We start from the raw sequence: 143193 nt of genomic DNA, 5'->3' as shown, positions 1-143193 counted from the left end.
ATAAACCTGATTCCTGACATGGTTGTGAAAACTGAGAAAGAGAGCACAGAGCGACTGAGTTATGAGATGGTGGTGCCTGCAGTGCTTTTGATAAAGACCGCCTCTGTACAGTAGCTGCGCCACTGCGTGGAGAGACCCGCTGAAGGGAGATGCCACTGAATGTGAATAGAACAGCCAGAATCTGTCTATGTAGAGTCAGAGACTACTTTTACTGAGTAAGGCTTGCCAGTAGTTTGTAGCTCCTCCACAGAGGTTCAGATCACGCTGTAAACCACTTTCTCATCATAAGACCATGAAGTCACTAGTGACCATTACTATGACAGTGGTTTATCAGGAATCTATTTTTTCCCCTTTATGCAACACCACAGATTCTCAAATATACAACATAGTTACAGTCATGAAGTGGAAAGGAAGAGAAGTTATGTGATGTAGTTGCTTTTGAATGCTAGCATCACATGTTTGGGATAATTCCATTAAGTTTTTACGTCAAGCCCAGTTACTCATTGTCATTACACAGATGTCAGGTCTGTATCCTGCAGGGATTAAAACAGATTCAATTCAGATGGCAGGAGCAGTCCACTGTGGAAACAGCACTTCTGGCAAAGTGACAGCAGGTCACTGCATCCTGCTGTAAGAACAACAAAATCATCTATACGCAGCTGCTGCTTATGTACAACCACTCATCTGCCTTATCTCTAGACCAGAATGAAGTAAAACTTTACTTGTGATCCCAGTGTAGTCAGTACTCAAAAACTTGCAGCCTCTAATTTTTCCAGTGTCAGTGCAGTCTCTTTCCTCCTAGCTGATTTGAGACGTGTCATTCTGCTGCAGGATCCTTTCTTTCCTTCTTTCCTTCTTTCCAAGTCAGATAAATGAGGTACAGTTCTGTCCACACAGAAGCTATGTCTGAAATAATGTCAATCAAAAAAGATAACATCTGTTAAATTATTTTTTTTTGTAAATATTTTTAATTGTACTCCTGACGTAAGGCCCAGTGAGTTTGTTAGAAGACTCGTTATAGTTTCTCTGAATGGTTAAAAATTGTTTTTTCTGTAGGATTAGAAACATAAACTCACTTGACACTTTCTCTGAATTGCTGGATGTCTGTGTCTGAATTTTTAATATAACCAGGGTATTCCTTCATGGAAATCACAGGAGACCAGAAAAGATGAAAAACAAGCCCAAATACGTAATAGTAGGAAAGCAAAAGAGGGGAAAATAGTAATAGTTCTGTGGGTTTCTCAGAGATGAGCTTTGTGTGGGGAGATTTAACAAAATGAAATGCTCATAGAGCTGAGTCTTTGCCTTGTACTTTCCACTGAATATCATCAACTTAATTCCAAGCAGTGTGAAGTCTGTTATTCGGCAGTACCTTGAAGGCAAATTTTTATGCCAAATTTGAAATAAAAGGCTGTTATTCATATTTCCTACTTTTCATCAAAACAAAAAATGTGCAAATTAAACGGAGCTTCCTGTTTCCAACCTTTTAGCAAGTGCATGTTTCAGTTTCTGTTCCTCTCCCTTTGCAAAAGAAAAAAAAAAAAGAGATGCGCTAGAAAAAGGATGGATCCGTGCCTTCATATTATGTCTGCAAGAATAAATATCAAGCGTGTCTGGACATGACCCGATCTTAGTAAGGGCTTTGATTCACAAGTGGGAACACTTTGTATTGGGACAGCTGTTGTTATTCCTGCCCGAGCTCTCTGCTCCAGCCCTCAGAGGATACCGCCTCCGCTGCAGGGGTGTCTCGGTTGGTCATGAAGCAGCTGAACTGCCACAGTTTATAACCAAACAAGTTAAAGGAAACCCACACTGGTTTCACGTACCTTACAATGTGACCAGATGCACGAGAACTTCATTAGCGTCAGATCTTCTGCTCCTGAATATCCCCCTAAGACATGCGGTAGACACAGCTATTCCAGTTATACCAGGTGAATAGCTGGCTTGCGCTGGGTGGCCCACCTAGGAGAAGCAGCATCAAGAACCATGCAGAAACTAACTGGTGTAGCTCATAATAGAAGATGAGATTGCAAAAGAGTCGGCATTCTTGGACCCCTGCTCTGTTTCCACTGTTGAAGAGACACGGGTGTGCTAGGCCTTTATTTACAAGGTGAGTTAGCAGTCAAAGTTCTCTTGGGAAAAGGCAAAGCACTTGGACATTCAGGCTTTGAGCCTTGCTGCCTGCTTTTTGCACTGTGCAGAGACAGAAATGTGAAACGTCACGGCGGGGACATGTTTTGCAACAGGAATGTGGCACCAAATGTCACCAGGCCTTGCAGTCATCATGGTACCTACAAGTGTTGGGAACCAATCTGCTGGGAGTAATTTGCACCGCTGCTCCATGCTCATCCCAAACTCCAGTGCGATGCCCGAGCTGCACAGCCAGCTCCAGGAGAGAACCTCTCCATCTGGCTGCGCATTTCGGTGCGGCGATCAGCGATAGCACAGCTAATAGGCTGGCGTTTAAATGGCTGTAATTAGGCTTCAAAGTAACCATTATGATGAAAGAGGGAAATCTCACATTCCTCTCCATGCTATCATTTCAGGGTGTCTGGCAGCACCCCAAAAAGACAAAACTGCATCACTTTATACCACCAGAGCTACCTGTTTGCAAGCAACGTCTCACTTTCGGTTTATAGACAAAGGCATTTTTTTTTTTCAGTGAAAAAAAATCCACACACTTTTGATTTAAGTATTCTGTTTTCTCCATGCCTGTGGGTTGTTATCTACCCAGCATGTAAGCATTTTGCAAATATTTGACTGGAAACAACAAGAGATAAGGGCAGGTGATAATGCTGCAGCAGGCATGCCCTACCAAGCTGCTTGGTAACTGCAGGGATATTTTTCGGCTCCTTGTGTCCTAGATTGAGGCTGTACAATACAGTCTTTACTAAGAGATTGGCTGCAGCCTGCCTCTTCTATTTACTCATTTCTCCACTGCAAATTTGTTTGAATATCTGAAATGCTGACAAGTTTTTATTGCATGGGTCCTTTTTTCCCTGCTCCGTGTTTCAGACAAAGTGGTCTGCCGAGCAGGAGGAACGATAAGGGTAATGTTCCTGCTGGTAAATGCTGGTGCTGGCTTAGTGCAGGCTTATTCTGAATAAAAGGCCTCTTTGTTTCAGAGCTGTCCACTTTGCAGGGAGAGCAACATGGGGGATCTCTCAGGTTCAGTCCTCAGTGCTGTGCTGCTTGTTCCAACTCCGTTTTTGAGGATATTAACAGTTTCCATCCACCTCCTAATTCCACTGCCATAAAACATCCTTCTTACTCATGAAGCAGAATACCTAGATCCACCTTCTTGCCTCCTGGCTAATTACTGTCATTATCTGGCTAGACAAACTTGTCATGAGATTAGAATCTCCTCACAAAACAGGGTCATCTCAGGAAGTTCTTGCTATCCGGTTTTGTGTAAATCAGTCACCTCTGCAGCTAAAAGGCAGCTCCGATTCTTGAGAATTCACACGCTCCCAGGAGAGGAGCAGAAAAGCATTTCCACATCGGGGCTGCTTCAAAAGGCACTGGGCGTTCCCACTGACATCAGTGGGGCAAAGACTACGCCCACTCTCCTGCACCTGCTCAAGGAGTTGTCCTTTAAAGATACTGAAAAGTCCTAACCACTTGCATCAATTTCTTTGCCTGGCTGTATCATTAATGTAATAAAGTCGTTGTATTCTACTTACTGCATCCTTCACCCCTGCACTTTTGCAGTTTACCTCAGCATAACTGCGCAGCAAGTTTTGACACGCTCAGGTGTGAGGTAAGGGCAGAAGCCACAAACCCAGTTGGTTGTTTTGTTTGTTTGTTTTTTAAAAGCTTCGGGTAATTCCAACATAAGACCCCAGACCTAAAAAAAAAAAATCCAAACCTTATTTAAAACAGCAGCTTAGCTTTGCCCTTTCAAATTGTTCCATCAGAACAGCTCCACTGGAGCTACTCTTGTGACTGCAGTCAATTTATTTATATTTAAGGGTTTGATTCTTGACCACCTATAGGCACTGAGTGGCTTTTCCTTAAACCTGTGGGGCTTCTACATAGCCTGTCTCTGGACTGGTTGTTTCAGTGTACTGAGAATGTAGGTCTCATGCTTAGGCAACTGAGGAATCAAGCAACTCTTACCTAATTCCCTTCCCAAGTAGGTGAGAAGAAGCAATCCTTCCTCCCATAAACCTTTGGTGACACTTCACTTTGCACACCAGCCCACATCCAGCCTGACATGCCAAGGAGCGGTATGTCACTAAGGCACTAAATAACTGTATTGCATGTTAACAGGCCTCTGGCATCGCGGAAATTTATATTGCCCCACGAATACTCCAAAACGGAAATGTGTGCAGTTAGGGTGACTGTAACCATAGCTACAGCTAAACAGAACACTCCCTTCCTCGGCTATTGTAGTGACTGAAATTGGGGATGGTTCTGGCTGTCCTGTACATCTGGAATGCTTCGGCCAATCTGCTTGGGCTCACAGACCTGCCTTACCAAAATAATTGTTTCCCAGCTGTCGCATCGCAGGTCATCCAGAGTACAAATTCTGGAGGCAGAAAGTTTTCAACTTAGTTTACCTGGGAACGGGTGGCCACGGAGAAATTGGTTCACCTGGAGAAGCCTGGTAAAGCTCAACAGAGACAAAAGTGGCTGGGAACAACAGAGCTGAAAGAAGGCACGGTTGTAGGGCACGGTTGTAGAGGGCTGCGGGGTGAAACAGCAAAGGAAAGATGGGTTGCAAGAGCTGGAAACCCTGCAGCGACCCTTGAGAGAAGGGGACAGCAGCGCCCAGTGGTTGGAGAATAATTGACAGACTCAGATGTATTGGGAGCCAATTTTGCATCTTGTTAGTTGACTTCTACCTCCCTGTGCCCTGGTTTCCAGTTGAGTAAAGGGAGGATAACAGGCATCTCCAGCTTTGAGATCTCCTGGTGGAAAAATGATAGGTTAAAAGATGGGTGGATTTTTACACCCCTCTGCCAGAATCTGCAAACAGCTTCTCATTCTCTAGTGAGAGAGACAATGGCAGTGCAACAAGACTGCTGTGAGCCAGCAGCCAACACAAGTTCTCTCATTTTGCCTGTGCACAGATCTTTAGGCTGTGCTGCAATCCATGATTCAAATTGTACCTCACAGACAAAAACAACTGCCTTCTCCTCCAGCTTTTCTGCACCCTTCATCCCTGTGATGCCTGTGTATTTTGCAAGCCTCTCGTTGAAAAGGCCTGACACTGGTCCCCACTGTGCAGACTAACCTGAGCCTGATAAGGGCTAAGCCAAAAAAAGAACATTCTTTCCTTTTGGTGGCTGAGCTTCCTGCATTTCTGCAGGACTACTCCAAGGCTGTGTGGATGAGCATTCAGCAAAGGGGGGTGCCTGCATCCGCTCGGTGAACAACCCTGAAAAACTTCAGTTCATTCCTTTGCTCAGCAGGGGCAGGAGAGTTGCCAGGTCCTCAGGGCAGCAATTGACTGCCCTAATCCTTTCTCTTCCTACAGTTGCCTGCTTCACTTACACATCATCGTCCAGATTGAGCAGATGTTGAAGCTGGGATGCTACAGACAATAGTCTTCTCCTCTGATTCATCCTTAGAGCAGGCCCTGTCCTGTGTAGGAAAGGAGGCAAAAATAAAATATTGCCCGTGTGTGTAATGAGGCTGTTTCATAATGCATACACATAAGACAGCCAAATTAGGGTTGTACAGACATGCTGTTTCCAAAGGTACCCAAATAAATGAAGCATCCTACTTCCTCCATAATGGCCCTATTTGGACAGATCTGTGACCTAACCAGCTCTGGGGTGAATTCTCCCACGTGGCAGTCTGTACAGCTTGGGAGTGAGCACAGTGGGTGAGGGTGGCTGTGTTGGGCTGCTGAGCCATTCCTTGAGTAGTCATCTTTGTATAGCGGTGCTGTGACTTGTCGCAGAGAGGAAGGATGGGGTCAGAGCTGAAGAAGGCCTGGACAATATCCAAAGGTCCGCCAGTGTAGCTGGCTTGGTCCTAGGAAAGGCATCTTCCAAAACACTGGTCCTTAAATCTAGTTTGGGTACATGGGTTGGAGCACCTTTAGGAGTGGCATGGTGGCCAGCCATTCCTTCATAACAGTAGGAGTCTGCTCCTCATTCCCTGAGCAGGGGTCATGCCTTACTTTCTAGTATAAAAGCAATCAACCTTGTCACCCAGCTAGCTGTGAGCGGGCCCCTGCACTTCCTTATGCACCCCTGAAAGGAGAACTTTTGTGCTTCTGTTCTTTACCCACAGGTTGTTCACAGGGTCAAGCACTGTGGTTTTGTAGCAGGCAAGCTGTCTTTCTCTCTCCTGGGCTCCAGAGGTTCCAGAATTCCATCCTTTCCCTCAGCACTTCCATCAAGCCAGCAGGCTTTTTGGAGCGAGCCCACCCCAGTCTGGCCAGTTGCATTTAGTAGATCTTGGCAGCAAGAGGCTGAGCTGAATTCAGGACTTGAACCTGCTTCCCTTCTCTGTTCAGCAAGGCCTCCAGCCACAGGCATTGCCTCTCTTAGGTTTGTGTTCTCTTTTTATGACCAGCTACTTGTCAGGCTTTGGACTGGGACGAGTTAGGTCAAAACAGGAGAGCTACTACAAGAGAACATGAAAAAATACAGTTACCCTTAGTGTTGTGTGATAACTAAGGTAGTTACAAATATACGAAATGCAGGCTCGGCGTTTCCACTGACATGCTTCTGCTTTGGTTTCGTCAGCTCTGTAAGATCTGAGAGATGCTTGGGGTCATTCCCTAGGGCATCGGCTGTACCGTTTTCCCTCAGACCTGGGCCACACACATCTGAATTCTTACCCTCAGCTCAAATTCTTTATATTAGTGAAGAGAAAATTTTAGATCAAAAGATACTGAGACAGGAGGCCTACTCTGGGGGTGCTGCCATTGTGCAAGGAGCAGGTTGTTCCTGTCGCTTTGTGAGCAAGATCTGTACTGGCTCTGACAGCACTGCTGGACTGTGGGGTCAGAAAGGTAAAACAGACCACTAAATCCTTATTGGCAAAGAGCAGCTCTGGCAGAAAAGTCCGAGAGAGACAGAAAATGCTCCAATTTACAGCCTGTTGGTCTAGGCACCTGCCTGAGATAAAGCACTGCTTCCAGTCCCGTTCTGCTGGTTTCAGACCTCAAGTGATTCATTTCTCCCAGAGACATCTCCCAGAGTGATGGAGCTGCTGACCTCCCGGGTCGCAGTCCCCCTTCCTCCATGTCACCTGCTGCTCTTCTCTGTGGTGCAACCATGCGATTGGGGGAGCCCGGCTGTCCAGCGCTGCCTTCTGAGGCGTGTTGCAACTCTCAGCACCTGCACGGTGTCAAAGGAGCCAGAGCAGGTATTTCTCTTCAGCTGGACATGGAGGGAGAGGCACTCAGTGAGCTGAGAGGGATAATTGCTACAGTGTGTTTTCATCCAGGGAATGATTAAACAAAGATCTGTAATCTTTGTTTAGGCATGAGAGGAGACAAGACCTGGAGCTTGAGTGCCCCATGCTTCTTTAGTTGCATCAAGATCCACTAGACTTCTGCTAGCGACATCTTTTTGCCTCCATTGTAGCTAATGAGGGTAAAAGAGGTAGGATGCACTGGTCAGGCTGTTGGGCCAACAGGAATGCAGAAAAGGAAGCCAGCTGCTACAGAGCAGCATCAGCCTTGCTACCTCCTGTATGCTGTGCAAGCCCTCCATTATTCAATCATGTTCCTCTGTACAGGATAAGAAGAAGGTTTGCTTGGTCGCTGCTTCTCCTGACTCAGGCACAGCTCTGTATGAGTGGTCTTACAAGCTGGAAAGTGGGACAAGGTTGGCTGAAATTTGCTCTTGCAGCCTTTCCAAACATTCCTTAAGGGTCAGTTTCTCTCTGTTGCTTCTGGAAGTGCTCTACAGTCCACAAGTTGAAGGGATTTCACTATTGAAAACCAATTGAATACGAACTGCCTCGCATTGAAAACTTCCCCAAACCAGGATTTCACAAGTTGCACCGAATGACCTTGTGCAATTATTTGCTAAACATCTCTTTGTGCCCAAGTACTGCCCAGCTGGCTCCTGAAGAGCAGGAAGGTGAGGCCTGGCCATCAATGTCAGGAAATAGGCTCAACCACAAATCCTTTAGAAACCAAAACCGAAGTAACTTGTCACCTCAATGTGTAGGTCTTCCACCGAAAATGCACAATTATTTATGGCCTGTGCAATCAGATACCAAGCCACTGGTGCTGGATGCACAGTAGTCAGATTACCTGTGAAACTTCTTTGATATCCACTGTTACATCGGTTATGATTTAGAAATGAAGAGAACAAGAGATCAGTTTGTACTCTGGCATTGCTCAGTGTATGCTTGCTTGGGGAAAAGTCTGTTGGCCTCCCATTGAGGAAAAAAAAAAAAAAAAAAAGATATCTGGTAATTGCAGACCTGAGCACTCACATTTTGTGAAGAAATGAATCATTTTGGTGTGTTTGATTGTTCATGAAATGCAAAGTAAAAGCATTCTCTGCTCCCCTCCCAGCACTCTGGCTCACCAGGCTCACCCTCAGTTCAGAGGCACCACATGAACCTTGCGCCCCTCGGGCAGCTTTCCTTTGCACAGGAAAGGAGGCACAGCTGCCTTTTCCTCGGACCATCAGAGTTTCTGCTGGGAAGCAGCGCCCCAGCACAGCCAGCCTGGTACTGCATCCCCTGCCTTTCATCCAGCGGCACACATTTAGTCACCTGCCTCCCAAGGCAAAAAAAATCTGAACATTTTCTCTTCAGATGGTAGGAACTTCTGGCCACAGCAGCCAAGTGACCGAGCTGCACCTAATGCTGCAGGGGTGCAGCTCTTACCCTTACAGCCACAGCAGAAACCTCTTGCAAATGCTCTCAGTGCAAACTTGCCTTTCAGCATCGGAGTGAAATTGCAAGTTATTCAGCTCCCTGATGAGGCTTGTCTGCTGCATCAAGCTCTTCAGACGTAACAGGCAAGTGCGTTATGAATGCACTGCAACTGGTCCCTCACAAATTGCTTGCATGGGGTTTGTGGCTGAAAGCTTTCCCCTACCCCCGTCCTTCTTCCCACTGTCCATTGCCTTGGACACTCAAGGGTATTAAAAGATCTTCTTGTTCTCTGGCATGCTGCTTCCTACTCTTTCTATCTGTAGGATTTAGAGTTTTTCCCTGGGGCAACCAATCTCCCTATGCCCTTCTCTCACTGCCTTATCGCTTACTAAAACGAGTTCATCCCCACAAACCCAGAGGAGAGCGATGGGGAATGAGAGCAAGGAAGAGTCAGTGCCACCAATGTGAAACTGCAGTATTTTTGAGTGTTTGTGTAGTAGTTCCCAAACTATGTACCACTCTCTGGGTGTGCTGGAAGTAGACCTAAATGAATCTGAGACAGACCAGCACTGATGGTTTTGGTGAGCACATCTTTCTGGGAGAGTATATTCCCTTTACTGGCTGACAAGGCATTGTTCTGCCAAACCAGCTGGTACCTCAAAATCTACTTTCAGGGAAAAAAAAATTATCACATCCTATCACCTCATTTCTGCCTCTTAATTATTGTGAAACATAATTGCAACTTATGGCTGAAAAGCAAATAAAAGAAACCATCTCTTCAAGCCCAGCAGTAACACTGAAAACTCAACATGTCATAGGAAATGGGATGTACGCAGATTCAAGAGAAAGGGGAAGGCAGAAGAAGAATGAGAAAAAAAAAAAAAAAAAAAGAAATTAAGAACAGTAACATAACATTCACACCATAATGTTCACTATTCTATGACGAGCCCTCTTTGGATTTTTTTTAGGCCACTTTTCAACCAGTTTATGCTTTTGACTTTGACTGCTAGTTGTGGCAATGAGTTCCACAGGTAAATAATGCACAAAAAAGATTCAAAAGAATGATGGGTGCAGTGAGCAAGTTCAGGTGGCAGCCTTGAAGCAAATCATTGTGGGAAAAGTTCTGGTTCAGAACTGCAGTCTAATAATTATGATTATTTTTTCCTACTTCTTGTTTTATGGGGAAAAAAAAAATCATTCCCTGACTGCATCCTCTATATCACTCTGGAGCTCTAGCGTGTTCTTTAGCCCTCTGCTTTTTGAGTTTGAGAGATCCAATCTATTTGTTCTCTCGTGCTGCTAAAGCCATTTTATGCCCTTCTTCAGCTGTGCCACCTTAGACTCTTGTAGTTTGAGAAGAAAAATGGGGAACAGGCTGACTAAGTCTATGAGTGGATCCAAGGTGTTACTGCATTATAAAAGCACATGGCAGCACAACTGTCTTTCCTTAACATATTCTAGCATCCTCAGGACTCTTTCAACCCCTGCAGAGCACTGTGTAGGAGGAAGAAGACTCCTGCATCTGGGCTGTAGGATTTTGGGGAGGTCTTTGAGTTTTACTCCTACAAGTTGACCAGACTGCAAAGAAAGAATAGACAGAGCTCTGGGCAGCTGGGAAAACAGCGATGGCTAGGGAGGGAGAGGATTCTGCTGCAGGAAAGACACCTGAGTGAGGTTCATGAAGGAGAGGAAAAAAAAAAAAGGCCTCTTTGGTTTGGGTTAAGGCAGTGCTGAACACAAGAGAACACAGCCTGAATATGAATCAAAAGCTTGAGTCTACCTCAGGCTCCTCCGGAGGCCCTAAGTAAAGCTGCCATCCCAAATTGTCCTGTCTAGACTGCTGCTGCCGGAGCACAACTTGAGCCAAAGAGCACTGTGGGACCTGGGAAAGCTTATCCCTGCTTGTTGGATCCACACCGTGGCCCGTACCTCACACGTGCATGTTGTCTCCTTCCCTGCAGCCTTAGGAACAAAGGGAAAACTATCCCTCGTGCCACCTGATGCAGCTCTCCCACAAGGAGAAACAGGTGCGTACATTTTTTCCAGCAGTTAAAAAGCATAAAGGCTGATATTTCTCTTGCTAGAGGATTAGATAAGCTTAAGGAACTTGTCACAGCCACCTTTATCCCCAGGCCTGCATTGTCTCTGAGATGCTCTTCACAGCTGCTGCTGGGCTGCCTTCAGTACACAAAGTGCCATTACTTTGCGTCTGCCGAATCCCTCTTGGCCTTCCAAATCCCAGAGAGCTGAGCAGAAGAGGAGGGTCTCCCTTCCTGCTGAGATCTCTTTCCTCCTGCCTCCCCCCAAGTTACTATTAAACCTTCATTGTGTAAATGCCTCCTGAAAGTCAGTAATTAAAGCCAGCGGTGTTGCATGAAGGCAGTTTCTGATTAGTCCTCATTACAGTGTGCAAAGGGGACAGAAACAGTCAGGAGTCTGAAATCCCAACTTACATTTGCATTTCTTTGCTTGTCAGTGAAGTGTATTTGACATGGAATTGCTGAGGCAAGCATGGCACTCTTGCCTGCTGCATAACTAAACCCTCACACTCAGAAGTCACAAGCAGAGTCCTCAAAAACCTGAAGGTTCATATCGACTTGATGGCACGTGACATTTTAATCTATGTATTTTGAGTTACACTTATTTGCTAGCCATCTTTCAGAATGCAGGGGGCAAACATTTTAATATCTCTTTGTAAGCCTGTGGACTAGAAAGGCAGTTCTTTATCCTTTCTTTCTTTAAAATGAGAGGTGGGAATCTCTTATCATTGCAGGAGTTGGAGCTGTCAAAGGGAAAGATTATACTGAGATGAAGAGCCTGTCACCATAGCTGGAGATACTGTGGGTGGTTTTGTGGACAGTGCTGGACCAAGCCCATCATAAATTTCTGGGAAATTCACACTGTTAATTCCTCCTTCCAGTTTTGTTTCTTGAGACCTCTCTTTTCTGGTGGAAGCCTGTGCTTGCCACCCCTGAAACAGATGGCATGGCGAACCTGAGGTCAAGGAGAGCAGCAACAGTCTCAAAGCTGGTGAGCAGCCATCCCACTCCTAACCCCTCCGAGCCCCAAAATATGAAGAGCCTGGCTTTAGATGCCCCACTGGCACCAGTACCACATGCACAGCACTGGCACCTGGCCTGAGGGGTGCTCTGTCAGTCTGTGGTCAGATCCTCTTACACTGCACAGACTGCCTTAGCCAAACTGTGACAAATTCAGGTCCTCTCTGCTGCAGACAGATTTATTAAAACCTCGTGATTGAATTAATTCTGCTGTTATCAGCCCTGCACAGCACTCTACAAATAGCCTGATGGAGAAACTCGGAGTAAAAAAAGGGCCTGTGAGATAGTTTCTGTTCAGACAGGCCGACCTGCCATCCTGCAGAGCAAAACCTTTTTTCCCTGTCCTCTCAGTCAAACCCAAGCTTCCTCACTCAGCTCAAACCTTTTATTTGCACAGTGACCTCTCACCTGGGGCTTGCCAGCCAATTTGTAAGCCCTTTAATAACAAAAATCCATTACCCTGCTTTACACATCAAAACTCACACAGGCTCCTCCCAAACCAGAGAACTCAGCAGATGAACTCTGGGTAAAAAGCACAATGATTTATACAAATGGTGCTATTCAAGGGCATCGCTTCTCTTTCTCCTCAGCAGAAGGAGGAGGTTTCTTCCCCTCCAAACCTTACAGAAGCAGGGTTTATAATTAATCACAGCATTATTAGGGTTATCCAGGCACAAGATCAATCTGCTGTAGCTGCACCACGTGCTAGTGATGCAGCTGGCAAAGCCTTGCTGTGTCCCGGTGTCTCCAAGGCTGCTTCAGAGGTGGCTAGGAGATGAGGCTGGTCAGGCTTTCCCTTGCTCCAGCATTGCACGTGGTTCTCTGCGCTGCTTTGGGGCCCTTTACAGCTGCCCTAGTGTTTGTCCAGCTCTAAAGGTAACACGTTCTTTATGCACGCAGCATCAGACATGGGAAGTCTCTAATTTGAGCTGAGGATTAGCGAAGTGTTTGTGGCAAATTCTTCATGGAGGAAACAACAATAACCCAGCCTGTCTTAGAGACCGGTGCTTCCACTGTCATCTTGGAGCGGGTGGTAGGAAATGGCAGTGAATCTGCATCCGTGGCAGTTCCTTGTGAGCCACAGATAATGTCTGTGAGAGCCCCTTCCCATCCGGGGGCTGGGAGAGGGGGCTCTGCAGTCAGCACGCCGAGGAGCAGGAAGGAAGGGTTGTCATGCAGACACTGGGGCTGCTCTGCACGGTCCTTCTTCGTTTTGTCATACCACTTCAGCTGACATCGCGTGTTGTGCTTACCATAGCAAACCTGTCAGCATCTTCCAGATCTATGTAAATTCTGGAGGAGATGAATTCAGCTGCTTCCTCTTGAAAACCTTTATTGGGTGACTTTCACACTGCCCCCACAGAGTCCTGCTCCTTGAAGTCAATGGGAAGTCTGGGTGTGGTGAAAATTCAAGATCAGACCTGTAAATCAGATGATAAAGAGAAGTGGATCGGTAGGAAATGCTCTTGGGGATCAACATATTCCTCTCCCATAAATAAGAAGCACAGGGAATGGCTCAGGAACAGCTTCGCTCTGACACAGAGGAGACTGTATTTCAACAACATAATGGTCTAATAGAGCTTTCTAATAGGTTCAGGACATCAAAGCACCCTGATGCTAAATGAATTGTCTTAGCCATCTAATAAAATCCTTTTCTGGAGGAGGATATGCAAATTTGTGTGGTTGCTCCAAGGATTTTTTCAGACCTCTTGTATGGTATTAGCATGTCCTGTGGCAGAGCCCAGTCCCCAGCAAATTGACATGCTGTATACTGTGTCCAAAAATGTTTGATGTGGCTCTTCAGGCTTCAGATACTCAGCCCTAGGGAACATATTCTGCTGTGTCCAAATCTCCTTGGTGCTCTGACAGCCTCCCCTATTCACTGGCTCCTTCAGAAATACCCGTGGCAGGTCACTGTGGGAATTACCTGTCACTTCTGTCCCTCTGTTCGCTGTGCTTATTTAATTAATGTTATTCCTGCTTTCTTACTGACTTTCTTCATTGTTCCAGAAGCCAATGGTACTTTGCCTGTTGTGGGTCATAAGTCAGCAAAAGGTTGTCCATGACATCATTGCAAAAGCCATGAAAATGCATAGAAACGTGCCCATGCATGCAGAGAACCAAAGCAGGAGACAGAAATAGGAAAGGAATGTTCCATTTTCACCAACAGCGCTCACGTTTGTCATGCGGTTTGCTCGTGTGAGCCGTGCTGGCACAAGCTGACTCTTGGGCTTTGTCCCCAGGAGGTGAGGTGGGCTTCCATGAAAAGGCAAGCTGAGAAATGCATTTCCCGTGCTCCTCCCTGTTAGCACGGCCCTGCTTCTGCCACCACCTCACCTGGGGACTTTCTGTATTGCTTATGGGGCAGTGGAGCCGGGTGCCCTTTTATGAGCTGTTTCATCATGTTGCTGGAATCATGAACAACAGCGGGGCTAATAAAAGAACCTTTGAATGTTCTGCAGATGGAAGATGTCATACTGGGAAAATCAATCCACAGATCTACTCTTTGATGGAATCTAGCTGCAGGCAGATGCTTTCATGTACAGCAGCATCTTCCCAGACAGATTATTTCCTTGCTCACATTGTATACAGTAGTGCAAGTCCTGGGATAAGCAGCTTTGCACTGCAGCACTTTTATAAACACAGCTACAGAGTTCCTTTCTCATCCAGGCTGTTTCCCTGCGGTGCAGTTTTGGGAGGGACGAGGGAGAAAACAGACTGGCAGTGACCATCTGACTCAGGAAATTTGGTCCCAGGGTTAACAAGCAGTGATTCAACAGCAGATTTCAGGAGCAACCCGTTCACTGGTGTGAGCCGAATTCACCTCTCCACCCAGCCCCCAGTGCGATACACACCGATGTAAATGAGATTGAGCAAATATCTAGCATGTCCAGTTGCTCAGAAGAAAGTTGCCCAGGAAGTTGTTCTGTCAGCATTTCCATTTAGTTTCCTCAACAGTTTTTTAAGTTAAAAAAAAAAAAAAAAAACCTACAGCCACTTCCATTGCTAGGAGTGAAACGATAAAGATCAGATGGGAGCTCTGTTCAGACAGCTGTGCAGAAGTGGTCTGGAGTTCTCATCAGAAGATGAGACACATTGAGACATGTTGTGATACTTTCTTCTGTTACGCATTATCACATTTGCACCTAGAAACAGCACGAAACACCCGACAGGCCAAGTGTTACATATGCCAAGCTCCAAGTAACCTCCATAAACAGCAAGAAGGACATCTCTTTATATGTGCAGATGTCATATCACATGCTGAGACAATAATAAATCCAACCTGCCAACTCATTTTATTTTTATGAGCCTACATTTTTGGACAAGAGTTTCTTCTCAGTGAGATTTTGTCTGGTATCTATTTCCAATGACTAAAACTGAAAGGAGTTCCCACCTCATCTAACCTAGGCTGACCCAGCTACATTCTTCTAGGCTTATTTGTTTTTTTTTTTTTCTCTCAGCACCAATAGTTGAACATTAACATTTCCATGAGAGAACTTCTACGCAGTGCCTGCCCAGGGGAAGCACAAGAAATTACGGCATAGTGTGAGGGTTCATCAGCTTTTTTTTTGGTGAGGACTGCATCTTGCAGCAGAGATTGTCTCCTAGAACACTTACTTTCCCACCCCATTTGTATTTGTAGCCCCTTACCTTCTGTACCTAGTTGTCCTAAACACAGCCAGCGGTGACAAGAAAAGGTATATATTTACATGCAAAAGCAACATCAGAAGAATGCCTGTGTGCTCTGTCTTTGGTGTGAAAAGACAGTGTGTTTGTCCATAAAAAAAATAAAATAATAAAAGTTTATTTTCTTAGCTTTTCTTTCTCTTTTTACGTCTCCTGAAGTTTCTCTCCCTGTTTTTCTGCCCTCAGCCCTGCCTGTTCTTTTCTGGAGGCTGGTTTCCACCAGGAGGTGCAAGTCGGCATTACCCACAGACCAAGTGTTTGGCTCTGCTCCACATCCTGCGTGAGAGGGACCATTAAAGAAGAACAGAGAGGGTGAAATTCCACCCAAGTCATTTTCGTTCTTCCAGCCCCAAATTCCCACGTAAGTATTGCTAAAATTTAAACCAGGTATTACTATTTGGCAACTTCAGCTAAAGGGTTCAGCACTATATATAGAATAGTCTCTCCGTCTTTCCTTTCCTGCGCAGAACTTCAGTGACTTTCTCGTAGCAATTTGGTCTCTTTATTGTTCTGCTGTTTGTTCTTCCAAAGTGCAGAAAGGTTGTTTCACTTCAGAACTCAGAGTTAATGGCAGACAAGAGGAAGTGGGTGTGAAATGGTTTATATACGCAGAGTGAAAACCTGGTGCCCTTTCTATTTATAGCTCTACTTGAACTTTCATTCATTCAGTTGCTATTTTGGTACAACAAACATCTCCTGGGGAAAGTACGTTAGCAGTGTGCCAGTGAGCAAAAGCAAAAACACTTTGTTCATGCAGACAAATACTTAATGGCCCTAGAAACCACTGCCGTTCCCAGAAAGCATATATAACCAAAGTGATACCAAGGTGAAGCTTACCTCGTACATTCATTCAGCTAATAAGCAGAGTAAAGTTTTGAGGTAAATCCAAACCTTCTTACCAATTTCATATCTTTTTATTAAATTTTAAATCAAGGGAAATTATAGTATTTTTATTCTCAGTGGAGCAGGTTTTTCTGGTAAAACAAATACCCCTTGTCACTTCTGCCTTTTGTGTAGAGAGTTGGCTAACCAGCATTAAAAGCTTCAGATGGGATTTTTAATCTTGGTCTAGGGGGTTTCCTTAGACGTTCAGCACCTCACACCTACCTGTTACAGTGCAGCCAGGGTCAGCGTGGAGTTCAGATCGCAGGCCAAGTCCACAGTGATAAGGCAGGTCTGACATCAGGCTGAGAAGGCAGCCTGCAGGTTGGCGTCACTGCCTAGACCAGCAAAGATTATTGCTTAACTTCTAACATAGCTAAATTGAGATACCCTAAGTTTAATTCCCATGGGTAACACAAAGCAGAAAAGTGTGGGTTTCCAGCGGCCCTTAGCTTCTTCCCAACAGAAAGACCCAACCAACTTCATGCCTACAAGGTCTGTCACACTGCTTCTTGGGCCAGGAGTACACACCAGCATGAGCTGACTATCTCCAGCTGTGCCTGACTGCTCAGCCCAAATGATCAAGCACCCATCTGCAGCTGTGTGAAATAGGAGTAGTGCCTTGAAACAAACCTCTCAATCACTCTTACCCAGACATATGCTCTAATATCTTCCTTGACGCTTCTAAAAGTAAGGGATTGTCCCAGTACCAGCGCTGGTGATGGTGGGACAGTGAAAGAGAGAAATGGTAGGAAGTGGGTGACTCTATAGATATGCTGTCAGCTGTAGGTAGCATCAACTGCATTTCCATCTCATGTGTTGCAGGAGGCCTGAGAGAAATTCTGGTAACTCTCTTTGCCAAGAGGTATGACATGATCTTGGGTAGAACTGCTGATAAAAGGGGTTCGGTCTATGTGAGATATGCCAGACAGGAGTCACTCTGAATAAGCTCTAGCTATAGCCATGCTGCATGTGCAGGTGTGGTTGTAAAAAGGAAGGTCAGAGTTTTGCAGCAGATGGGCTGGTATGAATATTTGCATCACAATATCCTGTGTACTACATCATTAATAAGTGGAAATTAGTCTCTGTGCACATATGATTTTCTCTGGTTAGAACTTTAATATTTTTTAGAGGCTAACGTCTGTTTAAGTGCTAGACATTTCTTCAGAGAGAGAAGATGAATGATTTTGGGTGAAAGCCAAATCCCACCTTAGCACTACTGCTGGGTGCAGTGCCTAATGATGGTGCTGTCCCTGGAGTAAATGGAGAGTTTGCTTGTTGGATCCACTACACGTAAGGGTCTCCCTAATTGGTTATGTTGGGAATCCCTGGCTGTACGACAGCCAAACTTGCAATTAACACCTTCCTTCACATTTTTGGCATTTAGCCATTATAGTCATAATGTCTTAGATAATTCCTTTGCTCTCTCATTATCTATTGATAGGTGATATTTTTAAGGAACCCAGAGCTATTTGCACCCACCACTACACTCCTTCTTACATACAAAATGCCCTTCCATTGAACACCATTGTCACTGAGATGCGGCTGCTCAACGGGCAAAGCTTTCTCTAGAGGAACAGTCTGGGCCATGGCCTTCATCTGAAGAAAATCTGTGGCAGAAAAACCTGGACGTGGTCTGGTGTGGCTCATAATTCAAGGCCTTAGCAAAGCATGTGTAAGCAGCCAGGATGAAGGTTACACTGCCTGTACTTTTATGAACTTTGAATGCCTGGCTTTGCAACCTCAGTAACATTGCAAAGCAAGCTGGGGGAGGGAACTGTGCATGTGCCAGTGTCACTTTGAGGCAAGCGGTTCCAGAGAACCGTTCGCTAGACTGTACCGGGGCAGTCTGGTATACTGCTGACTTTATTGAGACACTGAGAGTCTTGGCATTAGTCACTTAGTGCGTGACAAGTTGCAGATACATTTGGAATGAGGACATTAGACAGCCAGGTCCAGGTACTCAAAGATCCTTTTCTTCCAGCAAGAATTAAGGGTCGTACTATCTCTGAGGGTCTGGACCGTCTCCCATAATTTGGAGAGACCCAGCAATGTTCTAATATAACCTCATGTTACAAGCCACAGGAGCTTCCCATATATATATTTTTGTGTGTCTCTAAGTTACAGCAGAGCTATTAGAAAGGCTAAAAAATAAACAAAAAGGGAAAGATCAATAAAAGATGGCTTTCTTAATTCATCGCCTTTCCTGTCTCTTCCTTGGAGCACAGAGAAGTCACTAGAAAATCATGTTCCAGGATCAGGAATGAAGGGTTTGATTCATTGCTAATAAGGGGTAGATACCAGGAGTTGCAGGCCAGCTTACAGGTTGAGGGAGTCCTTAATGCTTCAGGGATGTGTTCTAGCATCTGTTGCAAGCATCTTTCTTTCCTGTGGGAGAGGCATTCCTTGCCATGTTTTCTCTCTCATTTAATCCTCCCTGCTCATACCTCTACTCACAGGCCTTGGTTGCATTAATCAGCATTGTAGCCCGGTTAGGAACCTAATTGTAACACAAGACACACTGACTGCTACCGAAGGCCTCCCTGTAGCTCAGGAAAAAACATTTACTTGAAATGTGGACAGCCCTTCTGTTTAAACATGGTGTTTTTTCAAATCGAGGTTTTCTAGGATGTGTCCTGGGCCCGTTGTATTAGCACTGGACTGCTTGTTTTGGTCTTAGTCACAAAACTTAACAGGGTTCCTCTGGAGTGAGGGTTTGGGTGCCCCTTCACCTAGCACCTATCCCCAACTTCTACCCACCAGGTATTTCATTGCATCTTGCGTTTTCAAAATGATATCTTCACCTCAGCTTTCATGAGGAGGAATGAACATCAAGCAATCCCCCTTGTCTCCTTCCCCCTCCTAACCCGTAACTTCTGGCTACAACTGCCAGCATCTGCTAGGCAATGAATTCATTGTCTAGAGTCTTTTCTTCTGGTTATGGACACAGCAGAAGAATTCTTGGCCCATTCCTGGCAGATACTCAGGACACACACGAAATTACGTTTGTTTCAAGCTTTGTGGTGCCTTATAGAAGAAGGCTGAATGTGCTCTGGGATTTTACAGCCGAGAGGAGCCACTTTCTATGTAATGTCGGGGTGATCACCCGGTTGTTATACAGGAGAATAACAGCGTGGAGCCACTTGTCTCAGTTCTCAGAAAACTGAGAACCCGTTACTTTGACCTCCTCTAATTGCACGTGAGTTTATCTGAAGACACAGCAGGTCTTCAGTTGGAATGAATAATAAAAGGCAGAACTGCAGTGATCGTTTTTTCTGCAGGCAGAGGTGAACAACTTTACAAGCACTTTGTTCAACAAGCGTTGCACTTTCTCTCCGTTCTAGGGTTAAGGTCTGAGGGCAGAAGCAAACATTTAGAAGAGTATTATCCTGTGACTATAAACGAAGATGTGTGTATCGATACTGACATCTCCTATGGCTTGAGCAATCCTGGACGTGGGGCGAGGTCATTCACACTTTCATGTGCTAGCCAGCGAGTTGAATTCTCACACCCTTATCTATTATACTGGCTAAGGCGTCGCTCTGTTTTCTCTTCTATCTGCATAACCACGTGTTGAGCAACTGGAATGTCATTCCAGAAATTCTGACTGGCTTGGGTGTGTGCTCCTCGCAGGAATTACTTCTGGGAATCGCTCAGAAGGGCCAAACAATATAGTCTCCAAAAATTATGCTACTGTACAGTGTGCATTTAAATGAATTGCATAATTTGGCCAAACATAATCCCTCTATTGTAGAGTACCAGACACCTCTGCCTGCTATTTCAAAAGGTGATCCAGCTGCTAGGAGCTGTGTGCTATTTACATACTTACAATGTTTATTTATAGTGTGTATATGTGCCAGAAGGGAATTAGGGTTTATTTAATATTTTCCATTGTTTCAAAGTCATAGCAGCACAAGGCAGACTCCCACAGCCCCATGTCTTCATAATTCAGCCCTACCATTCATTTCACTCAGCTACATTCAGGACACATTCCCTGATGGAAGTGGCACCACAGCAATACATGTATAGTTAAGTGCTGCTTTCTGGGGCTGGCGACAAAGCCCTGGCACCTAGAGCAAAAGACTGCCTCACTGTGAACAAGTGGACATGGCATGCAGGAAATATTGGTGAGCCAAGGAGCTGTCTTCCTGCTGAACCCAGATCTCTCTGGGTATACATGTAGGGGAATCCCCCACCAAGGGCTGGTGCAGGGCAGTTGCCAGCCAGAGGCAGAGGGATTGTACTCCAGCAGGCAGAGTGAGCCTCGCATCCTTCCTGGGCACCACAGTGGTGGCAGGAGTCCCCAGAACTGGCAGAAGCAGCCAAAAGCTTAGGAATAGTTTTAAACAACTGTTGCCTGTGTTGCTGCTACAAAACACGGACCATTTGCATCAGTGTCTGAAGGCTGCATCTCACTTGCTCATCATGTATGCTGTTTACAAGCTGGCCGGCACTTTAGCTTTCACCTGAAGCAAGTCAGCTTGCTCTCCAGGGAGGAAAACTCAACTTGTCCAAATGAGAACCAGCCACATACAAGCTCCATCCTTACTGACAGAGTGGCAGTTGGAAAAGCAAAGCCCACCACAAGAAGTCACCAAAAGACACGCAGATGTAGCTCAGAAAAAAAAGTAATGAAGGATTGTAAAAGTAATGAAATCTGACAAAGCAGCCAAGCTGAGTGGCACTCAAAGGAAAACAAAGCTGAAAGCACTTTGGGTGCCTGTCACTAAATTGCAAGGGTCCCTTTGCACACTGGCAGCTCAAGTGCCAGGGCAGAGAAGCATCTCCTGAGGGAAACACTGCCCACTTCCACTGGCAGGGAGCAGACAGCAGAGAGCTGTTTTCTGTTCATGGCAACATGGAAACTAAGGGCTCAGTCTAGCTTGTATATACAGAGCTTCATTGCATGCTACCCGATGGCCCTAGCAGTCAGCTGGCATTATGGTTTTAATATGATCTGAAGCTCGGTAACCTAAAGACAATCAAGAGCTTTTAAAGGAGCTATTACTAAACAGATGAGAAATGGGCCATTGAATGATTCTGTGATTCTCTTGGACTGAATTCCCTCCCTCCAGTGGGCACTTGGCCTTCCAGAGGTCTTCTGAGCTCTTGCATGGGGAGAACAGTGCCAGGGCAAGCTCATACTCCTTCCACGCTGTGGCCATTCGTGCAGCGGTTCAGTGGGGGATTATGCTAGAGGCACGGCTCTGCGACCCCTTGTAACATGGCTCCCTTCAGAGCATTTGCAATCAGAGAGAAATTCGGCTGTAACAATAAGGAATGCTGCTCATTTTCAAACTTTGGCTGGCAGTCGCACCTTATGCAGTTGGGATGTATTCTTAGCTTACTGTTTAACCACATTCAGCTGTGCGTTATGCAACTGCTATTAGCATTAATGAGCTGCAAGGCTACTCTGCTGATACTGTTCCTAGAAACAGTCTGCCTGGGAAAGCACGCTTTGGGGCTAGTTAGGGGAGTTGCAGGGAGCGGAGGGGACCAGCATACTTTGGTGCTTGATGAGGTGCCTTGATATGGACCTAGCCGTGGGTCTGCTCTTCTGCTGTGAATTTCAAAAATCAGAAAAAAAATATCTCTGCATGCTGATGCTGCCTCTGTCCAGGGTCAAATTTGGATTCTGGTTAGGAATAATGTCTCCCAAACACTGATGAGTTTGATATCCAACCTGAGGTGAATCTAGGGGGGCAATTTAAAAGCAACTGTTTAAAACCTACAAGCTAAGGAGCAAAATAAAACTTTACCCCCAGACCATGAGGATAACCTGCTGTGAAAATCTCATTTAATCTTTATTTTGAGTAAGATGAAAGTAGCTTTTAAATGTTAACATTTTTTGTATTGGTGTGCAGAAATTGCACTTTGTGCCTCAAAAGAAAGATCTGCAAGGGCCCTGAGTGTATCTTACACATCTCGAATAGATCACTGATGTCAAGAAACTAGCACTGATTTCCAACGACTGAACTTCTTATTTGTTTTTTGGGGGTAGCAAAGTAAAACCCATTTATCTGAAAACTGTTCTGGCAGAACTGAAACAGGTCCCAGATCTGTATGTTCTCTCCCAAGGCTGCGCTTGCTCTCAGCGAGGACTATTTGCATGTCCAGACTAGGCAGTGGTGCAGCCGTGTACTTAGCTGCACAAACCGGTACTGATTTTGCTTGTGCAAAATGCAAACACCCTCAATTACCTGTAGAAAATCCTCGCCAAGGCTTGAGATTTCTGATCTGCTTGGATGTGGCACTTCCTATCATGTGCCCTGGCAGCTGTGCAGGTCTTCATTTGGAGCAAAGCCTGGAGGAAGGCAAGGCGAAGATGGTAGTTCTAGTTGAAAGGCAAACGGATCAAAGGCAGGCGATTAACATCAGCGCCTCTCATCAGGACAGAGTGTCTGAGTTCAGCCTTCCCTTGCATCGCACCCGAAAGCCTGGTCACTCCTTTGTTTGCCTGAAAGCGTCTTGGGTACGGGGCAGCCTGTGCATGGGTCACACATCAAATAAGCACAGGCAGGAGCCCAGACCAAACACGTGGCTGGGACCAGCGAGATGCGACGGGAGATACCTGCAGCGCTCTCGGCCAAACACGAGACCTGAAAGACTGGTGGGAGGCAGACAGGTAACCAGAGAATAAAAGCTGGGGTTCTTGAGCACATAAACAATAGAAACCACAGAACAACCACACTTGCTCTCTAAAATGGCACCGCACTCACGGGGCCAAACAGCTGGCCAGATGCTCGGGCTTGAAAGACAGCGACTGAAACCTGTACCAGCCTCTCATTTGCTGCCTCATGCCTAAAAACCATGACATCCTCAAAGCTGTCACAGTGATGCTGAGGGGAAAAGTGTCCCTTTGTATCTCTGTTGTCTGCTTTCATGTGTGGAGATACTGCATGAAAGGCTGCAGTGCTGAGCCTAGTGCTGATCTATGGATATAGATCAGGAAGAGCTTGGCTAAAGTAAACAATTATTCCCGAGTGAACTGGGAATGAGGAAGAAGTCTGCAGACTTCATGCACACATTCTCACGCTGTTTTGCAAGCCTGAGCAATCCTGTTTTCCATAGCCAGGCTGCAGGAGCACGTTCAGCTCTCTTCACGTAGCTTTGTCTGCAGCACCCAAGTCCCCCGTGCTACTTTGGGATGTTCATAGACGTGTAAGGGCTGAGAGACACCTGGGGGATTTCCTGAAGCACCGGAGCAGGTTAGGCACCTCGGGCTTGATGTCTGTCTGCCACATCAGTGCTGTAGTAGATGGTGCTTACAGGAGACTCCACAGCTTCTTGCCTGTTCCCTTTGGGTCAGGAGAAACATCTTCAAAAAGCCGTGCCTTAAGCGTGTCACCCCAGGCCTGCCTTTCTCCAGTTACCTCCTTTGGGCCCCGCAGGGATTATAACATTTTTCAGGTAGAGATTTAGCTGCTTATTATAAACACATCAGTGGGGTGCTCTGGCATTAACCAGGTTCTGCTGCCATCGGTATCACCAACAGCTTCGCTTCAAGGGGAGCACAGAGGGGATCCTGCCCTTCACCACTTTCTCCACCTAGCCCTTGTGCATCCCTAGGGTGCAGTGCCAAGGATCTGGCCGCCCTTTCAGCTGTTAGCTCTGGCACTCAGCACACCATACTGCTGTCCCCATAGCTTTGTAGCATCCACTTGGTGCCCTAAATGAGCTGTCAGAAGAGGAGACATCAGGTCTCAGCAGGACTGATGCTGTTAGGAGAAAGGCAGGTGGCTCACCCAGAAGGGAGTTCACTGCACTGCATCAGGTAACTGCTCAAGGATATTGGGCTGGACTCGGGGGAGATGGACATCCCCAAAAGAGAGATTGCTGTGTACACAGAGGAGGCTGTGGGCTTTCCACAAGACTCTTTTCTTGAGGTGTGCAGCACAGCACTCGGAGCTTACAAGCATTGACAGTTTAGAAACACTCTTGTGCATGAATATTTCAAGAGAAAAAAAAAAAAAAAAAAAGGAGGACACTAAAAATGGACAAAAGTCTTTCATAGGGCTGGGCACGTTTCAACTCCCATTTTTGATCTCTCCTCACCAGCCCTCCGTACTGGGTATGGCTATGGGAAATACTCCCAGATCTGTATACTTATGCACAGTCAGCACACACTGAGTTACACGGGTATGCCCAGCTCCCACTGTCAGCAAAAAGAACGTGCACTCAATGGCATCTTGGGGTAGACGTGCTCCAAGGCACATGTCCTTGGTCTCAAGCAAGCTACCTCTCCAAAAGCAGCCTGGCAAAGGAGAGTTTGCCTTTTAGGTCTCACAGAAAAGGGTCTGTGTTCATATGGTTTCATATGCTGTGTAGTTACTGTTCAAAGGACTGGGACAACTTCTGCTGTTTCCTGATAACATTTTCAGAAGGCTCTGGTCTATCCCATGTGGCAGTGCTAGGAAATAATGGCTTACTGGTGGCAACCTGCAAACTACTAGCAATACAGCTCAAAATCACAGGATGTTTTTATAAAATGTTAGATGTGAAACCAGACACTTAAAACACAGGCATGGTCCTTCGTGGCAAGGATGCAGAAATGGTACCCAGTGCCTTTCCATTTAGGTGCCTGCATGGTTTAGGTGCCTCTGGCCCACCTGAGTCAAGCACAAACTAAAATGCCCAGCTTTTCATGACAAAACGACCTGATCTCACACCTTCATGGGAGCAAAGCAAGGTGCAGGTGATGTGAAGAGAAGCAGCAGACAATCTGCAGGTCTGTCAGGGAGCAGAAGCAGCGTGATGACTTCCTGTCCTGCCGCTTGGTACTTCCCAGGTGTCCCTCACATTCAGAGCTGTTCTCGATTCCAGAAGAGTTTACCACAGTGAGCTCTTTCTTTCTTTTCTATGCCAGTTTTACAGTCTTGGATGCAGCCTAAAAATAACCCGGAAAGGAAAAAGATTTTGTTTTCTCAGAGGCACAGGTGAAAAAATGCTTCCTCTGGCTGGTTGCCAAACAATCCCCAAACAAAACCACCCCCAAACTTACACGAGAAAGAGGCAGCTTTAGCAGAAAGTAAACCACTCTTGGGTTTTGTCCATCTCTTGTGATAAGCCACGGGCATACTTCTCTCTCCTTCCTTCTGCAGATTGGTTACTGATGCTCTGCTCTCTAATTAGGCCCACTCCAGCTTTGTGGAGGAGGTGAGAATCTGCATATGCAAAATGTGTAAACAGCAAACATGCCTCTGCTGGGCTGCCACGCTCCAGTCCAGAAAGACAGAATTGACCCGCATGCCCCTGAGTTCTCTGTGGAGCTCCTCAGACATAAAAGCAACTCTCTGCCAAGGAAGGAGGGGATGTACAAGGGAGGATGGGCGCATGTACAGGCAGAAATTCAGCCTGCAGGCCCAGGGGATTCAGAACAGAGGCCGTACACAGCAGGGTACGTTATTTTGGTGATAATTCATCTCTACTGCACTGTCACTGCACTGGTGAGAGTCAGGGGCCTCTTCTCAGCCGAAATTTCTCAAAGTACTAACATTTCCTGGCCTTGGCACACCAAACAAGCAACCGTTACTACGTGCCCAGGTTAGCTGCCCAGACCAGCAGGGGACATGCCCTGACATTTGTGTGGTTATCAGTATGGATAACAAAAAACCCTTATGACTGCACAGGAAGAAGGTGAAAAGCTGCATTATCTTATCTGAGGAAGGCCATGGCCAATGCAGCAGCTGCTTGGCCATCCGAGCACTTGTGTTTGCATTCCTTATGAAACCCTTGCACGGTACCAGACACCAACGACCTTACCAATAATTAACAATGGAAATTTCATTCCCACATGCCCTTGGATAACAGGGCAATGTAACGGAGATGTTTTTCTTGCCCTGTCAAATACCTGACAGGGTGTTGTAAAGCTGGTTAATTTGTATGGGTGCTGTGCTTGGGATGAATGCTGTTACCTACAACAGAGTGAATAGTCCTTTGCTCTTCTGTCAAAGGCCTCGGTGGGACTTTGGAGTCACCTTTTTAAAAGTTCCTATGTGATTTAGGATTCCTTCACATGGAGATTTCTGAGACTTCTGCCAGCAGTGTACATCCCTCCGTGGAGATCCCGTGAAAACTCATCTTCTACATTTTCCCACAGAAAAATCATCTTGGTTCGGGGAGCTGGGAGCTCCCAGCTAGCCCATGGGAATATGGGGCTTTTGCTGCTCCGGTGTGGGCACTGTAACCTCACAGACATCTCGTGCTGCATCCTTGTAGGCATTCAGAGACTAACACGTTTGTTTTTCTTGCCTTTGCAGACTGCTCTGACAAGGAGAGACCTGGAGACAGCCATCCCGCCTTGTCATCACATTGCTGCCGGCCTCCTCAGGCACATGCTGCCTTCCTGGGAGAGTGCTGCAGCTCCTTCCCAAGACCCCACGTGCTGTGTCTGCACCTCCAGCCAGACCATCTTGGCTAGTGTCTGGTAAGTCAACTCCTGTGCTGATCCACAGGAGAAAGTCCAAAAGAAGGCAAGTCCCTACTTTTATCAAATCTCCCCTAGGAATCCACACACCACAGCACACTCCCTTTGGAATAACTGCACTAATAAGAGTCTCCCTCTTTGTATGGGAGAATAACAGCAGGACTTAGAGCAGCAGTTCCCAGATTCAGGGGATGACAGCTCAAAGCAGGCTGTCTTTAAGGTTGTTTCAGATGGGAACTTGTATTGAAGGAGCAGGAGAGTCTGCCAACAAATAGAGCTATCATGAGCTGGGAAGGCTTAAGAACTGTTATATCTGATATCACCCCTGTCACTAGTCATCTTCTTTGGATGCAAAGAGGCCACTTAAACCTCTTTGCAGACAAAGCAGTAGAGAAAAAGTTAATTGTGATCTTTTTTGAGCTGTGTGTTTCCCCTCTCTGTCACAAAGATAGTCACCTGTGCATTTAGTGAACACCCAATGGCTCCCATACTTAATGCTCACCTTGCAGAGCCTATTCTGAGCTGCAACTCTGAATTTTGCTGTCTATGGCGACAATGCAGTGGTTCCAGGTAAGTCCCTCCAACCCCCTTCAGGCAGCTTTTCAAAGCTTTTTATTCAAAGTCTTTTCCCTAAATGTTATATCTGAATTTATGGTCTAACACCATATACTGTTATCGATAGTATCATACTTGGAGCTTGAGCAGAGGTCTTTGCACAAATAGAAAATCCCCTCTGACTAAGCAATTAGCTGCAATTTTTCAGTGAAGGTGTTTTAAAGATTAGTACACGTTTGACTACGCGGAACGAAAGCAAATGTCTCCTCACTCACGGACGTAGCATTCACAGATCTGCATGCGGCGAATTCTTTTGCTTTGTATCTCTTGTTTTCCCTTTCATGATAATAGCTGGGCATGAGTTTGTGGGTTTCCTTGTTTGTTTTTAAAGGCAGTGGATGGAGTTGGAAAAGATTTTCTGTGCAGGAAGTATGAGCCTATTGGTTTAGCTCTCTCAATAGGGGGATTATAGAGTCAGAAACGTGGGGAAACCCTGGTTTGGAAGGTCCTGTACACATTCCTTCAAACTGTTCTGGCGTCTCTCCAAAAACAATGGTGGTTTATGTAAGGTATTGAGAGAGAATGACAAGAGCATGAGTATAAATCTGCCTCTCAGTAAGTAGAGAAAATATGCTTGTTATTTCGTTCAAGCTTGTTCAGGGGTAGAGAGAAGGGTAGGCAGGCATAATGCCAAGTGGTAAGGTAGGCGTTGCCAGTAACCAGGATGGTTTCTCACATTAGTAATGGTTCCTCCTCATTTTCAGGTGAACAGTTCAAAAACATTCAGCTTGACAGGGCCTGAAACCTCTAAGAGCTTTGGAAAGGGGCTACGTTGCTTAGGAGCCTCTCAGGTTTGAAAGGATGTGAAGGCCATGGCTGAGGTAAGCTAGGCCATCCTGCCTGCAGCTGTCCACCCTGAAGAGGCTTCTGCTGCTATCGCTCAGCTTCCCCACCCAGATGGAGGACAATGCTCCCCAAGATCCACCAGCCCTCCTGTGCCCCATTTTCTTCCTTGTAGCAAGTTTCCCCCTCCAAAAATAGGGAAAAACTGTACTGCTCCTGCTTGCTATATGAATGAGCAGTGGATGTGATTCTGCAGATCCAAACCTCTTCCAAAGTGCTAAACCTGTTCAGTTTGTCTTTTTAGTTGCATTGGTTGTATGTAAAGGTCACTTGGACAGTGCTGGAGTCAGAGATGCTGGCAGTACCTCCTGGGGTGTAAATGGCTGCCAACCCCCAAGGGCACTCACTGACCAGGAGATGAGTTACTCTGGACTCTGTCATTGGGCTCTTCACACCCGGGGTGAAGTCTCACAGCTGGCTTTGTCCAGGCTCTGCACTTTGTGCCAGGATCAGGGTGCCTTTATCCCCCATGCTCACAACACCCCAACACCCTCCACGGGGTGACAACTCCTTGCAAAGTCAAGGTGAAGGCTGCCACCTACTGAGTCCCCAGAGCTGCCTCCAGTGACACCTGAGCATGCCTTGGAGGTTTCTAAGCAAGCAGGCAGGCACACAAAGCCTTATTTCCAGCCCTTCAGGAGCCAGTTGCTTTACTGCCACCAAACACAAGACTTGTGCATCTGTCTCTTAGCACTCCATGTGCGCATTGTGCACACCTCACCGGCCAACCCTAAGGTTCTGCAAGAAGCTGTATTTGCCTTGCCCAAATCAAACTGAAGCAGAGGTACTTGGCAGCAGTGCTGCAGGGAAAGATCTCAGCGCAGGATTCAGCAGGCTCTTTGGATCTGAATCTGGATCTGAAAAGCAGTATCACCCTCATGTAGTATGTTTACATTTAGACACACTTAGTTTGGATAGCAGGACTTTGGTATGAGCTTGCACATTGCAGACCTGCTTTTTAAGAACAAATTATCTTCAAAACCACCTCAAGGGATCTGAATACCTAGTCTGTGTTTGTAACATAGGGCTCCCATGGGAGCTATTAAAAACTGCTGTTGAGAGATATGCCCAAGATGAAACTCCGGGAAAGTCAACTGCAGAGTAAATCAGGTAATCGCTCGTGAGCCTCAAATGCTGATGTTCTGACCCTTATCCTGCCTGACAGTCTGAAAGGATCAGAAAAAAAAGATCTTCTCCCACCCACCTTCTAAGTCTTGAGATTAACAACATTAGATCCCCGGGAACGTTCACTGATCCCTGTCAGCACACACACATACACATGCATGGAGTAATTCCCATGTTACCAGCTCTCCTAGATAGGTTTTTAACTGATCTGTGAGGAATTCATTCTGCCTGGAAGGTGCCCACTGAGAGCTGCATGCTGCCTGACCTGATCATGCAGACCATTTATTGTCCCAAGCATACCGACAGAACTTTATGCCCGTCCAGCAAATGATACTGATCTCCCTACATGGAAGCTTGTTCCCCAGTGCTAGGATGAGGCATCAATCTGCTTGCTCTTCTCATGTCAAACCCCACAACAGAGCAACCTTCTGTTTATTCTCATACTCGGGTCTCTGTACACATAGGGTGGGCTTTACTGTTAACTTCATTAGTCTTTAAGTTAGGCATTTAATGCCTACCCTCCTTTATAGCCAGCCGAAGGAGAAAGAAACATCTCCAGGGGATGATTCACCTGGATTATTTTAGATACCTCATGTTAAATGAATTCCCTGTGGAGATGCCCTCTCCTTCACTATCTCAAAACAGCTAACTTAAGCTTGGCACCTATCTGCTCAGTGGGTGAATGTGGGGTGAGTGAACCACAGCATTAATTTCTACAAATAATTCAACACCTTAGACCCCACTGAAGTGAAGAAGACCACAAGGGATAGTCTGACTGTACATAGCAGCGGAGATTTAGCAACTGAAGTGTCTAGCGTGTTTGATACTAGAGGCCAGATTCGCTAGAATCATATTCTTAAAGCAATTAAAATCCGATTGTATAATGAATGAATTGGAGATCACCGCAAAGCTATGAGTTTCCCACCCTTGTTTCAAGTTGCAAAGACCTGGGATCATCTCATCTAAGCATCTGTTGCAAGTACAATTTATTGTGCTGTTGCTGGGAGGGTTATGATAAGGGAACAAAGCTGCAGAGTTAATTAATTAATGGAAGTCAGCAGTGGGTGGGGAGCACTGTAAGGCTACAGGGCTCTCCATACCTTTCGCAGGGCTCTCGTTACCCTGGAATTTACTGATGGCTGCCGTGAGGCACTACTGACTTTGATCTCCAGACAGTCACAGGCCTGCTTACAGCCAGTGGGTGTGTTAGCACTCTTCTGTCAGGCTCAATGGAGGGAGCAATTAAACCTCATTTATGTAGGAGATAGCCTCGAAACAAGAGGAGCCGACACCCCAAAAATCACATGACATGGCCTACTCAAAGCACTGTTTGGGTGGCTGGAAGGGTCTTGTTCTAATTACGTTCACCGGGGGAAAAGATACCCTTGTGGTATTAAGTGACCTTGTTCAGGAAAAAACTGTTTTCCTTATTTTTTCCAATGCCTGCTCTGAATCAATAAGTGAGTAAGCCTAGATGGGTTTTTGGTTTGGTTGGATGGGACTCGAGTCTGACCACCTGGCGACAGAGGCAAGGCTGAAGAACTCTGAGTGACAGTCCTGGAAAGGGAATGATAGCAAGGTACTGTCTTGGGAAACTTCAAACACATCACTTTATCAAAGCATGATTCAATACATCACTCAGCAAGTTGCTGCAGACACAAGTTATCATCTGAATACCAAGCACATTCCAGTATCTGCCTCTGAAATGAGGAGTCTACATTTCGTATTCAATATCGTTAGTATGACATGCTTTCCCTTCAGAGCAGATGTAAGAGCTTCTTTTCCTAGCAGAGATGATAGGACTGGGATCCTCTGCAAGCTCTGGGAATGAGCAAAAGCCCCTAGCAAGAAGAACTTAACTTTTAAAAAATGTGCCTTGTTATTTAGAAAAAAGAAGGAAAGAATATCTGCAGTAGCTATAGCAGGTAAATAAGGAATGTGGACCTACAGAGACATAGAGGGAGCATGGGGACTGGTTTGCTACATGTGCATACGGGGCTGGTTTATATTTTCTTCTCCCTGCAAGATCACTTTTCCTGGCTTCAAACTGCAGTTACCAGAGAGGGAACCACCGAGTGGAAATGGCCTTTGTGTCTCTGCATGGATTATTGTGCAGTGAGCCACAGTACAAGCAGAAAGTGGCTGCTGGGGGCATAAGGGCTGGATAACCTCCCCCAGTCACAGCTCTTTCCTGACCTATGCTGCCCTGCGCTCTGGCTGCTGCTGGCAGAGCACAGGAGCATGGAAGCCACCCTTGCACACTGTCCTCCCTTTTGCTGAGGGGAAGCTGCCTAAAACTGGCACGCCAAAGTGCTTGGCAGTACAGAAATGTAACGTCATTCAATAAAGCCACTACTCATTTACAGAAGGCCTGCATCACACTGCAGTGTTTTAGGTTATTTTATTAAGGAAGTGAGTCTTAGCTGTTGTGCAACATATCTCTGTTAGCCTGCCTCTAACAACAGGTCGAATTCAGACACACAGCAGGGATTTCAAGGATATGATGTTCGTTTCTGTGTCATGAATACAGCTCACTGGAGAAAGAACAAAATAGACCGAGTGCCCACACTAAGCAGAAACTGGCAATTCAAGCTCTCCTCAAAGAGCCCACAGGCTCCTGCTGTAGGCACCAATCCAGAGGAAACCTGGGACCATCAGTGTCTGGGGAGCAACTGCTTTAAACAGGCAGTGCAGGGACAGTCAGAGGAATGAAGATAAGAAAACTGTGTTGGAAAAACCCTTTCGAAAGCTCAAGCCCATCCCTGCTTCATTCTTGCTCTGGTTACAGTGTTTATGCAAATAATTTGATATGCCTTAAGAAGCTGAACCAGTTGGCTGTTGACTTAAGCAGTTGTCAGTTCACTGGCAGGGGGCATCCACTGGGCTGGCAGGAGGAAAGGTCAGCTCCTGCCCTGTCAGCAGCACAAATCAGAGAGAAAGTCAGTAGAAATTTTCCCATCGTCTTTCTCTCTGACACCAAGGCGCTATTTTATTTACAAAGTCGAGGCAGCTCGTCTCCTTAGCCACAAAGTATAATTGAAAGTGGTCAAAAGAGCATTCAACTACAGCTATGCATTATGGCCACATCAAGCATTTAAAAAATAAATGTCTGGGCCATCTTTAGACATGCAGAAACCACATTACTCTCAAAAAAATAGATATAGTAGAGACACTTCTTTATTTGTCAACTGATTTCTCATCTGTTGGATGTACTGAGATCATGTTTTCAAATTTTTTGGCCACAGTCCTGAGGGAATGAAACCGATTTTAAGGAAAAGATTCCTGCCTTATTCAGAAATCCCTGTCTTCTGGGGTCATAAGGAGCACTCCAAATATCACCAGACTAGCAAGAGTTGGCAATTCCTAGTCTAATATGTCAGAGAAGTTTGCATGGATTGTGCACACATACAGTTATGTTATGCCAAGCATTTTGTCTCTTGGCCTGCTTGAAATTTACTGACTCATGGAATCAAGTTGTTTTCTCTCCTCAGAGAAGCAGCCCCAACCATGGCCTACAAAGCCCTGACCCAAATCCTCCTGCTCTAGAAGTAGACTGGCATGAGGTACTTCACCAAATAATGCCATCTTTTCAGTGCTTATCTGCAGGAGTCGTTGGGGCCTCATTTGTTCCCAAAAACCCAATTACTTGAATACTGAAAGTGGACATCCCCACTAGAGATGCCAGACAACCCACCTGAACCCAGCTCATTCACGCAGAGCAGGCGGGGATGCCTTTTGGGTTCTGATCCTTGTGATGGTCACAGATATCTGTAGGGGCCAACATGTCTCACAATACTGATGCCCTGGGCTCAGTAAAGAAGAGTTGTGTGAACTCTTTCGCTTCACTGTTGGGTCCAGCAAGAGACTGAGCATACGGAACTGAACTCCAGGTAGTGCAAGCAATGCGTTTAGCCCTTAGCCACCTAAAGTGAGCTGAACTCTGGGACTGTGGCCTGTGTGGCTGGGGATCTTGTTCACTAAATTCACAAGCAACAAGCAAGGCAAATGTCTGAGCTTCAAGTGTGCTGGGCAATTATTTAACAATACATTTTAATCAACCATATTAAACCTGTCAGCCTTCCGTACCTAACCAGCAGTCTCCTCCCTCTTCCTCCCAGGGTCCTTTTGCCTTTTAAATAGCAGACATTATTCAAATTAGGATGTGTAGGGAAAGCATACCCCTATTTTCACTAACTGTGCTGAATGAGACTCATTGGAGACTCACAAATCCAACTGTTCTACCTTTGGAGAGCTTCTCCAGAGGAGATATTTTCTGGATCGATGCTGTATGTGTTCTCCTTCTCCCCCTAATTTATGAATAGCAGAAAGCAACAGAATCCTAGCTATGTATTTGGTGGGCGTAAAAGAATGACTCATTAGCCTAATGGAGAGTTATCTGGGCAGTAAATGCACAAATGAGAATATATGACAGTGAGTCACCACTGATTGTAGGCCTGGGTGGGACAGATGCATGTACCATTTTGTTAGGGATCAGTGTGGGGCAGAGTTCAGGATGGGTTCAGGGAGGCAAGATGCTTTTTTATACCTTAACTAAAGACCTTTATATGTAAGATACAGTTGCCAGGCTCCCCTGTATTCACTTCACCAGCAACATCATCCAAATAGGGTCAGTCTTGCTGGATGGAGAGGTCTTGGAGATACTTAGCTACATTTCTGCTGGAGAAATTTCTGCAGGGTCTCGCAGAGAAAGCCCCGTCTTGTCGAAAATGCATCCAAGGCAGGAGCCAGCTCTGAGCACTGATGTGATGCAAGTCATGAGGAAGCCACCAACCACTTCTCTACAAGCCCTACACGTTACTGGCACTCAGATCACCTTGGCCTGAACAGCAAACCCAGCCTGGCACAACTGAGGCTGTAGGCCGGTGCAGCGTGACTGCAGCCTTGCTTCTGGCTGGGCATCCTCGGCCAAGCAGCGGAGACCTCAACTCCTCATCCCTGGGGAGAAGCTGACAGACCTCATCTGCTGAAGAGCACATGGAGGAGCTGTGCTGCATTCCCCCCTTGTGAGGGCCCTCAGCTGGCTTGCCAGACACTCACAAATGATGCAAGACCGCGATTGCCAGCCTCCTCTTCAGGGAGCAGCACTTCGGCTAATGCTTGCCAGTCGCCCACAGGTTACAGTAGCAGTGTTGTGATGCAAGAAGGGAGATAAAGCGATACGAACACCACGACTGGACTCATCCCTCCAGGGGCAAGGAGTCATGCTCATCAAAGCAGACCCCTGGGACCACAAAGCCCACTTGGCAGGCAGGCCAGCACCAGCGTAATGCAGCAATCGCCTCCTGGGCATCCCTTTGCCACGCTGTTTTTGGTGGAGCCCACGTGGCAGGGCTGCTTTGAGGAAGGTGTTTGGAGGTGATATCCATATCTTCATGTGAGCTAAGTCTGGAGGAAGCTGTAAGAGGAGCATAGGCTCCTACAGCCCTTGTTAGACCCCCTCAGTTTGAGCCTACCCAGCATCCATGGCCCCACTCACATGTCAGCCAGTTCCTGAAACATCCCAGCTCGGCTTAAGGCACCATTTTCTGTTCCCATTTGAGGAAAGGGAGCCAAACCACTGTCATCTGCTCATCACACTGCTTGCATAAGCATCAAAGCCTGACATGAGGCCGAATGGTCATGTTTAGGTCTCACCATAAGCCTGTCAGCACTGCCAGGCCTTGTGGCTCTGCCAGTGCAGGCAGGTGGTGTTCCTGTGCACCTTCTCAGCTGAAGTCCAGGGCAGGGATCTTCAATTTGGGGGTTAGAGCTGACATTTTGGTTCAGAAGGAGCTTCTGTGACTTGCCTTGGGCAAGTGTTAGCTCCAGATCCCGGCCTTGGGCTTTTGGAGCGACCCACAGTTTTGATGCCTGTTACAAGAAGGAGGTTTGAGGAGGAGCATTGTGCATGCCTGCCTAGATACTTCAGCCTATGTGTTCAGCAGTCATGAGATCCTAAGTCACTAGTTGCTTTTTAAAGCTCTGGCCTGGAATTTCTGATGGATGAGAGATGTCAGAAAGTGAAATTAGCCTTGCCATCAAGTGAGTCCTCCCAGTATGTGAGAGAGTTACAAAACTTCATAGGCACCATTACACAACAAACAGCTGCATCTGGTTTGGGGAGAAGTCTCCGCCCTGACATATGGTCTGTACCACTGCTCTACTCACGTTTTTTTAGGGACAGAACTGGATTTGCAGGTGCTGGTAAAGTTGCGCTATGCAAAGCTGTGCAGTGGACAGGGGCTACAGCTGACTTGGGAGAATTTGTGGGCCTGCCTATAGCCACAAAAAGAGGGCAGCCAGACCTTGTGATGCACATGTGGATGCAGGACTTCACTGCAGTATGGTGATGTGATGTTTCTTGCCTCAAGCTTAAAGCTGGCTTCTGTGAACTTGTGCATGGCAGTACCAGTGTGGGTAGGGTGCCCTTTACATCGGTGTCACTAGTCCAGAAACACCATGCTCCATATCATTTGGGAAGATCCTTCCCATCGTTCTGATCAGCGCAGTGACATCTTCGCAGAGGATCATCTCCCCCAGCGAGCTGAGCCCAAACCCACTGCCTACCCAAATCCCATCGTGCTGCACTCCCAGCCGGGGAGTAAACAGGCAGCACAATCCACATGCGACTCCGAACACCGGTGTTTGATGTGGCTCGCTTCCCCAAGGCCAGCCAAATTCCCACCCGCCACAGCACTTGGGGCAACAGGACAAACAAGCAGTACCGACACGACAGAGCTGCCAGGTGTTGACACCGAGGAGTTGGGGGAGTTCACAGAGGAATAACAAACAAACAGTGCCGATGAAAAAGTACTTTCCTTCTCTGTCAAGCAGCTCTGCAAAAGCCGGGAGACAATCTGTCCAAAGTGCCACACACATATTAGGACTTGGTAATTGAATGAAATCATACAGCCTCGTGATGATAGGGCATAGGAGTCTATAGGGCATATTGCTCAACTCTCTTAGTGTCTTTCTATATTTGGAGCAGTTACTCTCCTGGGGGAGAACTATCAAGGGCATCTAGTAAGGAAATGACCAAACTAAAATGTCTTGTTGGAGCAAATATCTTCAGTGAAACTGCACAACAAGAGCTCTTGTATCTTGATTAGCCATACAAGGCACATGAACTTACAGGAGAAAATGGGACAGCTACCAGGGTATCACATCTTTCCTTTTGCTAACTGCTATCATCAAGTGTCGGGCACACTTTCCTAGTACTGGCCTGGAGCATAGCACCCGCATTCATGGGCAATGGAGATTGCAAGCGGGCTGTCCAGGGGGAGCCCAAACTGATTGCAGGCAGTCCCACGTTTCAAAGGCAGAGGAATTCAGGAGTGCCCAGGAACCAAACTGCTAACCGCATATCAAAATTTAGGTCAACATTTACATACTTCAATTCTATGTGTGTAAATTGTGGTGTTAGTGTAAATGTATGAGTAAACATCAAATGCAGACGGTCTGATTTTTCTTCCCTGGTGACACATCTATGCAACATCCAGTGAGGTCAGTGAGCACGTTTATTCAGATGACTTGGTATGTATTTTAGACTTTATGTAGGAATATGGGACTGGAAAGTAATTCCTGGTGCAAGTCCAGCCCCTTTGTTTAATCCTGTTAATTCATTTACCGTGTCCCAGTTTAAACCCACTTGAGTTTCCTGGCCCAGCTTCATTTACCACAAGTCCATGGCAGAATGCGAATGGTGAATCCTTGCTGAGTCTGCACACTTCTTACTCTTTATTTGACTGGTTTTAGGTACAAGATTGGCATTTAACACAAGTTCCATATCCACCTCTCTGAATTACTGTGGATTCAGAAACTCTTCGTTAGATAGGCATAGACTGGAAGTTGTTATGACAGGATTTGACGAATCTGAGCTTAAGAGTTTAGGAGTCCCTTCTGAGAACAAACCAGGCCACAAGAGCATGTAAAATTTGACATTGCTGATTACCAGAAACTCAAATCAAGTTCCTCATGCAGCTTTTGTACTAGTCTTATGTCTAAAAGAGAAATACTCATAGCAAAAATGCAAACACTTCATTTCTGTTAAGCCAACATTCAGTGGAGGTGAAACAATTACTATCTGTTCCAGTGCTTTCCCTGTGGCAATGCTGTAAATAACATTTAGTGTCTGGATGAGAGCAGCTGCCAACAAGAAGCAACAATATCAATTCATTTAAAAGAAGCTTGCCATTGTTCCGTGGAATTGTACTCCTTAAAAATTAGTAAATGTGATACTGACGTAGAATTTTATGTGCAAGGTAATGATTCGTTTTTAATGGTGCAATTCTTCAATTGCACTCTGGGTGCAATTTTTTGTTACTTTTCCTTCTAGCTATTGTATGTCTGTCTTCCTTGATGGATTGTAGTCCTCTTTAGCAGACCATGAGCAAGTTGTCTCCAAGGTGCTTGGTCCATGAAAAACAAAAAGGGACGTGAAATGCATGTTGTTTTTTTTCACTTGGGAAGGTTTCCTCTTCTTTCACTTGTCTTTAGGTACCACAACAAACGTTGTGGTTTGTCATTGTAGGATCTTGTTCTTTCTGCTACTCACAGAAGCAGCGATAACATCAGTAGACTGCTGGGGAACAACATTATTTGATGTCTGCCACTGGGCTGGCATTGTGTACAGGGATGCAGTCTAGCTCTCCTGAAGTCAATACAGAAATTCCTACTCATCTCTGGGAAGATCAGACCAGTATTGCTAAAGACACTTTTTTTTTTTTTTTTTAAGACCAGGACCCAGGAGCATTTAATGTGAAAGCACAATTAGCACATGGGCAAGTCATGTGTTTGTGCACACAACTGCAAATTAGGCATGCGATGGTTGTGGTAATTACAGGTTCAAATCCAGTTTCCATTAAAGTGGGCATTTTCCACTCTGCTGAAGACTTCCAGCATGATCCAACATGAGTCCAGCAGACAGAGTCCATTCCACAAGCCCATGCCATCCACCTCTCTGCCTTTTCTCATCTGCCATGGAGAAGCCAGGAGTAAACTATGACAAATCGAAAAAAAAAAATCTATAGACAATGCATTGAGGAGAGGAGAGGAGAGGAGAGGAGAGGAGAGGAGAGGAGAGGAGAGGAGAGGAGAGGAGAGGAGAGGAGAGGAGAGGAGAGGAGAGGAGAGGAGAGGAGAGGAGAGGAGAGGAGAGGAGAGGAGAGGAGAGGAGAGGAGAGGAGAGGAGAGGAGAGGAGAGGAGAGGAGAGGAGAGGAGAGGAGAGGAGAGGAGAGGAGAGAGCAGAGAAGAGAAGAGCAGAGAAGAGAAGAGCAGAGAAGAGAAGAGCAGAGAAGAGCAGAGAAGAGCAGAGAAGAGAAGAGCAGAGAAGAGAAGAGAAGAGAAGAGAAGAGAAGAGAAGAGAAGAGAAGAGAAGAGAAGAGAAGAGAAGAGAAGAGAAGAGAAGAGAAGAGAAGAGAAGAGAAGAGAAGAGAAGAGAAGAGAAGAGAAGAGAAGAGAAGAGAAGAGAAGAGAAGAGAAGAGAAAGGGGAGGCTGCTGCTTGTACCAGGAGCATATCCCAAAGCTCACAGCCAACCCCAGTAACTGTTGTTGCTTCTGTGGGCATCAAGCCCAGCTCCTCTGAGGTCGGTGGACCCACACTGGTCCTACAGTTGTGTAGGTAAAACAAAATCAAGGCCCAAGCCTGACAATTAGGGCCCTTTCCAGAGGGAAAAAGAGCTCCACTCCCAATGCTACGCCCTTCCTTTCCAACCTCTCCCCTAAATCCAGGTTACCCAATTCCAACATGATTTAGCTCACAGCTAGCTACCACTTTGAAATGCTTTCCTCCTGTCACCCTTGTCTGCCCTTCACTATTTCTTAACCGCTCTGTCACATGCCTTGCATTGCATGACTTAATCGTTTGAGACTTTGGACTTGATTTACATATATAAACAAATAAAAAGTTACACACCTGCAGTTGCTTCGGCCAGCTGGCAAATGCCTGAGCAGAAGCTGCATTCCTGGATCATGACATTTAGCAGAGCACCAGACGTACACGAACTGCTCACTGATAACTGTTGGCAGCAGCCAGTGCCTATGCCCCCGTTGGCCTTTCTCCCACGAAGGTGAGGTACAGCAAGAGGAAGGCCCAGAGCAGCAAATCCAGCCATCTCTGCTCCTTTTTGCGCAAGCGCCTTGCGTTTGCTCCAGCACATGGGCCAGGAAATCCAACCAGTTTAGCAGGAGTGCTTGGGGGTCTCCATGCAGGAATTGATACGCAGTTGTATCTGCAGTTGTACACACAGGTAGCAAAGACAGGGCTGATCCTGAAACGTCTCTGTCTCTATCTGGTAGCTTGCATTGGAAGGGGGGATGAGGGAACAGGAACATTAATGCCAAGCCCTGACCTCCTTTAAATTATTAGCAAACCTTCATTTGCCTTCTGTACATGGGCAAAAACCTCAGCTATTTAAAAGCCAGGTGGCAGTTGTGGCCCAGGGTACCCCCTTTGTCCCTACCACACAAGCTGCTCTAGCATTTCATACCTGCTGTCAGTCTGTATACAGTTTGACAAAAATGGGTTGCCACTGAGGGCCACAGTCAAAGGTATAAGCTACGTAAGTTTTCTGTACGAACACCAACGCTTGTCTCCTTGCCTCCTGTCTTGAATATTTTGACACAAATGGTTCCATACACGACAGATCTAAACTTAATGTGACTCAGAAGCAAACAAAACTCTACAGATAGCTATGGCACTGGCAAAAATCAGAAATTTCTGCCTGCAAAACTGCAGAATGGAAAAAAACTATGTAATTAAAGAAGACCTGCATGGTTTCAATGGAACAGTAAGTGCTCAGCACTTTCTGATGAGGGATTTAGACTTGGACATGTGAAGAACTGAGGTTAGTAAATGATCAAACATGTTTTTAATGTGTTTTTAACAGTTAACATTTCTTGGCATTGTGTGAAAAGCACTGGTAACTCCTGTGGCAGGAATGAGAGTGCCCACATGTTTTAAGTTGGGTATGTATTTAAACACTTAACTCAATTAAAACTCTGGGGCAGTGCAAGTTTCATTAATAATAATCCAGTGTTTCACCACAGGATACTCTAATTGTTCTTCATCAGGAAGATGTGATCCCAGAGACAGAAAGATTATGCATTTAAGAGGCTGAAATGATAACATTCAAAGCACTACCCTACATGATAATGAATCACCTGTTCATCCTGTAGACTTTGATGATAGCAAGCAAACTGCATGCATGTTGGGCAGCTGCTTTTGGGGATAGACTTCACCTGGATTACAGCAAATCTCTGGATAGCAAGCTATCGTGGTTTAGGGATGCACAGTATGTCATGTTACTTCGCTCTTCCAGTTCAGTTTTCATAAGACCCTTGGGAGCTCTGCAACCCAATAATTAAGCCTCTCAACTCTATTGAGAAATAAGCAAGCAGGAGCAACACAGCATCTCAGCATAAGCAATGGAAAATCTAGATGATTGATTGATGTGATTTGGGAAATCCTGTGCATAGATGGCATTGCTACCTAGGCCCAGGTGGCAACTGAACACTTTACCCAATGTGGCTGTCCTTGCCAAGGCGTAACTGTGCAGAAGGTACTGGCTGTGGAGATGCCTTTGGAAATAAAATAAAAAAAAAGCAACAGAGATCATGAAGAGAGATCGAGACTTTCTCAGAGACATCTGGGGAGTGCTTTCTAAATCAGCTTTTGTTCTCCCTACCAAACTTCTAACCACCCTGGCTTTGTCTCTGCACTCTGCTGCTTGTGACTCAAACACTTTCAGTCAGGAACTGGGCAGGAAAGATGTCTGGAGCCAGGGTGCAGCCACACGACAGACCTGTGTGTGAAGTATTTCCCTGACTTTGTTCCTCACATTTAGAAAACTGCTCCCTGCCTCGTGGCTTCTAACCTCTGCTGGAGAACTGACCATCCACTGTGCACTATAGCATGAGGTGAGACAGGTGAGTATCCAGGGCACAAATGACAAAACAAATCAAACGTCTGATCATCACAGTCCTTTCCAGCTGTGGCCATTTACCTGCAGGACAACCAGGACCAGGCCCTGGTGGTCAGCCTCTGAGGGGACAGGCAAGGACAGCTGCGGTTCCTTTAGCACTCCCTCCCTGCAAGCTACTCCTCCAGGAGGATTTTATCCCACGTGGCATTTTAAGCTAACATGAAGAATTCTCCTGCTCCTTTTATGCAGAGGTTTGTAGGCAAAAAAATCATGTTATAAAGAAGAAAAAAAAAAAAAAAAGGTTGCAGTTGTGCAGATGAAGTGGAACTGAAAGCAAGGTTGTGAAACTGCTAGGAACTAGACAAGTGGGACAGGGCAGTTGCAGAGCACTGAAGGGCTTGCGAAGATCTTGCCAGCCATATGTGCTGCTATCCAGAGCAGGATGTGCAGAGAGGAGACATCCCCACGGGGTGCTTACAGATCGATGGCATGCGGAGAGCACCTGGTGTGGAGCTGAGCATCGTGGGTGAAGCAATTAACTAGTTAGAAAATACAGGATAAACATGCTAGAATCTGATAGGGGAATACATGACAGAGAGAAGATGGAACAGGTTCAACCCAGAGGAAGGGCAGCCACAGGATACAGGGCTGGACAAATGGCAGACCCTCCATGTGCTGGTCAGCCACTGGCTGCCGCCGTACACTTGTGCTCTCTTGTGTCAACCCGAACAAACATCCCTCCTGTGAAACCTTGCTTGCAGCCTGGCCTGGTGGCGGGGCAAGGCCGGGAGAACTCGGATTAGAAATCAGCTCTGGAGCCCTTGGCTGTGGCCAGAGGAGGAGCAGCTGCCCACTGGGGTGCAAGTAGTGGGAGGGGAAGGCCTGGAAGTAGCAACCACTGGCGGCACCTCAGCGTGTCGGCACAAAGCGCCCGGGCACCTGGCTCTGTTGAGTCACCAGTACAGCAAATGCGCCCCTCTGCACTGAGAAAAGCTTGGGGATCAGGCCCCAAAGTCGAGCAGCTGCTGTGCCGTGGCAGTCGTGCCAGCCAGGAGCAGCCTTGCTGGGCACGGGGTGAGGAGGCGAGCATGGGACAAGGCTCTTGGGGGTCTGTCGGGGCTGGCACTGCAGCGATGCAAGCTGAGATGTTTTCCCAGGGCAGGTTAAAGCCGGACAGAAGTCAGCATTAAAGACAGATCTAGAGATAAAGAAGCTGAGATTTACATACATTTACTTCGCCACATCATTCACAAACACACTTTGATCTCAAGTCATCTGTTGCTATAATTACTGAGAGATAGTTGATGCAAACACACTTCCCACTGTGGCTGGGTCACTGCAACGGGGACTTGCTCTAGCACTGACCCAAGTCTGCATTCCCAGTCATTTCTCTGCTAAAAGGACTTCACGCTGTGGGTTTTCCATCAAGTAACCTGGGTTTTCCAACCTTCCTGACCAGCAGGCAGTTAGCCTTTGACCGTGTGTGTGAAGCCAGCGCCGTGGAAAGAGGCTTGGGTGTAAAGGAGAGCTATAGGCTCTTGAGAGCTCATCACGGGCAGACAAACTAATAAGCCGTGCCTGGGGGTAGCTCAGGATCAGACAGTTCGGGTGCTTATCTGCGGATGATCGCTGCAGCTTTTGATGTTCTCCTGCTGCTGTTTGGACATGCCCACTCAGGGAGCTGTTCCAGAAAAGCCACTCCACATTACGGTTTTAGCAGAGTAAGACAGGATTTGATCCTCGATGTAAACATGCCTTCAATAAAACAGGTGCATTTTATCTTTTGCAGCTCCCTACCTCACAGCCTGCCTCCACCAGCAAGGTCAGTGCTGCGTGCCTCCTGTGTGCAGATGGTTTTTTTACAGGATGGGCCACAACTTAGGGTTCTTGTCTGGGATGCTGCCTGCAGGCTGTTAAGGACATGCCGATGTGGTGAAGAAAGCACTGCTTCATGAAAAAGGGAGTATGGAAATGATAGGGAGTAAAGGACAACAGCAGAAGAACTGACAATTAGCGCTCAGACACAGCCACCTGAAAGGCCTGAAAGCCACCCAAAATAAAGGCAGTGTTGCTAATTCCAGAGATGGGACCAGAACAATATGCAAATGTCTCTGGGTGCAGCATGGAAAGAACGAGAGGTCTGTGGACACACCGTGCATGCTTAGGGCCTCACTTCAGTAACCACGTGAAAGCTAAAACACTTCTGTGTCTTGGCCTGGATATCTCCCATCTCAGCGCAAAGGCCTCAAACCTTCCATTAAGCATGATGAAGCTTTGCAGAGTTTGTGTGCAGAGCATGGCAGCCTGGTCTGTGCACCAGGGGAGAAAAGAGGATTTGTCCTTCATTGTTTTCTGTGGGGAGGGAAAAGGTGTTTGAGCGAAGAGTCAGGGAGACCAGACACCAATGGCTTCCTAGAGTCTGGTGCGTGACATCCCACCCATTTTGTTAGAAATTGCCTTGGTCCTGTCTGAACTCGCTGCTTTTTCTGTCTTCCGTGCCAGCGACAGGAATGACATCAGAAGCACTGAGTCATGAGCAGATGCGCCTCAGACTCTGCCACGTTAGCCCAAACTCTGTGCCCTCTGGTCTTTTGAAACCTTCCTTCAGGAGGCCTCTGGCACACACATTAAAGGCCAGTTTTTCAATGTCGTCTAGTGCCAGTCAGAAAAGATGAGAGCTTTTTATTGGTTTTATCAGTCTGCATTTTATGTTATCAGTGGTTTCCTTTTCTGCTTGCTTGTCCTCATCCATGCAGTTTCACTTGCATCTAGGCTGTTTACACTCACATCATGTATGTTAAGAGTTGCCACATGATGATTTGATTTAAACAAATAAAGTAACAAGTAGCACACAGGAAATGAGACAGAAAAATATTTACGAGAAGTGTAATTTTGGAAGAACAGGACATTTAGTGAAGTTTGTTTCAGATGCTTTGTTTGGAGGCTCTTTTGCTTACATGTCACATCATTTCGTAGGCAGAAGCGGGAATTTCCGTGTATGTAATTGCAAGGTTTTTGTAACAAAACTACAGAAGAGGCCCAAATGGGAGACTTTGAAAGGCCAGGATTTCACAAGCAAAAGGTCCGTGTTGAAAATGCCAGGTTAATCCTCAGTGATGTAATGGAGAAACAATTATCTAAGAAGAAGAGCCTTCTCTGGGTTTCTTTTGTTCTGGATAAAAATCTGGCTAGCTTGTTCCAGTAAGTCATGGGTGCACAAAGCCTGCAGCTTGCCCCAGGCCCCAATACATCCTCGACATCCTTGAACCTCAGCAGAGAAGCCTGGTGTTTCTGTGATCTAGAGCTGGATGTGAGTTCCTGCCCTTCCACGCATGGCCAGAGGGTAGGTCCTGCCTAAATCGTTCTGGTGTTACTGTCCGTCAGCCTCAGTGGGAAGGCCAAGGGAACTAAGGGTAGCTGTAGGCAGTCATCTCATGCAAATCCACAGGGTTATCAGCCTGGCCATGCCGTTCACCGTTCCTGCTGCTTGAAACCTGAGTCCCACTTCGCTCCCATACGACCCATGGCAATTCTGCCACTTGGAAATCAAAACCTCTTCCTGGCTTGGAGCAGGAGATCTCAGAAGGAGTGATGTCCCGAGGGACGGACCCAACAAAGCACTGGCCCTTCACTACTTCTTGCTCCTCTACCTCATCCTTCTGTAGATCTTCAGCTTTCTTAGGACATCCTCATTCCCCTTCTGTTCCCATCATAACAAGATAAATAGGATCTCTTACAGGCTCCCTCCCAAGAGCCCTTCCAGCAGAGCAGTTCTCCAGTCCCACCACATCCTTTCTCTCACCACATCTGTTGCCATGCCCAGGAGTCAAGCTCTTGCTTGCAGGAAGCCAGCTCTAGTGTGTCTGTCTTGGCAGAAAAGAAAAACCTGACATTTTTCTGTCCCAATCTTTACTCCCTGAGATGCACAAATACTTCCCAAAACCAAAATGTTTTTCTGGGACAGGAAGTTGAGACATGGACTGCAGTCTGGGATCTAGACTCGATATGAGAGCATCTTTCTTCTCTTCAGGTTTCCTTTTCAGAAGCGCTGCTCCTCTTCCCTCATCCTGCCTCCAAAGACTATAATTTTCATGCCTCTTTTTTTTTTTTTTTTTAATGTGTTACAGTTTCCTTTTCACAGTTCTGTTTAACACTGTGTCTCAGGCATTAAATGCAATAGAATGTTCCTGGCTTTTGACAACCAAGTATTTTCACCACTGTCAAAACAAAACGCTAATATTATGGCAACAAAGCAATCACAATGCCAAAGCAAGAAGATCAAGTTCTTTGGGATTCCCTTTCTGTGGGAAATAGCCAGTTCTAGAGTTGTGCTCCTGCTTGACCATGGGAAATGATGGAAAGTCACTGCTGAATGAAAGGAGGCTCCGTGGACTTGAACCCTCCTGCTTTGCAGATATCTGGAGTGACTGTTAACACAAATCAATGAATGTGAGTTATATTATCAATGCAAATGCAGATCCCTTCTGGAAGGAACGAACATCCAAGATCTCTCACATGTAAAAACAAAGCGTTGTACCTCACTTTGTGTTAGCTTTAAGACAGACCACCACACAACCGAGGTGTTCCAAGCCAAATCTGACCTCTGGCTCTGCAAGGATTAACCTCAATGAAGATCATGCATGTCGTAACAGCCCAGTTACCAGCTCTCAGGTAGGAAAGCAAGTGGAAAAGTACTGCCAGGGTACAGTTCCCTCACTCCTTCATCAAGGGCTGATGACACAACATAGCATGCCTGGTATCCTCCATTTCTCAAGCGTCCTCTGCACTAGGGAGGGACCTCTTCGAAGTCTGTAACAGATGGAGCTGATAAAGCATGCCCACAGCAGCTACGAGGAGCTGGTAGGTCACCTGAGGCATGGCTCAGGGTGGCAGCATCCAGAATTATGTCACATTTGGTTGATCCAAGCTTCGCCGCCTCGATTGCAGAAAAAAGATAGGATCAAAGCACCTATAAATAGTTTAAGTAACCCATAGCCTTGTGCAGGAGTGTAAGGAATACTGTTTTTTAGGTCACAAAACAAGCAATTATGTGCCAAGAGGAAATTGCCCAAATATTTCCAGTGTGTTTTTCCTTTTCTTAATTTCACCTCCATGGTATGTCAGTTCCAAAGGGTCAATTACATTTCCAAAAGATAAACGTTTCCGTAATTATACTAGGTTCACAGTTAAACTAAAATGTGCCTGCAATCTGTCACTTGACTAGGGGAAATGCCATGGGCATGGCTAAGGCAGGCCAGGTAAACCCTGAGCATCTTCACCTAATGACTGCCTTTCGTTTCAGTTAATTGCTCATCTGCCTTGAGAAACACCACCGCTTTCTCAGGCTACTCAAGAGCCAAGCTTTCTGCCTCTGCTCTGTGCCTCGATCATTTCCTGAAGCCTGTGAAGGACCCAGTCTCTGGGGGGACAGCAGGAGACAGCACAGGAGCACGGTGGTATCCTGAGCCAGGAGGGAATTTCACTGGGAGAAGAAGGGAGCATTTTAAATATCCATAATCCCAGAAAGAAGGCAGGTCAACTCATCTGTCTGACACAAGGAGTCTCACCTAACGAAGAGCAATTCCTTTACATTTGGGTCTCAATTTTTAATTTGCGGGGTTTGAGATAGTTTGGGAAAATAAAAGGCACGCAATGAAGAAGAAACCTTCTGCGGGGCTTCCTGCAGGTTGGCTCCCTAAATCACCAAGTGTCTGCGAACAACTTGGCTCAAGATTCACTCCAAAGGTTTTCCTGGCACACCCTGCCAGTGTCCACAGGAAACAGCTGTCACATAGGCAGCTGCAGGTCGCGTTTTCCACCTTGTGTGCAGAAAGGGGTGTGCAAAGCATGGCATCTCCTTCTAACGTCAGCATCAAGGTAGCGAGGAGGTGCTGAGCACTGAGCTGACGTCAGGACAGCAGCCTGGCTGGCGGCACTCTGCTCTCCTGGGGTCAGAAACCCATGGGCCAGCAGAGCAAGTGTCCTTTCCCTCTCCTTTTTGCTCTGCCCATGTACTCGTGAGCCTGTATCCAGCCAGATGTGCACCTCACACACTGGCCTCACTGGAGATGGGTCAGTCTGCTCTGAACCGAGGGACACTAACTGGGAGAGAGGTGACAAGCAGCAGCCCACTCAGGGAAACTGTTTATTCGTGGCACTGGTCTTGGGAGTTGTGTAACTCTCTTCCAGCCTCTGTTGCGCCAGCCTTTTTCTTCAGTATTTGGTTTGTTTCTAGAGATTTCATGTGATTCATGAGGCTGTTCTGCAAAAGAAAGCAAATGCAGGAGAAGCCCACCGGTGGGGAAAGCCCTGGCCACGGGAAGGAAGCGATTAGCAGCCGACGTTCAGAGAGACTCATAGGCAGCCCTTCCCTTCCAACAGGAAGTGCTCCTGCTTTGAAGTTTATTTGGAAGGCTTTAAAAATCCTTACTAATTGCCTTGCATAGACCAAATGGGATACGAGGAACACTTTGCAATGTAAATATGCTCCCTTGGTACACTGAGAGTTAGATAACAAGACCAAGCTCATACCTCTCATAGGAAGCACAGCCCTGAGAGCCAGCTCAGCAGAACGCGGTAGAACACACGCACAGGTTTCAACTTTGCTCTGCTTGTCACTGCCATCATCTCTGTCTCCAGGGGCCTTGAGCTACTGCTGTGCCTTTATTTAGTACGTGGTGTACGTAATGAAAACGTGACACTTGAAAATGAGTACACTTAGTATCAGTAGGGTAGTTTAATGCTTCATCCGTAGCAGTAGCCAAAGGCCTTTCTCCCAGAGAGCTCTGAAATTCGCCAATCCACCTTTGTCATAGACAACCAAAATAAGCTCCTGTTTCCCAGTAAAAGCATGCTTGGAAAGTGACAGAATTAATTGTTTGGCCATTGAAGAGACACAGTCCTTCCCTCTTCTGTTGCAGGGCCTAACCTGCAGCTGTTGGCGCTGCCGCGTGGAGCTGGAGCTGGAGCAGAGTCTCCAGGAGGACAGGGAGGTCACGTAGTACAACAAACTGTCATGGAGCCAGGTCCCAGATGGGAGAACAGCCATAAACCAGAAAATGTAAGTGATTGATTGTTTCTGCAAGATAAATGTGCATAGAGTTAGCTGGAGCCAGTCTGAACCAACAAGGGCATGCTGGGACAGGGGAGGCATGTGAACAGGGAAATGAAAAATTGACTACTAGTAAGAGTGGGTGGATTTCAGAAAAGATGTGTTACTCTTGCAAGGTGAGATGGGACGCCAGACAGAAAAGCATGGAACTATTGTCCCAGACAACTTCTTCCTTGGCCACGCTTATAGCTATTTTACCCTATCCAAAAAATATGCACTCTATCTATTGCCCTGCAATCTCAGTCAGCTTTTGGATCCATGCAAAGGAATAGAAAAAAACAGGAGCAAGGTTGTTTATTATAAGTGGTAATTCTCAAAACATCACAACCCAGTTTGACAAAGAAATTTTGCCTTCCTGCAGCTTGTGGGCTTAATTCCCTGTCCTTGTCCCTCAGCCAGCCCTGAATGCCCCGAGGCTGTGACCCAGCTGTCTCGAGCTGTCTAGCTGGCTGGCAGAGAGACCAGAATCGGGTCTTCAGCGGGGAGGAACCTACCAGTTAGAGGAAACTGGTCGGAGGAGATATCAAGGGCTGTTTTTTCACTCATCTGATATGCTTCTCTAGAACTAAGGGAATGAACGTCACTCACATTCAGTCATTTGCAAATAATCAACCTAAAGTAAACCATCCCCAGTTACTTCTCCTTCAGGTGTAAGCAACTTCCAGGTCCTGGCTGGGTGGGGGATTTCCTGTCTGCGTTTAGTTTGTACTTCTTCCAAGGCTTGCGGTTTGCAGGGTGGTTCGTGCCTTCCATTAACACCCGCTGGATGTTTAACTCACTTTTAATTTTACAACTGGGGAAGTGAATCCTGTCTTCTGCAACTGGCAGGATCCATCCTGGCAGCTGAGTCTGTGCCTTCTTCTACCTACTGTGAGCCAGAAGGTTTGTTCGGTTTTATTCCACGAATACTGCTGTGATAATAAAAGAAAGCAAGATAGATACAGAATCACACAAGAAAGCTAGTAATGGAACAAAACTGCCAACAAATCTCTCTGGCTTTCACATGTGACTGCTTCATCTTGGCCCGTTTTCAGTTGAGCATCATTTGCACCTTGGAGTCTGGTAGAGCTGGGGAAACAGCATCACCTTGGAAGTGATGCATTTCCCCACATGACGGCCTCACAGATTCCTTTGTAGATATATTTTAACAAGCTAGGTTGAGAAGGGCATTTATGTTAAGGAAAAAAAAAACAACAACAACAAAAAACTTTGATGTTCACCAAAACCTTTCATTTTCCCAGCCTGTAATCCTGTCTGTTTTCATCATGAACACGTCAAATGGAAAACATTTAAAGGGTTTCCTTGAAATCAAATGACATGAAAACAAAGTGAAACTGAAATGAAAAATGTCACTCTCCCAGGTCCTTAACTCAGTCTAACATATTTGCCAAATCCAAGTTAAAATCCTTGTTTGCTGAAAGTGTATTGCTTTGAGTGTATAAACAGTCCTGCAGATTAAAATAATATTAGTTCAGCCATCAAAGTATTTATATATTTTCTTGCCATAGTTTCTTCTCACACATCAAGTCACAGGATTGATCTTTACAATTTTGACAAATGCTAAGCCACAGGCTTCACAGGTCAGTGGGAACTTTTCAACAGAAGCTGCAGAACATGCTGTGGCCTCGACATACCAGTCCCCTGGGATGTCCTGGGTGCAGTTAAGCCCAGCACTGCAGTGTCTCTCTTTCCAGGTAGACGCAGAAGGTCAGCCTCCCTCCCAAATCAGTACAGAGTCCCTGAAGTGACAGGGAGGTGTCCCCCACGCCTCCTATGTCAGCTGAGATCTTAGCATGGAAGTATCACTGAGGCACTTGAAAGGTATTTCATTTGACCTGAAGTCATGGGAATAAAATTTAATTACAGGCAGAGTAAAGGTACAGTCACGGATATTTGTATCCATACTCACACAAAATCCATCTCTGAGGTGCAGTGTTTCAGTCACTTGCCATAAATGCATCTCCAGGACACATTTCTGTCTTGTATCATAAATACAGAGTTGGCATGAATTCAAGCAAGGTACCCTTTCTTGATCCCCATTCCAAACCTCTTGTGAAAATAATGGTAGCAGAACTACAAGGCTACTACAAGGCCCCTCTTGTACTGAATTTTCCAGTACGAGAGAGGAGTTGGAAAGCATTAACAGCACCCTAGATACCGAGTCAAAGCTCCCACGTCTGATTTGCTTTTGCTAAATCCAGAGAAGGCTCACTTTGCCTAACCTGTGGCTTCTCAGCAGGAGATATCAGTATACACAATTGCTCTTATTGTGGGTTTTGGTGTTGGTTTTTTTTTTTTTTTTGAAAATTGAAAACTTTTGAGAAAACTATGAAGTCAGGTTTGGGAAAACATCGTGATTCAAGATTCCTTGCTCATACCAGGTATGACTCTAAATGTCTGGCATTTCGGTGTTAACAGCCCACCCCACAGCAGCGCACAGCCCAGATCCAGTGAAACTACTCAGGACAAAGCCAAAATTCCCCACAGAGCAGAAGCAAACCAGAGCTGCAGCTTCCCTGTATGCCATCATTGTCTTTAGAGCTGTCGGGCCCGCAACTCCCATGAGTCTTGGTGCTTTAAAGAAAACAAAAGCTATGATGTAGGGCGGCAAAAATGTTCATTGTACTCTTACTCTATACTCTCCTACACAGGATGTGCAGGATGTTTATGTTACCACCTGGAGGTCTTTATCCTGCAGGGACTGGAAGTTTTTGAAGAACTCCTCTGCCCGTTAGAGCCAGGCCAATGGCAGCACAGCTGAGTCAAAGAGCAGCTCTCAGGGCTGAGGTCTGCGTGGCGTGTGAAGGATGTCTGGGCGGCTGTACGTGCTCAGCTCCTGGAAAGCCAGTGGGAGGCTGGGATCTGTCAGAGCAGCCCGGGCTTCCTAAGGGCCTTTGTTCGCACACACAGAGCTGCTCCCCTCTGCCGATGGCGATGGGACAAAGCCCAGCTCCACACAAAGCAAACACCCCAGCGGAAGCTGTGATTTTGTAGAATAGGTCCCACTGCCAAGATCTCACAGGAGATTGCTTGCCGTTTACTCAGTAGACAGAGCGTGTCTTTGCCCGCTTGGTCTTCTGCCAGGCACACTCAGACACCGGCTGCTGCCCGTTGCTCTGACACGCCGACCGTCTTCCGAGGTGTTACAGGAACCCAGCTTGTATGGGGCCAGCTCCTTCCTCCCTAATTTGCCTTCTGCTTTGATCCTGAAAACACCGAGCAGGCAGCGCCTGTCTCATCTCCTTTTCCTTGTGTCTGGCTGTGATACTGGAGGGGCTGAGCAGCTAGGGGCCTTGCCCAGTCCGTGTGAAGGGACACTGTCCGTAGGCCACAACTGCAACGTGGTCCCCATGTCTCTCCCCACTGAGGAGGCTTTTCCTCTAACCCAGCAACCTCTCTCTCTCCTGGTTTCTCTCTTTGGACAAAGAATAGAGAATTGAGTGATTGAAACTGTTTTACCCTGTACTCACAGAGGTGTGAGGGAACTGGAAGGAGGCTGTGGTGAGGTTACAGGTGGCACAAGCATCATCTGAGAGTCTCAAGAGTGAGGACATTCAAAATGGGGATTTTCCTCCCCTTCTCCCGAGGAATTCTCTAGGAACCTGGTATTTCTTTGAGACCTGGACAGATGCAAGATGCACATGCCTGGAAAACTGACTGGAAATTCAGTCAGAGAAGCAGGGAGAAATGAAGTGTGAGCACTGTGCTGCAAGAGTTCCTTCAGAACCTGCTCCTTGCAGGCAGCACAACACGGCTCCATGTGGTGTGGACAGCCAGGGTTCATGCATGTCACTGAGTGCTGGATGCAACAGACACTTAGAAGCACATCTCCATCAGCATCACACGAGGCAAGGGGTACTGCTTTCCCCTGCTGGCAGAGAGGATGGGGTGTAAGGATTGGTTTGGGCAGAAAGCAGGGCTCCTCTGTGCAGTTCCTGAGCTTGCAGCAACTCAGAGCTGCTGTCAGTCCTGTCATGTAGTGAGGGAGAGATGTGCTACGTCACCAGGCCTGGTGCCTTGACACTTCTCTTGGGAGATCCTTCAGGGAAACACAGCAGCAAATCTGCAAGTATCAGATAATTGTAGATAGGTCATTCCTGAAGCAGCAGGTACCTGGAAGCAATTGTTTTGACTAATATCCTGTTGCATACCGTGAAGCAACAGAGAGGAAAGAATAACAGGCACATTATCTGCTCAATCAGAAGTCAGCACAAACTTCTGATGAAGAACTGGGAGCATCACCAGGAACATTCAGACAGGAATTGAAGGATGAGGAAAAATACTGTATAGCCATCCCCATTGTAAAAGCTACACTAAAAAGGTAAAAGCAGAAATGGGGGGAATTTCTCACTTCAGCTTTTCTGTTGCCTGCTGAGGTCACAGCAGATTTCTAGAGCAAAGGGCAGACGTGACTCAAGAGTCTACGAAACTTCACCAGGAAATTGTCTCAAGACCCCAGTAATCACATCAGAGCACTTCAGCACGGAGCTGGGCGCAGCTTGGACACTCGCGTGCTCTCTGTGCATGGGAAGAGCACTCCTCTGCAGAGGGCCAACTCAGGGATTTGTACAGATGATGCAACCAGCCCAAGAGTGCACATCAAGAAGATAGCTTTGGATAAAGGGTATCTCTTCTAAGTTGCCAGGTGTCTGACATATCTGCCAGAAGACCAGATGACTCCACGGGCATGCAGAGCACAGAATCACAGAATCATCTAGGTTGGAAGAGTCCTCCACACAACAAACAAGTGCAAGATGTGACACTTCTTGTAGCTGGGAGCCCTTCAAGGCCACCAACAGAGTGCCAGAAAAACCTAGCACTGCTTGCAGCTCCCCTCAGTAGCATCCATCATTCAGGGGATACTAACACAGAGTCCTCGAGGCAGCCCAGAAAGTGACAAAACTCCCAGCAGTTTGAGCCTCCTCAGGCCCCCGTCCAAACGCCATTACCTTTGGCATGGCAGCCAGGCCTGTGGCTTGCAGCTGCACATGTGCTTCAAAATGCTACGAAAGGCAGGTTGTCTGCGTCCTGCCAGGAAGAGCTGTGAGTAATCAGCCACCTGAAGCTGAGGTTGCGCAGGGTGGAAGCCTTGTATCAGTTGCCCAACCGTCACCCCCTTCCTTTCCATTGAAGTGCACAGCATGCGAGATAAAATCAGTTCCAGGCAGATTATGACAAAAAGTGAAATGTATAATAAAGTACATTCTTATCCAAGTGGATTTCCTGGCCTGATGAGTGAACCTGCGTGTTTCTGCTCTACCTTTGGCGTATGCCTATGCAGCTGGGCTTGCTGACACAACCCTGTCTTTTCCTGCAGCAAAAGAATCAGTTACCCTGGCAAGTGGCCTGCTGATGTGTTCTCTGTCCTCGCCTCCGCTGGCTCAGCCTCAGCACCAGCCCTTGTGAGCGTTTGCTGTGGGGCAGGTACACAGGAGGGAGAAGGGGCGAGCCAACATCCCCTTTTTTGTATTTTAAAGCACCTTGGCTACCTGTAATAAGATAGCTCAAACACTTTCACCTACTGCTCACACCCTCTGTGATCTCAAGCATGCTCATATTTCCGGTCAGATAAAGCATTTCATTCAGCCTGGGTGATTTTTACTAACTCCTTGATTTACTGCGTCCTAAGTAAACGAGCAGCCCTGCAGTCAATTTTGCAATGCACACCGGAGCAGCAGCTTAACAAAAAGGAGCTGGTGAGAGGGGAGAAGAGGGGACTGGATGGGCAGCTCAATTCCTGAGCTTGTCCCAGATCAAGCTACTCGTGTGCAGAGGTCACGCAGTGGTGCAGGGGAAATTTTAGGTCTTTTAACTTGGTCCAGCGCTCTTCCTCTGAGACTGTGTCACCTCTTCATCAGAGAATGGACAGACAGGCCTTCAGGTTTCCACAGACATCACCACAGGTTTCTAAGTCTGAACCTAACCTGACAAAGTGCTGGCATTGGCCTGATGCCTGAAGCATAACAGGATCCCTCCTGTTCCACCCAAGGAGCAGGGACAGGGGGACTGGCCATCCCACATCTCCCAGGGACACCCATCTTTACCGGAGAATTCAGCAAAAGTTCCATGTTTGCTGCTTAAGAAATACACAACAGAAATTTCTGGATTTCACAAGCTGGAAGGCAGGAGCACAGTAACAGGGAACCACTGCAGGAATGCAAAAAAGTTTCACTGTAGAGAAGGAGGCAAGGCTTTTCTGATCCTGGAGACAAAAGGGGATGTCTCAGCCTGTCCTCTACAAACCCAGGCAGTTCTGCTACAGGCCACAAGCTTAATGCCACACGGGCCTTCCAGAGAATGCTCTGCAAGGACAGATCATAGGAGATGGGACAGGATGGGCCAGCCCTGAGCCCTGTGTGCCCACAGTGTGGTCATTTAATACAGGACAACTACTGAATGTCTGTGAGATGTGCTACCTTCTGCTCGTCGTGTGAAGGCCCAGAAGCATGGCCTCGCACTGACTGCAGGGAAGCCCCACTACACCGTTTGCCTGGAGCTGCTAGCTCCAGTGCAGCAAGGGTGAGAACCTGCATCCCACAGGATGTCCAGCTATGCCAACCCTGCCCAAGGGCTTGAGCTCATCAAAGCTGCAGCCCTAGAAGACATGAGGGGCTGCCAACCCAGCTCTGTGCAAGCTTGGAGACCGTCTCACTTCAGTCTTTCCTACAAACAGAGCATGGCTTTCTGTAGTCCTCCGTGTATGCTGAAGCCCAGAGATGTCCAAGGTTAGCTATGCATGCAGGAACAGTCTCCTTACCTCTCACCTAAGGTATAAAACCACACGGTGCAACACTGCACCAGTCACAACTAGCCAGCAGTCCCAGGAGGGAAAGCACGTGGGACCTGGTGCCTGGCACAGCATGTATCTTCTCCATGCATCCAGATACCTCTGGGGACTATAACAGCCAAGACCCACAGCAGCAGCCTGCAAGCAGAGAGTAAAAAGTGTGTGTCCGTGCGTTGCTGAACAGGGCCCCAGCTCCAAGGAAAGCCTTGCGTTACGACCTGGCAGTCTGTCCTATTTTTCCTCTTTCTGTGAGTACCATACTAGAAAAAAGAGAGTACGCATGTACACAACACACACACACCACTAACAACACTCCCACCAAATCTGTCAAAGCCAACTCTTCCTCAGCATCTGTACTACCACTGGACAATGCTGTGCAGGTTTGAACTGGCAGCACAGCCCATGGTAAGCTGCTCAGCAGAAGATTAAAATTGCCTTTTTTTAGGACAGCAGGGCAGGACAATGCTAAAAGTTAGGCTGAACTGCCTAAAGCCAGCATGGTCATCAGCAAACACAAGCAGCACAGTAGCAGATGGCTCCGGGGCTCCACACAGCTACTATGGGCTGAGAATTGCTAGATTTAGGGATTTAGGTAGCATTCTAACAAGTTTGGTGGACTTTTTAATTTTTTTTATTTTTTTTTAGTAGCGTTTGCCTTAAAGCTCTGCTTAAAACCAGAAGCTACCATCTAGCTGGCTCTGGAATGCTGACACTGGTTTAACCTTTGTAGCTCCTCAGCTCCGGTTCCCAGCACCCAGCTCAGGGCTGCTGTAGCGGGGTTTTGGTGCCGTCTGTGGGAACACCATGACCTCTGGTGGCCACGCTGGAGCTCGACGAGTGCTACCCTCGGCGCTGAGTGCTAGGCTGCAGGAGGATTCACACCACAGGGACTGAGGAGCAGGGATGAGCAAGGCACATCCTGGACTGCGCCCATTGTCCAGTGCCCCTGGTTTGTGCAGAGGGGTGGAACTGGTGCAGCCTGGTGCCCGCTGCCCCTTCCCCACAGAGGCACACACAGTGCCAGGGGAGCAGCTCCATGCTAGGGCTGCCGGTCACTGGAAGGGACTGGGCAGGAGCACAGCCAGCAAGCAGCTCCATGCCCACACCAGGTGGTTTTCTCCTGTTTATGAAAAGCAGCTCGCTGCAGCCCAAAGCAGAAAGGGTTATAACTAGGCTTAAAACCCTCCTTTCACATCTATTTCTTTGGCTAGCCTTCACCACACAAGAGCTATTCCTGCGTCGGCCCTGCTGTGCTTTTCTTTGTCAGGGGAGGTGGTGGCAAAGCGCTCTCCGGTATGGCTGTGGTAGGCCCAGACGGCTACAGAGATGTGCCTAAGGATAAACAACTTTAACTAATTACCTCAGCAGCTTTCTCCCTCCCAGCCACACGCACACCTTCCCAAGCCACTGGGAGAAGAATGCAGCCTGCAGCAAACCCGCTGTCCCTTGCATCATCATTTTGGGGCTGAAAGCACGCAGGTGAGAGTCTGGTGTCCCCCAGGAGGGCAAGTGGAGTTGGCGTGCGACCAAACTCTCATTACCAACTTGTTCAAATCATCAGGAATGACATGAAATCAATGTTTAGCTGTGCTTTGGTCTCAGCTCAGTATTAATCTCAGTGTGTTCAGCATCCAGAGTCTATCACCAAATGAGGTCAGGAAGGCTTGTGCTGATAGCTTCAACCACTGTGTGTCTCGGGACTTCCCTAATTACCAGGAAAGCCCCATTTCTCCTTTGCTTTTGGACTACATTTATCAGGGAGCTAAGCTGACTAGCCAGTGAAACATCCACACCTGATGCTTTTTTTTAGCAGCAAATGCAGTCATGCAAGTGCTGGCAAAGCTTTGCCCTAGACTTGTGCTCTTTTGCAGGTTGCCTCCGATTTTGTTGGAAGTCAGGATCCGGCCCTACTGAGAAGCATGAAAGCATCAACTCGGTCTTTGGCTCCTCCTTGACCCAAATGGGAGCCAAGAGGCCAAGGAGCAAGCTGGTTTCCTTTTGTGGCTGCAGAACTTTTCTTATGTGGGCTCACCATCAGCTGAATTTCTTGATAAGGCTTCCAGGCACAGCCAGGGACTAGCAGAAAAGTCAGACCGTTCTGCCATTGCCTAACTGGAGATACAGCAACGGGAGAGCCAGAAATTGTTCATTCCTGCAGCCACGAGCTGCATGCTCCCTGTCAGCCCTGTGAGCTGGGAAGCACCTCTCTCACCCGCTCTGTCACGTAGCCCCAGCACCCCGGGTCAGCCAGGAGATACAGATCTGGCTGGGGGAGTCTCGGCTGCCCTGTGCCTCAGGTCTCACCGACAGTCAGGGCAGGGCTGAGTCTTTTTTCTTACGGCTGTGTCTTGGGGCCCAGCTGTTACGGGGGTCACTCTGAGGCCCCTGTATAACACTAACCCCAGAAAACTTGCTTTCTGAAGGATCTTCACACACGTGTATGCATCAGCCCCTTAGCAGTGGCTCTTCTTGATGGGCATTCGTATCTCCCTCCAGTCAAGCAGGCTGTTCACCTGGTGATTTATTACACTGCTGCTAGCGAAACACGTGTGGCCTGGAGCAGCTGTCAGTGACCACTGACTGCCCTCTCTTTCCCCAGCAGTGAAATTTTCAGCTTTGAGGCATGACACTGTGCAGCAAGGGTATTTTCTGCCTTGGCCTGACCTTCACCGTTAGCCTCAGGATCCACGTCTGTTGCATCACAAAAATTTGCTCCCGCTATGATGTCCTTTATCAAGAAAAGCATCAAGGTTATTGCCTTCTGATATAAGGAGTAGGAAGTGATCACATGCTTGTGCAGGCCAAGAAAAGTGCACGACTCAGGCAACCACAGGGACTTCGTTCTTGTTTGATGGTAACCACCCCTCTGTACTTGTACCCTTTTCCTTGTGAATGAATGAGGCTGAGGTAACCTGGTCCCCCACTTCTTTAACGTGAGGATGCTGTTTGGGCAGTTGAAGAACATAAAAGGCTGTTTTTCTCCTCCCCTTCCTCTTCAGACTGAGGATGTCATCTCCAGGCCCCATGCATTTCTCAACTCTTTGTTATCGTTTTATTTTCTAGGATGAACTTCACAGAAATAAACAGGATTTGATCATTTTTGAGCTTGCCCTGACCCCATGAGGGCTGGACCCTTCCTGAACACCTTTTTGCCTGGAATAGGTGCATAGAAATGAACCCACGCTGCCTGCTCTGGACACTCAGTGTGAGTTACAGTGCTTTAATATTACCATACAACAGTCAGAATTACTTTATTATTATTATTATTATTGTTATTCACTCCTGATCCTCTCTACAACTTAGTGTCTCTTAGGCTGTTAATGTGTGCTGTTCTCACCATGTGTAACAATCAAGCTAGAAATCTTTGATCTATTCACCTCCTTGGTATCAATTGCTTGATTTGACAAAGAGTGTGGAAGCGCTTCACATCCTGCTCAGAGAGAGAAAAAATACCTGCATTCATGATGGCTTGATCATGATGGGACAAAAAGAGATTCCACAAAAATTAAAATCTCTTTGTATTCTTGACTGCATCATGACACCGTCAAGTGAATACCTGCAGGGCAAAGGCTACCATGACAATTGTACAGTTACAATCTAGACACATCTACTACCAGGATGAAGAGGCACGGATGGAATGGTGCAATAAAATAATCAACAAAAACAGGTTTTCTAGTTGGGAAGAGAGCTTTGAATAAGCCTCTTTGAAACCTGTTTGTAACCTGTTTGTCTGTCTCCTGAACTTTCCACCTTGCCTAGTTTTTTTCCTTTCCAATTTCAAACATTTTCAATTTGCATCCAAAAGTAGAAACTTCCCAAGTATAACTGCAGAGAGTGGCAATAAAAAAAAAATGTTGTGATGTACCATTCTTTGGGAGAGGCACTGATGCTGGGGTAAGGGTGCCTGGTTAACTGTTTCTCACTGACATCAGGCCAGACCATCAATCACATGCCTTGTGCTTTCTCATCCTGAATCTGCATTCATGTTGATTTTTCAGTGATTCCATCCCATCAGTGGAATGACCAGGTTTGTTTCCCCCCCCCCCCCCCCCCAAATCTCCTTTCTTTACTCCCTTTCCCTGTAATTGAGAGGTACTTTTGATTTCTAGGGCATGTTTAGATAACATAGCCAACTTCAAAAGTATCTCTGCCCACAGTGTTTTTATAGACTTGGTGCAAGAAGCAACCAGAAATCAAAGTAGAAACATCTGGGAAAATGTAAGAAGTGCATAGCCTGGACAACAGGTTTGCAAGGCACAGATCACCCAGCAGGACACAGGGAGTAAAGAGCCAATTTCCCTGCTGTTTCTACTTCACAGGCCACATAAGTTACCAAACTTGTCATAGGTAACAAAGCCATGAGGCTTCCTGACACCAATCCTTCTCCATAGCTGCCTTTGCTCTCCACTGAAGGAGCCAACTTTTGCAAAGAACAGCACATGCTCCACAGGACAATTAACAGTGATGGGGAAAGGGTTTCAATTAGATAGACTCATATCTTCTCAAAATAGTCGGACAAATTGTCACCAGCACCCTGGTGGTGGTATTGCTGACAAAAGCAACCAGCAATGCCAGTGCTCACAGGACACAAGGGTACTGAAGCTGTCACTGCCAGCAGTGATAATGGGAAAAAAAAAAAAAAAAAAAAAAAGCCACAACACTTAAAACTTGACTTTTACTTGATAACAGTTGTGACTGGATCACTTGGTGGAAGTTTCATCTCCTTACAAATTGAGCACGTCCTTCCTTTCCACTCCTCTGTTATGAAGGACCATTCATAATGGCACATGGGCACAGTCAAATGCTTTGCAACTCCCATCATAGCTCTGGTTAGACTCAAGCCGATCTCTCTGAGCTCTGGGAACACCCAAATTACCATCTGGGCTGGAGTAAAAATTCCACCGCAATTCTTATCAACGCCGTTTACCTAAGGGACAGGGAAGCCATCACAACAGCTTCATCCTCAGCACAGATGAGTACCTAATTTGTGTGTTCCAGCCACAATGAAATAAAATCCAGCAGGCACAATCAGGACAGACAGTAAGTGGAATTATCTAGGTCACCAAATAAAATTCATACCCTAACATCTTGATTTAAGTTTCTGACACAGTTTACAGTCAACATTTTACGTCAAAGACTTGGTGGGTGTTGTAGCCCGCAAACATCCTGCCTGATGACTCTCATAACATTGTACCTGAGGAAGAAACTGTCACATCCAGAATTTTCAGGGGGTGGTAGATATTTCACCCTATATCCGTGCACACAGTGGGAGTTAGGCACTTAGATTCTTAAGCTATTTTTAATAAGAATCCAATCCTGTGACAATAGTACCTTAAAGTAAGGGTGGTAGCGTACCATTTCAGAGACTTGGTGCCAAATTCAACCACAGAGCTTGGGCAGGAGCAACACATCAACTGGCAAAAGTCACAATATTTAGTTATTAGTGCCCCTAGTGATTTTAAAAGCCATGCATCCCTCCATCCAGTTTTTCATCTTCAAGAACTCCAAAATACTCTTGGCAAAGCAAATACTCCTCAATTCCCCCATTTCCATAGAAATAAAAATACAGGAAAACCTGTCAGCTCTCAAAGCCACAATTGTGGCTTGTGAATCCTCCTCCTTGTGTTTCATGTCAAGAGAGTTTTGGTCATACCACGAAGTGAGATTTGTCTAGGTAAATGGGGCTTAATTTCTACAAAGTGTTTCTTGGGAGGTTTTGCAAGCAGACAAAACCTCACTTTTAGAACTGTCACATCACTGAGCAAAGAGTAAGAGCACTTCACAACTTATTCTCTGGCTTTCTTTTTGTAATTTGTGCATCTCCTGCTTCCCCTCCCCCCCCCCCCTTTTTTTTTTTAAGGAAGTACTGCCTACGAAACAAAAGTAAATTTATCAAGAACTATCCACAATTCTCACTGCATAAGGTGGTAAAGCCATCTAAACAGCCCCTGGGGCCTGTATGCCTTCTTCCCTCATTGTTGAATTTTGTATGGCCAGCTGCTTGGTCACAGCTCCTTCATGTTCCATCACATTCAGCAGAACTCAAGTCACACTGATGACAACAGCCAGGCCATCATCTGTAGGAGTTCTTCTCCCCATACGTACTCGCACACAAACACAATTCAGCTCCTATGCTAACATTGTTTCCGCTGCTTGCTCTTCTCCCACCAGTTCTAAAAAAAACTGTCCAAGGATGCAATGCATGAGTGGAGCTTAATTTAACACTACTTCCAAACATTTCTTGTTACGCAAACAAATTATGACATGTAAAAATATTTATATTAACAAGCCAGTGTTCTCTGGTCTACATCAAATAATCTTATGATCAAGTAACTACTGTGTGTTTACAAAAAAAGTTCTAAGTTAAGCAGCTACTGAAGTTGATGCTTTTGGAAAAAGCAAAAAACTGAACTACCCCACTATGTGCTCATTTAATTAGCCCCCCAGTTCAGTGTATTTTATTCATTTAATTTGTCACACTTGACTGGATTTTAAACAATTTCAAATATGTATTAAAATATATTTTATTAAAACAAGACAAGAGAATTAAATGCGTGCTAAGTGGACGTACCTATTTTTGTTACCAAGAACGGATGCGTTTACTCTGTTCATTTTTTTCTTTTAAAATTCAACCTTTTATTCACTCATCAAGAGCCAATAAGTTATATAAATCATAGTAGTTTTCATTTCCTTACTGAAGTAGTCAACAGATTTTTTTTAACTTATCTTTATGCTGACTTGGTAGCACATTAGATCCTTAGAATGAGTATATTGGTCTTCGTTTTTCCAAAGAGATTCTTCTTAAAAACACTACCTTGCTTGTGCACATTTCTGTGAAGCCTCTTCCACGTTATTAGCATAACGTTGCAGTTCCCTTGGGTTCCCTCCAGGAGGTACCAAATGCAGCTGTACCAGGCGTCAAGGCACTCGATGCTCAGGTCCATTCACACCTAGAGAACTAGCTCAGGAGGGCAGCAGAGTGGCCAGCGCACACCACAGCCACCCCAGCCCTTCCACCTCGCCACTGCTCTTTAAAGGAAGCCACAAATTACACTGAAGCTCCATGCTGACAGCAGAGGCAATGATTCCATTTGACAGATGTTAAACCAAATACTTCTGTATTTAATTACGTTAAGAGTTCCAGAAGGTTAAAATGGTAAACAAATGCACAGAACTCTTGTAATGACAATGAACAGCATTGTCATCCCCATAATTTAAACAGTGTCTAAAGCAACTTCTAAACAAGTAAAGTTTGGGATACTCATATAGAACTTAGTAATTTTTGTTTGCTTTACCTAGTATGAAGGGTTTCCAGACACTTCAGTAACTTATAACTTGTCCCATAGTTGCCACTTTCCCCTCTGCTTCTTGTAAGCAAATGTTTTGGGTTGTATACCAATAATGGATTTTTTTCCCCCCACTAACAATGCAATCTAGTTTTCATTGTAACACACAAAAGAACATTAGTCTTGTTCCTCTTCATCCCCATCCTCATCTTCATCTGCTTGATCTCCAGATTCAATATCATCCTCATCTTCAACCTGAAATGAATGAAGATCTGTTGTGAGCAATAAGGTCCTTTCCGTCAAAGGATCCAATCCTTTGAAGATAAAACAAATGCAGAGGGAGTGAAAGCAGGCTTAAAAGGTAACCTAAAATCATCATGCTGTATCAATTAATTCTTCAAATTGTCATCTTACAATCTCACAGTTTAACTTCTACACATGCTACAAGTACCCCCCCCCCAGACTAACATTTTATCCAGATATCAGAAGCTAGACCAGGTTAACTTAACTACTAAGAAGTAATCTTTAATACATAAATGATTTGCATCAGAAAGAATGATTGCTTTTGGATAAGAAACACAGGCTCAAGTCTGGCATTCAGCCACAAGAACTGCAGCACATCACCTAGTGACATCCACCTTACAGTCACAAGTTCAGCTGCAAGCCACAAGGGTTCTTAAAATCAACTGCCCAGAGTTGCTCTCAGATGCTGCAGTGACCATTTGCAGCAGAGCTAGAAAGCTTTAGTTGCTTGCTAAGTTATCACTTGGATTTTCTGCAGAGCAAGGCCTTGCTTGGATCATCACAATGCCACCCTTTGTTTTCTAGCTGGCAGCCAGGACAAGCAGCAGCAAGGGCAGATGGTCAGATAGCATTCCAGACACATGGATATAGTATAAGGTGTTTTCATCACAATGCTTATGCAGGTACCTCTGAACACTTCTTCCAAGAGGCAATTTTCTTGCTAGCTGCCAACTTAAGTTCAGAAAGCAACTTTGGTAGATCCAACAGCCCTACATTTATAGGAGGATGCCTCACCAGATGTGTTGGATAAAGCACTGTCATACCCTGACTGCTCAGGCGAGCCTTGGACCTGAGAACTTACTTGAAACATTGTTTTGCTTACCGGTACACCAAGATCCTTCAATTTATTCTTCAGGGCAGATAGTTTCTGATCCTGGTCAGCCAAAAGCACCAGAAGATCATCCTGTTCTTTTTTCGATTCTGCAACTTCTTGCTGAAGTTTGCTTTTCTCATCTTGCAAGATGGCAACTGTACTGTTAGATGAATCTAGGTGCTGTTTTAGTGATGCTTTTTCTTCAGAAAGGGCTTTGACTTCATTCTGGCAACAGGAAAGAGCCCACACCAAGTCACACCTTAAACAAGGAAAACTGCTTTGTTTCCTACAAACACTTCCCATACCCTACTTGCAACAGCTCAATCCCTACCAACTGTCCTGTGGCCTCACTCCTACAGTTCCTTAACCAAACTCCCCCTATTACCAGCCAAGAGAAAGGTAGGTAGGAGTTTTAAAGAGTGACTACCCTCCCCCAGTCAAGTCAGGTTGTCCATGTCACAGTAAAGCTATTTCCTAGACCCTTCTTACTAAATCTTTAAAGGCTTCAAAGGCAGGCAAGGCCTAAGTTCCACAAGTGAAAAACAACAGAAGAGATGCATTCAACTTCCCTTCTGTTGTCTAAAAGAGAAAATCCTGACAGCACAAACCCCCTCCATCCAAAGCGTTTCCAGTTGCACAAGTCCTAACTGAAGGCTGAGCGTCAAGTGACCTGGTCTGGTGTTCATCCACTACTGACCTTCAGATCTTTCACTTCTTGCACAAGTCGTCCCTCTAATTCCAAGTTCTTTGCTGCTGTTGCACTGCTGTCACCTAATGCAGGATCTGTGCTTGTGTTCTGTGCAAAAGAAAAAGCAGTGTCAGGAGCACTGAATGCCTCACAAAGTCAGCATGCCAAGACATTACACAATTACCTGTAGATGTTAAAAGCTTACTTTCTCGCTACAGCATAGCCAAGGTATGGTAGTTATTTACATCATACACTGGAAGGCATCAGAAAACAGACATACACTTTCTGGGGTCTGAATACATGCATAGGCGTACACAAAAAAGAAGGTATAACCTTTAATTCACAGAAATTATGGTGTACAGAGTATTTTCTACGCCAACTCAGTCACTTACAGGCCACCAGCTCTCACCTCAAATGGTTCTTAAGTGCCAAAGGGTTGATTTTTTTGTTGTTGTTTTGATTTTTAATTAGGCTAAATATCCAGCATGGTTGAACCTTAAACCTCACCTAGTTGCAACCCCCTGCCACGTTCAGGGACATCTTCCATTTGTGCAAAGCCCCATCCAACCTGGCCTTCAATACTTGCAGAGATGGGGCAGTATCTGCATCTTTTATGTGACTATTGAAAATAGGAATAGTGTGGTGTAAGCCAGCCCTTCCCAAAATTAAGGTTACCAAAATGTGGCAGCTGTCTTTCAGTTAAAACTACTAACACAGCATGAACGTGCTACAACTGCTTCTGTTGTAGCACGTTCAAGTCAGAGCTCTAGGAAAGGCTAGCAGTCTGTTGGATGGCAATGAAATGGCCTGACAGCTGATGATAGCATGAAACACTTGAATGTGCCTTTGCCACAAAAGCACACACAGCCAACACATGTTAAATGGAATCTCATGTGGCAGCTGAGCCTTTTTACACTGGAAAATATCAAAACCCTTCCTCACCAAGCTCATCTGTGCATTAAACACTTGATCTTCTCCCCACACAAAGTTCTTTTCTTGTGATGTTGAAATCATACTGTGATGCGTAAGTCAGAACAAGCCAGCCAGAAGCAAGAGTTTCAGCAAACCCAGCTTCCTTATCTTTGTCATTGCAGAGCTACAAACAGGGCACACAGCAACTACTCCTGTTCTGCTTGAGCACCATCACTGAATGATCTCCTTCCAGTTGTTCACGTGGCCCACAGACCTACAGCTTGAACCATGAGCTCTGCTGCAGAAACATGTCAGTAGGATGTTCACACAACTCTCTAATGAGGTATGCAGGCTCAACATATGCTTTCTAATGCCATTAGCTAGTTCTGAGGACAGGATTGCCTTTTTTTCAAAAAAAAAAAAAAAAACAAAAAAACAAAACAAAACAAAAAAAACCTTTCCTCAACAGCTTTCTTGGCCATTTTTTTCAATATATAATATTTAGTATTCAACATGTAACATTTTATGTTTGGAGGTCTGCACAGACAGTTGTACCTGTTTGCCAAACAATTTTATCTAAGTTTCCAAAGTAGTATCCTCCAATAATTGAAAAAATAATCATCCCTCTAATGTGTACTATATCATGCATTGTGCTTCACAGGAGGGGTTTGTTTGTTTTTCCCCTTTGGTAACAGTAGAAACTTAAAACACTGAAGGACTTCTGTAAAAACACGAACGACCAATGGCTTCACAATTCGCAAAGCACTAACTAAAGTAACATCTACTCTTTCCTCAGGAAGGATTTGTCTAGGTAATACATTACTTCATTTAAAACAATATTGGAATCACTTTCTGACATGCATGTTTTAAACAAGCTCGGTTTAGGACAAATGCTACTGACAGCACAGGCAGGAAAGTTTGTCTCAAAAGAAAAAAATAAGTATTTTACTAGTACCATTACTTGTAGCTTCTGATTCTCAGCCTGAAGCTTAGCGATTTCTGCAGACTGTAGTTGTATCTGAGTCCTGAGCATTTCCAATTCCTTTGGAAAACAAAAAAGGAAAATACTTTCAGTTTTAGAAAGCAAAGCAGTTCTTCCCACTAGCTTTTTGTTAGGTTAAATGCTACCAGAAAAATTGCTTTGCACTAGCTACATGAGTGGAAGGGTGCAAATGTCTTAGTGACAACACAGCAACCATTTCTCTAGAAGACAAAGCTAGACAGCAACAAACATCACTTCCACCCCATACTCTGAAAAATTTATTCTTTATGCATTGCTCAAAGCCACTTACCAGACTGATGTTTATAACAGGGTTTCACCCCACTAGCACTCCCACCGGCACCCTCTGTGGATATCCATCCACTCTGTGCAGAAAGTCACTAAGGCACATCAGCCTGGGCATTCTTTGTTTTCCAATCACAATTCTCAATCAAGTTTTTGCAAAACTGCTAGGTATTTTTTTGCACAACAGCTATCCTAAATCATTGAACCTACAGATACATCAGCACTCGTTCTGTGCTGTACATCTGATACGTGGAAGCTTTCTTATGAACACTTAACAATACTTGGCAATGGGTAAACACAAAAATCTCTCAAGTCTGCACAAGTTGACATTTCTATTCCTGGCTTAAAACTGCTTAGCAAAAGCAAGCAATTCATTTTTGGATACATGATCTCCACGCTCCAAGATCACTACTATCATCACAAAGGAAGGCCATGAATATTATCAGGAAGCACAGAAATCCTGACACTCCCTGAAACTTGACCCTTCCCATCCCAAGCTACTGCTGTTCACTACAGCTTTGCTAAAGCAACACAAGTTCACCTTCTGTAGTTCATTATTGTGCTCCAAGCCACTGGATTTGCTCATCTGTGAAGACTGTTCTGTTCCCGTTTCCAACTGCGAAGGCTTCTGTAATAGCAACAGAAAAATCAATCAGACAACTAAACAGACTATAGTTATGTTGTCCAAACACACAGTGAACTGTGTGCTTGAATCACTGTTCCCTGGTTAAAAGGTGAAAACAGGTTAATAAATGCATGTCATAAAGCTCTGATAGCAAGAGCGCAACTGAATTGTCTCCTCTAAGGTAGAAGCAAAATATATCTTTCACCAATTGAGACGCAGAAGGCAAGCAAAAGAAGGCAGATTCTACACTACAGCAGATGAGCTAGAGAGGTTACTCCTGGGAACAGTGTGAAGCAGAAAACAAGGAAAAAACACACGCTCCCATTAAGCCATCCTGCACTGTATTTCTTATTATCAGCACGCAATCATAACTGATTGCATGACTGCCATCACAGTGATGACCTTCGCAGCATAAGGCAAATAAAAATTTTAAAACAAAAACAGAAGCCCTGTCAAGATCTGCTGAGACAGTAGTTAGACCTTACCAATTTTTCAATCAAAGAATCCTTTTCCCTCAACTGCCCTTGCAGCAGCTCATGCTTGTTTTTCCATTCTTCCAACTCCTCTTTCAGTTTGCTCACTTCCTCCACCTGAATGCCATTCATCTGAACTGTATCACTGTGGGAGTTATGATGCTGATTGTCCTTTCCTAGGAGACAGATTATAACAAAGTTCACTAACATCATTTTCAAAGTTGTTTTTTAACACAAAAATCAAAGAATTCATTGCTCCTCCTCCCCTCACCCTACAAGGCAATACAAGTTATTTGAAGTAAAGAACCCAAGTACAGAGTTTTAAAATTCTCTATCAGAAGTCTAAGGACAAGGTCTAATTTGCTATTCCTTATTTGTGACTAATCTGCATGCTGCTCTAGCCATTCAGTTCAACCCAAAGAAATACATAAACAGTTCATTCTATAATGACTGGCATGACTGGCAGTTGTTCCCTTACCTTATGTTTAATACTAACAAACCAGGTCAATGGCACACACAGCTCGTCAGGCATCTTGCCCTTGGATTAACTCACATGTGCTGTCCTGATTTAAGCATTCCATTAGCCCCCTCTACTGACAATGACATGCTTCATCTTGTGCATCTGCCATACCACAGATTCTTCCCTGACTCAAATTTTCACTCTGAGACACAAGCTGTAGCACACATGGACTCCCTCTGTTTTAAGACTGAACAGGGCACAACGGTTTTGGAATAAGCTTCTACCAGCAGTTCCCTAGTAGCCACCACTTCCCACAGCATCAGCTCCAGCCCTTCACCCAGCACAACTGCAGCTAAGGAGCTAGGGTTGCAAGGAAGGGCTTGTCTTTTCATGGCGGGCAACTGAACTAACACCACCATCAGATCAGAAGCTATTTCTAATCCCAGTATTTCCATGTGTCCACGGAAATGGATTGTCTGGGCTGCAGCCATCTTCTCTAGGTGCTTGTTTTCCCAGGTAGCAGCATGGCAGGTAGGCCCTAGCTCAAGATACGCTAACAGGCCGTTCTGAGAAAGGAACTAGTATTGCAAGACACCTAAAACTTGGGCACAAATCAAAAACAAGTGATATTTCCACCACATTTTCAGGTTGTCCTTTCAGTTCTCACTGCACATTATTCTGTAGTTTGAAGGCATTTAAAGTAAGATATTTTAAGTATTATTAACTTATGATTTAATATTTTATATTTATTATTTATATTTATTTCTATTTTATATTAAATTGTATTTTAATATTATTAAAAATATCTTACTAATATTTTTAGTTAAAGCAAATCTGATGCTTAAATGAAGTTTGTAGCAATGCTCAACATCGACTTTCCCCAAAGTCTTCATCTCTATGGGAAATTTTCATATACTGTGTAATAAAGCAGCATGTCTGCAATGACAAAGGATTATTTGCTGCACCTGTTCTATAGCTTGGCATAAACTACATACAATCTTCAGCACTAGCAAGGTTACTGTTATTCTTTCTGAAGCATACCTAGCTGTACTTTAAGGAGATTATATTGGTCTTTGTGCTGCTGGATCTGCGACACTTGCTGTGTAACAGTTGTTTGAAGCTGCTCATTTTGAGATTTTAAAGTGTTAACCTGTTGTTTCAATTCTTCAAGCTCCTGGTCCTGTGAAAGGAAAAGAAAGCACTTTCAGTAATAACATTTGAATACAATACTCTAAGGTACAAAAGAACAGATGAAAAAACTTGACTCCACCAGTAGACATCACTAGTTACAGAAATTGTCAGTGCTACCTATGACAGATTAGCAGTAAGGTTTCATACAAATGTAGATAGCTTTCCTAGGGAAAAAAGGTGGGGGAAAGATAGAAGCAGTCTGTCACACAAAACCAACGCATTCTTAATCTCTCAGAGGAGAGCTCCACCATCTCCATACCAGGGACAGCAGGAAGAGTCAACGATAAAAAAACTTTGAATTTTTCTCCCCACCCCACTGAATCCTGCACACATTTGGTCTGCTTACAAAGTCTTGAAAGAAACAGTGGTAATTGCAGTCATATGTTCAATAAAGCCTCACTGGAGGTTCAAAAGTGTCCCTTAATTCCAGGTATACTGCAGCAGGCTGTGTCCAGGAACTATGAAAACCTGCTGCAGTTCCCCTTTAGCTAAATTACTTAGCTTTGCTCCTTTACTTCTCAATTTAAGCTGTGGCAGGAAAAAAAAAGAAAAAAGCAAACTACCATTGGAAAAGATTCACCAAGTATACCCAAATTTGATCAAGGAAACTTTGTTTCCTTTTGAGTCACATTTCATCTATTATCTTTTGAGAAGCAAGAGCATAGAAATAAAAATTTCACCTTTTTGAAAAAAGTTGCTGCACATTTCTCAGTTACTTAGTTGAAGAGAAATAAACACAGAAGAGAAAGATGTACCTCAGGAAAGGAATTAAACTTAACCAGTATTCTAAACACTGACACTTGAGTTCAGCCAGTTATTCTTGGCCTTAGTGTTTTTAAAGCATACCCGCATTGCTAGAATCCTTCTTACTTGTTTTACTACATCTGCATTGTGATAGCTCCAAAAGCCAGTATAAACAGCTTCCAAAAACAGGGATATGGAGCGACTGCCTCTTACCTGCTCCCTGATGACTTTTTTGTAGTGAGTCACAATGTTGTCATGCTGTTCCAATGTCTTCTTAACCTCCTCCTCTTTTTTATCTTCTTCACTGGACTTGTAAATAGCTTTACTTATGACACCTGTTGACAAGAGTTTGTCAAGTCTTAAAAAAAATAGTCTTAAAAATAGGAAAAGGCAGTTTTTTTTTTTATAGGAAGGTTTGCATGCTTACTGCTCGACAGTTTCTGAACAGGAAATGTGTGTTTTGAGTCCTTTCCATCAGCAAAGGTGTGTTTCACTTGCATTATGCTCCATTACAACTATTTGCCTAAGTGGCTGCACAAGTAAGAGATTTAGGACTGTGAAGGCAATATGTAGATGAAGCCTTATTAAGAATGGAGTCCCCATTATTTTCTATCAAGCCAGGAAATTCATTATTCATAATTTGTCTTAACAAATCTGCAAAGTGCTGGCTTGTGTACTTCTGTGAGTCGAGCTTCCATCACCACCCATTTCAGTCTGTGTGAACACAGACAAATACACTCCTTTGCCACAGTGTGGCAACTCACAGCACATAGTAAGAATTGTTTTATTTAACAGTAAGTCTAATTACTAGAAGTCCTGATTACGGATGTGTACTGGGAATAATTTTACAAAATATTTGAACTGCAAGTTCGGATTTATGATAGCTTAGAGCAATCCATGTCCCGTGCTTCTTAGAATGCTGTATTTTCATATAATCACACTACTTTTAATAGGACATTCAGCATGTTTGGTAATTCAGTCATCAGCTCATCACAAGGAAACCCACAAATTAAAATACATCTCACCTTCCAATTCCTTTACAAGCTTGGTAAATTCATGATCAAACATCATGTGGTCTGGGCTAGAAAAACTAGGCTGTGGTTTCTGAGCAGCTCTGGAATAAAGTTCATGTTTGCTAATGAAGCCAAGCTTCTCAATGAAGTTCTCCCTGCCAATCCTCTTCTCAATCAGCTGTTTCAGTTTCTCTCTAAAAAAAAGAGGAGAAAAATCAACCACAGTGCAACACATCAAGAAAAAAACATTCTTAGCTCATAGAATCATTCAGATTAGAAAAGACCTGTAAGGTCACCTAGTCCAACCTTTATTAACCTAGTAGTCAAGTTTAGCACTATACCACACTAAGTTCTCAAACTACACATTTTTTTGAAGACCTCCAGGGACAGCGACTCAACCACTTCCCTGGACAGCCTATTCTAATGCCACACAACCATTTCAGTAAAGACATTTCTCCTAATACCCAGCATAAACCTCCCCTGGCACAACTTGAGGCCATTTCCCCTCGTCTTAGTGAGGCTTTTGTTTTCCCAGTTACAATTTTGATTATCTGCCTCAAGTCTTATCTGCATTACATGCTTAACGTTCAACACCTAGGATTTTTCAGTGTGACACTGGCATTTGTTCACACCCTAGGAATACACAGGTTAGGACCTATGCAAAACAATGATCTGTTTTGCCTAGCTAAAAGTGGGGTCCAGTTACTTTGCATCCTGTAAGGAACATGCACAGAAAATATTCAACCAAGTATTTAAGAGACTCTTAAACTACTATCTGCCATTCAGACCTTTCCCTACAGTCTTATTTGTACATCATACTTACTTCCTATAATTTTCAAGAGAATTATCGTTGTAGTAGATGGAAATGCCAAGTAGAAGTGCACACAGGCCTTGCACGAGCTGTTCCTCTTCTCCAAGGTTCTCAGCTATCTGCCCTGTGAGCTAGAGCTCTTGTTAAGGATTTTTGAGATACTAAATAAGCACAAAACATACCGCATAATTCTCTGTTCCAAATCTGCTGTTTCAGTCTAAGTTTCCTCTTAAAATTATTTGCCCATCTAAAAGCAAGCTTAATTAGTACACCAACAAGCTATCTTACAATTCAAAGGATTTGAGAAACCAGTGGTACTGCTTAACCTAAGAGATTCACTTGTTCCCAAACAAATCTTTAGCTTAAATAACAGTTTAGCCTAGAGTACTGTAGTCAAATATTTTTCTCAAGAGTAAGCATAGAAATAAGCTTCGATACAGGTTAGAAACATGCCCCCTACTTCTGGAGAAGAGCCTAATTCATACTAAATACTTCAATGAACTTGTTAAAATGAAAAAGAAAAAAACACACAATACTTAATTGGCAGAATCCCTCCCCGAGATGGCCTAGCTTTCTGCTGTGCCTGAAGTTACACGCACATCTTACAGTCAGATTAGCATACAGAGAGCTCTGGCAGTAAAAGGCTGCTTCCATCTCCTGCCCTGATATATTTCCTTGCACTGCATGCAATATCCCTGCTAACTGATCTAGATTAGCATTTGATTTTAACATGGACAGTCCAAATAACTACTAGGCAAGTCATTCTAATCTGCTAACAAGTCAAGGATACAAAAGGTATATTGGCTGGATTGTGAAGGAAGTGTGTGACAGCAATTGAGCAGTTGCTTAGCCAAGTACAAAGCAACATCAGCAGTCCAACCCTGGTCTGTACTTTGCTGCCCTGGAAAAAATAACACCCCCCTCATTACTATCTTTCCACAATCAAAGGCTAAAATACCAAAAAAAGAGCTGTACCGATTCAAAACTCACCTTTCAGTGCATTTTAGAACAAAAAGTAACACCTTTCAAAATACCCATTCGTTAGTTATACTGAACACAGCTCTAGTGCTTTGGTGAAACAAGTATTAAACCACTCGTATTTAGCTGCTTTCAGAGCAAAAAAACAAGCAACACAGATGTGAAATATGACTCAAGGCAAATTAGCATCAATATCAACTCATAACAAATTAGTTTTGCATGTAATTAATACTAGGGTAACATAAAGGAACATACACACAACCCTTGCAAAGAAGGAACAAGGTGTAAATTAAGGCAGGTAAGGATGCCCTGTAAGAGATTCATCACTACAGCCACTTCCATTTGCTGCTGCCTACAAAATGCCACGTGTTCTTAACATAATATTGAAGTACCTTTCTATTCAGACAAAAGAGTATGTACATTAAGCCAGGAAGGGGAAAGCTCACTACCATGATTGAGGGATTTATTTTTTTACTGGAAAAAAAATAAGAAAGTCTATTTGTGGATGAAAACATCAGTTCTCTCCCCCTTGTCTTTGCTGCAGATAAATATGGACACAGCAGCATTAAGGCAGGCATGCATTCCTTCACAGACGGTCAGCGTTCATGAGGCAGCCTGGCAAAATGTTCCCTGCATGGAAAACCGCTTCACGAGTTTGGTAAAGTAACTGGAAGATTAAGTCAAGTCTCAAATACAAGACAAAGCATATGGACCTGTTGGGATGCCTTCAAAAGGGAGGCAAGAAAATACACTGATAGGAGTGGTCACAGGGATCAAAACAGCAGCAAGAAGTATTAGTCAATGACAAAGAAGAGTCCATGCCTGAGAATTATCTGTGCTTGAGACACTGGACTTCAATCCTTGCCTCTGGTAATCCCTACACTTTAGGGCTAAAGACAGTATTTTTTTTAAGCATTAAAGCACGACAAAAACAAGCTTCCCAAGCTCTTTAAATAAGCCTTTTAGCCACCGAAACAGCCAGTGAGCATCACTCTGGCAAGAAGCTTCTTCTGCAGCAGGCTCCCAGCAACCATCTACCACTGTGGACTGCAGGACAGACAGGAACAGAGCCTACCAACTCCACTGGGACTAAAGACCATGCCCTGAAGGGACTGCCTTCAAGCACTATTGAGGTGCTGTGATCTGTTTTAAGATATCGTCATCGCTAAAATGAAACAGATAACCTCTAAGGGGAAAAAGAAAACACAGAATTATAGTCAGACTGTGGCAGCCAACCATAATACTGCTTACATGGGAAAGGAGAGTGTTTGGCCCTTTGGCCCTCATCCTCACCTTGACTTCCAGAGACCCAAGTGAACAGTGTCAGAACAGCAGAGACTACAGCCATCAGCACCAACTGCACGTTACCACATTGTATTGCCAGAGTAAGTACTACATATGCTGTTAGGAGTCACTGTTCAGCTTCTCTGCGACCCTGTTGTTGCATTGCATTAATGCACATATTATTTTCCTTGCTGCTAACCTCCTACCTGAAACCCATGACTGGTTGCCACTGACCTGCATCTCCCTGCAGGCTGCCTAGTCCCAGTAAACTTTTCTCTTTTTTGCTCTTTCTGTCCTCAGGACCAGCCCACTGAGCTTTCCCCACCTGCACTGGGGGGTCTCCCCTCCCACCACGTACTTCAAAATTAGTTCATAACCTCCATGATCTAGAACACTTCTACATGTCTGCTCATGAGATGACACAACAGTCCTCCAACAACACGTTTCAACAAATATTCCCTCACAAGCCCTTACTACCCACTAGGTAAGAACTGTGTTCACGCTCCAATCCTCCGGTAAATCAAATTTAAACAAAATACGACATCTCTTGCATTTTTCAAGTTCTTAGAGAAAAAAGCTACCATGCCACACTGGTGCAGTGGATTGCACTAGTACTGCCTTGTCAGACACCATAGCTGATGAACCTGCTGACTACACTGGCCCTTCTTGCTAGACCAAAACTGATGTGCAGGTGATTTTCCTCACAGAACTATGGGGCCACTTAGATGCCACTACGGGGCCTCTGGGAGTCACCTGTTCTGTACATTGCCTTACCACAAAAAAGCTGTAAAAACATCAGTTCTTCCTAAATCCCTTCCAGATTAGATGCATTAACATCCTCATAACACAGGCAACTGCGTACCAGCCTACCACAGAAATGCCTGCAGAGGAACATACCCTTATACTCCCACCTGCCAGTACCCAATGGACAGGCAGACTGCTCATTTTTCCCCACCGAGTGTTCCTCACACTTTGGACTGGTTCAAAACTGCTGGCAATCTGTTTCCCCAGACCTCCTGCGCTGAGAGTAACTGCTTTAACTGGCAGTCTTGTCCCACAGGACATTTGCAGACTTCTGAACTGACACTTCCACCAGTCTTCTATTAAAATCTAGTCAGCAGCACAAGGCTGCCTGTGCTTGTGCAGGTTGGCATTTCCAGCACACACCCCCCCTGGAAGCAGCTGCACACCACGTGTACTCGAGCATGGCATCCTAGACTGAAGATTAAAATGCTTGGCCTAATCATTCCCACACAGCCCAGAAGAGCCTAACACACACCTAATTAACTAATACACACCCATTTTCTAGCCATGCCACGAGAATCACTACTCTAACAGGTTCCAGTCCTCCATGGTAGCTGTCCTACAATTCATGGCTGGTAACAATCCAACCCCACCCCTCTGCACAACTACAAATAAGCTAATTCAGCACACAACTCCACAGCAGTGATATTTCAAGAACTGTTTCTGCTCAGCTGACAACTACATCAGCAGTGCTCTAAGTAACACAGCCTGAAAGTCAGGCAACTCACTTCAGGGGTCATTCACTAGTAATAAGTAATTGAATGCTAGTAATTTGAATGCTATTCAAATCACTGGCTCTGTGGTTAAAACTCAAAAGCTTCTGCTGTTAAGTGTAACAGAGTGGCTGAAAGGCAGGTTAAACACCATCTTTCTTTTAGCAGCCAGGAAATGAGCAGCATGTTCCCACTTCAGATGGCACCAGCTGTTTGCTACAGGCCTGTCTGAGGAAACAGAGTTTCTAACAGTTTAATTTTTCTTAAAAGCAAAGTGCGCCTGTCAGGTGTACAAACGGCAAATGAGTACACCCCATTGGAAAGAAAGCACCCATGTTCCCCAAGATCTTGACCCCATAGTTTTATGGAGCACCCCCAGAGAATCCCCTGGAGACACAGAAAGAGGTGGTTATGCTAGGAAAAAACCCAAACCCAACTGCAACACAAAGCTGTGAGTGGAAACACATCAAAGAGCAGTTAAAGAAAACCTCCCCAGCAAAACCCAAGACAAAAGGAAAAGGCCTGCTGTTGGCAAGAAAATGCCGAAGCTGTGCCAAAAAATACATACCCGTCTGTCGATCTTATCACCCTGCAAGTTACACACACGTTACTTGAGAACGTTTAAGATGAACACATTTCAGAAACATTCCCCCAAAGTTTCAATCCCCTGCATCATTTAAGGCTACATAGCCACAGGCAGTTATATCATCTCAAATTCATCTTAAACAAAAAAGCAGGGAAAAGGATAAAAACGAATTCTGCTTATAATCAGGGAAAGCAAATTAAAGAAGTCCCATCAATTAATTCAAAACTCCAGCATTTTGCCATTATTCTTAACTGCAGGAACGCCTAATCACTGCCCAGAGCTAACCATCTCCTTATCATTACAACCATTTGGGAAGAAAGGATGCGTAACAGAAGTTAATGTCGCAAGGAAGTGTGGTCTGGAAGGTAAAGTTAAGCCACCTGTTTCCAAAGCCAGGTATTAAAATACTGTACAACTTCAAAACAAGTTTTTGGCTTCCATCAGCAAAACCAACAGTCACCAATAGATGACAGACTGTTCTTCTAAAGATGTTTCAGGTTTGCAGGTACAGGCTAAATGCGAACCAGGCACTTCTGCAGCAACAGCAAGATGTGCCTGAGGATCCTGCCTCTCTGCTTTGTCTTTTAAACCAAGTTTAAGTTCCATGTGCTTTAAAGCCCCCTGCCTACTGACAGCAAGCAAGATAAATGCTTGATGAACAATAAGATTTGCTGCTCCTCCCTCCCTTCAGCACAGGGTGCTCTAAGCAAATTTTAAACAGGAGGGGAGAGAGAGAATCCTTGTCCTTGGGCTAACACTAACGTCTTCCTGTGATGCACCTGCTCAAGAACATTTTTCCTGTACACCTGAATTTTTATCCCATTGATGGGCCAGTCAGGGCCATACCTGTGAGAGGATGTTGGTGCACTGCTGTAGCAGCGACACTGGTGGGTTGCCAATGCTCGTCGCCAGCTGAACTCTCAGGAGCTGTTCTTTCAGAGTCGCGTTTTCCTGTAAGGCGTGGGCCAGGGCCACGGCAGCACACCAGTTAGAGAGAGAGTCCGTTGAAAAGAGGCCCCCGCAGAGCAGCTGACCAGCCGATACAGAGTTACCTGTAGCTACCAAAAGGGGCCGGAGGTACAAATGAGATTACAACACACCACAGAAACAGCAAGATATTTAAGGCATAACTGTACCGTAAATGAACAAAAAAATTAAAGGCCACCTATTTCAAGTCTTAGAGAAACCCTAAACCAAATCATTATGCTTGGATCTGGCACCCAGTAACAGGTAAGTAGTTTTGGGGAAGATAACACTTGATGCAGTGAACTATTCCACTGCTTCACAACTCAGTGCAGAGATGGTGGTCTTACGTACCGTCAATAGTAGATGGCAAAAGTGTCGAAACAATTTCTCCTTGTCCTTTTTGGTTTTTGTATAAAAAGCACTGGAAACAGTAGAGAACAGCACATCGGAGCACAAAAGGCTGCCTTTCATTTACCATGGACATCAGAAGCACTACAATTGCAGGTCTATTTGGTAATAAAAATAAAGGCTATTAGGACAAAGTTGTGCATGAAGACAACTGTAGATAAACCATTTGGGGTGTTTTCTTAATTTCCCACCTGTTTTTCTACCCTCTAAATCCTTTTGTAGACTATCCTCTGGCTGACAGCAGCAGCTCCTCCTGACCTAGGAACTTGTCAACTAATTGCTCATTCACTTTGTAAGTACCACCAAGTAAAGTTAAATGAAATGACTTCTAAGCCTCATCTCTGTGGAAACACAACTGACACCTTCATGCTATACCTATTATGCCCAATGTGAACTTGAAGCTGTTTGCCTGTATCTGAATTTCAAGTTCTGAACTGAAAAATCCTTTGAATTTGACTGTTGTTGTCTATACCAATACATCATTACCTGACATAATTGAACACTTGCCTTGGTGGATTAGAAGGTGCATTGACAGAGGCAAAGTAGTCTTGATTCATCTGGCATCCTCGAATGACCTCTGACACGGTATTAATGGTCTACAAAGAGGGCAGACAAAAAATGGAACAGTTAAATATGAGCAATAAAAAGACAAAAACAACAAAAGAAATAGACACAGATGGGAAGAATGTGAATTAGTTCAGCCTCTTTGGGATATCCTGAAATCCAAAAGAAAAAAATAAGCAAATGCAAGTATTTTCTGGCTGCAGATTATAATTCAAAAGACTCTAAAATGTGAGTTCTCCATATAGGAAGCCAACATCTGAGATAAATGCTTAACAAGTACTGTAACCAGTTGCTGCAGAGACACTGCAGTCATCCCTGAAGATTCCTGTTTTTACCCACTCCCGTGTCTATTTGTTCCCTCTTACTTCTGTCAGGATATCAGCAGGAACTCCCGTTGCCATCAGGATAGTGCAGAGCTGCTGTAACAACCCACAGTGAAACATGGCCTTCTGACAACTGCTGGTAGCACCTGGAGGATTTGTGGGAGACACGAGTACCCGAACAAGCTAGAGGGGAAAAAGAAGTCCGTATGTAAAGAGTCACAGACTTTCCAAAAGGCAGAACATGATTTATCCATAAAAAACAATTGCTCCTAAAAACAGGCATAAAACACAACAATTAAACAGCATGTCCACCTCATTACTAAGTATGGTCAATTGATGCTGAGTTTAGTGTAACCCTCAAATTCTCAAGTACTGGACTCCATTGCAGAGGTTCCAACTAAGTTGTGAACAATCACACTGATTTTTTATTTGGCTCACAATTTGTCCAAGCTACATTTTGGGAAGCAAGAAACTAGCTTCATAAGTCTCAAGTTTCTACATGAAGTGTTCCGTAACAGGAAAATGTGTTTTTCTGGAGGGGTGAGCAGAAGGCAATGTGTCCTACAATCAATAATTATGAACCCACCATAAAGGTAAATGCACCATAACTACACATGAATTCAGGAGGATTCTTTATAAGAACACCTCTAGTCATATATTTAACTCCGATCACTGTTACATCTTAAGTTACATGAAATGAAGTTACTTGATGCACCACCCGTTACGAGTTCAGCATTTAGAAATAGTACGTGCACTGAAAGGAGTATCTCTCATTAATACTGGCACACTAATACTGTGAGCTAAAGAAAGCACACATTTCTCAGCTGTCACATGTTGCACATGTTCCTCACTGTAAGCAAAGCTGAAGAAGCCTTGATATTGGTACTAGCAGCTAGAAGACGTGTTTTACCTGCAGCATTAGATGAAGATTAGTTACTTTCTGTGCAGACCAACCGCAATTGTCATCCCCGACTTCAAACCAAGGCTTCATGCGCTGAATGTATGAACCCTCTTTAAAGAAATTCTGATTGGAATTATTATTCTTCAGTAAGTTTTGTAAAAGGAGGAGACAGTCTTCCACTACTATTCCTGGTGGAACAAAAAGAAGATTAATCAAAGGTGAGACAGAAGTTACTAGTTTCTCCACATACTCAGCAGATTCTAGGAGGCACAGAACACACAATTCTGAACTCTTTGTTCTTAACACCATCAAATTTTAATCAAGAACTGTGAACCTCAAGCATGAAAAAATAATCAAAGATCAAGTGAAATATATCACTGTTGATCCAGCATATTTCAAATGAAACCAGAATTATGGTTCTTCCACAAGTCTGAAGCAGAAACTGTATTTTCAAAGAATACATAGTTATAATGATAAGTTAATTGGTAGTCATGTGAAGGACTTGAAACAAAGCATCACGAACACTTGGTGTCTTGAAATATATGTACTTCAAGTTAAGACAGAGACAGTAGTGTTGCTTAAGTACTAAAATTAAATTCCTCTTAAAGTGCACCTAAATTTTAACTGATTATACACGCTTGTAATCACTAGCTACAATTTTGGCTCATTTCAGAGTTTCATTTTACTTTTTTAATGAAGAATAAAATGACAAGAGAAGCAATTCTTAGCAACATCCCTTACAACAAACCAATATAGACTGCGCTCCTTGGAGTTGAAGCAAATGGGTTTTTTGTTTGTGGGTGTTTTTAGGTTTTGCTTTTGTTGCTTTTTGTTGTTGTTTTTACTTACAGACTGCATTTGCTGAAAACAAACTGCAGGTGCTAATCAACTATGTGCTCTGAGAGAAAGTCCTTGGACAACTTAGTCCAGAGGACAACACAAATAAAGGTAGCCTGCTCCTGGTACTGCTGGGCTGCCTTCTGGACTTCATAGAAGGGATAAATATTTAGTTCTTACACTTGTTAGAACACACAGACAGTGCCAGACTTGAGAGTGGGATAACCAAGAGACCAGCTGTCACATTCCCCCCTTCCCACTCCCACTGCAGAGCCACAGCTGGTAATCCAGCCCTCAGCAGGCCACAGGCAGGAGGAACACACATGTATAAAGGAGAAAAGAAACAATTCTTGGCACATGGGAGTTTACATACCAAGTCCCCTAAAATTATTAGCTGCCTAAAAATAGCAGCTTTAACTTAAAGGATTGCTTAATCCTTCCACGCCAAGATACCTGGAATAGCTCGGCTGGGAGAGCAGCAGTATGTTAACTGCTGCTGCAGCTTGCAGGAAGGTCATCTTTTTACTCAACTAGATCCTGCACTAAACTGCAGCCGGTGGTAAACTCAAGTTGCCAAGAGAAACAAAGGAAATACGTAAGAACATCATTTTTGCTCATTCTTTTTCTTATCCTTCACCCCCAGGTAAATGATTTGCCTAGGAGCTGACCAGAAAACTGAAGTCACCAGTAATGCTGAAGATACACAGCAAGCTGTTACTTCCAAGCATCCAAGGATTTTGCAGGAGGAATGCCAACACAACTCAGTAAGTGACAAAAGGGGACACTGCCCAAGTACATGCACTCACAAATATAAACCAAACATGAACACTTATGCACACATGCCCATACAAATTAACTGTTATCTTAACTCAAATATCTCAAAGCTAGATTTCAAAATATGCTGAGAACCTGCCTACTTGCTCATGTTTCTGCTTAATTTGTTACAACCCAGGTATGCGTTTTGATCCTTCTAACCATTTAACAAGCTCCAATTGCACACTCATGTCAACTTTTAAACAGTCACCCATTAACTTGTGTAAAAACAGAAGGAACAATCACGAAAAGAGCCTTAGACACATCTGTACCTCCATCACTGTTCCCTTCTTCTGTTATGATATCCAGAAGTCTCTCAAAGGCATTTTCAAAGGCAACAATCTTCTGTATGGCTGCATTACTTTTTGTCAGTTGCTGTAACAGCAAGACTCCCTTGGTAGAAAGAGGGAAGAAGTGATTAAAAACTTAGTTTTACTGAATTTTACTAAAGAACACCACTTGTCACAAGTCACAGCTCTCAGAAGAATGCTAAAAGAGCAGCATAAGCCCTGGCCAGGATCAGAGAACAGAACTGCATATCCCCCGCATTCTGGCACAGGTAACCAAACCCAACATGGACATCACCCAGTATTTACCACACGCCTCACCACACTTGAAAAGAGAAGCACAACACTGCCAAAAAGGATGCTACGTGGCTATACACAAGAACAAAGAGTAAACTTGTAAGACACCTCATTTTTTCTGTACTAAGTAATTTGAGCTTTCTGCTGTTTGATGAGTAAAGAGGAAAAAGACAATTGAACCTGACAGAAGACCACGAGAAAGATCAGCTAACACAATAGGAATACAACACTCGATGCTTGCAAATACACAGGAACAGCTTGTCTTCGTTATCTGATTTGTGGCAAGACATGCAGAAACCACCTGACTCAAGGGAAGACTCAAGTATTTTTAATTAATAATCATGATGCTTCCCTCACATGCATTCATTTAACTTAATCCAAATTCTGCACAAATATTAAGCAGCTCACACAGTTGACAGCTGCTAATTATGAAGAGAATCAACAGCCTCTGTTCTATACTTACATCATTTCGTATAACTTCCCTCGAGTCTGCTAGTAAATCCATGAGTCTAGAAACGCCTGCAAAAAGTACACAAAAACAGGCATAAACATAAACAGGCATCTTTTCTTGCTAGAGGTCTTGATAACACCTCACTCAAAACTGCTCTAGCTCTCTACCTTCTGCTTGGTGAGCTTCCAAGCTGAAGCTCACATGCAAACAACGGGAGCACTCACCCATAGGACTGACAAGAATTATCTGCTGCACCTGAGGTCCTTGCTGCTTTAAAAGTGATGTAAGTAGTTTCACTCCAGGCCAACGAACATGGAAATCAAATTCCTGCAAAGATAGAGAGGTAATTAAGTAGTAAATTCCTCATTATTCCACTTCCTCTTGGAGACAACAGTTATGAACAGACACAAAACTGGCAAGGGATTTTATCTCCTGTCCATTTCTTTTTCCATTCATCCTACATGTATTACAACACATGGCCGACAAATCAAAACACTGGTTCTTGATTTCATTATACAAGCAAGACGAAGTCCCAGCAGTTTCCTTCCCTCCCTCCCCCCCCTCAGGGGTTGCTTTCCTAGCTAATTCTTCTTTCCAGAACAGACAGCCCAACCCTCATGGGATCAACTCATGTTACTCAGAAATTTTGGGAAAAAAACCAATGCCTTTGGCTCTTTTCTATCTTCTCCCCATTCCCAAACAACAACAACTTCTGTTAAAGTAGGATCTTGAAAGAAAGAGAAAGCTCAAGAACTAATGAGTCTACACACTGGCTTTGACCACCACCACCACACCTTTGGGCTCCCCAGGTCAGCTTAAACTCAGGAGCTGGTGACTGGGCCTACATCTCAACTGAGTCACCCCACAGAGCTTTCTGTACTTCTAAGCCTTACGGTTTTAAGGCGTCACCTTGAAGTCACCCACTGAATCACCAATTCAGATGACAAATATTATTTTAACTCTGTACCAAGTTACAGGTGAAGACTGAACGTACATCATCCCTTCCTCAGCATCCCCTCCTCCCTCTCAGTGGTATCTTGTTTTAAGGTTGAAACAAATGGCTTTCATCCAGGTCATAGACTTGGCTCATTTCCAACCCCAAACTTGCTAGGCAGTCAGGCACTTGACATTTGACACATGCTTCCATGGAAAGGTGAAAACATGCATTAAGGTAAGCTCACTGTGCAGCACTACATATCCTTCAGTATTCCCAGCACCAAGCCGTTGCTTACCTCCACAAGTGTCAACAAGAGTGTGACATTTTCTTGCTGTTTAATGAAAATCTCTGTGAACTGACTTCCCAAATCATCAACTTGTTTAGGTGAGTTTTCTTCTGTAATAGTCAAAAGCAATGTATTACAACACATGAACAGAGTAGCTTTGGTTAGTTGTATTTTTATTCTCACTAAAATAGAGCCAAGGGTGACAGACAAGCTTTTGATCACTGATACGGTGTTAATAAGTTTAAATAATTTTCAAAAACCAAACACAGCCACAAGCTGTGCACAAAAAAAAAAAAAAAAGCAGCAGCTTAGGCTACTCTAAATTTTTATTGAGAGCTGTTTTAAAATCAAGGAAGGAACTAACAATCTACCAAACAGAAACCTAATCCAGTATAAATATTAAAAAAATCCTCTTCCCATTGATCACATCCACATTCACAGTTCTCAGACCGTCACCTATTTCAGATAAAACCAAACAATTCTATGGGACCAGAGAACTCAGACAAAGAAAGAGCCCTCACAGCATAGGAGGAGCAGAAAGACTCAGTATTTCCACGAAGGTCACCTAAACTGGTACAGGATTCTTCACCTTTCACCTTTTTGCAAGGGTCATGTTTATTTCACACCAAGAAGCTTCAAAAGAGAGTAGTGAAGAAAGTAAGCCACAGAATCACAGAATAAATAACCTCAGTTATATTTTGACACAGCAGTTAGACAGGACTTAAACATCAGGAAGAGAGAATAATTGTGAAAGAGCTAAGTATCAAAACTTCCCAGCCTTGGCATCTAAATTAATTTCACAAAGAAAATCAAGTGTCATTCCATTTACTCTCTGGTTGTGCGCAATCAAAGTAGCGGATCAATTCAGTCTCACAGAATTATTTGATCATTGTTGCATAAATGGATAATAAGCAAAAGTATCCCACAAGACAACACAAAACATGCAAACTAAATCTCTGCCTCACTGCTGGCTTTCCAGTCTGAGTGACAATTTACAAAACTCTCTCACAAAACTATCTTATTTAGGCACTAATGGTTGGCACAGTTAATGAACTTCCACTGACATACTCACAAATTGCAATTTTAACTCAGAGGTAGCTTCAGATTGTTTTCGTTTTGGACAGGAGGAGAAGGTATTTTCAGCTCCAATACAGTTTCTGGGACTGGAGCTTTTCAGCCAAGGTAGTTGAGCAACCCAGTCCCACTCAAGAGATGAGAATTCAGTTCTGTGACACCTGTGGCCACCTCTAAGAAATTAGTATCTCATTGAGTTAAAAAATCACATCAGTTCCTTGCTCAGCTGTGTTTCTATGAGGTTTCTCAAAGCAACATAACAAACCAAGGGGCTAAATGCACATTAATCAGCCACAGGGGTAGCAACACAACACAGCCACTCACATTCCCAACTCTGGCTTAGCACTTTTCTCCCTACAAAGCTTCTCTCCCCACACGTATCTCCTGAACAGTTTCCTTCATTGTTCCTCCTTTCTCCATAACCTCAAAGCAACTCCCGTCCCACAGAGCATGCTGCCATCAGCCCTGCCTCTGTCCCATGTGCCAGGTAGGACAGACCAGAAACACAACAGGTAAGGCCTGCAGCAAAAGCACTGCCACTTACCTTCTAAACTAGGTTACCCTACCAACCACACACATACATTCAGCACTGCAACGCCGTCCCATGCCAGCTGATGAAACCACAGGCACAAGAATGGCTCGAAGCATAAAACACAGGGAAAAACAAAAACAATTTCTGACCAAATCTGAATTTGGGTAATGGAAAGCAAAGAAAGGATTTTTTTCCTTTCACTTGAACCATAAGATTCACAGCCACCAACTGCTGGCAGCCAATCTCCTATAAATAGGGTCAAAGACCAGAAATAATCTTGAAACTCTGTACCTTGTTAGGGGCACACCAAAACTGAGAAATCAAAGGACTACCTATTTGCTTGGACTGGCGCCAAGAAAAAAATTTAATTCAGTCAAGCCAATTTCCTTCAAGTTGAAACTGTTCCTAACCATAAAACACTGCAAGCTGAGTTTATTATAACATCTATTTTTAAGGATTTCAGTACAGTTAAGAGGTCTTTTTATGTGGCCTTAGAGTAATCAGACTGAAGCTGATCATTCCTGTAACATAGTCTTGTTATAATCCTCCCAATGAGGCTGAGATTGGTAGGTAGTTTACATGAGGGACAGAGAAGCAGCACCAATCTGCTGCAAATTTTTAAGAGGACAAACTATGAAATACAGAAGGTAGCAAAAGGGAAGACAAATCACATGCAAGATTAACTCTAGCCCTGACACCTAGCAAAATGCAAGTACACCCTCTCTGAAGAGGAGGGGTCTTATCAAGTCTGGGCCACTCCCACAGTGCATCAATAAAGAAAAAACACAACAGACAAACCAAATCCACAAAAGGGCAGTTACCAAACTTGCTCCTGTAGAGTAGAGCAGCTGAGCCCTACTGAATCATATATGGATTGTGCACACTGTAGTTTGCTGCAAACAAAGCAAAGCATAAACCTGAACTTCTTTGCCCTTTATTTAAAAATACGGGCTTAGATGAAAATATTTCACTTGGAATTTGCCACAGGCTGTGACTGCTCGTCTCCTCCTCCAGCCACGCTCAGCTACGAATAGCAAGAGTTTGAACTATGGATTCTTGCTAATCCCAACCCTCATCCTTGCACAAGTTCTGGGTGCTAAGGCAAGAAGAGAAAAAACCAGCAGCCATCAGTATACACAACTTACACAGCCTCTTACTAGCTTGCCAGAGATCTACTTTTATTCCAAAAGCTTGGTTCTAGTTCAGCATGGTTTTGACTCTAAGAAAAGGAAGAATTAAATAATTAAAGTGAAGGGACGGGGAGAGAGGTATTTGTTTTTTAAGCTCTTGCTGTTTCCAGAATTATACCTAAGATTGCTCCTAAAAATCTACATGGATGTGGCTCAAATGAGGAGAACAGTTTCTACTTATTAAGATTATCTTTTGAAGATGCACCAATATCCAGCACTATCAATTAGAATGTAATCTTTAAATCAACACATGAAGTGCATTTTAATAAAAAGTTGAAGAAATAAGGAAGAATAAGAATAAGCGTTAGTGGTGAACTTACGGCAGAGGTGAACACTATTTTTAACATGCATTGCTTAAAAGGGACACTGTGAAGGATTTGTGTCAAACTTCAGGGCTTCTTGAAAACAAAAAACTCTGCACATCCTTCTTCCCATTCAAACCCTACCAGAACTGAGGCTGCACTTTCATGACATCCCAAACAAGAATTTATTATTACTATCTCAACAAGTCTGCCAGCATTCAGCATGCCCAGATCACATGAAATAGTACCTTGGGAAGCCACTTCAGCTCCAAAGCAAATTTGTACTTCAGAGCAGAACACAAAATGCACTCAACTTTAATGCAAGTCTTTACAGTGTCCTTTTTAAACAGCAGAGTGTGTTACGGGTGTGAGTAGCAACTACATCTATCAAGTACCATATTTATACAAGTAAAAGGGTTTTTACCTTCAGAATCATCTGTCAATGCAGATCAAAGAAAAAGAGAAAGAGAAAGGTTCACAAGTTGAATAGTTTTTCAAACAGCACAACCAATAGTAGCATAAGCTCAGATTTCCAAGGCAGCCATCCTCATTTCTGTGGCAAATCACTCCTTCAGGCAGCTGTACAGAACCACCCTGTACCCTTTGCAACACCCATCATCTCACATACAGAACTCAAATTTGTCAATTCTTTGCTCTTCTTAAGACTGCTATTAACATTCTTGTTGAGTCAAGAATGAAGGCTACTACCACGAGCAGGGAAAAGGAGGGCAAGTAAAGCTAACTGCCAACTTCAGAGAAAGTTAAGAGTAATGCATCACACAAAGGATTTCAGCTTACACATCTCTTGCAGCCTCCTCAGGTAAGAGAGAGCACGTTGCTGAAGGTACCTCAGAAGGACATAACGTGATGCAAACATACTGGCAGCAATGCCTACATATCAGACAATCCTCGCCTACTTCCCAACAGGACATTTATCAGTTGTTAAAGCAGGAAACGCACACAAGCTCAGCACCTGATGTTGTTCCCTGATGAAAGCCTCCTCCCAAGCTAGCGCTTGCGCAGCCCTCAGCTAGACCCCATCCCTATTCTCTGCACACATCCGAAAGGCTAAAGATGAGGGAGCTTGGATCATCCTGCCCTCAGCACCATTCAAGAGCCTGAACTCATTATGATCAGCAGCTATTTTGCTTGCCAGAACATCTGGCTCTCTTGGATCCAGCTCATCTATTAAATTTTTAAACCATTCTTCTTGCTCAAGCCTGATTTGGGTTACTACTGTCATTTTCGTCAGAGCATCCAAGTTTTTGTAAAATAAGGAGTTACTTTTCATGGCTGCCATCATTTCATTGGCCTTTCAGACCAGATTTGGTGCCTGACCAACAAATAAAAATAAAGGCTGGAGGGGCAGCAACCACAAAATATCAGTGTTGGCTAACTGTATAGGCCTAGTCAGTCTGTGTGCTGCCCTTACTTTTAAGGGACTAGCATAACGAGCCTCGGAAAATAAGTTCCACAACATAACTGTCAACTGTGTTTCTAAGTCTAATTATCTTGCGAAGTCTTTTCATAAAATACTGTAACAAGGCTGGCAAGCAACATATTCACACTTACTATAACCACCTTATCAAAGCTACCTGAGACTTTATCTCTTGGTATCGTTAAGTTCTCAGAACGAAGAGTCCTATTTGACAGTAACAGTCCGAACTGTCCTTTCCCAATAGCAGAGTATGACCTGGCGATATTTACAAACTAGAAAAAACAGAACCTGGGTGCTGTTCACGTAACATTGATTTTAAGATCAGCACGAGATCCAATATTGCTTTAGTGCCAGCTGCGTCAACAGATTTTCTTCACATCATCTTAACAGCTATGCGATAACAAAGCAAGTCTACATATTAGTAAACTGGATATTGTTACTTTCATAGCTTGAGCAAAACCAGCAAGGAAAGCACCCCCGAGTTAATACAACTATATCCATCAAGAGCTTACCTTGTTCTTCCTCTTCTAGGTCATTCGATATTACATTGTAGAGAGTGTCCAAAGCATAGCCAATTATTTCAGAATCTGAACTGCAAATAAAAGAACCACTTTGCTTTAATGACTTACTTATTTGCAACTTCTCTTACAATTTCTTGTTTACAATGTTGGTTTTCTGCTCAGGCAGTTGCCTTTACAGCACTACTGCAAGAGAGAACTGACGTGGATGGGTATTGTATAATGCCATGCTTTTACCAACCATGAGCTTCCCAGTCCCTTAAATGAAGTCAAACTCCCTTTGCCCATTCCACTCCCTGAGGTGGCCACATCCACAAGGTCTGGTGACACAAAACAACCACAGGAAGCTTCACGGTGAGCACGTCTCCCATTTCCTGAGTCACACCTTCCAACCTGTTCCTGCCAGGAGAAACCTCGAGTACAAACCTCGGGACAAACGTAGCAGCTATTTTCATGTCTTGGCCAAGCATTGGAAGGGCACACTGTCAAAACTAAAACCTCTCATTCAAACTTTTAAGCCTTTGTTTTCACTAATCTCCAAGGCATACAAAGTGAGGACTCCACACCACTGAATATTCATTCATATTTCAGGAAGCTACTCGGCTAGTTCACAGCAAACCCTCAAAACAACCTGTCCAACCAGCAGCGTTAAGAGCCAAGCCCTAACTGAGGCCAGCTACCTCTGCTAGACCACTAATTAAAGATGACAAACTTACAGCAGCTATTACAGCCAAAAAGCAGAGCTGCCTTAAGGTGATCCACCAGCTTTGAGAAGACAGAATGGAGCAACCCACTCCTACCTTTCTTGCATCACTACAGCAACGACTTGAGTAGGCTCTCACAGCAACAACTCACCCCCCTTATATGACACACTAAATCCAAAACTAGCAGTTATCACAGCTCAGCATAGTTTGTCCCTTCCCATTGGGTTCTGAGTTGAATCCTTGCCCTGCTTGTTGTCCTAGGCAGACACGTGCACTTCTTTTTTTTCCTCAGTGTCACACAACTCACCACCTGTGTTTAAGCTGTGTTGTAAGGGAAACAACAACTACAAAAAATCTGCCAAAATCTAAGTCAAAGCAAATAAAAGAAGTTTTTAGTCTACATAAACCTTCCCGTCCTGCAGGTATGATCACACTTCCCAACTGCATGTTTCGCCCTTTACCTTTAATGTAATTTTAGTTCAACACAGTATTACAAAGCCTGTGGCTTCCTTTGCATGTAACTGAAACAATTCCACATCTGAAAAACACATAAGTGACTTCCTGGAGACTTTTGGGGAGGAAAAAAAAAGTCTCAGCCTTGCTTTTCCTTTCCTCTCCCAGGCAAATCAGAGCTGCTACAAAAGAATAACCAAATTTTATGTGCATATGGAAAAAGCTGGCCTTGTTTTTCTTGTTGAAAGAAGAACACATCACAAAATGAGGACAGCAGCACCGTATCTTTGCGACTCACTGCCTTGCTTCCATCTGGTCTTCATCACACACAACAGTATTTTCCTGATTATTCTGTTCAGACTGAAGCTGTGCAATTTTTGCTCTGTAGTGAAAGTCTTCAGCCAAGAAAAAGATTTCCAGTCTCTCACACATCCATAAAAGATGCAGTCTTTCTGAAATGCAGCAATCCAGCGTAAGCCACCTGGGGCATCCTCCTGCTGCTAGTGGTGCTTTTATGTGGCATTCAACCAAAATGGCAAGTCAGCACTCCCCGAGTTCACAAACAATAGCAGAGAAGAGTCATATGGAAGTGAAAGTATCCACATATTGTGCTGCCCAGGTAGGGTGCCTCAAAAAGCTTTTACCTCCTCTTCCAAGCATGATCTATCCTGTCAAGTGAAGTCTGAAATAGCTGAATGTTTCTATCATGTCATCAGTGATAGCACACCTGGAAAGGAAGGCAATTTTTTTTTTAACCCTGAAAACTCAGCTCATGGAAGAGTGATCAAAGGACTAACAAGCAACATTACCTCTTACAAAAGCTTTAATTAAAAGCATAACACAACTCTGAAAATTTGGAAATACGAGTACAAAGCAACTGAAGCCTGTACTTTAAACAAACAAATTCTCTCTCTCAGGTTCATATTAGGTTTTTAACTACTACAACTGCCACAAGTAAATTTAAAAATTCTTGTTTTATATAAATAGAATAAAACGAGTCAAAGGTCAAGTTAATTTTTTGCTCTTCTGCCTTCCTCCACACCAACAGTTAAGTGGTGCTGATCTGTGCTACAGCCCATGCCAAGCTTTTTTGAAAATAGTCCCTGGTGGGATGTGGCAATATCCAGACAGCCAGCAAGGAGAAGGAAAGGTCCTCCTGTAGATCACAGTTCCTTCTTCATATTACAAAATAAACATATGGCCAAAGAACGCTGGTTTGTATAAGGGTCTGGAACATTTGAAGGCTGACTCCGGAGTGTTTTCAGGCTGCAGGATGGCTGATATGCATAGCTGAAAAGCTAGTCAAAGAAGTCAGTGTTCTATAGAGCCAGTTTCAACACTTGTATCTCAGCCCAGGCAGGAGATAGAGCTTATGGTAATCTACAAGGAAACGGGGTACCAGGTAGTGCATCTTGTACACTTAAAAGAGAAAAGGAGTTTATTTCTATTCCACATAAAGGCTGGGAAGAAAAAAAGGAAGCTGCCAGAAGCAACCATGAAAGATCTGAAGAGGAATAAAAAGGAAGAAAGAAGTACCCAGCACTTCCACACAGCCATGCAAACCAGGACCTTTTCCTAAGGAAATTAGAAGATGAAGCTGTAAATCTTTCTTTCTTACTTTTCCTGCCATATCAACTTCACAATGAGGAACACAGGAGCATGACTTGCAGCTGAACAGAGCTAAAAGGCAATTGACAAGGCAATGAGCAGCACAGAGATCAGGCAGAAAATCAAAGAAAAACTGCTACGTAGCTGGTGCAGTCCATGTGCTTATCACATCAAGTTTCAGGGGAAGGAGCAATTGATCCACCACAACCAAGAAATGCACTGGAGATAAAAGATGTTCCTGCTTTTACTCCAGCTCTACAGAAATAACAGTTAACTGTTGTGCTGCCATACTTGACTGAAAAGGCCTTTAATCCAAACAACTTTTCCATTAGATCACAATTGCACAGAAAACTTGTTTGCATTAGGAAAAAATAACTTCTTATCAGAAAAGTTGCTTCAGCTTTTCCATGCTGCTGTTAGCACCAGCAAGGCAGACTCTGCTGTTTCAGTGACCCCTGCCTGTTGCTGGCTCCTTCCCCCAAATTCCTTCCACCCAAACATCCCACCCCTGCAAAAAAAGACCAGAGAAAATTAAAAAAAAAAGGAGCCTCAGCCGACAAAACTCAAGCAAGACCCACTTCTACTCAACTAAAAACAAAGAGGAAAATCCCATGGGCTAAGATCATATTTTGATGCAAAAAAAACAAAGCAGCTGCAGGCACACATCTGAGACAACTGCCTGATCAGCAACATCTCCTGGCAGTGAGGCAACAGCCATCAGCAGCTTCCCAGCAAATAAACTGCACCTCCGGAGCTCCCTCACCCATCTTCAGGGCAACCTAATGATCACCGACAAAGTATACCCTTCTAAAGCTAAGCAACAGGAAAAAAGAAAAGAAGAGAAGATTCAGCATACTGTTTTCCCTGCTCCTTTCATATTACTAATCATATTTCTAGACTGTCTGTGAACTTGAACTTCACCACAGCCAGTCAAGGTACAGAAGCAGCACATGCAAGTGAGTTACATCAACGCAGTGCCATGTGAGAGGGCAGTCTGAGTCAATCACAGACTTCTGTTTTCTGAAAAGTTGGCTTGCTTCTTAAAAAATCTTAAACAGCTGCAATCCAAAAAGAAAAAACTAACTAAGGAGGCCAGGAGGAAGAACGGGGCATTTTTCACTTCTGCAGAAAGCTTCAGGGCAGTTTGAGTGGGCACTGCAACGGTCCATCACAGATGACACGCAGGGGTGGCCCCTCACGTGGGGATGACAGCACGCCAGCTGTCCCCCACCAGACACCACCCCGACAGCTGAGCCTGCGACTCATTTCTCAACCCTCTGTGCAGATCAGCTGGCAGCCACTTGTACTCCCACAGCAAGAGCCCCCAAAGCCTCTGCTCTGCTCTCACTGCTACCAAACAGTGTGCTCCCACAGCCCATAGCCACGGCTCTAAAACAAGCCACAACGTACAGGCCAGCTGAGGCACCCGTCCACTAACACCATGCCATAGGAAATTGATCTAGGAACTTTTTTGTGGAAGCCAGTATTTTTCATCTAAAGACCCAAGACACAAAGATGTACCTCCTGGTTTTTGAGCTGCTGAGTCACACAACACCCCTGAACAGAGCTCCAGTACACTGAATTCTGAAGGGGCAAGTGGAGGTGAAAAAAGCCCAGAAAAGCTCCAGGTTGATGCCCAGCCAAGTTCTCTTTTAGCATCTCAAAGAAAAGGAGATCAATGGAGCCCCGCCCCCCTTCTCCAAGTTCAAATCTGGCCTGAACAGCAGATAAGTGGATGAACCAGGCTCCTTGACCTCATTTTTTTAAGGGCTTCCCCTTGGGGTGACTGTTGCTCCTGCTACCTCCCTTGTCCTGTTTCCACCATTTAAGCTGCATGCAGCCCACACGTGCAATTTTAACTCTAGCATGGACTTGTTTAGACAGCAGCCCCAAACCTTCTTCACAACCTGCCCGGTAAGCAGGGCCACCACCAGCCTTTGGTGAGCACAAATGGCTTTCTTGTCCTGTATACCTCAGCAAAGCAAGATGCCACAGTCACTTAGATCCCGAGGCCTCCTTCTAGACCCTGAACCACTGCTTAATTCCTGTCCTGACATCAGGAGACACTGCTGCTTCTGGTGTGTGGGCATGCACATATCCCACATATCCCTTCTGATATATCCTTTTTTTAAAAAAACAAGTTTGACATTCAATCCCAGACTGAAAGCACGTTACAATACACCTGCCTAAGAGCCAGGAGCAGGCAGGGTTTGAGCGTTAATCAGAGCCCTGCCAATAGCTTTGAAGTTGCGACACACGACTGCTATCAGTGCAAGCAACTGCAGAAGGAAAACACAGCCAAGATAACCAAGTTGTATATTGCATAAATGCTGTATTCTAACCCCTCCAAAGCACCGAGACTAGCATTGTAAGAGCAGTCATTCAACATGAGGGGATCCATGCCTCCTATTTGAACCCTTCAAATAATATTCCCCGTGACAAAACTATTCTACTCATTCATTTAACAACATACACAAGTCCTAAAAACACATCTGCTGACTTTGTTAATTTACTCTTAATTCCACCCACATCACCTTTTGTCCAATCTCAGGTTGACATGAGTTGCTTCAAAACCTTTTTAATTAATACTGCAGCTTTGGATTCACCCTTCCCTAATGCCACCTGTAGCAGCAACGGGACGCTCGGAAGCACGAAGCTGCACCTTACGCAGAAGGGACCTCTGCAGCCCATCCAGTCCCAGCCAGTGGCATCGCCTACAGACCACGCTGCGGGACGGCCTCCAGCTGGGTTGTAAGTACTGCCGGACAAGAAGCCTCCATGCCCTCTCCGGCCGAGCTGCTGCAGCGCTGTCCCCTCGCAGGCCTCCAGCTGTGACCGCCGGCCCTACAGCCGGCCCCACGCTGCCCACCCCACACGGGCAGCCCCAGAGCCCCGGCGGGCAGGCCTGGCGCTTACCGGTCGGTCTGCAGGACGCGAACCAGGTGCTCCATGGCCTGGATGCCGACCTCGAGGCGGTATTTCTGCGGGACACAAGGGACACACGGAGCCGTCAGCCAGCCCCAGCCCCAGCCCCAGCCCCAGCCACAGCCCCCGCCCCGTGCCCGGCCCGCCCGGCCCCGCCGCCACTCGCCTTGGACAGCGACTTGAGGGCGCGCACGGCGTCCCGCCGGTCGTCCAGCAGCGTGGAGGAGGCCACCCGGTCACACAGCTTCTGGATCTGGGGGACGGAGGAGGAGCTGTCACGGGAACCGGCACGGCACCGGCACGGCACCGCTACCGCTACCGCCGCGCCCCGGCCCCCCCCGCCTCACCGTCTCGGCGCCCGACGGCTGCGGCCCGGCGCTGGGGCCGCCCATGACGCCCCGGAGGAAGTTCATGGCCCCGCCACCGCCACCGGCCCCGACACGGCCCCGCTGCTCACGGCCTCGGCCCCGGCCCCGCCGCCGCCCCCGCCACGGAAGCGGCCGCCGCGCCTGCGCCGCGACGTGGCGCCGACGTGGCCGCCGGGGGGCGGGGCCTCGCGCCGTGCTGGGCGGGGTCTGCCGGAGCCCCGCCCCCCTCGGGTACGGCGCTGCGGGGTAGGGGTGCAGCGGGGGAGCCCTGGGGGAGCGGCAGAGGGGGGCTGGGGCCGGCTCGCGGCCAGCCGGGAGCTTGGCGAATTTCTGACTTGTTTTTATTTGAATTTCTGGGGCGCTGGGTCAGCCGGTTGTCTATTAGCGAGGAAAGAGGTTGAAAAGGGAGAGGAAAGAAAGAGAAACGGTAAGAACACGAGAAGTGTCCCTAAGTAGAGGTTCAAAACATTAAAAAAAAAAAAAAAAAAAAAAAGGAATTATAACACGAGCAGTGTCCCTAACCGCAACCCTTCTGGGTGCCGCAGAGGTTGAGCAGCGCCCCTGCCCCCCCGTATAAGCCCAGCGGGCCGAGGGGCGCCGTTACCCCAAACGTTTCCCCCTCACACCCCGCCTCAGGGCAGCGCTGCGGGGGGCACCGGGGCTGCAGCCCCACAGCCCGGGGGGCTCTGAGGGCAGCGGGGCAGGCCCCAACGGTCACCAACGGCCGCCCTCGCGCCGCCAACGGCCGCTCTCCCCCCCCCCCCACTACGTCACCGCCGGGGATTGGCGGGGCCGTGCCGCCCGGCGCACGCGCGGCCGCCCCCTCCCCTCCGGTGACGCACGCGCGCAGCGCCCAGGCCCGCGCGCACGGGAGCCCCGGCCTGCCCCGCCCGGCCCGGCCCCTCCCCTCCCCCCCCCGCCCGGCCGTGCCGCCCCCGCCGCCGCCGCCGCCGCCCCGCTCCCGTCAGCGCCCAGCAGGCCCCGGGCGGGACCCGCAGCCCGCCCCCAGCGCCGAGCCCCTGCCCGCGGGTGAGCGCGGCCGTTACGGGGTGAGGGGGGGGGGTGGGGGGGTAACGGTTGTAACGGTCGCGGCGCTGAGGGGAGAGGGGGAGCGGCGGCGGCGGAGGGGGACGGGGAGGGGGCTGCGCGCCCTCAGCTCGGCGGGGGAGCCCTGAGGGGAGCCCTGAGGGGGCCGCTGAGGCACCGGGGCCTCCGTGCGCGGCCCCCCGAGGGCTGCGGGGAGACAGCGGTACGGAAACGCCGCCCGGAGCCGGGCCTGGGCGTGCGCTGCGCTGCGCTGCTCTGCCCGGCCGGTGGCACCCCTAACGGGGCTGGGGTTGGGGCTGGGGCTGGGCAGGAGGCCTGGCTGCCCGCACACAGGGGCTGCTCCCAGCCCCTCTCGTTTCGCTGCTGCTCCTCCGAGCACCCCGGTAAAGGTCACTGCAGCCCCAGCCCGGGGGCACAGGAGCAGCCCCCCGGCCAAGCTTTTAGCTCCCTGGGGCCCGGAGCTTTGTGCCCAGCGGCGCTGCGTGAAAGAACTGACACAGCAGAGGGTGAGGGAAGATGAGATGATGGCTCGCTTCCAAGCAGGAAGATCGGCTTCATTTTGTAGCGTTCCTGATTGCGGTCTCCTCTGTGGCTTTGGCAGTTCCTGAGCCCTCTGTGCCTTGTAGGTGCTGCAAGTTCAGTGTGCAAGCGTTCTGCTGGGTTGCAGAAAGAAGCGTGAAGACGCCAAAGGTATTTTTGATCCGTTGAGAAATGGAGTCCGTTATTTTGTTTGTAAATCAATTCTTGTGTAGGTAGGCTACTTACGTGTAACCAGTGCGCTTAAAGCCAGCTCGGTGCTCTTTGACCTGTGATCTGATGGAGGAGTACAAGGGGAAAGATGATTTCCCTTAATAAGCTTTTCTTTCTAATGTAAAGCACATCTTCTATCTCAGGGTTTTCTCATTTCTCTTATGAGTAGCTTTAATTAGGGAGCAGTAGCAGAAGGAGATCGGTGACCAACTTAGCGGGATGGTTTCGCTGCAGTGTCGGCCACGCTGCCCTACTCGGTGCTGTGTGGCAGTCATCGAGTGAAGTAACATGGAGCAAGCTCTCTGATGTACACGTGAGTCCCTAACAGGAGGACAGCTGCGTTATCACAGCGTTCTGACCGGGTATGGCTTTGTCAGCTTGCCTTCTTACCTGAGAAGGTGTTATTGCTGACAAACCAGCATTGTTTTAGAAGTTCATTTGTCATTACCAACGCATTGTGTGTTCATTGTGTGTAAGTATGCCTGCAGGGCCATACCTGCATCAGGAAAGCTTTCTCATTCCTGCGGGAACATCCTGCTCCCAAACTTGTTCTGGACTCTGGTAGCTTGGGTTCAAGAGACGTAATCCCTGTTTACCATTTGAAATGTTCTTATAATATTCTAATTGGCAGATTTTGGCTCGCTGTGGAGAAGTATGATCTGTATCATATGAATTTTTCATTAGCAGAATAAAATCTTCTGTGATAGTGAAGCTTAAACTGGAGAGAAAACGGAATGAGCCGACCATTCAATCTACTTATCCGCTGGTGTCCTTATGGATAAAATGTTTTTCTGCATGGAACTGAGGTTTCAAATTATGCATCTACAGCCACACTTAAAGAGTATCTTACAGTGCTGAAAACATGCTGAGGAAACAGCATCTTAACACTCAGTGTTGGATTTGATTTTTCCTTCTCATTGTAGCAGTTGTGACACTGGATGTCATTCCTTTTGAGAGTATTTGACAAACGAAGAAGTGCTTTGCAATTTAGGGAGCACGTGAAAGGACTAACGTGTCAGACTAATTGGTGTATCTGCAGAGAGCCCAGAAAAAAGGCGCCAAACCTGGCACTGGATGGCAGCACCCAGGGAGACGCGGCGTGGTTTCCCCACAAAGGTGGTGCCGCTGCCTGTGGTTCCTGGGGCTGTCGTGCAGGTGGGTGTCAGCTCCTGGAGGACACAGCTCAGCTGCCCAGCTGCTGGTCCCCTGTGGTACTCACGCACCTAAAGTACATGGGGCTGCTAAGCTCTTCTCAAGAAAAAAAAAAAAACACACTACCACAGAACAGCTTGATTGGAAAGAACTGTACGTTGTGCCTTGGGGCTCGGCCAATTCAGATGGGATTGGATTAGGTAAAGGAGATCATAAAGTAATGTGATTCTCTGAGATTACGCGGGTTTGCTGGCCCTCGCTTGCAGACAGAGGATGATCTGAGCACTTACCTTGCAGAGCACGAACAAAAGAAGGTGGTTTCGGTAAGGAACTGGGTTGCTGCCGACTTTCACTTGCTCTTTCAGTATTTTTCCGGTGTAGTTGCTGCTTGTTTCCATCGAGCCCAGATACCTACTAGCCTCACAGGGCTTTTATTGCAGATGCCCCAGCTTGCACTGTGAGCTGCAGTTTGCTTCTGGAGCCCGATTCAACGTGTTACAGTAGTAGGATCTCACGTGGATCCCAGTAGCAAGCACACCTTTGTAAGGCAGTATTTGGCCTTGACACGAGCTGCAGGAGCCTGGATTTAAGAACAAACCATGCTGTGGCAGGTTGGTGTGAAACTGTAGCTTGGTAGCCAGGTGCCTGTAGTCATGGAAGAACTGCTGTAGTCACAGTTTGGAGGATGAGACTTCCATGTCAATAAACCAAAAAAAAAAAAAAAAAATCAATAATTTCTCTAAGGGAATAACAGAAAACTTGCATTTATTTTTGGGGAAAAAAAAAAGGTTTCACTAATGTGAGAGATCTCACGTGAGCAAGATGCATGCTGGTGGACATTTTGACTACCCAGCACTTGGTGGCCTTCAGTATTTGAGAAGCAATCGCTGCTGCCTTCCTGCACCGACTGGTGAGTGAGTGGTAGGTCTGTTGATTTCCACCACTCACCCCCCCCCAGGAAGGGTTAACAAACACAGTTTAATAAAGGCAAGTTTTGTGTCTAAAGAAGATTGCAGGCTGAATGAATTTGCACACTATTAACTCAGTGTGCATTGGAGAAATTATTGCAGCAGTAGATACCCGGGTGTTTGAGCACAATAGTCCCAGTGTCAGCTGTGTCTCCATCTTTTATCTCTGAATACTTTCATCTAGTTGCAAAGGCTAACTCCCTTTGGTTGTCATGGCTGACATTTGCTATCCTAGGCCATCAAAAGATACTTTTTTGCAGAGCTGACCCAAGTCTGTAATAATCTCGTACCTGAAATTAACCAAATGTAGCTTTGGTGCTGTCACAAAGTTACCCTAACATTGCTAGTCATTTCAGCGCTATCCTGCAGTTGCTTTTCAAAAGAAAACCTCCTTTCTGTTTTTGTTCATTTGCTTATCTTCACGTGCAAATAACAGTTCGTCTCTGTGGTAACTCTCTGTTTGCTTTTGTTTTCTTGCAAAGAGAGCACGGACATAACAGGAGTTTTTCAAGATTTCAAGGGCTTGGTTGTTTGAGGTAACGGTGCCGAGCCTGTCTGGTCCTGTCTGCAGACAAGCAGTGATTGCACGAGCGTTCATGCGACTTCATCTGGGTAGCTCATGCCTTTCCTCAGTTTATGGCATGGAAAGGGGTCCTTTAGCACAACAGTTGTGCTGTCAAGAAACCAGCAGACAAATTTTTGTAATTCCTGGTGTTGCCAACACTGTTTCAGTGTTTTCTTTTTGGCTAGTACATTCTCTAGTGCCTCGAGCGCTAAGTTCTCATTAAGACGCTTTCCCAAAGACAGCTCGGGCTAATCTAAAAATGTTGTTCGTTTTATTCGAGTGAGAAAAACGCTCAGATTGCTTCTTAGCTGTCATTCCTCAACTCGCGAGTACATACATATGAAAACTGGAAAAAGAGCTTTTATACAGTGTATATCTGTGGGCCTTCCATCAGTGCCCAGCAAAACATGGAGATAACCATGGGTTTTAAGTTATTTAAACAGTTTTCATCCATTTTTAACTGTTTAAATCGTTGGTACAGATCCGCAATTGCCTTCACTGGCAATTTAGCTATTGTTGGAAATTTGGCAAGTTAAGTTTTGGCTTAAATTTCCCTTGGGCATTCACTCTAAAACCCTCAGGCCTGCTTAGACTTGGGCTTGGAGGAGGCGTAGTACTAATTGGGACATGTGGAGATTGAAATCTTTTGAAAAAATGGAAAGCAAGCAGTACCTGCGTTTTTATTTTACTGCCTTATCATGACTTGGAGACCTGAATGCTTCGTAAAGCCTTTGGCAGTTCGGTGGGGATGTCTGAAGAGGTGGTACAGGAAATAACACTGAGACAGCTGAAGAGTTGTAGTGAGACATCCTGTAAAACACCAGCATCCTGTGATGTAAACCAGTCATGCTGTCACTTGAACCATGGACAGAGGGCGACTGCACCCATCTTGTTTGGGATGTAGACCCAGTTCTCCCCCAGGTTGTCAGGGAAGAATTGGCTCGGTGTGATCATTGCATATTTGCCTTTCTCAGATCTTCTGAAAGGTTTCGGCGGCCTTTCCTGAAATAGCACAGCTTCCAATGAAGAAAAGATCTAGTGTGATCTGATGTCGTGTAATGACTTGTCACAGATTATTATGTTTTGTACCCAGAGGCATTTTCAGTGTTCCTTGTGGTATGCCAGCAATTTGTTAACATATGTACTTTGCCTGATGCTATATTCATAAGAATGTGTGCTGCCTGTGATCTGCTTTTTAGCAGGTTCTGCTTAAAAAAAAGGGAAAAGTTACAAAGCTCTGTCCTTGTGGGCTCTGACAAATGCTTGTGGTGATTATTGTTCCGTGTTCATCACCTGCTGGGGATCAGGGCAGCAGCAAAACTTGTGTACGTACAGAAATCGCTCTTTTAAGGTTGGTTTCTCAATAAGATTCCTGCATGTGTGCTGTTGCTGTAGGATGAGTCAGGTCAGGAAGATCCTTGAGCTGTTAAGATTTTGTTTATTTGGAGGATCCAGCCCTGGACATGGGCAAGGCTCAAGTTGTTGGCGTCCCATAGCATTTAGGCTGATGTTTTTTAGATCTGATGATCAAAATGGCTTCTGACCGGGATCGCTATGAGTCTTGGCTAATGCTGTGCTCCAGAGTCTTGGAAGTTTATAACTGAGATTTTGGATAAGCCTAAATAAGTTTTCTGCTTCCTTTTCTCCTGGTTTGAAATTTGTATTTCAGGCTTTGCCTACTGCCTTGCCTGCACGTTTGTGAGGCCGCTCCTTTGGGTGTGATTCCTGCCAAATGGCATTTGGTAATGGATCTTGGTGTTGCCTTGTGGCTCTGCTGGAGAGCTTGAGGTTATTTTGACAGTCCGTTACAAGTAAACTTCTTGAGCTAAGTATAGTTTTTATTTTATGCTTTTGTTTGTTTGTTTTGTTGTTGTTTTTCATCAGTTCCCTGTTGATGGAGGATATGGTGTGTTTGTGGTGGCGCTCCCATGTACGTTACCTTTAATTCCAGGCTCTTCTGAGCTGAAGTGAACTTGCAAATTTCCCCATGTGCATTTTGTCCTGGCCAGCTGTGACTGGGAGCAGTCCTTTGTATTGTCCCTTGGGCTTAGGTTATTTTGATAACAAAGCAGAAATCTCGTTTTAGGATTATCTCCAAGTTCAAAAATCTGATCGCTTGGTCATTTTTGCCTGCTGTCCTGCCTGCAGGTTTGCTTTCTGAAAGACAGAAAGTAGGCAAAGCTTTCCTTCAGCAGCTGGGGGCGATCTCATGGGGGACTTGAGGCACCCTAATGTGAGCCCATGAGTAATAACTGACCGCACTGTCAGCGTCTGAAGGTTGTGCTCAGTGGTACAAAGTCCAGCACAATACCAAACGTTTCTCCAGGGGCAACGCTGGGGCTGTTCAGCACCTTGCTGGTGATGTGCATGATGGGCTGCAGTGATCCACAGCAAATTTTTGGAGGGATAGGCTGGGGAAGGTGGCTGACAGTAGCGTCAGGAAGTTCAGTAAGGGGAAATGACCGAGTCCTGAATGCAGATGGAAAAACTCCAGGGACAAGTCAAGGCTGGGAGATGACTGGTTAAGAAGCAGCTTTATAGAAACAGACTTTGGTGTCCTGGCAGAAGAGCTGAGCTCGAGTCAGCGCGCTAATCTCGCGGTGATGAAGGGCGATGGCATTACGGGCAGGGTGAGCAGAGGTGATTTGTCCTTTCCAGTTGCCCCTCGCAACATCCAGACTCATCCAGGACAGGAGAGGAGCCGATGGGTCAGAATGGGGCTGGCCTAGGACCACCAGGACTGCTGGGGCTGGAGCACCCGGAGACAGGAGACTCAGAGGGCTGGGGAACAGAGACCGGGCTGATATATGACTGCTGCTTTCAGCTACTTGCTGGGAGGATGTGGAGCTGTGCTTCTCCCAGTTGGACCATGTTAAAATAACGGCCAGCTTGTCTAAATTGCAAGCACAAGTTGCATATTGCAAACGCGTGAATACTTGTGCAGAACTTGTTTGAACAGCCAAGGTGACACAAAGAGGTTGTTCTGTGCTCAGGGGGTTGAAGCAGGTGACCTCCAGACGTCCTTTCCAACCTAAATTATTTTTTCTGAACCTAAGGCTTTGGTCATCTCTGCGATGTATTGGTTTCCCTTCCTAGTCTTCATGGAGTGTGAATCCAGCCTATGGATTCACAACTTCATTCCAAATTCACAGTATCAGTGCTACCTTCTTTGTACTACGTATGTGTCAGGAGCTTTTTGAAGCGGATCTGCTTTGAGATAAAGAAATGTGACTGGCTGACTTAAGAAAATGTGTTCATGTTCATTTTGTAGTGCTCTTGGTCTTAGATTTTTAGTTTGTCTTCAGTTTATTGCCAAAATGTTAAATAAATAGTGCTAGACACTTAAAAGTATCGTTTTGGGGCAGGGGGTGGGAAGTGCTTGTTTTATAAGGGACTTAGCAAGAATTGATGTGTTAGTGCCGTTCCCTCTTAGTCAAAATAGGATGTGAACTGACAGACATCTTTTTATTCAAAGGGAGGTCAGGGTGAGTTAAGTTCCTGAATTAAGTTCCCGTTCATATAGTTGTTTCACTTCTAATTTTATTATGCTCATCCTTTTATGAGGAAGATGTGATACACAGCCTTCTTTTCAAACTAACACAAATATTTTTAATTACAGCATTCGACACTGTGTACCAAAGAAATGGTGATGGAGAAGCCAAGTCCCCTGCTCGTAGGGCGGGAGTTCGTGAGACAGTACTACACTCTTCTAAATAAAGCCCCTGACTTCTTGCACAGGTAATGCTCTCACACTGAAGTACCTCATCTTTTGGAACAAAAGTGCGTACTCTTCATCAGAAATGAGATACTCAGAATTTCTGAGTGTGGCAGGAAAATGACCTGGTTAACCTCTGGGCTTTTAGAAAAGAATTCATCTTAAAAAACTCTTCAGGCTCTAGAACCAAATGTGGCCAATGTTTACAAGGTATTTCCTTTATGAAAGAGAGAGCTATTTCTTAACTGATGTGATGGTAACGTGGACATATTGCAGAAATAGTTTTATAAGAAGATAGGAAAGGAAAGAGCATGGCAGAGGAGGCACTTGTGTGTAGCACCTAAGATGAGCACAATAATAATTTCAGGATACCGTATATTTTATATTGCCTCTGGGGAGTTTTTATCCAGATCCTGATTGGAGATATAAAAGTTAGGGCCCGGACAGGGTAGGTGACCAGTTCAGTAGTTTTATTTACCTGTGTCCACTGTTTAAGCGGTACCCTGGATGTGTTCCTTCCTATTTTTTCTTATGACGTTTTTCATTGGCTAGATGCAGTTTGTCACTTAAGATTTTGCATTTCCACATCTGGACTTAGAGCAGCACTGACTTGTAAGAACTAACATTGAAAGTAGTGTTTCAGGTGTTGGTTGTGTTCGGTTTTGTTCCTTTTTCTTTTTTCTTTTTTCTCTTTAAGCAATCACTGCTTGGATTGCTCTTGTCTCGGAACTTGACATAAGGTTGATGGTGAAAAATTGAGCTGTTTGAGAACAAGTTGGAGCTCCCTGACAGCTAGCTTAATATTTCAGTCTTTTGAATGATGTCTCTTTTCACCTGTAGCTTTGAGATGGGGAAAATGAACTGGTTTTGTCTTAAGTGACTGAAGTGCTGTAGAACCATGTTTGTTCTGTGTTTCAATTTAGATTTTAAGGTGTGGGGTTGTCCAAGCAGTGGATATTGGGCTTTCCTTATCTGCGTTGCCAAGTCTTACAGAAATCATTAGTAGCATTTTCAGTAATGGCAGATTTTTTTTCCCTGTTGCTGAAATTTCAACAAAATGGTTGGATCAGATCAACACCTGGACAGACATGTCCATGTCACACATTGATACCTGATACACTAACTTGCTGCTTGCTCTTAGCAAGGATTGCGTTCCTTATGTACATGTCTTTTCTGGGTGATTTCCCCAAACGGCCTGCAAAAGCACCTTGGAAAGCCGAAGGAAAGCCAAAGTTGGTAAGACAGCTTTCTTGGGAAGTGTGCTGTCATTTTACCTCAATTCCCAGAAAGTGTTTGCATAACCAAAGGGACAGAGAATTATCATGTAAGGGATGATTAGGCTGTGCTTTGCAGCTTAACACCAGAGGTAGAACTCTCACCATTGTACAGTGAGGTTGCCTTTTCCTTTTTGTGACATTTCTGTTTCAGTGGCAGTTGAACGTTGGGTAAATCACCCATGCCTCAAACGTGGTGTTGAAAATAATCTTTGATTTTGTTCACAAGAGCGTTTACCTGTAATGATAGTGATTATAACCTTGGCTGGACATGGAGGGGAGTAGATGTGTGTTTTGATTTAAAAAGCAAAATACTGCTGCTTTGTTTCTTTCCTAGCTGCTTCAAAGAAAAGCAGGCAGCTGTTCCAGGCTGGCCTTCCCTCTGCTTCCCCTTCGTATTACAACAGTAATTCCGTTCCATCGATATTGACATGTGCTATGAGAGCATTATGGAGCTGGTGTTCCCAGTACATTGGGGATGTTTCCACTTTGGGGTGACACAAAATTGGCAGAAGGCTACATATGAAGTAAAAATGTGTCTGTGGAGACATGTAGCATGTTGAGGGTGACTTGGGTGCTTTACAGAAGGCAGTAGGGTAGGCAGTACTCCCAGCCCTCTGTCTCAAGCTGCACTCTAAAAGTTCTGAAATGCGGCTCGCCAAATTGTGCTGTGTGTTTGGTACGTTGAGTGGGAACAGGCAATTCCGTAGCCTCCAATTGTCCATAGAGCCCTTTTATCACAGGCTCTCAACCAAGAACTCGACAGAATTTTTCCTCTCGTTTAAAGTTGAGGGGCTGCGGGTGACTGGCTGGTTACCTGCTGCCTGGAGTGACCCTGCTGAGGTTGGGGAGCTGCAGTGGCAGCCATCCTACAAGCTACGCTGTGTCTGAGCACTATCCTCTGTTCATTTGAAAGGTGACACGAGTGTCACCAAAAACAGCATTTGTGAAATTTCTCTTAAACACTTCTGCACAGATTGTCCTAGAGGTTTGATCTGGTTTGGGTGAACAAGTTAGCTAGCTGTTTGTTGTCCCTTTTTCAGGGCTGCATGGGTGGCTGCTCCTGTCCAGCAAGGCTTGGATAGGGAGGTCATTTATTTTTGTGTTCTTTGGCTGTATGTTGTGTCTGAGTGGGGCTCTTCTGAGAGAGCATCTTATCTACGATCTTTCTCTTGCTGTTAGTCTAAACAACGATTTGTTCACTGCCACAGAAAGGTTTTGGAGTCAGGGCTTCCCAGAGCTTGATGTCAGAAGAAAAAGGATTTATTCTTGCAGTGAGTAAGGGAGTTTGGCAGCAAGTGGTAATGTGCTTGGTTTATCCTACTAAAAGCTTGAGAAACGCACCAAGTCCTGTCATTATTCTTTATCCAGAGCTTATCCACAGGTTTTGAGTATGAAGAGATGGGTTCACCCTCCAAATGGGTTTTAGTCAGTGTAGTTGCCATGCCTGGCATGCTTCAGATGAATTTGTGTGGCTTTACTGGCTTCTTAACTTAAAGTGGATATTTCCATGTAACTAGGGACACAGTGGGTGCTCTTTTCCTAATTTGCAGATCCTGCTCATGTTTTCTGCCTACCAGAGATTGTGAACAGTTCGTTAAAAGCAAGTTAAAACTCCTGGTCTCCCTCTGAAAGCACTTGGTAGGATGTGCTGCCTGTCAGAGGGCTTGCTTCGAAATTTAAAGAGTTGGTAGATGTTTTCCCATCGGTTTGCAAGCTGGTGCCACAGAACTTTTGTTTGTCTTTGCTGTTGGAAAGTGCTAGAGCACGCTCAGCAATTGGGTTATGCAACTGGTACCAAAGAAAATAGTCAAATATTTCCCAGAATTCTTTCTGGACACTAAGGACATCATGGGAGTTAAAATCTTGGATGGGTATATTCAAGCAACTAGAATTGGAAGGAGTTTCTTGGTTTAGTGGGATAAACCAAGAAATGGCAAATGCCCAAGTTCAAGTGTTTAATTCCGTATTTTAACATAGCCTGTGTGCTGGCTTGTTTGGCTAGGTAGAAACAGTCCGTATGCTTTCTGTTCTGTGTGAGAACGGGCTGGTGGAAACACTTCAAGGAAGTGATATTTCATATATAAAGTATAGGGGTGGGTCATAGTGGTATCCTGTAGAGAGAGGTGAAGTACAGGAATTGAGACCTCCTGGCAGTCATTGCCATGGTAAGGCTTCCTTCTAAATAAGAAAGGTGTAACATGATGTTTTTGCCATATCTTTTGCTATTTTGCCTTATTTTGCTACTTATGTAATTTTACAGAAGCTGTTAAACATTTGTCACATGCTTTAAAAGCTGGCAATAAATATTCAAAACAGAACTTAGACTGTTCTAGGCTCAAAATTTGTTCAATTGTGGTGCCTAAAAGAATTTATTCTTCTCTAATGCCTCAGAGTTCGGTAATGAGCTCTTTGGCCATTGATTCTGAGAAATGTGAAGTGTAAAATTGCAGCCATGTGTACCGGAGAGATGGGATGGATGGGCAGGTGGGGTGGCTGGTCTTCATAGGCAGCAGCCAGGTCAGAAGTCCTCAGTGCTGCCAGAAGTGATGAAGAAGACCAGGGTCCAGAGCAGAGGTTGTTCCTTCCCAGGGTCACGTGTTGGGGTGGGTGTGACTAACCCAGGCAGGTGACTTCAGTTTTGGGGGAGCCTCTAGCTGAAACAGCCACCTTGACCAGAGTGGGCAAGCTGCACTTCTGAATGTTCATCTTCTTTGTTTCTGTAGCCTTGGAGCCTGCGACATAGTGGGTGTATCTTGAATCATTGTTTGCCCTGACATTCCTACTGCCTTGAGCTCTGTAATTTGTGGCTAAAACACTTGTTGGATTTTGTTCTTGTTTTTTTTTTTTCATTGGCATGAATTTCATTACATCTCTTCACTTGCAGGTTTTATGGCAGGAACTCTTCTTACGTCCATGGAGGACTGGATGCCAGTGGGAAACCGCAGGAAGCAGTGTACGGTCAAGCTGTGCGTATCCAAACTGGTCCTGAAGTCCTCACTAACGTGCAGAGCTTAATGTATACATCGGTCATTTTCTGTAATCAGTTAGTTGGACTTGCTTACCTGGGCAATAGTGTATTCTGGTACTGTCTCTTCAGAGGCCTAAATGTTCTTGGTAGTTGATGCTGTTACTGTGGGTTGCGTTTGATAGATCAGCTTTGCATCTGGACTGCAGAAATGATATTTAGGGTGGGAAACAAAATCAAGAGGACCTGTTAGACTAGCCCTCTAGGTGTATTGTGTTTCAGTTAGACATGGTTTCTGGGTGAAAGGACTTTGATCTCGGGGAATTAAATTGAAATCTGTATGGTACCAAATTCTTCTCTGGGTGGATGTGTCTTGTAATGGAAGATAACTTCAGAAGAAACAAACTAAGTCCAGAAAAAAGCATTTCTTTTTGCTGTGGCTGTAGCTTTTTATCAAAATGTCTGCCATCTAGGAGCATCTGTCCATGTGGTGGCTGCATCTTTGAGCAATGTTGCTTTGAGCCCAGACCAGGTTTTGTTGCTTCTCTTTTCAGCAGCAGAACTTGGTTTGGCAGTAGGAATGTCATGACGGTGCAGATGTTACTCACTGCTGTGATGTTTGGGTACTTGATAGATGCATAGAGGTGTGTTTTGTTTGTTTTTTTTTTTGGGGGGGGAAGGAAGGCAGGAAGGAGGGTTGTTTGTTCTTTTTTTTTTTTTTTTTTCTTTTCGCTCTAAGCACAAAATCACATGAGCTCATGTAGATTCCTCACAGTGAAAGATGGTTCAGGGTTCCTGTATTTGCCTTTGTGCTTCAACGAGCTGCTTTTTGATGTTAACAGACACATTACAGCTTCTCAATAGGTACAGAACTCAATCTAGTTAATATGTAACTGTCTGCTTCTAGGAGATACACAAGAAAGTGATGTCACTACAGTTCAGTGAGTGCCACACCAAGATCCGTCATGTGGATGCTCACGCTACTCTGAGCGATGGGGTGGTTGTGCAAGTTATGGGGGAGCTGTCGAACAACGGGCAGCCGATGAGGAAGTTCATGCAGACTTTTGTACTTGCTCCAGAAGTAAGTATCAGCAAGATTGTTTTTAACTTCTAAGAGCAGTGATGAAAAACTGGCCTGTGAGCACAAACTGCCATACTGGGACAGAAGATACTGTCGGGCTTTTAAAGCTTAGCCCAGAGGCTATCATTAAATAATAAATAAATAATAAATAATGCCCACCAAACCATTCTGTGATTATGTGCGTGCAGAGGAATGAGTGTATGGGACCTGTCCTGAGCTTTTTTAGATTTGAGTTATTGTAGTAGTAATGCAAATACAAATTGAAGCTTGCTTTTGGCAACTGCTGTTTGCACAAGTGAAAAAATACTGGTCAGCTCTGCAGATCATGTCTCCAGCGTAGTTCTGTACTTGATTAAAGTTTGCTGTCACATGTAAGCATGTCACTGCTTTGCAAGTTACTGCTCAAATTCAGTTCTGAGTGAGAGCAGAGCTGTGTTGTGATAGTCACTTCTATTATTTTTTTTTTCCTACATCCTTCCCCTTTTTCATCACAAACTATTGTGTGGCTGGTTGATCATTCATGTTTTAGAACCTTGTTGATTTGCTTCATTGTTTTTCTGTGCAGCAGTTTAAGCATACAGTCACCCTGTGGAATTTCATTCCTTTTTTTTTATTAAAAGGCTTTAGCAGTACAGAAAATTCCATAGGTGACTTGATGAGATGGAGGGGCTTACCTTTAGGCAGTACCTATGACTGTTGTGAATTAGCAAAGTGTTACTTTCTGCTTGAAATACTGTTTTTAATTTGGACAGAAGTTACCATTCAGTCGTTAGCTTAAAGAAAAGGTGTCACTTGGAAAATGCCATTACGAAATAATCCTATTCCAAAATGTTGGCATGTATCCCCAAAGCTTAGACCTTTCATCCATAGGAGTTGCTGACTGCTAAAATATTGTATACGCAAAAAAAAACGCATGTTGCTCTTTTACAGGGGTCTGTTCCAAACAAGTTCTATGTACATAACGATATCTTCAGGTACGAAGATGAGGTATTTGGAGATTCAGAAGGAGAACTTGATGAAGGTGAGAAGAGCTGTACTTGTGGTGTTAATTTTGTGCTGTTCTATCCATCCAGTACCTTCAGGGACTAAACTGGCTTAGGGCAGGTGAGGCTTGGTACAGAACAGAAATAGTGAGTAATAACACTTTGCTGCAGCTCAGTTTCATTCAATAGACTTGGTTTCTCTGCTCAATCAGATTTGTAGGTACAGTGCTCTGAATAAAATTTAACTGGCCTTTCACTCTGAGCTGTCTTTCTCTTTTATGTCATCATCACATTGAGTAGTTCATTTCAATACGTTGGCTGAACTTGGCTTTATTGTTCTGGATGGGTTTTTTCCCCACCTAGTCCACTGAGCCCAAGAGAGTACAACTGGAATGTATGTATGTGTGCATTCTGAAGCTGGAATTTCTATTATCTCAATAGAATAAAATGGAACAAAACACCTTAGGTAAATCATTACTCTTCTATTTGAGGTTTATCTTCTTAGTTTTAGGAACTGTGATTGAAGAGCTAATAATACAGTGTTTCTCTTTTACTGCCAACATATGAAAACCATCTGCGCTTTAAAGATCCTTAAACCCTCCTCCCAGAACTTAGCAGCAGTATGTCATTAGTGTCTCCTTTTTGTGAAAACAATAAGAAACGAAGCCTCTTGAAAGAACAGAAGGGTCTTCCATCTCTCCTTGCAGCTAATTCTCGCCTTACTTTGTTGATGAAGCGTTCTTTTGTTTACTACTAGTTAAACATGCTTGTATTTTAAGTGCAGCTTGCATATGCTTGCAGAGGTGCTCAAGGATTTTTTTCTCTTGTGTCAGAGTCTGAAGAAGAGGTGGAGGAGGAGCAGGAGGAAAGACAACCATCTCCTGAACCGGTGCAAGAAAATGCAAGCAGCACTTACTATGAAAACCACCCTGTAACGTAAGATGTCCATGTTATTATGTAGCAGTGCTTTTTTAAGGAAAAAAATACATTGTATGTAGTTTTATTGTATGATCTATGTATGCTATGTTAACATTATTTTTTAAACATTGGATATCAAATGGAGGGAGGAAGTAGTGGATGTTCTCATGTTCGCTGGTTGTTTTCACTTCTAGTTAAAAATGTGAGGTGAAAAGGTAGTAAATACATTTATGCATGTGCTTAGTGTAGTTTTCATCATGTAAAATGTAATGTAGTCTTCATCTATTGAACCAAAAAACAGCAGCCTGAGGGGCTCCCGGGAGTCTCTGAGGGAGACAGACAGGAGGTGTACACCTGCCCCTGCTGATGCCCAGCAGTCCCTCCGAGGTCCCTACATGGGGTAGTAGCTGACCCAGCTGCTCACCTGCAGGACAGAGGGCTTGACTGCCTGCAAGAGGAAAGGGAATGGACCCTCATCTCTGCTCAAAGCAGACTGCCCCTGACACCCCCGGTGCCACCAACCCCCACAGTGTCCCTGGGTAATAGATTCAAGGCTCTTGGGCAGGAAAAGGAAAAGGTTGAGGGTCTGGATGGCAATCAGAACCCAGAAAGCAACCCTGAGAAGCATGTCAAGGCTGGGGGAAGTACCAAGCATAGGGAGCGGGGCGGGGCAGGGCACTGCATCAAAACCAGTGCCCCCAAAAAAGGGCGGAGAGTCTTAGTGATTGGAGACTCCTTGTTGGGGTCCCTACCAACCCCTACAATTCTGTGATTCTGTGATTAAACTAAAATAGTGAGTTGGTGGTACAACCGAATTTATATAAACAGATGACTTAACAAAAGGGTGTTTAATGATATATTAGTCCTCAAATTTAGCTGGCACTTAAATCTGAGAGGAAAAATGAATTTTTGAGAAGTTGCTTTACAGTTGTACTGGAATAATAGGCTTCTGCCCTGAGTGTCTTAAAATCTAAACAAGACAAGAAAAAAAGAAGTTTCCTTATGTTTTTATGTGAAAAATATTTTTTGTTATGGTTTGAACTGCTTTTTTCAAAAGTTAGGTATGTGTTTCAGACAAGCAGAACTGACTGACTGGATTCCTTATTCAAAAAACATGTATGTTTATGAAATTATTAGAGGATGTCCATTAAGTGCATCAGCAGTAATGCTACTTTGCTGCTGCTGATGTAGTGCTTTTCATGAGAAATCTTATGGGAGAATGGGATCTGCTGAAATTTTGGCAGTGGCTTCTTCAAGATTCTGCGGGGAGTGTTTGAGGCTTTAAAGAGCTACGCCAGGTCTTATCCTTAGGTTACTGTGCCAACTGGAAAGAGCTTAAAAATGCAATAGTCATTATTTAGGCATATGGTAACCCATGGCTGGAGCTGCATAGGCAGAAGTATGTGGAATTTGGTAAACTTTGGGGGTGACTGAACAGAGAAGTGAATAACTTCAGGCCCCTTATGTTTCGTGTACACAGAGTGGAGAAGGTGCATGTAAATTTCAATAAGTAAGACTTGCAGCTGCTTCTGTAATGAACTTTTATGGCACTTCTGTAAATAAGCTGCTGATAGCCTTCCAAAATCAGCTTCATTTCTGTGTATAGCTTAATCTTCTGCTGGTCTCTCATTGTGCTGCTTTTCCTTTTTTAGGAGCAGCAGCTCTTGAGTTTAGTATATATTCCTTTCAGGGCTTATATGTCTGTGTAATTTTCAGATTCTTTGCAGAGAAAAGTATAATGTCTTCACTTTAGCAAAAATAAAATGTGATTTAGTATGCAGCTACAGGGGTACAGCTTAACTTCTCACAGTATCATATATGTAGGTACCATATGGTCGCAACTGGAAACCAAATAATTTTCAAACCAGTCATTACCATAGTATAACTGAGAAACAGCCATAAAATGTGAACCAATTGAAAAGCTGCATAAAATGCATTTAATTATTGTAGCAATGGAATAGAGGAGGCACTGGAAGAATCGTCTCACGAACCTGAGCCAGAATTGGAATCTGAAACAAAACCTGAGGAACTGAAAGCTGAAGCAGAAGAAAAGACCCTTGAGGAGTTAGAAGAGAAGTCTCCTTCTCCACCTCCTGTAGAACCTGTTTCATTACCACAAGAACCACCAAAGGTTAGTTACAAGCCGTATTTGTGCTTCTAGGTGCAGGTGGTAAACCAGGAGTCTTGGTGTTGAACTTAGTCTTTTCGAGTGGCCAGACTGGTATCTCTTTTCAGGGTCATGCTGTATGAACAGCTAGGCTTGAAGCTTGAACTTGTGAAATTTCACCGAAAAAAAGAATGTTATTTTTCAGTGTTGCTCATTACCTATTGTAAATGCAATGTTTGCAGAGTGTGCGTGTGGTTTTATGCATGTGTCAAACTTTTTAAATGTGGAGTTAAGATACATTTTTAAAAAAAAAAAAAACTCAGGAAATGGAAACCACTGCTCTTCCTAGGGGAAAATAAATAAATAAATAAATAAAAACACAATGCATGGACACTTGGAAAATTACAGTATAGGTCTAAAAACAGTATGAGGGCTTTGACTGTCTCCCTTAGAGGCAGGCTGCCTGTTCCAAAAAACACCATGAATGCCACGCGTCGTCTGGTGTGGTAACACATAGGGAGTTTGACAGAGATGGGAGGAATGGATGAAAGCTGGAGAGAGGTTGTTTTCCAGCTCCAGTATCAGTCTCCCGTATCTTTCCAATTCTGTTTCTCTTTTGCATTTTTACCTCTTAACTCCTGGCACTCACTTTGTTCTGTTGCGCAGAGGACGCTTCACGCAGCAGGGTTTTCAGTCCTAGGTTTGGTTTCATGATGGAAAGCAGTGATCTGGGGATGCTGAGGGAACCACGCTCACCCAAGTAGCAGTAGCGAGTATGGTACACCACCTGCTACATGCTGACGAGTTCATAGACAACTACAACTGCAAATCCTTCTGTATCCTCGTTGTAATGCTAGCACAAATGTTATTTAACAGTCAGATGTGAACCAAAAGTGTATTTTCAGCGGACAAATTTCCCTGTAGGATTGTCAGTGGTTTGCCATGATTAGTAGCCTAGGTTTGTTGCATTTCCTGCAGGCTTTCTCTTGGGCTTCAGTGACCAGTAAAAACCTGCCTCCTAGTGGTACTGTTTCTTCCTCTGGAATTCCACCCCATGTTAAAGCACCAGTCTCACAGGTAACCCATCTGTGAACACCTTGGATTGTCTCATTACTTCTGCAAACTGCTTCAGTTTTTAAATTAACAGATCAATTTGTTTGACTTACGTTGCACAAATGAATTGTGTCTTAAATGTTACTGCACTCACCTTCTTGTTGCAAGTGAAGGCATGTACACTTACCTGGTGTAACTTTGGGTGATGGTAATTTTAAAAACTGCTGATGTGGAATCAGGAAATGACTACTGATATTTTGACCTATCTTACTGGGATATGGTTTGGTTTATGAGGAGAGAAAAAAAACACTTCCCCTGTATGACAGTAGTTTCCTAAAGAATGTTTAGAAGGGGGAATTTATTCTGGCAGAAGTGCCCCAGCAGTAAAGGGGATTACATCAATTTTTGAGTACAAGCAAGTTTGCCTTGAAAGGGTCACATCTACAGAAGTATTTTGGACTCCATTATCCATTTACAATTACTTTGTCACAGAACCCTGTACCAACTTATGACTGTGTGAGGAATGGAAGGATTCACATTTCCTGTCTGGGACAATGCTGTCTTCCCATTCCTAGGCTGACTGGGGGAGGAGGGCAAAGAGGACAGACAGTTTGACCGGGTGATAGCTCATGTTCCACACATGCCAAGCTGGTGCAAGATGGCCTAAGATTCTGAATTCAGCCTCCTCTATGCCTACCAAACCCCCTCAATATAAAAAACAGGTGCTTTAATCTTTTCTACTGATGCCATATTCCAGAAGTACTGGATGTTGTGAGTACCTCATGTCCACCTTTTTACAAAGACTGCCATTTCAGTAGAGCAGCTGGGTTATTGCAGCCGCTGTTTTTGCACTGATTTCCTTTTTTTTTTTTTTTTTTTAACCAACAGAGGAATCTGTCTAGGATTGCCCTTCAGCTAAGTGCATGTGTAACAAAACAACAGCAGAAAACCAGGAAACATTCCTTGTGTGGTGTTGCTTCTGGTCTTACCGCTGTTGTGGAAATCAGACAATGGCTATGTGATGGGTTGGGAAACTCATCTGTTTTCATCAGCTTCAACAGGGCTTTGAGTTATTCAGGTGGTATTTGAGCAGTAAAACTCTTTGTTCTAGTACAAAATAGATTTTCCTTAAGCAAAACCAAAAACCAGCTTTGTTTTGTAATGATGATTTATTTAAAGAAGCGAGGCTGGATTTTTGTTACATGACTGCAAGTAGCATTTAAAATTATCCATGCAGGAGAGTCATAGAACACAGCTTATAGACGTCCCCTTAAACTCACATGTTGCCTCTACAGCTCGTCATGCTCTTTACCTCTTAGATTACTTGTGCTGTGGTTTCATGTTTAAGTAGTTCTGCATGGAATTTTCTGAAGTAGGAAGAGCCTACGCTTGGCTCTTCTGGAGACAGAATTAATCTGTTCCTAGCTCCTTAGTTTGCGTTCTTTTCAGACAAGGTGTTCAGAAAGCTGGTGGAAAAGATGTCTAAAGAATTTCTGCAAGGGGTTAGTAATCAGCAGCTGGTTAGTGAGCCTACCAGGGGAGGTGCCCCGCTAGACCTTCTCTTCACAAACAGAGAAGGACTGGTGGAGGACGTGATCGTCGGGAGCTGTCTAGGGCAGAGTGACCACGCAATGGTGGAGTTCACTATTCTTGGTGAGGCCAGGAAGGGGACCAGTAAAACCGCTGTATTGGACTTTCGGAGGGCTGACTTTGAGCTGCTCAGGACACTGGTTGGTAGAGTCCCTTGGGAGGCGGTTCTGAAGGGCAGAGGGGTCCAGGAAGGCTGGGCGATCTTCAAGAGGGAAGTCTTAATGGCGCAGGAACGGTCTGTTCCCACGTGCCCAAAGACGAGCTGGCGGGGAAGAAGACCGGCCTGGCTCAACAGAGAATTGTGGCTTGATCTTAGGAGGAAAAAGAGGGTTTATAAGCTTTGGAAAAGTGGGCAGGCCACTAAGGAGGACTTTAAAGAAGTAGCGAGGCTGTGCAGGGACAAAATTAGGAAGGCCAAAGCTCATCTGGAGCTCAATCTGGCTACTGCCGTTAAAGATAACAAAAAACGTTTCTATAAATACATCAACACAAAAAGGAGGACTAAGGAGAATCTCCATCCTTTACTGGATGCGGGGGGAAACTTAGTTACAAGAGATGAGGAAAAGGCGGAGGTGCTCAATGCCTTCTTTGCCTCAGTCTTTAGCGGCAATACCGGATGTTCTCTGGATACCCAGTACCCTGAGCTGGTGGAAGGGGATGGGGAGCAGGATGTGGCCCTCATTATCCATGAAGAACTGGTTGGTGACCTGCTACGGCACTTAGATGTGCACAAGTCGATGGGGCCGGATGGGATCCACCCAAGGGTACTGAGGGAACTGGCAGAGGAGCTGGCCAAGCCACTGTCCATCATTTATCAACAGTCCTGGCTATCGGGGGAGGTCCCAATCGACTGGCGGCTAGCAAACGTGACGCCCATCTACAAGAAGGGCCGGAGGGCTGACCCAGGAAACTACAGGCCTGTCAGTTTGACCTCAGTGCCAGGAAAGCTCATGGAGCAGATCCTCCTGAGAGTCATCATGCAGCACTTGCAGGGGAAGCAGGCGATCAGGCCCAGTCAGCATGGCTTTATGAAAGGCAGGTCATGCCTGACGAACCTGATCTCCTTCTATGACAGAGTGACGCGCTGGGTGGATGAGGGAAAGGCTGTGGATGTGGTCTACCTTGACTTCAGCAAGGCTTTTGACACCGTCTCCCACAGCATTCTCCTCGGGAAACTGGCTGCTCTTGGCTTGGACTGGCGCACGCTTCGTTGGGTTAGAAACTGGCTGGATAGCCGGGCCCAAAGAGTCGTGGTGAATGGAGCCAAGTCCAGTTGGAGGCCAGTCACTAGTGGCGTCCCCCAGGGCTCGGTGCTGGGGCCGGTCCTCTTTAATATCTTCATCGATGATCTGGACGAGGGCATCGAGTGCACCCTCAGTAAGTTCGCAGATGACACCAAGTTAGGTGCGTGTGTCGATCTGCTTGAGGGTAGGAAAGCTCTGCAGGAGGATCCGGATAGGCTGGACCGATGGGCTGAGGTCAACTGCATGAAGTTTAACAAGGCCAAGTGCCGGGTCCTGCACCTGGGGCGCAATAACCCCAAGCAGAGCTACAGACTGGGAGAGGAATGGTTGGAAAGCTGCCAGGCAGAGAAGGACCTGGGAGTGATGGTGGACAGTCGGCTGAATATGAGCCAGCAGTGTGCTCAGGTGGCCAAGAAGGCCAACGGCATCCTGGCTTGTATCAGGAACAGCGTGACCAGCAGGGCTAGGGAGGTGATCGTCCCCCTGTACTCAGCTCTGGTGAGGCCGCACCTCGAGTACTGTGTTCAGTTTTGGGCCCCTCGCTACAAGAAGGACATGGAGGTGCTTGAGCGGGTGCAGAGAAGGGCGACGAAGCTGGTGAGGGGCCTGGAGAACAAGTCCTACGAGGAGCGGCTGAGGGAGCTGGGCTTGTTCAGCCTGGAGAAGAGGAGGCTCAGGGGTGACCTTATCGCTCTTTTTAGGTACCTCAAGGGAGGCTGTAGCGAGGTGGGGGTTGGCCTGTTCTCCCACGTGCCTGGTGACAGGACGAGGGGGAATGGGTTTAAGTTGAGCCAGGGGAGTTTTAGGCTAGATGTTAGGAAGAACTTCTTCACTGAAAGGGTTGTGAGGCACTGGAACAGGCTGCCCAGGGAAGTGGTGGAGTCACCATCCCTGGAAGTCTTCAAAAGACGTTTAGATGTAGAGCTTAGGGATATGGTTTAGTGGAGGGCTGTTAGCGTTAGGTTGGAGGTTGGACTCGATGACCTTGAGGTCTCTTCCAACCTAGAAAATTCTGTGATTCTGTGATTCTGTAATCAGGGGCAGCCTTGTCCCATTCTGTCCGATTCCTTGACATTGGATACTGTGCATGTAAATGAGGGCAGAAGATGGCACCAGTGGATGAGTGACTCCATTGGGTGCTGTTCGAACCAGCAGCAGTGATGCTACAAAGCAGCCAATAATTGCCCTTTTCATTCTTTTCCCCAACATCACCTCAGTTTGCCCTCATAAATCAAGTTGAAAATCAAGCCCCTGTGGTATAAAGTCAGAACCCCTTGAAGGACTGTGCGTGTACTCGTTTGGAGGTGATCCAGCTGCAGTTTGTTCACACCTGTGAGGCCAAACAGCTCAGCATTCCTCGCTCCTGTTTCTGTAGTCATGTTGAGAAGCTGATGGGGAATGATGCCTGCCCGCACTGATCAACTGGACCTTCCCTTAGAGCATTTTTGGGTAGTCGGACTCTGTCACTGGCTGTCCTGGAGGTGCCAGGGGGTGGAGGTAGGCAGGGTGCTCCTCAGCTTCTGTCTTTTGACGTGGAAATGGTGAGTTAGGGAAGGATCTGTTTATGGAAGATGCGTTCCTTCAACTCCTGAAATCTCTTGGGATTCTGGATAGATTTTCTGCAGAGGGGGTTGTGTGTTAGACATAGCCACACGTAAATCCCATGTATTTTAAGGCAGACTCAGATTTTATGGACTTGGGTCTAAGAGGACAAGGAACTGAAAGCTGTTTTATTGTTTCATGCTTCAGGTGCTTTGGGCATTTTTAGATCTGTAATGCCCTTGTGAAGGTGACTGAGTGCCTCTTAGTGGGTTTCATGGACCACATTTACCTCAGGCAGGGTGGTAGCAGTTGTGTGATATGCATCTAAGCTAGTTGCTGGTAATTAGGTGAGACGATCTGCTTATTTTCTTGGTTTTGTTTCATTTTGGGTTTTTTGTTGGTTTGCCTTGCTGGTAGGTTGTTTGTGTGCATGTGTTTCCACCGTGGGAGGCATCGCACTGTAGAGAAGCTTTTAAAGCACGTAAGATTGCAAAACCAGACATGTACCAGCCTCTGGAGTCTCCTGTTCTCTCGCTCTTCCTTCCCCATCCTCCTGTCCCTTGGGAATGATCACTTCCAAAGTTTGTGAGTGAAGGCTGACCTGTGGTTGGTTTTGCTGTGGTTGCCAGTAGCATTGCTGTAGCATCAAGAGGCTGCTTTCCCTTCCACTGTGAGCTCCAGAAGAGAGTGGGGACAACATCTTCTTTTCCTTAATTGTTCTCTATGCCCCAGTAGGCTGAGGTTTGTGGCATACTTGGCTCCTGGGCTTGAGAACTCCTTTAGTCCTGCTTGTCTGCTAAAAATCCTTACTCTGTGGCTTCCACTCCAGTCTCTGTGCTGTCTGCAGTCAGCTGCTTTTTGGTTTGGAAATGGCAGCCCATAACAGGCCTCTTGTGATGCTGACGTTAATGACAGTAGTTTGGGGGAGCACAGTTTTGCAGCAGTGTTTTCCCCTTGAGCAGCACCAGAGAACTCCGCAAAAATGGGTGGTGCTGATTAGGGAGCAGCTAGTGAGGTCAGCTGGTGGGCTGGGAGAGAGAATGCGTGTGGTAGGTGAGAGGGTGAGCGGAGGGCAAAGCAAGCAGGTAGAAGTTACCCATTTCTTGGGATTTAGCAGAAGGACATGAGGGATTTAGCAAGTGTTTTGCTATGGGTGGCGGCAGGAAGGAGTGTTGAAGTCTGATAGTGTTAAGTCTCTAAGAAGTCATGGTCTGAAGGCCTCGAGTTTTTCTTCTGAAGTACAATTCTTCATGCAGTAAAAATGTGTGAGTAAAAGATGCCAGGGGAGCTCCAGTGACCCACCAGGAGGTCTGATGAAGGAATGCTTTCTGTAGGAGACAAAGCTGATTTTTCCAGTTTATTCTTAGAGCTGAAAAACACTGTAGAAACATAAGGATAAGCTAATGCCTAGCTAGGTGAAGCATGAGTGATACGAGGGCTGAAACGCTGATTTGGTGCCGAATAGCAGGGTGTTTATTGTAAAACATCGTCTCTTTACCCTGTGAGCTTCTCTGACTGTAACTGGCAGTTGTCTCAAGTCCTCAAGGAAAATAAGGGAGATGTTTAACATCAGCTCTTTTTCTGTAGTAGTCTGGGCCTGTAGCCATTGGCCTTGTAGTTAACCTTCCTCAGAAGCTCGTGTTCATCTCCGTGTTCCTAAGGATGCGTTTGTTTTTCCAAGATAAGCACCCCGTGCAGCAGCAGCTGCTCCACTGTCCTGCAGAAGATGGAATTTGAAACATGTTATACGTTGCGTCAGTAGCCAGCAGGCTACATAGAAATATTTTTGTTGCTTTTGTCTTTTGCAAATTATCTTTACAAGCAGTATTTGGTTGCAAAAGTTTGAATGTATGTTTCCTAGTCCCTGAGAATTTTAAGGGTGTATTTTGTGGTTTTATTATATCAGAAATAGCATAATTTGAAAGGCTTTTTTTGTTTTGTTTTGTTCTCTTTCTTTTGGGCTACCTCCTAATCCATGAAGTTGGAGCTTGGCATGAGGAAGCTTTATTCAATCCATCTATTTCAGTCAGGTTGAGGGATTCTTCAATTATGGGGCGTCGGGGTCTCAATGCCTGGTCAAACATGGAAAATAAACTTTAGCCATGCTATGGGGAGACGTTCTGATGGAGAGATGCTTGCTTTGCACCTCTTAGCAGAGATTATTAACACTGCAGTCCTGGATTGGTACAGAGGAATTTAAAGAAATGAAAAAATGTATTCCCAAACACGTTTACGTGGATGTGTATCTTGCAGAGTTTGTGTTGTGCATGCCACTTACCTGTGTCTTGTGTTGTTGTTTTATTTTTTGTTGTTTCACTAGGCCTGTTCTTTAAGACATGGTATTTAACAATGTGTGTTCTCCTGTTTCAGCCAAGAGTTGAAACTAAACCTGAAGCTCAGTCTCAGCCTCCTCGTGTACGTGAGCAGCGCCCAAGGGAAAGACCAGGTTTTCCACCCCGAGGACCTCGGCCAGGTAACGTGGGACAGCTTCTATGTCTGCTTGGGGCCAGTCATGAGAGGCATCTCCTTCAGGGATCTGGCCTGCAGCTGTGTTGTATTTGGCTGATAATAAACTGTCCATTCCCACTATCTTCAACTAGAAATGGGGAAAACGGTTCCCTGTCCAAGTCGGTGATGAATTGATGCAAAGATTAGGCATTAATTCCAGTCCTCTTAGTTGATGAATTCTTTTTTAAGTCAGGCCACTCACTTACGTGCCTGAACACCTTTTATGCAGCTCGATACAATTCTGAAAAGGTAGTCTGCACATAGGATGTGTTTTGTTTTTTTTTTCCCCATGTTATCTAATTTTGCTGAACTTCGAAAGTGAGAGGTCTTAAATGGCTGTTGTTGTGGCCTGCGCTACTCTTTGTTTTGGAGTAAAACCTTTCCACCATCTCAACCTCAGTCAGCTAATAATTTTAGATGCATTTTTCCATCTTGTATAGTCTCAAATGGTGAGCAATCTTACCTTCTTAAGAAAACCATTTAAGCAAGCTAGTAAGCTTTTTGTAAATGGGGAAATGGAGAAAAGGGGTACATATGACCCCTGTCGTATCTGAGGTCCAGAAGGGGTGACAGTGTGCTGTTGTCACACTGCAAGGCAGGAAATGGTTTAGTAGGGAGATACCAGGAAAGATTTTCATCTGGTACGGTGCTAAATAAACTTCAGCTGAGTGTGGGAGAACGTAAGGAACTCTGGCTTTTGTTTGGGACAAAATGGTGGAAGATGAAAGACAGAAAAGGTGACTGGCAAACACAATTTTTAATGAGTACAAAAATACAGATACTGTTGTTAGGTTAAGGAAGTGATGAAGAAGTGATTTAAATCCAAATATTAAAAAAAAAAAGAAAATCAACCTACATTATAATAACTAGAAACTCCTTTTGAGCATGATTGCAGATACAACAGGAACATGACAGAATTATTAGGACTATGTAAAGAGGAAGGTAGTATCCCTCCCCCCCCCCCGTCATCCATGGTAAACAGGAGTTGGAGAGCTTGAAGGTACAGAAGTGTTTGAGCACATTTATGTGTTTGTTGGAGTCCACACAGAACTCTAACCTTGGTGGCTCTCCCTTCTTTCTGTTCCCGGTAGGGAGAGGGGACATGGAGCAGAACGAGTCGGATAATCGTCGAATAATTCGCTATCCGGACAGTCACCAGCTCTTTGTTGGGAACTTGCCGCATGATATAGATGAGAGTGAACTGAAAGAGTTCTTCATGAGTAAGTAGCAATTTCAGCTGCAGAGACAAAGGAGAAAAACAAATGCTTGTCCTGTGTTGAAAAGACATGTAGCACTCGCTGTGGCCACACGGGGGAACTCTACGTGACGTAACCCCACGAGTGTTATCTGAGAAGCAGGAGAGGTAGCAGATCTGACACTGCAAGTTTTGGTAACGTGGCTTTTCCCTTTTGCTTTCACAGGTTTCGGAAATGTGGTAGAACTTCGCATAAATACTAAAGGAGTGGGAGGAAAACTGCCTAATTTTGGTTTTGTGGTATTTGATGACTCTGAGCCGGTCCAGAGAATTTTGGTTGCAAAAGTAAGTATTAATCACTGAGCATCCATTGAAGGATACCCTAAAACTCACGTAGTTAGGCCTATTTAGGCCAGGCTCGACATCAGGAAGAGGTTCTTCACCAAGAGGGTGGTCGCACACTGGAACAGGCTCCCCAGTGAAGTAGTCACTGCATCAAGCCTGTCTGAATTTAAAAAGCAATTGGACTGTGCACTTAGTCACATGGTCTAAACTTTTGGGTAGACCTGTGCGGTGCCAGGAGTTGGGCTCGATGATCCTTATGGGTCCCTTCCAACTTGGGATATTCTATGATTCTATGATTCTATTCTAGCTCATGCCACTGTTATTTCTGACATTCATTCATAAACACGAGTTGTAAGAAAAACAGGCACTCCATATGAGTAGTTTGGGCCTACTCAGTCTGTCAAGAGTGCTCTGTGGCTTACGTGAGCTGTGCCAGCGTTCCCCCAGCCGTGTCGTACCGAATTCAGGGATTTTACCTCGCACTTAAATACCACATGGAACCGAACGCTTACTGTTAGAGACCCCTGTAAGCTGAAAGCTCAGCATGTGAATTTTTGAAGGGCATCTTGAGGACATGTAAATTCTGTGTCCTGGGGCTGAGAGAAAGGAGCCAAGTTATTTGCAGCTGTGACTTGAGGAATTGGAGAGGAGAAAACAGCCACTGCCATTTCTAGTATGCAAGTCAGACCTGGTGGAGCAGTTCTTCAGGAACTTAAGCTTTGAAGCAGAAAGGTTAAAGACAACCCCTGCCTGTATTAAGGAAGATATTTTAATTCTTTGCATGCCAGATGAATTAAAAAATGCTGTTCCATTGACTGCAGGCAGTTAGGGCTAATGCTGTGTGTCGCAGGGAACTGTTAGCAGTTAGTTTTTGTGTCTGACTTGTAAGTGAAGGTAGCCTGAGGCGCGCAGCGAATGCTGTGTTTTCATACGCGTTGTACAAATGGACTTTGTGAAATGGTGACTAACGTGTGCCTTGAAAACTCTTCCCTATAAGCCTATTATGTTCCGGGGTGAGGTGCGCTTGAACGTAGAAGAGAAAAAAACAAGAGCTGCTCGTGAAAGAGAGACCAGAGGCGGAGGCGATGATCGTAGGGATATTCGGCGCAATGATAGAGGCCCTGGGGGTCCCCGTGGAATAGTGGGCGGTGGCATGATGCGAGACCGGGACGGAAGAGGACCCCCGCCGAGAGGTGGCATGGCACAGAAACTCGGCTCTGGACGAGGAACCGGGCAAATGGAAGGCCGCTTCACAGGACAGCGTCGCTGAAATCTCCACTGTGGGCAGACAGTCTTGGCAGTGGTACATTATCCATCGTGTTTGCATTCTTGTTAATTTTTTTTGGCTTTGGAATGTGACACAGCCCTTCTGATCATTTCTTTGATGTGAAAGCATCCTTTGGTTTCCGGTTTAAATTGAGGTGGACGTTCTTTCCCCAGTTTCACAACAGAAGTCATGCTGTTAATTTATAAATGTAGACTTGGAGAATTGAGGACTGGAAAATTAAAAAAAAAAAAAAAAAAAAAAAAAAAAAAAAAGACCAGTAAACTATCTGCAACAAAAGTGAACTGAAGGACATGCCCAATAGAATTCAGGTCCTTGCAGTCAAAAACCCTCTGCTGCACATTTTGTGTAAGTGTTACTGTTTCTGCCTGTTACTGTTGGAAACACAAATAGTGCAATTTGTGCAATTGGAGAAGCTTGCCTTTTTTTTTTTTCTTTTTTTTTTAGAACACTTGGCTCCAAACAAACTCGTGTTTACGCACTCATCAAAATGCACTAATGGGTACTCTGAACTCATTTATATTGACATCTGCAGGAGGCATCGGAGGAAAAAAAAAAAAAAACCTTCATCCTCTTATTCAGACAGAATAGCTTGTGAAACGATGCGGGCATCTGATCTGCTTGCTGTGACCAACATATGTACACACACAAACCTTAACAAGACTACAAGTTTATTCCAGAAGGAATCCATTTAGCTGTAAACTAAACAGAACCCAGAGTTTCCAAGTCGTAGTCCCGAGTACTAAGCAAGTTTGATAGCTCACGTCAGATTTTTCTATCTGCCCCTCTTCAGTACAGGGATGGCTGCTCAACACACTCCTTCTTCCCCTTTCCCCTTCAATAAGCATTGTACAGTGAAAACTGTCTTGACTGTATTTGAGTTCTCTGGTAATGTAATAAGCATGATGGTGCCTTCTATGAATACATCATTCCAGTCTTGCTGGTGATTTTGTACAGTATAGTGTATGAATTACTGTGCTGCAAAGCCAATCGGCTGCAAAGCATTTAAAAGAAATCATTGAAAATTGTATTAAAAATTGCAGTATCTTTCAATCAGTAAACGTTGCTAAAATTATCATCCACCTTGCTCTTCAATTAACAAGTTCGTCTGTTCTTTTGCAGAGGGGGGGAAGGGAGGAAGAAGGCATCCAAGTAGTCTCCAGGTTGTCTCTTCTCTTTAATCAATGTCAAAGTTACAGAAATCGGAAATGAAATCTCTCTTGGACATTTCAGAAGCCAGTTGAGAATGGTGAACGTTTTGGGCCAGCTTGTAATCAGTAGAACTGAGCATCCTTTGTGAGGGTGAGCATATCAAATGAGGATACTGCAATTTTCAGAGAACAAAATAGCAGCTCTTAAGTATTTGCATTTTCCAGTTGTGCTTTTTTTTTTTAAACTCTTACTCATTTTGCACATTACTCTCAGCTGAAGTTGACATTGTGTGGCTCCGGACTTAAGGATAGAAAGGAGGCGTCCTCTTCTTCAGTATTACTTGTGGGTTTGTCCAGTTGAGAGGTCTGTTCCGGGGTGACGTTCTGGAGCACATTCCCATGAACTGCAGCTGCAGCAGACAGGACAGTGCGGCTCGGTGCTGGGGCATGCAGCGAGCGCCCGGCTCTGAGGCGTCAGGAGTAAAAGAGGGTGTGTGTTGGCGTGTGAGTCTTGTGCGAGTGTGACCACTTAAAGCTGCTTCTAAGCATGGAAGACCTCAAAAAAACAGCAATTTCAAGCAAAAGCAGATAGGGCAAAATATCAATCTGTCTCTGGAGTATGCAATCATTTGCTGTTTTCAAGTAAGCTGGAAGATTTTGCACATACTTTACAGATACGTTAGGCAAAGTGAAATGGCATCTGTCTGTTTTCTCCCAGACTCGAGGTCTTCTGTGCTTCATGGTAAGTCTTGCACTATTTTCATACACTTTTTTTCTGGGGCACATTTCTTCTAGTCTCCGTTTTTTTGTTTCAGTTTTTGGTTGAAAGTCTCTTGCATTTTCAGCTGTTACCTGGAAATCTATAGTACTTGAACCGCTCGGCACACAACGCAACTTAAGTTTGAAGCCTTCAGACAAATTGCTGTCTTCAGTTAGCAGTTTGCCACTGGTGTGTTTTCTGTAGGGGTTTTTGTTTCCTTTTTTTTCCCCTTTTGTAGCGTGATGGTGTTTTGCTGCCACCTATTTCATTTGTATGGCAAATGGCACTGGGAATAATCTCAACAACAAAAAATGGAGTATTAAAAGAGCTACTGAGCCATTCAGCTTTCTGGCTTGCTTCTTGTTTAAGTGACATGAACAACCATTGGAACGTCATCCAGAGAAGTTTACATGGTGATAGTTCACCTGCTGTACTGTGGACTTTTACATGTTCTCGACCCTCTTTATAGTAAATGTACCTCTTAGAGCAAAGGAAGGGATTCGCTGACCATTACTGTTAGTTGCTGATTTGTGGATGGTGGGAGTATTTTGTCATTACGGTTCTATTTCAACAAACTTGGCTGACCATCTTGGCTTTAGTAGTTATACAAGACAGTGGATTACCATCTTTATTGCTGTAACGTGTCAAGCATTATATGCTAGTAGATTCTAGTTTAATTGTTGCAGGTGGGAAGTATTTTTACCTTTAAGTTTCCATTCTGAATGTGTTTTGACTAAACATACCAATAAACTACTGATGTCTGCAGCATTTATCAATGTCCCGAATTCTCTTGACTGTAGGTTGATGTAGGGTGCTGCTTCAGCCCTTGCTATACAGAAAATACTTTAGGAAAAAACTGTTGCTGGCTTGTCAGATGCCTGGGAAGCTGTCCTGGTGCAGCATCACATGCTCGAGTTGAAGTGTCTGACTTGAGCAGAGTCAATAAGCTCTGGTTTGCTGTGGCTGCACAAATTCCCTTGGGACATTTTGTTTGAAGAGATGCAAGGACTGGAAGCCCCTCCGGTGGCACTGAGAAGTCACATCCTGTCCCCTGCTGCTTTCTGGGGGTGCTGGCGTGGGTTGCTCCTGCTGAAAGGAGCTGCAAGGCAGGATCGCTCTACATGGTAGCTTCATGTCCCAGGTGGCCGGGCCCTCGGTGCAGGTCGATCCCTTTGAGCTGGGGGTGCGTGGCCCGGGGAGGAGGATGACCCTGGCTCCTCTCGGGCACATCCCAGGTGCGTGCCCTTGGTGCCCCGCAGGGCTGAGGGTGCTGCAGTGTCCGGCTCGAGGGATGCAGTGATGGCAGCGAGAGGGGCGTGAACTGTGCATCAAAGAAACAAAGCTGGAGGTGCTTGCTCTCATCTGCCGTGTCGCTGCTTCATGATGCTGAGGAACCGATTCGCATGCTGCAAGGTAATCCCTGATCTTCTCTTTGTGTTTGGTGGCTTGGCAAATTCCAGCATTTACTTTTTTGAAAGTTACACGGTTGCGTGAGTTGAAATAGTGGTTTGAGAAACGAGAAACTGCACAAGACAACTGCCCATGCCTGAGTCACTGAAAATTGTCCTGAGGAGCAGCCTCAGCCACTACAAAACCTGCTAGCGCCAGAGATCTCCAAAGAAGGGCGATCCCCTCCATGCTTCCAGACCTCAGCAGCCAACAGTCAGACCTTCGTTTTGCTCTACAAGGTAGGCTTGTAACAGACAGCAAGGGGCCCAGTATTGGCCTGCCCGCGGGCTCAATCCCTCTGCCGCTGACCTGGTCACTGTGGCCTGGTCCCCAAAACGGGGTGTGGAGCTGCTTCCTGAGGCCCACCAACATGGGACTGAGCCTCCATTTTCAGTTGCTGGAGATGCAGCACTGGGTCTTTGTCCAGGCTTCAGAAACACGGAGCTCCTTTTTGGGACCCCAAAGCACAGCACCAGTCCTTGCTTTCAAGCTGTGAAAACATGGCGTTTAGTTTCCAGTTTTGGTCCCCAAAATGTAGCACTTAGCCTCCATATCAGAGTCCCAAAAATGCAGTACTAGACCTCCATTCTCAAGCATGAAAAATATCTGACTTGTTATTTTTCTGAGCCCCAAACCCACAGGACTTGTCTCCATTTTCAAAGACTTTTTTGTGTGCTTCAGAAAAGCCTGACTGTTTCTGAGCCTCCCAGCCAGCCACCTGAGCTTGTTTGCAGCTCCCAGAAGCACAGCCGTTAGTCTCCAGTTGTAAGCTCTGAAGATGAAGGCTTTAACTTTTTTTTTTTTTTTTTTGGTGGGGGCAGGGGGCGGGAGGGGAAGCCCCAAAACCACAGGATTTAAGTCCCCATTTTCAACTGCTGAAAAAGCAAGGTTTAATCTAGTGAGCTTCCTAAAAAACTGACAGCCTCTTTGTGAATCCCCCAAACATCCAAAATACGTCATTTGTGGGGCCCAAAGAGCTGGCTTATGGGGTCCAAAACTGTAGTAATTAGTCTCCCTTTTCAAGTTCTGAAAACGAAGGACTTAATTTCTTTTTGGAGCCACAATCCCATGGGACTTCAGCCTCCGTTTTTCACTCTGAAAACACAGCGCCCAGTCTCTTTGCAAGCCCAAACCCACTGGCTGGGGCTGCTGTTCCCAGCCCCTAGCTGTGACGTTCAGCAAGCAGTGGGGGCAGGCACCTCACCTGCAGCCCCATGCGCGGTGTCAGGCTGTGAGACTGGTGGGCAGCCCCTGGGGAAAGGCTGTGCCCGTGTCACCGCGCACTGCTCTGCCGAGGCAGGGAGCCCCGGGGCTGCAGCCCCACAGGCTTCACTCCTCCGCTGCCCAGTGGGCGCCCCGCTGCCAGCACCCCTGGGGAGGGGACAGGAGTTCCCACTCACCTCCTGCCCAGAGCCCCGGGAGCTCCCGCAGCCCGCAGTGAGCCCTGCTTGGCCCTGCACAGCTGCTGGAGGTGGGCAGTGAGTGGGGGGTCCAGGCCAGTACTGTCACTGGAATTAACAGTGACAATACAACAATTAGCCGGGTAACCTCCCCATCACAGCTGGGGTGGGGCCACAGACATGCTGCCCCCAAAAAGACAGAACTGTGGAAATGGGAACAGCATCCAGAGCAACCCTCAGACAATAATAATAAATAAAGCAATATTTAAATAAAGGAATAAAGCAAACAAGCAAACCTCCACCAGAATAAATCAAGGCTAGAGGAGTAAACAGCCTTCCCCTCAGCACACCCAAGGCCACCAACCTGTCGGTTTTAGCTGGGTGAAAGCAGCCCCACAACTGCCCCTATTTGTGTTTGCTCCCCATCACTTCTCTCAGGTGACTGACAAGACACCTGGCAGTTGGGAGGCAGATTTTCATGGAGAGTCCAGGCTTCCCCATGAGAAAAAAGGAAGTAAATCCAACCAGACCAATGTGTTCCCTCGGGGCCAGTGAAGCTGAAGTGCTGGCTCACTGCTGTGAGCAAACACAACCTGGTTCTGCTCCTACCTGCTCCTACCTGCTGCTCACCTGTCCTTGTAGGGTAGCTATCGGGGAAAATGTCACCTCGTGTCTCGGCCTGGTGCTGGCCTGCTGCAGGAGGACACGGCGCAGCCTCCAGGAGGAAGCTTCAGAGGGCATTGTGCTGCGCAAACAGCAGCTGCGTGTTGATAACGCTGAGGGCTTCTGGCAGCTGAATGAACAAAACAGCAAGGCGTTCTGGGCAGTCTTTCCTTGTCCTCCAGCAGAGCTCAGACACAATCATGCAGGTGATGAGCAATGACCATTCCCCAAATAACTTCTCTAGATCCAGCCCTAAATGTCACCCCAGTGGTTTGCAGTGAGTCCCTTGTGCCTGCAGAGGGCACATCTGCCTTTCTGACCTGATCTGATCTGTACCAGTCTGATGCCCTCCACAGACTCACCCTCTTCATGATGAACGCAGCTCCCTGGAGACACCTGTCTCGCCTCCAGCTTCCTCCTTTCCCCCATGCCCCACCCCTTCCCCACAGCAGCGGACCTTCCTCTGAGCCTTAGAAGCTAAAACTGTCTGAGATGGGGCTGGGTACACAGCAGGGTCACTGCCCTGTGGGAGAGCTCAGCTTCTGCTGCCAGAGCTGGCCTCAGACGGTGATGCAGGCACTGTGTGGTCTCTCTGTGTGGGTGAAAGCCACATGGCCCGGGGGACTTGGGATCACCATCAGGAGGAGCCTGACACAGGCCTTGTAAGGATCTTGCTACTAAGGAGATGCTCAGGGAAGACAAAGAGACCCAAGAACAGGCATCTGGTACTGCAAAAAGCACCAAAAAACACACACTGGGACCGAGCCACCAAGGCATACACTGGGGACTGGGGCCAACTGAGGTACTTGGTAGCTTTGGGCACCTCTGAGGCCGACATATCAGATCTAGAAAGGTTTACAAAACCCACAAGGATGGAGAATGCACAAGCTCCCCAGGCAAGCTGTCCCCCTGCCTGGCTGGCCTCATAACAAAGCGCGGTCCCCTGATGTCCAGCCATTGCCCAAACGCGATGTTGTACAACCCATGAGCAGCTCCGAGGCACCCGGCAGCAGGGGGCAGTGCGTGTGCCTGAGGAGTGCACAGCTGGCTCCTGGCTTTTATCAGCCACCCCCTTACCTCCTGCTGCCAAGCCTTTCTGCAGGTGGTGCTGCTGATCGGCTGCGAGTACCCCCTGGCCCCAGCCTTAGAGCCAGCAAGCAGCCAAAGTGGAGGGTGAAGGACCACAGGCTGTATATCCTGTTCCCTACAGCCTCCCTGAGTTTCTCTACCCCCATCATGTGGCAGGAAACACACTGGCACTGGCACGTTCTGCTCTTTGAAACTCCTTTTCTCCACCAAGGCATCTCTGCGAGCTCTGGGTGCTACTTGCTGCACTTCTGCAGCACCAGCAAAGCCTTGTCTGAAGGAAGCGTCCGAAGCCCGAGACGGGCGGGTGCTCTGCCAGCAGCTGAGGGTAGCGGCAGTGGGAGGACCCCGCAGGAACACGCTGAGCCTCCTGTCGCAGCTCTGCCCCGATATCAGCCCACGCAGAGGAGCGGAGCTGACAGGAGGGCAGAAATGAGAGAACACGTGTTTGCTGGGTTGTTAAATCCAGCAACTAAGTCAGCATTCCTGAAAGACTGAGCTCATAGCCTGTCTGGGATTTGCTTCCCCACCCCTGAGGCTCTCTCTGGTTTTCTGTTTCAATTGTCTGAACACTGAAGAGAAAATGAGATAAGGTGGGACGTATGGATTTCTCTCCTTTTTTTTTTCTTTCCAAGTATGTATGTCAGCAAGTGGCTGTTTTTCCTCCTTAGTTGTTCACTAACGTTGCTTTGCAGCAAAGCCCCGGTGACAACTGCTGTCCATTCACAGTGCATGGGACAGAAAGATGCATGAGAGAAGGAGGGAGGAAGCCACTTCTTTCCTGCAGGCCAGAAGCAAACTGTGAGCAAATGAAAAACATCTTTTGAACCAACTCCACCTGCTGCTTCTTGGCACAGGGTCACCTGAGAGACTTGTGGTGCCTGTAACTGAGAGCTGCTGGCTTGACGTGTCTGGGGTCTTTATTTTAGCATCTCTGGTACGGCTTCTCTGCTAAAGGTTTAGCCTTTTGTGGCACAAGTAGTAATTTCTGGGCTCTCTTAGCTCCTTTTCACCCCAGCTGTTCAAGTTCTCCCTTGCTCAGTTGGAGTATCCTGTTTTTAAAACAAATGTTCAAATGTTGTTGGCACTTCATATTGATGTTGCTCTTTAAGTTGTTTGTGTTTTTTTTAAATCAATTAAGATCAGATTGCCATTTATTAGATAGCAACAACTCTCTCTCCCCTTCCCAATGCGATTTCTGCAGAGAGAAACCTGAAATAAAAAAGGCCATGAAGATGAAATGCCTGTCCACAAAGAAATGGTCTCTGCACTGGGACCACAGAAGACATTTGAGGCCTAGGTGGGCAAAGCAGCGCTGCTGTCGGCACCTCCCCTGCAGCTAAGCAGAGCATTTCAATTTCCAAAGCAGTCAAACAGCAATAAAAGTCCCCCTGCATGTGCTACAAGTCTTTCAGTGCTAAATGCATATTAAATCACCCGACTTGTCGTGTTTCCTCTAATGAAGAATTAGCATTAGTGTCACATCTTGTTAATGCAATATAAAAATCATTCTGCAAATATATATGTTACAAGCTCAATTTCTGTATGTTGCTATACTGAATAATGGAGGAGGGAACAGCAAATTTCAATTACCCTTACGCTACCACGGAGCACAATCATTGCAGTGCCTCAGTTGCCCTACGTTCCTGGAGGAACTCTGCAGGGAAAGACAGAGTATCTAAAATAATGTAATCTTGGCATCATGGTTATTCTTTTTAAGGATCTGTTTCTCACTGATACCTTTTATTGAGGTAATTACTCTGTAATTACCCTGGCAAGCCACACTCACAGTGTGCTAGGCACAGGCACGGAAACTTGTGGCTTTAGCTTTCAAGCAAGCTTCACCCGCAGATCTGACCAAAAATGAACATTGGCTTTTCCTGTCTCTAAGTGCGTAGCTCCGCGCAGCCTTAAGAGCAGCCTCCCCAGCGGTGGTGCAGAGAAGCAGCTCACTCTTCCTTCAAAATACCCTGCCTAGGACGACCACTGGAGGCTGCCCCAAACCTGCATACAGCCAAAAGCAGACGTCACTTCTGTTTGGGTAGTTGATCCTGCGTGCCATCTGCATCAGCTCACATGCTTTCCACTGCAAATTTTTCCACAGATAATCACCCACATGATTTCCGTCTAGCAAGGTGTTTTACTCTGCTTTCCTCTCTGTACAAGAAGCGTGTGAGCTTGACAAAACAGTGGAGAAACTTTTTTCTTGCAGCCTTTGGTTGCTAGGTCCACACAGCCCCAGCCTGCATTCACTGACTACCGCTGAACCAAAATGCTCTTCCTTTCCACCCTGACACACAACTGAGCTCGCTTTCAGGAATTCACTCACCCTCCCCTGCTGATCTCCCTGCAGGTCAGTGATCTGCTAAGGTACATCTGGTGTGAAACCTTCCTATCAACTATCAATTATTATTTATTAATTGTTCACTTTTAGTTCTCTGAAGTCTTGTAAGCCAGCTACATGCAGTCTTCTTTTATGCTAAATAAGACTCAGATTTATTTCAATTTTCACAGCCCCAGCCTTCTACAGTGATCTTTCCCCTCTAAGTCAGGACCAAAGCAAAACAGTTTTCCTTCAGTATAAAGCAGAAAATAGCAGTCTGAGAGAAGCCTTAAAAAAGAGAAGTGAATGTCATTCTCCCATATTTAGAACAGGATGAGGATTCAAAAAAAAAAAATCTAAAGCTTGTAAAAAAACAAATACCTCCTGCCCCTCAGGGGGATATTTTGGTACAACCCCTGCTGATGCATGTGATAATACAAATATTTTCCTACAAAAATGCATTACAACAACTACGATGTCATCGTAGTTCAATCAGAAAGGCCCAAGGGTGGATAAAATGGTTTAGGGAATGATTAACTTTGCTGTGTTGATTGAAGTTCATTTTTGCCTCAGTTTCAACAAAAATCAAAAAGCTTTTCCTAAAGCCAGGCAGAAACTTGAAATCAGGGGAACTGGGGACATCCAGCCTTGCATGCTTGTTCCCATGCTCATCCTACTGATCCTTTTTGTGCTGGCTACAGGTACTTGTACCTGTTGAAAACAACCAGCTGCATTTCTAGTGGCTGCTTTACTCATGCAAAGCATTCTTTTTGTCCACATGGCAGGGCAGAAGAGGTGAAAGTTTAAAAGTGGATGAACATTTCGCAGAGAAAGATGCATGAATACAGTAAAATGAAATGGTGCCTGAGCAGGAAGAAATTTTGCCATGTGATACAAACACTTCTCTTTGGAAACAGACCTTACATAACAAAATTTGATCTTTGAGCATCTTCAAAATACAGTAAGAGTATAGGACCAGAGGATTTTTTTTCTTTATTGCTAGAAAAGAGTCAGATAAATTCTAAAAAATAAATCCGAGCTCACATTAGTGCTTCCTCAAAATAAGCGTGGCAGTGCTGTTAACTCCAAGGGCTCCGATACCTATTAAGACCCACGTAATTTCCAAGTTTGCATACTGAATGGTACTAAGTAACATTTTAAAGTTCCTGGGAGGAGAGCTGCCATTACACTGCCCTTTCCCCAAGAAAAACAAAGTATTGGTGTTACGCACATGAAAATTCAAGCTTAGGCTTGGGAATTTTGAGCTGACATGGATAATAAGTGCGGTGCATCTCAGGACCTTCTCAAAATGTAATTGTGAGGCTGCTTGTTGTGCTATGTTGGCAGCTGCCTCCAGATGCTGCAGTCAGCTTCCCTTAGCTTTTCCTGCAGGAGGACCTTTTCCAAGTCCACATTTGAAGAAGTAATAGGGACCCTGAAGGCTTTCTCACAGAAATGATTGGGATGAGGCAAGGGTAGCTCTTCTGTTTCCTGACCACGTGATGTATTAGTACCAAAACAATGGTTTCTCATTATTCCACTGGAATTAATTCAAATATTTGCTTCACATGTAAAATTGCATCTTTCATAATACAGTTATTGACACGATGTTCATAGTCATGGAATGGGAAAATTCTCATGATACAGAAAAATGTCACATTGTTCATCTTGTTCTTCACATTTTAGACCTCAACAAACTCCAAAATGCAGGTGAATTCTGCATTTTATAATGCTTAATACCAAGACGAAAAAATGCAAAGCTTGAACAGCTGCTACTATAGAAGCAATACCTGTGCACACCTACAGAAGTTCCTATGTTCATTACAGTCAGCCTGCAGAAGAGAAACAGAAGTTGGAGACTGGTTTGAGGTAGACCAGCAAAAACTTTGGAGCTGGGGAACAGAGGATGGGATGCAGCAACAGCCTTCTTTCTCCTTTTCCCTCTGAAAGGTTCTCTACAGAAGTTCGGTACAGGTGAGAGCAAACTCACCATACTTTTGTGCTGTATGCTTTTCTGAGCACAGTTCAACTGACACTGAGTATGCCATTTAATTGAGACTAGTTTGTGAGATTTTCATTGAGATTATTTCTGCAGATCTTCTTGTGTCACGTTGACTTCTGAGATGAAGCTGGTAAATGCAGTGACATTGTTCTGCCATCACTTCTGTGTTTTAGTTAACTTTTGAAGAATTCCAAACCCGCAGCGTGAAGTCTATAAGCTCTTGAGTGTTACTTCAGAAGATGTACAACACCACATCAATTTAAGGAAGCCTTTAATGAGACTGCAAACTGAAACAATTACTCGAGATTATGGTTTACCCTGAGTACGCCTGAACTCAGAGTGGGTATGTCCCCATGGAACTCAATGGGTTTCTTCTCCACCTTCACTGGAAAAGTGACAGGACGTCTGGTCTTAAGTCTGCAGCACATCTTGTTTTCCTTGTTCTCTCAAAGACAGCCTCGATCGTGCCATGGTTCAGACACAGTAGCGCCACCATAAATAAGGCATACAGACCTGATATTGAGCAAACCTCTGGCAGATGACATCATTTGTGCTGTGCACATAGGAGAATAAAAAATGCCTCCAAGTACAAAACACCCTCTGGATAAAACTCATCCCTTCAGAAGGGCTCAAATGCTATTGTTGTCAATCAAGGATACAGCTACCCTGCTACCCACTTCTGTTAGTGGTACTAACCTGAACTATTCAATAAACATAAGGGTAGGGGAGCTTTCATGGATGACCAGTCAAAAACTTTCCTGGGAGCTGTGCTATGGCCATTACTTGCTATAGCCTTGTGTGTCCTAAACCTCACTCCTTTTTGTGTTCCTGACAGAGGTTAATAGTGCAGGATAGGATGGTGCAGGTTTCTAGCTTTGGCACACTGCTTGGGGTAATCAGTGACAGACTGATCCAGCTCTTGAGGAAAACAAAGTATGCACAGCTGCTGCAGTATCTGTAGACCTTCCAGGAACTGACTAATGTGCCAGAGTGATAAATTATCCTTTGGCATCTTCCAAGTCCCCTTCCTCCTTCAAGAGTCTGAAGTGATTGCACGTGATCAGTCAGCTGGACTGCCACACCAGAAATCCTTTGGAAGTTTTACATATAAAGGCATCTATACCCGTACACAGCCTTCGTGTGATGTGCATACATTCTCCCATGGAACTCTCCATCAGGCTCAGACTTTCATAAGGAAGTTGGCTTTGCTAAAACCATTATGCTAAATTCAGGTGACCTGGGGCAAACACTTCTTGCCTGCTTTCATGAGAGTGGCTTCCTGTAGCTGAAAAGAGAATCTTTTCAGGGTAATCTAAAACAGCCCTGGACCTGAACTCATTAAAAAAGCACAGTGCACTGCGGTTGGATATCTTAAAGAACTTCAGAAACAAGGCCTTCATCTGAACCTAAGAGCATCAGCCAGAGTTACAGCTCTGCTTTTTGACGGGATCTGCTTAAACCATCCCATGTCAAGTTGTAACAGGGGCCACCAGCCTTCAGTTTCCGACAAGCAGTTAACTCTAGAAAACTTACTTCAAACTGCAGTCCTTTAGTAAATCTGGTTTAAAAAAAAAGAGAGAGAGAGATGAAAAACCTCCAAGAAGTCAGTCTGACAGGTTTTTATTTCTTCGGAGCATGATTTTTTCACTGTAGAGCTGTGAGTTCCATTGAACTAATTAAAATAATCTATTAGCCTACCACCACCGTCAATCACCCCCCAACCAAAAAAAAAAAAAAAAAAAAAAAAAGAATTAAAAGGAATTAAAAGAATTGAACAGTTGAATTGTAATGGACAAACATCTCAAGCTCCACACACCAGGAATTTGGTCAAAAAAACAAGGAAGGGGTGAACATGGGCTAATGGTGTCAGAGTGATTTTTTGTAAGAATTCTTCCAGTATCAGATAGAAGTTACTACCAGATGACTGTTTCTACCTTGCAACTGTGGTTGTTTTTTTCTCAGGGCAGTTTAACACTTCTAAGGGCTACATGGCCCAGTTGCTGAAAATCTGTGGAGGACATAGCTGAAAGTCATTTAGTGGTACTATCACATTTCTCCTGTTTACTGTCATTCATTTTGCAAAGCTCTTTAAGTGTAAAATTGCAACACTAGCTGCTTTCTCATTACGTATCAGAATAAACAAATGCTTATTTAAACATGTCTCTTCAGGCAGTTGCTGATCCCTATCTTACCAAATGCTGTGGTCTAGGCAAAATGTGCTTAAAAGTTATCCAAGGCTGATTCTGCCAAATACAGACTGTGGCTGCCTGCAAGGTAAAAGCATGTTATAAAATGTTAACAGCCCCTCAGCAGCTGTACAGCATTAAGGAAATATGATGCAACACTGGAGCAGTGGAAATAGTAAAATTTCATCCAATCCCATTTTTCTAGTTGTGTTTTATCAGCGAGCCACCTAAAACCTGGATTCTTTTCCAATAAAACCGACTAAAATTAAATTTGAGTATCACTTCGCATATTACCACCTTCGTGCTGATAAGCTCCAGTCACAGATTTTACCAGTCCTGGTGGAAGCAATTAGAAACAAGACTTCAAGAAAAGTTTTAGGATTGTCCTGATACCTTTTCACATAACAAAAAGAGATGGTGGTCCTTATAAAGAGACCTACGAGTTTTAAAATGGAAGATAGAATGGGACTATGTAGTGTCAAGCACACAGTAACGAATGACTCTGTCTAGTATAAATCAAGGAAGATGGAAGTAAAGTAAAAACAGGCTGCACTTTTGCCATTGCCACGCAGAGCAGCTTTCCAGCAGTTGCTGCTGATGCAGGTGGTTTTTCATTTCTCACATATTGGCCAAGCTGCAAGACCAATCTTTTCAAGCTGTCATTTCTGTATGGCAACTTCCTCTTCAGCTTGGGTATTTCTGTTCTCAAATTGTCTGAAAACCGTCATTGCAGGGAGCCTCTTCACTGCCTGTTTGTGTCTGTTTCTGACCTTATGCCTCTGTATTAGTTCAGTTGCTGGTACTGTGATCATTACCATGGGAAGCTGAGGCTAAAGGTCGTAAAGGAGCTCTATCCAATAGTCTGCTCTATAAAGCCCATAAATCTGACAGCCTATCACAGAGATGAAATACCTGTTACGGCGGTGAGAAAGGCAAGCATGCTGGTACTGTTCTTTCTACTGCCACAGCTGTAATAAGAGGTCATGAAGGTTTCCACAGCATCACGCTTTGTGGTTTGGCATGATTTTCTGTCTCTGCAGGAGGGCTTAAGACAGATTCATCTCATATTTGCTGGTGATCTTATGACATTCTACAAAACACTAGAGCAGCAGCAGACAAGGTGAATACTGGCTTTTCATCTATCCAGTTCCAAACCCAGTTAGGATTTCATGGAAAGCAGTCAGCTAGTTGATTTAAATCTGTATGCGGTGCACAACCTTGCCACCACGATGTGGAAACAGATGAGAGAAAACAGAGACTGTGATGCTTTGTCTGAATTTCCCTGCTTGAGCCTTCTGTAGCACGCTATCAGCACGGACTCCTGGCAGGTGGCTGTAGCAACCAGGAAGAGAAAGAGGCAGCGTCTCAGGCTGGCAGCAGGTGGTGTCACTTCCCTAGAAAAAACGCACTGGAAGTGGAATATAATGAAATGCATCTAACAGAGAAGCAGCCAGCTGGCAGGCTCCACAATTCTCCCAGGTCCAGACTCCAGTTTCTCTTCTAAGAGAGCTGCTACCAAGAAGATGTGCACATCCTGCATCGCAGCAAGCCAATTACAGAGCTCACGCATGCCACACTTCAGATAAGAAAACTCACCGGTACTGTTATGGTTTGCCAACTCTGCCAAAAGAAACCAAAGCAATTACTTAGAAACCAGGGGAGAGGAAGGATGTCTTGCCACAGCCTCAACAGAACTCCACATAAGCAATTTGCCATCTCTAGCTAAATGCTATTTTTAAAATGATAGAAATGAACTGCTAAAAGTAATTCTACAACAGCAGGCAGTCCAGTTCAACTCTGCTTTTGCTACTTCCTTAACCCCTATTTGAGAGAACAGCTTGTTTGTTGCTCCAGGAAACTTTGTCCATAAGCCAGAGACAGCCAGGCAGCTCCCAGCTCCACTTGCCCAGTGCCATTTCCCACTCTTCTGTGGTCCAGCAGCAGATTCTGCCTGGTTGCACAGCCTGCCACTATGCAGGCCCCACACGTGTGCACTGGGAATTGCCTCCAGCATCCCTGCAACACAGGAGGGGAGTACAGCCAGGCACTACCCAGCCGTAAGGTTCATCTCCTTTCTGACATTTCTGCGTATGGGGCCGTGCTTACAAGGCGTGTGGCCTGCAAGCCCCACATAGCATTCAAGGAAATATTCTCAGCTGAAGTGTGAGACAACTTGCTGGTGCAGGTGCCTGCTTTGAAATACTTCAGTGCCAGAAAGTTGCTTTGGAGGGAAGACATCTTTGTGGCCATACTTCAGGTACAGGGCTTAACCCACAGCTGCTTGTTCAAGCACCTGCCTTTCTCAGTTCAGTGTCCCTTGAATTCAACTGTGGAACCATTACAGGTGCTTCTTAATCAAAGCTGTCTCCGCTAAGTTCCCCATGCCCCAGCTTTGTGAAAGTCACCTTCCTTTGTACCAAGGACTTCTGTATTTAACTGAACAGTTGGGTTAGTAATACAAAATCATGCATTTGTGTAATTAGTGATAGGTTTCTCTTCATGGGTCAGGCCGTCACCTTGACAAAAACCCTTCATTTCAAGGAACAGATTAAAAGAAACAACTGACTTGAAGTTTTCTTGTCTCGACAGCAGGTGGAGAGAATAGGTTTACACCACCCACCTACATTTTCTTGTTGCAGTCTAAGCCTATATCACCCCTGTGACCTGCACTGAGTGCAATTTGCATTTCTCCCTATGTGCTCTCCCTGTGGGGCAGCAGCTTTGGCCATCAGCGCTGTCACTTAACTTCAAATCTGAGAACCAGACACGAGATTTTTAAACTCAGAAAGGAGATGGGAAGAGGAGCTTTGCGCTCAGCTGCAGAGAAAACAAATGGCCACTTTTTTAAAAAAAAGTTCACAGCAAGTTTCAGATTACTTCAAAAATCTTCCACTCCTGCTTCTTTATCTCCTTTCCCTCCCTTGTTCATTAACAGGTTTAACTGTTTTTCCAGTAACAGAAACATGGATAGTTATATTCACCTTCTCTACAGTAAACTCTGCTTTCAGTCAGTTGCAAAGCAATGTCAAATAAGCAATTAACCTGATTATCAGAGAACAAGGTACCGTTCCCTGTTTCATTCCTGAATTGACTTAGCACTAAGTGTTACAGAGCTTAACAACTGTGTAAATATGACCGCAGCGCACCCAGGGAATGACTTCAATAGAGAGCAAGCTTCTGCAGGGAGCTTACAGGTGTGAAACACAGTTAGCTAACAAACTTTGAGGAGAAATATTGTCCTTAAGAAATAGATTTGACAGTAAGTAAACAAATACCAGAGCTCCCCCAGCCCTTTACCACTCAGCTGTTGACAGACTGCGTGACCTTTCATAGAAAATTACCCCAAGATGTATCCTGCTTAGTGAATACACCAGAATGCAGGAAACTTTGGTCTTTAATGTCGAACGAGTCCAAATTCCCCCTTTCCCACACCATGAATACTTGGCAAAAACAAAGCCTGATGTCATTGTTGGGTGGGTGTCAGCAGCTTGTTCTCAGCGAGCCATTTGATAAGACGTAAAACTTCTGGTAAAGTTGCTACTGTTTGGGGTAGTATGTTCCTTCCTTGCAAGATGGGATCTGGGAATTTATCACCCAGAAAACCAGAGAATTATTCTGCCTAGTGAATACTTTTGCTCTTTGCAGGCTAGCATCTGGATTGAGTTATCACTTAAACCAGACAGCTTCACAGTTTCTGTCTAGGAAAACATCAAACAATTACCAGACTGATGCATTTTACAATCCCAAACCGAGTGGACTTTTGTGCAAAACATTCTCTGAATTGTATGAGAATATCCCAGGTAACTTTTAAATGGACAATATTGGTCATCTTCCCCCAAAATTTTATTTCAAGCAAGTCATCTGGTTTTTATACCTTTGCTAGGGAAAATACAGTCTAAGTGAAACAGCCCATCAGCACATGTATGTCCATTCTCTAATTCTTACCAGGTTTCTCAACCAGATGACTCACCAAGCTCACGTATACAGCTTTACAATGCAATAAGCTAAGGGACTAACTATAGAAACAGTGATACTGCCCTGAACAAAGCAGCAAATTAAAAAGCTTTCAACATCTAAGCAGTAATGGGATAAAGACTTGCTGTAAACTCTTTAGAGATTCATTTTGCATATCCTAGCTAACAAAATGGGCTGACAATCTATTGAGCATTGAATTCCTCACTGACAATAGCATTTAAAGTCATTTTTTTAAGTACAGTAGTACCTTGCACTTTGTAGCAAGCAAGGATCTGTCTCTCAGGCCTTTTACTCTTGTTACATACTGCAAATGAAAGACAGGCTGAAGCCTGACACATCAGGTTGAAGGAGCAGCAAGAGCAGATTGCTCTAAGGAAGGCAAGCCAGGGTTTCTCACTACCACACAGCAGCCAGGGCCATGCCATCAGCATCAATGGGCAATATCAGTTATTAAGTAAAACAAGCACAACCAAATCAATGATAACAGCTGCAGTCACAACCTAGCCTTTAAAACAACCCCTAAAGTGATGACAAAACTGTGGCACCCACCCAAAGAATCAGGAAAAGAGGACCAAACACCACACACGCAACCAGTGTAACAATACAGGAGAAAAAAAAATACACAAGTACGAGCTTAAAAAGGGCTTGTGAGCCAACATGCAGAGAGAGGGTGGATGGTGGGTGCTGCAGATATGGCCGATCAGGGGAATTAGGGTCTGTCATTACCCTCAGCACCCTAATGCCTTTCACGCCTGTCACTTTGTGCAAGGTCTTTTACATACCCACAGGAACTGAAATACAGAAGTGTGAGCTTGAATGAAGCACCCTGACCAGTATGAACACCTGCTGTGCCCGCAGTCGCTGTGATCCAAAGAGCTCTAAAGTATGCTGCTGGCTGCTGCTGTGCCGCGCCCTTCGACTGCCTTCAGAAAGGGAATCCCCAAAACGCAGCAGACTGCCCTTGCCTTGTAACGGAGCCATACTCCAGGAAAGAAGCAGCCGGATTACTGACTGGATTGCAGTCCAGAATGAAAAAAAGATTTTTCCCTGTGGGACACGGAGATATTTTTTAATGCCTGTTGTCTTTCTACCTCCTCTTAGTAACCCATGGTTTCCTGGAAGAAAATAAAATTAAAAAAAAAAAAAAAAAAGATGAAAATGTCATAATGTGCCTTTGGATCTTCATTAGGCTGCTGCATTTAGAGAGAGATTATTCCAAAGCACCTCAGAGGACTGGGACATTCAGTTTCTCTAAGTTTAATTGAGTAGTCAAATCCCAAGCTACCTTTGAAAATTTTATCTTTAATGCATGGTTCACACACAGGTGACTCTCAGCTACAAAAATAGTAACACTTTCTCAGTTTATAAAAAGTTACTCTATTGAAAACTCAGACATGATCTCCTGGGGTGGGAAACGAAGCACAATTTCATGTGAAAGAAAAGATCTAGGTAAAGACTAGCAAAAATTGCACTAATCAGAGCACAGCAACTGTGGACCTCTATTTGCACTCCACAAGCGTAATATGTTTCTGTAAAATTCAGATCTCATTCATGAACATCCTCTTCTGGTGCACAGATTCCATCACAAGAACACGGCAAAAACATTTATGAGCTTTTATCATCTTGCTTCAGGTACGCAGAGGGTGTTTTTGCTCTTTCATCAGAGAAAGAAAGGTTTGCCTAACGTCCCAAAGCAAGAACAGAACAGTAATAACAATAAAAACAAATAAAACAGACACATGATGTTCTGCACCAAGATTTGCAGGTTCTTTTAAAGGAATATATGTCCTTTATTTCTGCTGCCTTAAAAGCAGAGCAGAGGTGATGGGGGGCATGATTTCTCTCTAGATCAGCCAAAGTGTGAGAAAGCTTGTGGAGCTGAAAGGCAAAAGGAGATTTGAACCGTCTGACTTTGCATGCTGGGAGTTCTCTCCCCTCAGAAGCAGCTGGCATAGCATGGATGGGTGTCCTTTTAACACATCCTAATTAATACATCCTAACTCAGTAGCAAGCATTAATGTCTCCTTGAGCACGGGAAAACCCTCCCAGGGAGGGTGTAACTACTGAGACAGCGCAAGGTGCAGTGCGACGGGGCTGCTGGCTGGGGGCACCTCTTCCTGGTTCAGCAGTTCGTAGCTGACGTGTTCTGGAGCAGCAGCTGTAACCACAGTTGTGCTTGCTGTGGAGTCCTCTCTGTTAAACCAAAGCTAGGCACACTCAGGTAGCCGTGTTCCTTTGTGACAATCAGTACCTACAGACTTCATCGTGCTGTTGTTGAGATACTGTCCCTCTACAGAAGGTAACAGCTATCCAAAAGTTAAATGCCCCGTACCAGCACTGAGGGACAGATGGATCAACATGTCAGTTCTGTACTTTCTGCTCTCACTGGATCCCAGAAATCCCCCTTCAGCTCTAATTTTACATAGGGGAATTTTTCTGTGCCTCTTACAATGTTCTTTCACTTCCTTTATTTTTTAAAGGAAATTACTCCCTGTCAATATTTAAGCAGTTTGATAGTGCCCTACTTAGCTCAAGCTGGCTGACAACTTTGCAACAAAGCATTATATTCATCAGAAAACACACCTAAATGGAACGAAACCTTTCTGCAGGAGTGTGTCTGTGATGGGAGGAAGAAGAATCTGCTCTTCATTGAAAGAAGATGTTTTGATCTTTGATTTGGGAACACTTCTGCACTTTGATTCATTATAAATGAGAGGTTATTAATAAACTAGAACCTGGACAAGGTATTTCGGTGTCACACAGTATTTTAGCAGTTCCCCTAAATGCTTTTATCCTCTTGCCCTAATCCAGTCTCTGAAGAAGCCAGTTGTGTACTAACTGCTAACTTAGCTGCCTATCCATGCACAGTGTAAACACCCTCTCCTCATTATCTCTGTGCTCTCTCCCAGCTGACAGACAAAAGCGAAGACGTGCATACAGTCACTATGGCTGCATGCTTAATTGCTCTAAATGAGGAGACAAGCCCCTCCATCTGAATATATCACTCCCTCTTCACCCAAACTGAGTTTTAGGTGGAAACAAGCAAACAACAACAACAACAAAAGACATTGCAAGGAGCAGAAATTCTGCGCGGCCTCATCCACCAGTTTGTTGTGTCTTGTTTTGCTCTGTGGAGTCTGCCTAGGCCTATTCTGATTATACTTTACGCCATTTTCCGGCTAATTTCTCAAGGACAGAGTTTATTCCAATGCCAAATCATTGTCCCTAAGCTTTGTAACATAGTTCTGTATTCTAGGGGACGTGAATTTTCTGGCGTTGGCAGATATTTTAACCTTTCTAAAGGCTCAGAAGATGCTAGCAATGTAGGACATGGGAAGATTTTTTTTTTTGCAGTGGATCCTGTTCTGCCTGTGCAGAGTCACTTGTCAAGGACAATAGCTGTTGGCAGAGCATTAATATGACAGAATCGGGCGTACTGCCAAGGAAAGCAAACTCTTTTGTGGGTTTTGCAACGTTTTGCTGGCCCGTCAGTTTG

General features: G+C 45.1%; 2 protein-coding genes across 10 annotated transcripts; one reads left to right on the top strand and one right to left on the bottom strand.

Moving 5' to 3' along the window:
* Nucleotides 1–61766: 61766 nt before the first annotated feature.
* On the bottom strand, nucleotides 61767–94571 carry USO1 (USO1 vesicle transport factor). Of its 5 annotated transcripts, none has more exons than XM_082759356.1 (26): nucleotides 94392–94571; nucleotides 94211–94297; nucleotides 94036–94100; nucleotides 88349–88428; nucleotides 86823–86834; nucleotides 83310–83410; nucleotides 82302–82404; nucleotides 82090–82145; nucleotides 81315–81435; nucleotides 79402–79580; nucleotides 78534–78674; nucleotides 78112–78200; nucleotides 77548–77702; nucleotides 77077–77282; nucleotides 76213–76233; nucleotides 72656–72766; nucleotides 71878–71996; nucleotides 71067–71248; nucleotides 70255–70376; nucleotides 69148–69286; nucleotides 67659–67822; nucleotides 67090–67176; nucleotides 66219–66305; nucleotides 64361–64459; nucleotides 63673–63888; nucleotides 61767–62801 (listed from the first exon to the last, which is right to left on the bottom strand). In XM_082759356.1, exons 1-26 carry the CDS (start codon nucleotides 94455–94457, stop codon nucleotides 62724–62726), a joined length of 2886 nt encoding a protein of 961 aa, XP_082615482.1. In that variant the 5' UTR covers nucleotides 94458–94571; the 3' UTR covers nucleotides 61767–62723. The 5 variants fall into 5 exon arrangements, with proteins under 5 accessions (XP_082615482.1, XP_082615481.1, XP_082615484.1 ...); XM_082759355.1 differs by having other exon boundaries at nucleotides 77077–77288; nucleotides 94392–94569; XM_082759358.1 differs by lacking the exon at nucleotides 76213–76233 and having other exon boundaries at nucleotides 77077–77288; nucleotides 94392–94570.
* A 754-nt stretch (nucleotides 94572–95325) lies between these two features.
* On the top strand, nucleotides 95326–122956 carry G3BP2 (G3BP stress granule assembly factor 2). Of its 5 annotated transcripts, none has more exons than XM_082759721.1 (13): nucleotides 95326–95441; nucleotides 96086–96149; nucleotides 102514–102632; nucleotides 106771–106852; nucleotides 107759–107932; nucleotides 108863–108953; nucleotides 109749–109851; nucleotides 111784–111964; nucleotides 112919–113017; nucleotides 119740–119842; nucleotides 120969–121097; nucleotides 121299–121417; nucleotides 122415–122956. In XM_082759721.1, the coding sequence occupies exons 3-13, from the start codon at nucleotides 102538–102540 to the stop codon at nucleotides 122685–122687; spliced, it is 1449 nt and encodes a 482-aa protein (XP_082615847.1). In that variant the 5' UTR covers nucleotides 95326–95441; nucleotides 96086–96149; nucleotides 102514–102537; the 3' UTR covers nucleotides 122688–122956. The 5 variants fall into 5 exon arrangements, with proteins under 5 accessions (XP_082615847.1, XP_082615843.1, XP_082615845.1 ...); XM_082759720.1 differs by having other exon boundaries at nucleotides 95379–95441; nucleotides 96061–96149; XM_082759717.1 differs by lacking the exon at nucleotides 96086–96149 and having other exon boundaries at nucleotides 95336–95441.
* The last annotated feature ends 20237 nt before the right edge of the window (nucleotides 122957–143193 follow it).

This window comes from Aythya marila (genome assembly GCF_965140915.1).
Source record: "Aythya marila genome assembly, chromosome: 4".
Taxonomy (NCBI): Eukaryota; Metazoa; Chordata; class Aves; order Anseriformes; family Anatidae; genus Aythya; species Aythya marila.
The sequence above is the reverse complement of the archived record's forward strand: the minus strand, read 5'-3'. Positions and strand labels throughout refer to the sequence as shown.

What these genes read in the sequence shown, in the direction of transcription:
- USO1 (XM_082759355.1), bottom strand. Translation starts at nt 94,457, where the DNA reads ATGAACTTCCTCCGGGGCGTCATGGGCGGCCCCAGCGCCGGGCCGCAG. An exon ending in TCTCCTTAAAGTACAGCTAG is followed by an intron (nt 67,823 to 69,147) that starts GTATGCTTCAGA and finishes TCTGTCTCCTAG; the next exon opens with GAAAGGACAATCAGCATCAT. An exon ending in ATCAGAAGCTACAAGTAATG is followed by an intron (nt 64,460 to 66,218) that starts GTACTAGTAAAA and finishes TCTTTTGCACAG; the next exon opens with AACACAAGCACAGATCCTGC.
- G3BP2 (XM_082759721.1), top strand. Translation starts at nt 102,538, where the DNA reads ATGGTGATGGAGAAGCCAAGTCCCCTGCTCGTAGGGCGGGAGTTCGTG. An exon ending in AAGCAGTGTACGGTCAAGCT is followed by an intron (nt 106,853 to 107,758) that starts GTGCGTATCCAA and finishes GTCTGCTTCTAG; the next exon opens with GAGATACACAAGAAAGTGAT. An exon ending in AGAAGGAGAACTTGATGAAG is followed by an intron (nt 108,954 to 109,748) that starts GTGAGAAGAGCT and finishes CTCTTGTGTCAG; the next exon opens with AGTCTGAAGAAGAGGTGGAG.